Source organism: Erpetoichthys calabaricus, chromosome 16 (genome assembly GCF_900747795.2).
Source record: "Erpetoichthys calabaricus chromosome 16, fErpCal1.3, whole genome shotgun sequence".
Taxonomy (NCBI): Eukaryota; Metazoa; Chordata; class Cladistia; order Polypteriformes; family Polypteridae; genus Erpetoichthys; species Erpetoichthys calabaricus.
The window spans coordinates 4789241-4916988 of NC_041409.2; the positions used below are offsets into that span (position 1 = coordinate 4789241).

General features: G+C 41.3%; 3 protein-coding genes across 3 annotated transcripts; 2 read left to right on the top strand and 1 right to left on the bottom strand.

The window, feature by feature from the left end:
* The first annotated feature begins 27513 nt into the window (after positions 1-27513).
* zgc:158689 (uncharacterized protein LOC791177 homolog) lies at positions 27514-88240 on the top strand. Its single transcript, XM_028821882.2, has 14 exons — positions 27514-28385; positions 32294-32369; positions 40050-40136; positions 59774-59835; positions 59929-60000; positions 60144-60281; positions 73897-74049; positions 75056-75244; positions 75342-75879; positions 78908-79106; positions 79200-79265; positions 82199-82373; positions 82697-82737; positions 85274-88240. Exons 1-14 carry the CDS (start codon positions 28338-28340, stop codon positions 85344-85346), a joined length of 1917 nt encoding a protein of 638 aa, XP_028677715.1. The 5' UTR covers positions 27514-28337; the 3' UTR covers positions 85347-88240.
* A 9435-nt stretch (positions 88241-97675) lies between these two features.
* Positions 97676-101037, bottom strand: ndufa3 (NADH:ubiquinone oxidoreductase subunit A3). Its single transcript, XM_028821802.2, has 4 exons — positions 100890-101037; positions 100501-100575; positions 100320-100397; positions 97676-97823 (listed from the first exon to the last, which is right to left on the bottom strand). Exons 1-4 carry the CDS (start codon positions 100897-100899, stop codon positions 97732-97734), a joined length of 255 nt encoding a protein of 84 aa, XP_028677635.1. The 5' UTR covers positions 100900-101037; the 3' UTR covers positions 97676-97731.
* A 65-nt stretch (positions 101038-101102) lies between these two features.
* Positions 101103-120609, top strand: tfpt (TCF3 (E2A) fusion partner). Its single transcript, XM_028821801.2, has 6 exons — positions 101103-101261; positions 102119-102330; positions 104101-104171; positions 114746-114815; positions 114959-115114; positions 120123-120609. The coding sequence occupies exons 2-6, from the start codon at positions 102124-102126 to the stop codon at positions 120198-120200; spliced, it is 582 nt and encodes a 193-aa protein (XP_028677634.1). The 5' UTR covers positions 101103-101261; positions 102119-102123; the 3' UTR covers positions 120201-120609.
* Positions 120610-127748: the final 7139 nt, after the last annotated feature.

Consider the following 127748-nt stretch of genomic DNA (forward strand, 5'->3'; position numbering starts at 1 on the left):
ATGTTTTTATATATACTGTATACTCAGGATGGAGGTGACCCCGCTTTGTTTACAGGGACAGCAGCAAATAGCCCCCTCAAGCAGCTTCTGGTGTCCTGATAACGGCAGAGGTCTCAATTACCCCTAAAGGACTGGGTCGCTCATGGTTGTTCCTACTAGGCCAGTTTAGTTGGACACCATGTGCCTTAGACAGGCGAGGTTTCCATGATTTTCTTCTCTGCTGAGATTGGCATGTACCAAGGGGATCACTGCAAATGTTCACTTAACTCTTTGAGGGCTGAATATTTTTCCCAAAGACAGTTTCTGAAAAGCAATGGTGTCTCACACACAGAAATCAGCATAAAAGGTCTGTTGCTGCATGCTGTGGCTGCCAGTTTGCCAAGAATGTGCAGCAGGCTTGCTGTCTTTGCATGGCTGGGGCAGCAGCAGCAGCAGCAGTCATGGTCGCAGTTACACCTTTGTTCTGCCATTTTTCCAGGAGGGGTGACAATTTAGAACTGGAGCTTTAAGGAATTGCTATAGTGTATCTATTAGTCACTTATTGTGATGTAATACTAACAAAGCCTTTTTTAAAAGGTATTGTCATATAGCAGTCACTGACTAAGGGATACAATAGAGGTGGTCCTTATTCTAAAAAGCAAACTCTGATACTTTATAAGTCAAATCTGCAAAAGCAAGTGCTAGTTAAGGCAAAGTTAGACCTTATTGTGACATGTTACACCAAATTAATCACCATTATGAATGGGCCACCAGTCCTAACATACCCTAAAAGGGTTCCAGAATTATAAGTATGGCAGGAATCCCTGGATGTGTTCTGTGGATGATATAATAATGGTCAAAGTCTAGAAATGTACTAATCCCCCAAGCCAAGAAGCAGCAGCAGCACAAACAGCTACCCTCTACAGTAATCAGGCTCTGCAGCATTGTGCGTCCCTTATGATGTCTCTAAATGTTCCCAAACAGAGTTCTTTGTGGATCATCCCAGGAGATGGCTGAGACTCAGAGGACTTTTAACAGCTCTTTCTGGTCTCCAAATCAACAAGCTTGGAGTTGACAGAGAACTTGGAGGCATAAGGGCACACCCAGCAGGCGGCAAAGTGGTCACTGTTATTTGACAGAGAGAGAGGTGAAGAGGACATGCTGGTGTGTGGGGGACAGTCAGGAACCTTTATTCTGTATCAGAAAGGCTCAGTGTGGCATAGCCCTAGTTTATTTTTGTATTTTACTTACTGTTTATGTTTCATCTAGATAGATAGATAGATAGATAGATAGATAGATAGATAGATAGATAGATAGATAGATAGATAGATAGATAGATAGATAGATAGATAGATAGATAGATAGATAGATAGATAGATAGATAGATAGATAGATAGATAGATACTTTATTAATCCCAAGGGGAAATTCACAAATCTACCCTTGTATTCTGATTGATATTAATGAAATAACCTTATTTCTTTACATCTAGGCTTCCCTGGGCCTTGAAAGTGAAACCTCCAGGGATTTATAATGGGAGCTTCTTCTTAGTGTATCACTAAATCAGTTACTGCTAGGTAATGTGATCAACAGAGATCGCCATGCCTCACCTGTGGTATACATAGGAGTTATTATAAACTAACCCACCAATGCCCCTCAACATGCAAACTGATAACAAACCCCACCTACACCACTATCTAGCCCACTCCCACCTGCCATATAATGGAAGAATCTGGTTGTCGTAACTGTGGCCTAATGGAGAAAACCAAACATATGCAGAACGAGAATATGAAAACAAAATCATGGAAGAGGAATCAAATCCTGCCACCTCAATGAACTGTGACTAGCTACGGGAGCTGCAGCGCTTCAAGTTTCTGCACCTTGGGATCAAGTCCTGGTCCAGTCTCGATGCAAGGTGTGTGCACTTTCAATATTTTTTTGTCTCCTGAGTGATTTTTTTCCAGGTAGTCTCAAGCAATGGCCCTCTTCCAAGTGTAGCTGGCAAAGGCTCTGGCCTTCCGAATTGGATAAGATGGATTAAGAATGTTAGAGTATAGTTTTCACACAAAAAATGTAAATATACTGCTTATCTATGAATGTGACTAAAGGCTGTGCCTTTGGTATTTTCAGATGGCAACATTGTTCTGGAAACTCCCGTGGAATAGGGGGTGAAGAGGGGGTGATTTGTGTGTAATTTTCTCTTTTAAATAAAATGTTTCTAGGACAAGACTTTGAATTGAAAAATATGGGAGAAGAGCATGAAATTTTTAATTTGTCATAATGTTTCTTAAATTGATTTCATTTTGAAAGGACAACTATGGTTTATAGGCCAGAAGTCAGATGACAGACAGACAGCAAAACTCCTACCCTCAGCCCAGACCAATGTGAGAGAGGATCAGTGGTTACAGTTCTGCACACTCAGGGTCCGCCTGATGCAATGTGCTCTGATTTTGCTTTTTGTTTCCACCTACACAGGGGCAGGAGTGGTCCAAGGCTTGTGGTCTTCCTGCAGTGCCCAGCTCTGCTGTGGTAAGGTACCATCCCAAAATCTGTGTGTTTTGTACCGCTAGCAGCTCAGCATACAAGAGATTGTGTTTATCCTCAGGGTCTTAGCCAACATGTTCTAGTCTAATACCTCTCAGTGAAGTACTGGATATCTCGGATTGAAATCAGATAATGGGATAAAGTCTGAAAAGTACAAAACGCTGTAACTGGTGTGTGCAAGAATGTAAGGAATAGGCTAAAACTGAAACCCAGAGAACAAAGCCACTTAATACATAAGAGCTTCAAAAGCTGTGACAGTTGAATGCCAGGCGAAAATGTTAGCTGAGGTGAGGGATAAGCAACAAGGCCCGCTAACACATTAAATACCACTGGTGACAATGCCAGCCAGAAGCCACGTGCCAACATGATGTGTCTAGGCTTCAGAAACACATCAGCGTCTGTGCCCAGCTCAGTACTGCAGGCGTATACTGGAATGTGGGAACTTTAGTGTCAAAGAAAGAAAAGTAAAAGGACAAAGAAACGATCAATGCAACTTCATCGTGCCACACTTGTGAGCCAAAAGGAGTTAAGTCATTTAGGAGTTAAAAAAGGGTCCTTTGTTTCAGACTTTAGCATTCCGGGGAACTGCATCCAGATGCTTGTGCCCAGTCAAGCCTGCATCCTCTGTTTCATTCCATTATTCAGCCTACCAACATGCCTTAAAAAAAGGTGAACTTCCCAGGTATTCACTCCATCAGTCCCAGCCACTTGATGCCCACTATGAAAAAAATTTGGACACTGGAGTGAGTGCCCTTGATGGGAAACCAGTGAGCTGCCTTGTCTGGAAAAGTGACATGTAATGAGGAGACCGTGTGCCCTGGTGCCACTCAAAACGATGCTGACAATGACAACTAAGGAGAAATGCAAGTAGTGAATGGCTGAGCAGAGCAGGACGATAACTGCAACATCTGATGGGAGGTACAGTAAGTTAAGTTTAGGGTTGCAGTGACGGCCTTTCACATTTTATGATGAGGATTAATGGACGTTGTGTGTCATTGTCAGATCTGAATGAAAAAAAGAGTAGTCAGAAGTTAAGCGAGAATCCATTACGCAAGTTTCTTTTGTGATTGATAGTGCCACGAATGTGTTTGGAGGAACCCAAAATATTTCTAAATCTTTTTTATTAGTATAGTTTTCTTATTGCTACTAAATTATACTGTTATTTTGGTAGATGTTATTCTTAGAACATTAGATTCCATTTTATATTTAAACACAATGTGTAGGCCTACACAAGAAACATAAAGAGAAGCTAATTAAGAAGACAACAGTGTAACGCAATGACCAGCACCCCTTTCACCCCCCATGGCACCCAATCTAATGATTACCCCAAAAGAGCGTAGGAGCAAATATAAAATAAAATAATATAGACTGATACATGAATAAAGGAAAAGTGAACAGTAAAGAAATAGGGACATGACGGGAATGATATCAATGTGACCCAGATAATCAGGCTCTAAATGAATAAGCTGAAGCAGAGCAATTCCTGAAGTATTTACCTGAAGCCCAATTGAACATTTTTGGACTCAGCTTTCATTGTTTTAGCTATATTGTTTGTAATAATGACATCCATTGCTGATCACACATGCAGCAGACATTGCTATGCATGACTCAAGGCATTAACACTATAAAAGATGACAGCATACTATCCATGCCATGCAAGCTCTAGATTAAAAAAAAAAAAGGTACATTCCTCAGGGTTATTGATGAGCGAAATGATCCACGTGAAACTCAGTTCACAGCGAAAGTGTCTGATTTGAATCTCAAAAACATTTATGAAACAAATTACATTTCACTTCCAGCCATTGTGCTATAGACACAAGAAGAAAGGTGTTTAGTAATTTTTAGAGACATCTACTTGCATTAGTTCAATGTGCATCTGCTTATCATTTAATATATAAAGAAAAATACTCCAATCTTGTCTCGGCGATCACACTCCTAAAGATGCATCAGGGACAGTAAAGACTTTGAAGTTCTCAACCTTTTCCCAGAAATTAAGAAGTAGGAAAGGGCTGTTGCTAGGTGGGGGGGTTTAGCTTCCCGTGTGCAGCAGTGTGTCTGTCTGCAGAGACTTTGTCGAGAGGTTTAGTTACCTCAGCAGTGACATCTTCCTATGAAGTCAGTAGACGGATTGGGAGAGCATGGGGGGTCATGCAGTCACTGGAAAGGGGTGTGTGGCTCTCCCGATATCGTTGCAAAAGGACAATGGTCAGATTCTTTAGAGTCCTGGTGCTTCCTGTCTTGCTATAATGTTGGTAGACATGGACGCTATCCAGTGACCTGAGACGAAGACTGGACTTCTTTGGTACTGTCTGAGAGGCAGAGTTCAGTCAGCAGGAGGACGGACTTAGATGCTGTCTTCAGCTGAGTGAAGTACTGCGGGTAGCAGGAAGAAAGAGAAAGCATGGTTGTTTTCATCCATCCATCCATTTCCCAACCCGCTGAATCCAAACACAGGGTCACGGGGGTCTGCTGGAGCCAATCCCAGCCAACACAGGGCACAAGGCAGGAACTAATCCTGGGCAGGGTGCCAACCCACCACAATGGTTGTTTTCACTATCTAAGTATTTGCACTTCACAAAGTTAGAGAGTTCCTTAGAAATAGTGTGTGTCAAGCGAAGCAACACCACACACACCCACTCTGTCATATGTACAGCTATAATCTGCAAATTAAAGGTTTGGATTTGAAATCTACCTTACAAGTGTTTTAATGGACACTCTACTGCTAATGCCAACTATTCCTGCACAACCAGTCCTCACAGGTGGTGCAGTGGTAGTGCTGCTGCTTTGCAGTAAGGAGACTGTGGAGGATTGTGGGTTCGGTTCCTCCCTGTGTGGATAGCGCTTTGAGTACTGAGAAAAGCGCTATATAAATGTAATGAATTATTATTATTAAACAGAAGAAGTCCTTTAGTTGTTTCTCTATTTCAGGTACTGTGTCTCTTTGGAGAATCCTTGGGTACCGCTGGTTTGACTTTGTGTTGAATGAGTGGTTGCTCACGGAGTCCCAAATGAAGCACATTACCTGCATTGTGAGGGAGCGTCAGTTACGGCGCTACGGCCATGTGGCGTGATTCCCAGTGGGCTTGCAGGATCCTCATTGTTGAGAACCCTAGTGGCTGGACCAGGCCAAGGGGACGCTCATATAACACCTGGCTGCGGCAGATAGATGGTCATTTCTGTAGGGATCGGACTGGATCGCATGTCTGCCTAGAGGGTTGCCAACCAGGATCCCAAGCTGTTTAGTTGTGTGGTGGGTGCAGCAACGCACTGTACCAGTGCATGCTCCCCAACCTGACCTGACCTGGCCTTTGTAGTAAGAGAAAATACAGTAAAGTGTAGAATGTTTTGCATTGGTCATGTCCTCATATGAAAAATATCAAGTAGTATGACACATTTTTAAAAGACAAAGTGAATGTAAGGCATACATAGAATTGATTTTACCGGTGTATTACAGATTTCATGGATTATGCCACTGCAGAGGAGAATACTGGGAAACACGGAAATGTGAGCAATATTCTTTGCTTTCCACCAAAGAAAAATTAAAAATTGTCTAAAAACTATTTTTTGTGAGTTTTGTGTTTCACAATTGCAAAGTTGATTACAAAATCAATTTTAGCATTTCATTTTTTGAAATGGTATCCAAATCGACAAATCTCTGTTTTGCTTGTCTCTACCCATGAACTTGTTAAGTTTTTTTTGTAGATTCCCAGATTAGGGCTTTTGCTTAGAGTCTTAACCACATATTTAGACACTTGTGTTTATTTTGGTTAATTATTTGATTTGTTCCAGACTGCTCTAATGGCTAGCCCCTAAAATCATGTATTTTCATCTCTTAGTCACACTTTTCCATTATTCTTTCTTGTGGACTTATCATTTCCCAGTTTTGTCATAGCATTAAAAAACCCACAACACTAACCAAATTGTAAGTGGTAACAAAACAAGAATTATTGACTAAAAATAAATCTTTCTAAATTGTTTTTTATCACTTGATTAAGCTGTATCCTCTCTTAAGTAAGTCTTTTACCAAAATGCAATGCCTATAATAAAATATTCACTTCCTTAGACGTTTTAACATTTCAATGTTATAAGACATTGAATCATATTGGATTTCATTTAGCTTGTTGACAGTGATCAAGAGAAAAAGCCTCTTCAAGTAAAATTAGATTCCTGCAAAATAATCTAAATGAATTCCAAATATAAAACACCAAATAAGTGAGTATTTAGTAGATACACCTTTGGCAGCCATGACAGCCTTGAGTTTGTGTCCACAGGTCTCTCTTTATCAGCTTTGCACATCTGGACACTGTCATTTCTCCCCATTCTTCTTTGCAAATCTTCTCAATCTCTTGTCATATTACGTGGTGATCACGTGGTGAGTGAATAAACTTTTTCAGGTCCAGACAAAAATGCCATTCCTGTGTAGCTTTGGCTTTATGTTTAGGTCGTTGTCTTACTGGAAAACAAATCTTCTCCTAAAGCGCAGGTTTCTTGCATCAGGTTTTCCTACAGGATTTTCATATATTTTGCTGTATTCATTTCCCTCTCTACTCTTAAATGCCTTCCAGGTCCTGCTGCAGAAATCATCCCTACAGCCTGACATTGCCACCACCATTCTTCACAGTGGGGATGCTGTGTTTCTGATAATGTGCACTGTTCAAACATGGAGTTCAGTCTGATGGCCAAAAAGCTCCATTTTGCTCTCTTCAGACCATAAAACTTCTTCCAGCTAAGCTTTAAAAAACACTACTTGAGATGTCAAGTGCACTTTTTTAAACTGTGGTTTTCTCTTTGCCACTGTCTCATAAAGCTGCAACTGGCAAAGAATCTGGGCAACAGTTGTCTTCTGCAGAGGCTCTCCAATCTCACCTATGGTGGGTTGTAACTCCTTCAGAGCTCTTAATGGTTTCTTGGTGGCCTCCCTCACTAGTGTTCTTCTTGCATAATCATTCAGTTTGTGTGAACGGCCTGCAATAGGCAAATTTAAAGCTCTTTCCTCTTCTTAACAATTGATTTTGCTGGATTCCAAGGAATTCTGACTTTGTTCCTAATTTGGGATACCGAGGTGGTTCTTTGTGTGGTTGGTGTGGCAAAGCGCTGTGTCAGTGCATGCTCCCAGTCTCTCTCTGTGTGTGTCTCTCTCTCATCTCCTAGCTTCTGCTTTTTTAATCCCCTTTTCATGGAGTTACTTGGCGTGTTATTTTAACTTCATCGTGTAGGTTAGTCCACTATACTGACTCACCACAAGATGGACCTTCCAGATTCAGGTACATTAATAACAATCAACTGGAAACCCAGACAGGTGATTTTCAATGAACTAATAATATGAGCTCAACAACCAATGGGGTGTCCCAGTGATGATTTAGGTGTATTATTGTAATAAATTGTATTTTAAAATTGTAATTAATTTAGAGATCTGTTTTCACTTTGACATTAAAGAGTCTTTCTTGTTGATCAATATCAAAAAAGCCAAACTAAATCCTTTGTCGTTCAATGTTGTATGACAATAAAATGTAAAAACTTACAAGGAGTGAATACTTTTCTAAAGAATGAGAAAGGAAAGAAAATGAAATAAGTCTTTGTTGCTTGAACAGATTTAAAGAATAAACTGAGTCATTATTCTCTCAAGTAACACTACAGTGAAACTCTTACATGCGTATGCTAATCAATACGCAACACGATGCACCAACCAAATTATTAAACTATATGTTAAATATTGTTATACCCACTAATCATAGTGAAAGAGAGTGCCAATGAAGATACCCTTAAAAAACCTCAATATATATATGTAAAAATATAACAATATTCTCAAACCAACTTTATCCAGTTCAGGGATATAGGGAACTAGAATCTATCCCAGTGGCACTGGGTGCATAGCAGTGAGCGACTCTGGAAAAGGTAATTGTCCAGCACAGAGTCCATTCCAGTCCACAGGTCCAAATTACAATTACCAGTTAACCTAACCCAGACCAGCAGTGCTTGGGCCACGATTTGAACCCTGGATGCTGAATCTTTGAGCCAGTAGTGCTAACCACTGTGTCACCATGTGAAAACATACTGAAAAATGATGGTTACCTTAAGCACAGAGCTTTTGGTATAACAAGGAACATGAGATTCAACCAGCTAAGGCAAACCCTCTAGGTGGTGTCAAGTACCTCTGCTTTCAGGGGATGTGCTTCGAGTGTGTAAGTAAGAAGAACCCCCAACAAAAGTGTTTGAATTGTGAGCCTGTTATGAAGCAGTGGCCATGTTGCTCTCATCCTTCCAAGTACAGAGGTCCTTTTTTAGCTCAGTAGTGTAGATCCCTTGAGAAGGTGTGTGAGGATTTAATAGCAGGTCTTAGACTAACCATGGAGAGCAATAAAAACGAACCTTTATAAAAAATAAAACAACACCAGATAACTTTGGGGTAGTGTTAGCTATAAGCTAGGGGATAAACTGAATTGCAGAAAAAAAAACACACACAAATGGGAAAAGAGACACAGAAATTAGTAGCTTTATTAGCAATGTGAAGAAAGATTAAGAAAATGAAAGTTCTGTTTGGACTCACAGGTCCTGCAGGTTTTTACAGACATCAGTGGAAGGCGTCACATTAAAGAGAGAGGAGAGGTTAGCATCATGCGCCGATACAGCGTGTTGCTGCACCCACCACATGACAAACCAACTCATGATCCCAGATTAGTGCACCCATGCAACGGGTGACACCTCAGCACCACACTAGTTCAGATGGAGTGGAACCAGTGTGAGGCTTTTTACAGCGGCCGGAGTGCCACTCCTGCCACCAACCTCCAATTATTCCCTGCAGGTTGGAGGGCCTACTTGCAGAGCTGGATGCAGATTACCGTCATACCCAGGGTGGAGAAATTGCAGGTTAAGAGCCTTGCTCAAGGGCCCAATGGAGTTGAGTCACTTCTGGCATTTATGGGAACCTTACAATTGCTAGTGCAGATCCCTCGCCTCAGAGCCACCATTTCACCCACCTTAAAAAGGGGGTCTCCAAATTCCCACAATTAAAACTCTGGCATTCAAAGAGTTCAAAGGCAACCTGTCTTATTGGACATCCCTTCACTGTCTTCTCCTGCAGGTTCTTACCAATGCTTTGTCTGACTGATTATTATTTGGTTTATTCATAATTATGTGTTACCAGAGGCTTTTCCTGGATTGCCTCTGTGAAGCCTTTACTGTTGGCATTAAAAGATTTGGATTATTCTGCTGTTCTCCATGACAAGATATACCTCAGTGCTTTTATGGTAGCTCTTCAATTTTTTTCTTTTCAAAAACGAAATAGTGTGTGTGTTAAATGCACTTTCTTGTTACGTAATGTGACATAACATCGGTTTGCACTTTTCTATGTGAAACTCTTACACTCTGCTGTTAATGCATAACTGTAATTGCTTCTTCATATATATATTTTTATTATTAATCTGACTAATCCATTCGAATGCCTGTATTTTCCAAAAATAGCAAGTTAGCTTACCCCGAAGTAGTGTTACAGCTGCTGCATCATTCCCCTTCCTATGCTAAAGCCCTGGAATTGTTCTTTAGGCTATTCTTGTAGATATTGTAGAAATAATCCACCATTATCCTGACTCAGTGAATGGCACCCTCAGCAGTCCAGGGCCCTGACTTGCAGGTACATCTTGATTAGTAGCCAGGTCAATGTCAATGCTTTATTAGAGCGATCATACACACTCACACACAGACTTGGAATTTCTGCCATTGAATTTTCACACTAAACATATTTCATAGAGCAACTGCCCATGATACTGTATGTTTAAAGGACAATCATTCAAGATAACTGTGACCAAATCTTATCTGGACATTCTGACATTTTTCAGCAAGAGAAGATGGTTATGAATGATTGTGGATATACCAATTCAGATATAGGTGGGTGGACAGCTTATAATATATACTTTGGTGCGTGAGTCCTGTCAAATTGTTTTAAAAGAGATTTTCCATTCTGAAAATCAGGAAGACAAACCCGGAGCTTTGTTCATCATGACCTCTACTGACCTTAGTAGTGAAAGAGCTCATCACTAAAGGGGATTCTATGATCTGTTGATCTGAAACTCCCCATGATACATAAACAGAGAAACAATGCCACAAATGGATCAGAACTCTGTTCATAGCAAGTCTGCTTTCTGCCTTCAATGTACACTTCTATCTAGCCAGTACACATCTGTGTGTTAAAGGAAGCATTACTGATCAAAACAAGAAATCCTAATACCGTAAAGTGTCCCTCAATAAAAACCCTCTGCCTTAGTGGTGAGCAGGGAGTGAATGACTACTGTTGGGCATAGACACATCTGCAGAAGTGGGAGCAAACACAGCATGGCCTCTTGCCAGTTGGTTCCTTGCTGAAAAAAGAGCTGCAGGATTTTAGCATAGTGTCCTGAAAAACACAGATGGAAGCACAAGATGAATGGTTGAGGCAGTAGCCATTGAAAACCAGTAAAAGTGGCCTTTGATTAAAGCATATAATCCTTAAAATGCAATCCAAAAGACAGACTAACAGTTATAACTCAAGATAGTAGACCCAAAAATCAGCAAAAAGCATAGCATAGCAACATGGCTGGTACCTGTACACAAGCTAAGTCCAAAATTACAGAAGCTACAAGAAATACAATAAAATTGAGATAAGATTTTAAATATTTTAATAATTTTAATAATTGCCAAAATAAGCCCAAAATATGAATCTTCCATATTAAAAAGAAAACTATTGTAAAAGACCACACACAACAACGTGAAAGGGTTGGGCATTCATTCACCCTGTATACTTAAATTAAGGTTGGTTTGAGTTGGTCTTTACAGACATGAGTTCAAAAAAGAACTGAGAAAAAAAAAATTTTTTTTGGCTGCCATTATATTTGGTAGACAGGAAGTGACGTAATGGGAGATTCTGGGGTATTCTGGGAACCGGAAATGACATCAGAAGGAGGTGGGATCTTGAGGACCAGAAGAGGAAGTGATGTTGGCTGTCTTCTGAGGACCCGAAGTGGGTTTAGGATAAGGGTTCGTCAGCTGGTCTGCAGGGAAATAACAATAACATTTATTTCTATAGCATGTTTTCATACAAATGATGTAGCTCCAGGTGTTTTACAAGATGGAGAAAGAAAAAAGAAAAATATAAAAATAAGATTAGGCAATACTAAGTAATAAAGACTAAGGTCCAATGGCCAGGAGGACAGAAAAAACAAAAACAAAAAGCTCCAGAGGGCTGGAGAAAAAAAACAAACAAAATCTGCAGGGGTTCCGAGGCCAAGAGACCACCCAGCCCCCACTGGGCATTGTACCTAACATAAATGACCTCAATCAGTCCTCATGGTTTTCAGGCTTCATGTGGAAGAATTAGATGATGATAGTCATGTGGACCTCTCGCTTCCAATCCATAAATGTAGGGACATCACGGTGCTTTGATCAGGTGGTGGTGACACAGATTGCCACCACAGAGAAACGGAAAAAGAACAGAAGAGAAAGTAGGGGTTAGTATGGATTTTGGAGTCATGATAAAAATGATAATTAAATGCATATACCTGTACAGAATATCAGGGTTACACTAAAATAAAGCTATGAGAAAGCCATGTTAAAATAATGAGTTTTTAGCAGTTTTTTAAAGTGCTCCACCGTATTAGCCTGGCGAATTCTTATTGGTAAGCTATTCCAGATTTTAGGTGCATAACAGCAGAAGGCCGCCTCACCACTTCTTTAAATTTAGCTCTTGGAATTATAAGCCAGATGCTCATTTGAAGATCTAAGGTTATGATTTGGAGTGTAAGGTGTAATGGATGGCCGGGTCCCATGCCCGGCCGGGACGCCCCTGTTGTATATGGTCTGGGGGAGCAGCCATGGGCTCCTCACTACCTCCCCCGGAACGCTTGGTGGCAGCCTACCTGGCTGACGATATTGCCTCAGTTTCCTGCAGGGTTTCATGGGAGATGGAGTTCTCCACAACCCTGTGGGGATCTGGGATTGCCGCCAGGGGGTGCTGCATGGATCCCGGAGCCCACCTGGACATCTCTACAGCCCCGCCCGGAAGTGCAATTAGCCACAGGTGATCAAGCACCTGGAGCACTTCCGGGTGGGCTATAAAAAGGGCCAGCAACCATCATTCAGGAACCAGAATCAGGAGGAAGAGGACGAGGTTGTCTGGGAGGAGTGGTGGTGCAAGGTGGAGAGTTGTTTGTGTTGTATTTACGTGCTTTTGGGACTGTGTATTGCCTTTGGAGTTCACGGGGAAGACGTGCCCCACAGGTGAAGAAAAATAAAAAGTGTGCTTGTTTTTACATGTGCCTCTGCGTCAGTCTGTGCCAGGTCGGGTGCTATATAGCGCCTTTAACAAAGGTGAGAGGCATTCTGAAATATAGGATGGAGTGAGATAATTTAAGGCTTTGTAAACCATAAACAGTATTTTAAAGTCAATTCTAAATGGCACAGGCAACCAATGTAGTGACATCAGAACTGGTGTGATGTGCTCGGATTTTCTTTTCCTAGTTAAGATTCTGGCAGCTGCATTCTGCACTCGTTGTAATCAATTGATGTCTTTTTTTGGTGGTCCTGAGAGGAGTGCGTTACAGTAATCTAGTCAACTAAAATCAAAAGCGTGAAGTAATTTTTCAGCATCTTGCAAAGTTATAAGGGGTCTAACTTGTGCTGTATTTCTTAAGTGAAAAATGCTGTCCTAGTGATCTGTTCAGTATGTGATTTTAAACCCCTAAATTCTTTACCTTTGTCTTGACTTTTAAGCCTAACGGATCAAGTTTATTTCTAATATCCTCATTTTATCCATTTTTGCCAATCACTATGATTTCTGTTTTCTCATTATTTAGTTCAAGAAAATTACTATTTATCTACTCAGAAACACAAGTAAGACATGAGGGGTCAGTGAACTAAGAGAGTCGGGGTCATCAGGCGCTATTGATAAGTACAGTTGTGTGTCGTCAGCATAGGTGTGGTAGCTTACGTTATGTCTTGAGATAATCTTACCTAATGGAAGCATGGAGATTGAAAAGCAGTGGGCCCTGGATAGATCCTTGTGGAACACCATATAGAATATCATGTGACTTTGAAGTATAATTACCATAACTAATAAGGGATTTTTTACCTGTTAAGTAAGACTCAAACCAATTTAAGACCCTGCCAGAGAGGCCAATCCACTGACTAAGGTGATTTATAAGAATATTGTGATCAATGGTATCAAATGCAGCACTCAGATCTATAAAGATGAGAACAGATAAATGGCCTCTGTCTGCATTTACCTGCAAGTCATTTACTACTTTAACGAGTGCAGTTTCTGTACTATGATTTGTTCTAGAACCTGACTGAAACTTATCAAAAATAGCACGTTTATTCAAGTGATCATTTAGCTCCGTAATGACTGCCTTTTCTAGGATTTTACTTAAGAAAGGCAGGTTAGAAATAGGTCTAAAATTTTCAAAAACATAGGAGAGAAGATTATTTTTCTTGAGCTGTGGTTTAACAACAACAGTCTTAAGACAGTCTGGAAAGACCCCCATATCTAATGATGAATTTAATATGTCAAGAACACTATTAATTAACACGCCGGACACTTCTTTGAAAAAATGTATTGGTATTGGGTCAAGGATGCAGGTGGAAGGTCTCAGTTGAGAAATTATTCTATATAGATCGGGTAAATCTATCCTGGTGAAAGAATTCACTTAAAATGGAATACCGGGGTTTAATAGGATCAATATTGGAGGGATTATTAGTTTCACTGGAAGTTTTTTGGAGGCAATCCATTAAGTGACCTGGGTTTAGCAAACGATCAGTAGTAGAGAATAAAACTTTGGGATGACTAGCATTGTTATTTATAATTTTAGAGAAGAGGAGAAAGAGTTAGAGGGCAGTGCTAACCCTTGGTCTGGCAGGAACATACACTTATTTCACACAATATGTGTGAAACTATAATCATAAAAAACACTAAATGAATCCATAAAGTATTAAAGAAAAGTATAATCATGAGATAAACTGGAGGCAAAACCACAGATGCAGCATTAAGGGGTCATAACATACAGTATTTAGTAACATAAAATATAAAATATATATAAAACCAAACAAAGTAACAAATACAAAGATAAAAAGGTAAAACCTGGGATGGCACTGTGGCCAAACCATTATAAATATAGCAGACATTTTGTGTGTAATGAGAAGATGGAGGGTTTAAACCCATGTGCCTTTATTGAGAAAGACCAAAAACAGTCCAAGAGTACCAAATCATACAATTAAAAATTGTAGGAAACTCTGTTAAATACAGTATCATGGTGCATAGAATGCTGATATGCTTCATGTACAACATATACTTATGAGGCCACTTCTTGAAAAGTGTGCACAGAGAAGCAAGGCTCCGGAAAAAGGCAAGCACTTCAACTACTAATGAAGGAGTTTCAGGTCAAGGAGAAGTTTTGCCTCACAATGTCTGGCCTTAGTGGGTGCTACTATTTTTAAAAGTCCTAATATTGTATACAAGTGTGATAAAGTCTTAGGCTTCGGGTGTGTGTTGGGCCTTGGCCCAAAGGATCCACATGAGACCAGAGGAAGTTCAAGGTAACCCTATGGAGGAGGAAACAAGCAACATGCACACTCACACAGGGCCATCTTGGCATCACTAAGTCATTCCGACCTACTCATCTTGGAGGATATGGTAGGAAAAACAGAATACCTGGAGAAGAACTGACACAGGCATAGGAAGACCATCCAGACTTCACATGAGCAACATTCAGGTGCAGGTTTCAAACCCAATGATATATACTGTAAATGCATATATACAGTATATATATATATATATATATATATATATATATATATATACAGTATATATATATATATATATATATATATATATATATATATATATATATATACGGGCGGCGCAGTGGGTAGATAGATAGATAGATAGATAGATAGATAGATAGATAGATAGATAGATAGATAGATAGATAGATAGATAGATAGATAGATACTTTATTAATCCCAATGGGAAATTCACATTCTTCAGCAGCAGCATACTGATACAATAAATAATATTAAATTAAAGAATGATAATAATACAGGTGAAAAAAAACAGACAATAACTTTGTATAATGTTAAATGTTAACGTTTACCCCCCCTGGTGGAATTAAAGAGTCGCATAGTTTGGGGGAGGAACGATCTCCTCAGTCTGTCAGTGGAGCAGGACAGTGACAGCAGTCTGTCGCTGAAGCTGCTCTTCTGTCTGGAGATGACATTATTTAGTGGATGCAGTGGATTCTCCATAATTGATAGGAGCCTGCTGAGCGCCCTTCGCTCTGCCACAGATGTTAAACTGTCCAGCTCCATGCCAACAATAGAGCCTGCCTTCCTCACCAGTTTGTCCAGGCGTGAGGCGTCTTTCCTCTTAATGCTGCCTCCCCAGCACACCACTGCGTAGAAGAGGGCGCTCGCCACAACTGTTTGATAGAACATCTGCAGCATCTTATTGCAGATGTTGAAGGAAGCCAGCCTTCTAAGGAAGTATAACCGGCTTTGTGCTTTCTTGCACAGCGCATCAGTATTGGCAGTCCAGTCTAATTTATCATCCAGCTGCACTCCCAGATATTTATAGGTCTGCACCATCTGCACACAGTCACCTTTGATGATCACTGGGTCTATGAGGGGTCTGGGCCTCCTAAAATCCACCACCAGCTCCTTGGTTTTGCTGGTGTTCAGGTGTAGGTGATTTGAGTCGGACCATTTAACAAAGTCATTGATTAGGTCCCTATACTCCTCCTCCAGCCCATTCCTGATACAGCCCACGATAGCAGTGTCCTCAGCGAACTTTTGCACATGGCAGGACTCCGAGTTGTATTGGAAGTCCGATGTATATAGGCTGAACAGGACCGGAGAAAGTACAGTCCCTTGTGGCGCTCCTGTGTTGCTGACCACAATGTCAGACGTGCAGTTCCCAAGACGCACATACTGAGGTCTGTCTTTAAGATAGTCCACGATCCATGCCACTAGGTATGAATCTAATCCCATCTCTGTCAGCTTGTCCCTAAGGAGCAGAGGTTGGATTGTGTTGAAGGCGCTAGAGAAGTCTAGAAACATAATTCTTACAGCACCACTGCCTCTGTCCAAATGGGAGAGGGATCGGTGTAGCATATAGATGATGGCATCTTCCGCTCCCACCTTCTCCTGATATGCAAACTGCAGAGGGTCAAGGGCGTGTTGAACCTGTGGCCTCAGGTGGTGAAGCAGCAGCCTCTCCATGGTCTTCATCACATGTGATGTCAGAGCAACAGGCCGAAAGTCATTCAGCTCACTAGGACGTGATACCTTTGGGACTGGGGTGATACAAGATGTTTTCCAAAGCCTCGGGACTCTCCCCTGTTCCAGGCTCAGGTTGAAGATGCGCTGTAGAGGACCCCCCAGCTCCGATGCACAGACCTTCAGCAGTCGTGGCGATACTCCATCTGGACCTGCTGCTTTGCTGGCACGAAGTCTCCTCAGCTCTCTGCTCACTTGCGCTGTTGTTATTATGGGTGGGGATGTTTTTCCTATGCTGGTATCAGCAGAAGGATGTGTGGAGGGTGCAGTACTCCGAGGTGAGAGTGAGAGTGGGTTAGGGTGGTCAAACCTGTTAAAAAAGTTGTTCATTTGGTTTGCTCTCTTCACGTCTCTCTCAATGGTGGTACCCCGCTTCGAGCTGCAGCCAGTGATGATCTTCATCCCATCCCACACTTCCTTCATGCTGTTATTCTGCAACTTCTGCTCCAGCTTTCTCCTGTACTGCTCCTTCGCCGCCCTGAGTTGGACTCGGAGTTCCTTCTGCACGCGCTTGAGCTCATGCTGATCACCATCTTTAAAAGCCCTTTTCTTCTGATTCAAAAGGCCCTTGATGTCACTTGTAATCCATGGCTTGTTGTTAGCATAGCAGCGTACTGTTCTTACTGGAACTACAATGTCCATACAGAAGTTGATGTAGTCAGTAGTGCAGTCAACAACTTCCTCAATGTTCTCATTATGAGATCCCTGCAGGATATCCCAGTCTGTAGTTCCAAAAAGTTCTCTCAGAGTATTCTCAGCCTCCGGGGTCCACTTCCTGAATGATCGTGTGGTTGTAGGTAGGACTCTAACTTTTGGTTTATAGTGAGGCTGAAGCTGAACCAGGTTATGATCTCCTTTCCCAAGCGCAGGCAGCGGGGTGGCACTGTATGCGTCTTTAACGTTTGCATACAGTAAATCAATAGTCTTATTTCCCCGGGTGTTACAGTCCACATACTGGGAAAATGCAGGCAATGTTTTGTCCAGCGTCACATGGTTAAAGTCTCCAGCGATTAGCACAAGCGCCTCAGGGTGCTGCGTTTGTAACTTAGCAACAGCGGAATGGATGATGTCACTCGCTGACTCCACGTCTGCCCGAGGAGGAATATACACGATGACAACAATGACATGTCCAAACTCTCTGGGCAAATAGTAGGGACGTAAACTTACGGCCAACAGTTCGATATCCCTGCAGCAAGTGGAGATTTTGATGTTAACATGTCCAGAGTGACACCACCGTGTATTAACATAGAGAGCGAGTCCTCCTCCTTTGTGCTTACCACAGGCACTTGCATCTCTGTCCGCTCTAACTGTGCTAAACCCGGATAGCTCCACGTTGGCATCTGGAATGGTGTTATTTAGCCACGTTTCGCAGAAACACAACAAACTGCATTCTCTGTAGGTCCTTACATTTTTCACCAGCGCAGCCAGTTCGTCGATCTTATTTGAGATTGAGTTTACATTTCCCAGAATCACAGAAGGCACCGAAGGCTTGAAACGCCACTTTCTCGCAAGCCGCTTCATTTTTAGCTTAGTGCCGGCTCTGCTGCCACGATACCGCCTTCTTACCTCGTCGGGTAAATATGGAACCACACCGGCACTGGCATTTGTTCTCAGCGCCCGAAGTTGAGTACTTGAATAGGCGAGTCTCGGCGTGTTAAAATCCATGCCCACGTTGTAAAAGTAAGTGTGTCCAGGGAACGAATCAACATAAAATAAAGTGGTAGGAGTGATCAATAAATAAAAATAGAAAAATAAAAGTAGAAAAGTACACATACATATACAGTCATACACGGAGCTGCTGAAAAGGCTGCCACTCACGGCGGCGCCGGATGCAATAGCGCTGCTGCCTCACAGTTGGGAGATCTGGGGACCTGGGTTCGCTTCCCGGGTCCTCCCTGCGTGGAGTTTGCATGTTCTCCCCGTGTCTGCGTGGGTTTCCTCCGGGCGCTCCGGTTTCCTCCCACAGTCCAAAGACATGCAGGTTAGGTGGATTGGCGATTCTAAATTGGCCCTAGTGTGTGCTTGGTGTGTGGGAGTGTTTGGGTGTGTCCTGCGGTGGGCTGGCACCCTGCCCAGGATTGGTTTCTGCCTTGTGCCCTGTGTTGGCTGGGATTGGCTCCAGCAGACCCCCGTGACCCTGTGTTTGGATTCAGCGGGTTGGAAAATTGATGGATGGATGGATATATATATATATAACCACCCATACAATCAGATTGTGACACAGACTACGAATAGCGTGAATGTAATTACCCCGATCTACATGCTGTCAAATAAACGAACCACACGCTGTGGCGTAACGTTAGGGGCTTCGCCTCTGACGCTGATGTCCGAGGTTCGATTCCCGAGAGGGAGTGCAGTAGAGTGTGTACGCCTGATGAGCCCAGAATTAGGGCGAAACACGTGTCGCGTACTCTTTGCATTATTTGACAGTAAACTATTTCAACCATATATATATATATATATATATATATATATAAATATATATATATATATATATATATATATATATATATATATATATATATATATATATATATATATATATATTCTATGTACTGTATAATTAATATACATAAATACACATCCCCATTTGACTCAATGACTGGCTGACAAGGAATTCTTGGCTTTAGGCAGACAACCTAAATAAATATTATTTTCATTCATTGTCATCAGTCAGTCAGTCATTGTCCAACCCACTATATCCTAACACAGGGTCAGGGGGGTCTGCTGGAGCCAATCCCAGCCAACACAGGGCACAGAGAAAAGATGACTCCACGACACTGGCCATAATGTGTTTTTCCACTCATCTTCTGTACAATGTTTGTTTTCTTTTGCCCATTTTAATCTTTTGTTTTATTTTCCAGTTTATGATATGGCTTTTTCTTTAAAACACTGACTCTCCATGAGTCCCATTTTCGTGAGAATGTCTGGATTCATCTGAAAAGCATTAAGGAAAGAGGATTTATTTTAGGAGTGTGCAATAAGCCTCCTAATGTAGATAGTAATTTCAATATGCATCTTTATAATAATATTAGAAAGTAAGTTCACAGGAGGATATTATAGTCATGAAGAACTTTAACTACCTGAATATTAGCTGGGCTAGCTTTGCAAATAGCAGAGCACAAGAACAGGAACTTTTAGAAGTAATTAGTGACTGTTTTTAACTCAGTATGTTAAAGCACCAACATGGGGTTGGGGGGGTAGCCTGTCTGGATTTAGTATTTTCTAATAATCAGGGCAGAATTGAGGGGGTACAGGTGATTAAACCACTAGGGTCAAGTGATTATAACACAATACAATTGTCAGTGTTTTGGAAGAGTGCTGATCCCGAGACTAGAACTATTAAGATTAACTTTGGTTGGGTAAATTTTGAGCAGATGTGGAAAAGTCTAAAACGAATAAACTGGGATTAGTTTTTAAAGTGTGGAGTCATTCAAGAAGCAGTAAAACAGATATATCCAAAAATTATTATTAGTAGAATGTTTTTTAAAAACTCCGCAGTGGGTAAGTAAGCAATTAAAAAAGAAGCTGCAAAGGATAAAACAGCTGTATAAGACACACAAAACTGATAACTCAGATGCAAATTGAGAGGCGTATGAGAACATGAGGGCAACCATTAAGAAGGATATTAGGAAGGCTAAAAAACAGACAGAGAGCAGATAAGGCGGAAGACAACCCAAAGAGATTCTTTAACTATTTTAGCAGAAAAAGAACAGTCAAGAAAGAGGTGAAGTGTATTAAGAATAGCAAAGGGTAATTAATAAATACAGACAATGAAATAGCACATGTGAGGAAGAGGATAACTACCTAGCGATAAAAGGGACTACTAAGAGAGTACTGAGTGATTTGAAAAAAATCAAACAAATCACCAGGATCAAATAGTATTTATCCTCAAGTGCTTATGCAAGTTATCAAGAACATATATAAACCCTTGACACGTATTTTTATGAAGTCACTGTACACTGGTGAAATTACAAAGGACTGGGAAATGGTAAATATTATCTCATTGAATAAAAATGGTAATCGGGCAGATCCAAGCAACTGTAGGCCAGTAAGCTTAACATGGATCACAGGTAAGTTAATGGAAGGAATTATTAAGGATAAGACTGTGCAACACATGACAAGAATAGGAGTTTTACAGAACAGTCAGCATGGGCTCAGAAGAGGGAAGCCATGTTTTACTAGCATGCTGGAAGTCTATAAGGAAGCAAAAAAAGGAAACAACAAAAGTGATTTGAGTTGCAGAGGGACCTGGCCAGCATACAGGCTTTGGAGGATTTGTGGCAAATTAAATGTAATGTAAGCAAATGTAAATTATTTAGGAAGTAAGAAAGTTAGATTTGAATACAAGATAGGGGTTCTGAAAATTGACTCAACGCTGCCAACTGCCAGACAGTGTTCAGAAGCCATTAAGAAGACTAACATCATGTTAGGTTATATAGCACCCTGATGTGCAGAGTACAAGTCATGTTAGAGGTGTAACTGTGACCATGACCGCTGCTGCTGCTGCTGCCCCAGCCATGCAAAGACAACAAGCCTGCTGCACATTCTTGGCAAACTGGCAGCCACAGCATGCAGCAACAGACCTTTTATGCTGATTTGTGTGTGTGTGACACCATTGCTTTTCAGAAACTGTCTTTGGGAAAAATATTCAGCCCTCAAAGAGTTAAGTGAATATTTGCAGTGATCCCCTTGGTACATGCCAATCTCAGCAGAGAAGACAATCACGGAAACCTCGCCTGTCTAAGGCACACTGTGTCCAACTAGACTGGCCGAGTAGGAACAACCATGAGAGACCCAGTCCTTTAGGGGTAATTGAGACCTATGGCGTTATCAGGACACCAGAAGCTGCTTGAGGGAGCTATTTGCTGCTGTCCCTGTAAACAAAGCGGGGTCACCTCCATCCTGGGTATACAGTATATATAACAACATAGTTGCTCTAATAATAATAATAATAATCATAAAAAGCAGTATAAGAAATTGAGAACAAATTTGGGCAGTTGTTAATGCTCTGTCACCCTAGGTTCAAATCTCTGTCCAGTCATGGTTTAGGCTGAAGTTTCTTGTGTCGATGGGGATTTTCTCTCCAGTTTCCTCCCATCCCTTCAAAGATGTACATGTTAGGTTAATTGACAATTCTAAATTGTGTATGGTGGGTGCTGTGTATGTGTATTGATGTACCCTGCGATGGGCTGGTGTCCTGCCATGGGTTGGTGTTTTGTCTTGGTTAGAGTAATATATTACTCCACTTTCCCCTTCTGTATTATTAATATGTAGCCTTTGTCAGAATACCTCAAATCTCACAGACTTACCACTGTTTATCAGTTATTGTACTTTATAACTTCACCCCACCTTCCCTTCTACATTTATAACCTCAGGCAATTAGGTGTAGTAAAAGACAAACAGGAGTTAAGTTACAATTTAAACAATGTATTATTAATAATATTCATAAATAATAACAATAAGATAGATAGATACTTTATTAATCCCAAGGGGAAATTTGATTGATTGATTGATTGATTGATTGAAAGTTGATTGGTTGATTGATGGTGAGGCCTCATCTGGAGTTCTGTGTACAGTTTTGGTCTCCAGGCTACAAAAAAAGCCTGACATTTGGACGTTTTCCTTCACAGAGAGATCCATAGACACAATATGTGAGGTATACAGTAGGACTTTAGGGGTCTTCAAAACTATGTTATTTTAGAGGAATTAAGTAGATAGGGCTGGACAGCTTTGTTTGACAGAATGGCCTGTCCTCGTCTAAATCTTTTGAATGGTCCTTACTTCACCATCCCACAGTCTTGAATATTCACTTATAGCCCAGGTGACTGAATTTAAAAATAATGACTTCTAACGGCTTTAAGACTTTTGCAAGAGCTGCCACTTTCACTTTGTCAGCTACCTACCCATTATAAAGTAAGCTCAATCCAACAGGCTCTATGCACATTCTCTTCTGCATTCTGCGTCAGCCGGCTTCTTCACTTCCAGCGCTGATATCAAAACAGACTAGCAATGGCATTTTTCACCCGACATACCCAGACATACTGTATATGACGAAGATAACATTATTCACACATTGTCCCAAACGTCAGTAGGTGAAAAGGAGAAGGGCTTCAAACTATATGCTTCAACAACAACTACAACATTTATTTATATTGCACATTTTCATACAAATAATGTAGCTCAAAGTGCTTTAATGATGAAAAAGGAGAAAAAAAGACAAAATAAGAATTAAAATCAAAGAACACTAATTAACATAAAATTAAAGTAAGGTTCGATGGCCAGGGAGGACAGAAAAAACAAAAAAAAACTCCAGACGGCTGGAGAAAAAATAAAATCTGCAGGGGGTCCAAGGCCAACCAGCCCCCTCTAGGCATTCCACCCAACATAAATGACCTCAATCAGTCCTCATTGTATTCAGGGTTCTCATGGAAGGACTTGATGATGATGGTCACGTGGACTTCTGGTCTTTAATCCATCGATGTAGGGACATCACGGTGCTTTGATTAGGTGGTGGTGGCGCAGAGCTCCATCCACAGTTACGAAGGTAAGATCCGGACATGTTAGAGTTTTGTGTCTACTATGAACTTATAAGGGAAAAATATGTGATTACATTAGGCATCTTTAAAAAAACTTTATTCAGGGACAGGTGAATATGTATGTAAGCTTAATACATAACAAGAAGAGTCTGCTGGAGGTCTTACATTGTAAAAAAGCGAATGCCTCTGACTGAACCAGCAAGCCAATGAATGCAAAACCACTACTTCATTGTAAGTGTCTCGATTTGTTTCCTCAGCTAGAAGCTCTCCTCTCTGACAGATGTTTTCATCAACAACTGCTGGATCCAGAGCTGGAGTGTAGATAGATAGATAGATAGATAGATAGATAGATAGATAGATAGATAGATAGATAGATAGATAGATAGATAGATAGATAGATAGATAGATAGATAGATAGATAGATAGATAGATACTTTATTAATCCCAATGGGAAATTCAGTAGTCGTGGTCCTCGAGGATTTTCTCATCCTCCTCCTCGCCCAGTTTGTCATCCTCCATCAGTTGCTTTCTCCTCTCCCAAACCCCCGGTTTTGAAACTGGAACGGAGAAATTAGTCCTCTCAAACAACACAGGAACTGCTCCCTTCTTCAATAGTCGCCACCCTGTCTCAGACCCTGACACGTGAAAATCCTCTTTTTGAAAATGCTAGCTACAAACTCGAGTATCGGACGAACTGTAAAGCTCTCTCTCCGGATAGCAACAATCCATTTAGATCAGGCTTCCACATCGGAAGAGAAATGCACTACCTTGGTGTACTTACTGGAAGCTCAACATAAAGGTACACAGCAATGTCCAGCTGAAGAGCTTTCTATATGCTGAAACTTAAAACTTCTTTTTCTTGGACATTCTTGCCACTAAACAAAACTCGCAACTGCAGTACATACAACGGAAGTGACTGAGCTGGCTGAGATTTCACCGGAAGTATGTCAGCACTACCGTGTGCATATAGCGCCTATTCAAGGTTATGGGGACTAACGTCTAATGCAATAGGACTGGCGCAAGGCAGGAACCTGCCCTCGACAGGATGCCAGTCTACTGAAGAGCACATTTACACATTCAGCTAATTGCATGAACAACACAATAATTAAGAAGGTGAGATGTATTCCCAGCCAAGCCAAAAACCAATCCCATTTAAGGGCAGCATAAGGCCTAAGACCCCATGTGCCATAAAGTGTTAAGCACTTTAAAATGAATGATCCAAAATTTATTGAGGTTGCTGCCTGTGTGACATAAAGAATCATTTTCTGTGATAATATATTTATGAGATGAAATAGGATGTCTTGGCTGTAGAAAGTGTGCTGCTCCTAAAAAAATGTAACTGTACTTGAGTTGTTCTGCCGTGTTTAAAGCATGCGACCCAGCCATCCATGATGGAAGACTGGGGTGAAATCTGTCAGAATAGTCACAGCCCTGTCATTTTTCCCTTTGTATTTTCATCTCTTCCTTTTATGGTGGTGGTCAAATTTTGTGACGATATTCCATCAGGCATATTCCTTACGTTTATAATCATCAACACTTTAGTCCCCCGTCTTTCCATCTAAACGGTGTGCCTGCTTACTCATGAATAAAAAATATATTGAATTATCTATTTAAGTAGGCGCCAGTTTTAACGGGGTTTTCTAGCTTTGGCATTCATTATTGATTAATGAATATATGTTTGCATTTTCACGTTTATTTTTTATTCATATTTTTATTTAAAGCTTCACTTGATTGCCGCTCCCATGTCCTTCACAGTGTGAACACACAGAGTCACGCCGGAGTCCTTGAACCGGTGCCCAATAGGGAAGTGGCAGGTCTCGTTAAGCGTTTTTACCGCTAGATGCCCCTCTTGTTCGCCTCAAAAAAAAACAAAAAAAAAACAAAAACTTGGGAACGGAGCTGCAGTTGCCGTTTATGTTTGTAGTTTGGGGCTTTTGTCACTAGATGCCTCACGTGCGGATCCTCTTCATTCACGGCGAGGTTGAAAAGCGATCGCTAGGCAACAACATCAGCGGGAGGAAGTCGGTGGATGTGCTCGGCGATCCCTGCGGGTTTACGGCTTCGTAATTCAATTATCCTACCCCAATTTCTGATTGGCAGTGGTCCTTTGACAGAGGTGGCACCCCAGGGAAATGCAAACAGGCTATCGAATGGAGGGCCATTTAAAGGACAGCTCGTGTTCAAGAAGGTCACTTTAGGGGTCTTAGGGCCTCCAAGCAACGGTGATTTATTGTGAAGGAGGTGGAGTTGGGGCAGAGAATGAAAGGGCGAACGACGAGTGAGAGAATGAGCGAGTGGAGGGCTGATCATTCTGCGATGAACAAGTGAAAATGAAGGGGGTTATCTAAAAGAGCTGGGGGAAGGAGAGTAGGTGAAAACGCGAATGAGACACGGGGGTGGGGGGTGTTTAAAAGCGTGCTAAAAGAGATTAAAGTGCGAGGGCCGGGGGGCGGATACTGGCTGCCCGGGCGCTGTAATCCTTTTGTCCCGGTCGCCGGGTAGATGATATACTGCTGGCAGCGACTGGACCTTCTCTCCCCCATAACTCCCCTCTCCCCTCCCCTCCTGATACCACTCCGCCCCACGCACCCCCCTCTCTCCACTTGCACCAGGCGCCGCCGCCGCGCGCTTCATTGGCATTCAGGGAGGCAGCGCGCGACTGCGCACGGGCAAGACGCGCAGATCAACGGGACGGGGAGGGGAGCGGCGGCAGCAGCGACACTGAGGATTAGGATCAACTTTGGGAAAAGTGCGCTCGTCCGGCGCTCTGCTGAGTGCGAGGTGGACTGTAAAGCTCAGCTTGTGACAGGCGTTGTTCTCATCAGTGCTAATTACGAAGCGAAACACCGGATTCCTCCTGACAGAAGAAGCCGGAGACGGGCAGGGCTGAACAAGCAGGGTGAAGACTGGACGAAAGGGGACTCTTTGAGGAGATTTCAACATCGATCACTGGGATTCTTACTGCTAGCTGGAACGTGGAGGAGCGGGGTCGGGGTTTAAAAAGTGAAGTCGACCTCGCGGATCAGCTATCGACGACAGATCTGTGAAATCAGAGTGGAGGAAATAACGGTTATTCTTTACGCCGTTGCTATTATTATGATCCATTGATTTTATGTCTAGCGATCACTTTCACCATTCCGTCGCCAGAAATAAAGAAATGCGAAGATGAACAGAGAGGTTAAATAAAACGGAATCCCCCATTCTCAGAGCTAGGACTGAATAAAACTGAACGGGGGACAGTTACCGGCAGCACTGAAGCTACGGCTTTTTTCTCTTTGTCTTCTTGCAGTCGTTTTACGTGGACTTTGAAAATACACGATGTAACGGCGTTTCAGTGTGTTTATAGGACCGACGGACATGATGTGAAGAAACCGGTAAATTTGCAAAAAGAGGGGGAAAAGACAGCAAGCTGGATTTTAGACGGAAAGGTGGCTGTATACATAGGAGCATCTAATAATCCATTTGTAGAGTCGCGGGGAGCTGGAGCCAATTTCAGCAGCGTCGCACGCAACACAGGAACCGACTTGTCCGGGACACACACGCACCGGGACGCTCTGTGATTTACAGGCGGTACATCTGAGCGACTGTAAACTTAACTTACAGTTCTTTTGGCTATAAGTCTTGTCCAGAATAACTTAACCTGTTATAAATTAAGCATCAATCATACGAGAATTTAACTTGGGTAAAATATAACAATAACAAATATTTTGACTTGTCAAAAAGCACGCAAGGCTTGTATACATTCCCAGAGTGCCTTACACGTGCCAAAATTTGCATATTGCACCCGGATGTGCGTTTGCACAAGGAGTGTTACACAAGCATCAGTAACTACTGATACCTTCAATCACTCCATAGACTTTTGACACGTATGAAGATAATATGAAGCACATACTGTACAATAAATATTAGTGCAGCGCACAGATAAACATAGGATCCCATAAATGCAATACAATACAAACTGGAATGGACCTTAAAACCTTGTTGAAAAATTATTTGTTGCATAAATGCATACAAATAAAGTCTCCAGCACAGAACATTGCATTCAGTAATAGTAATTAACACCTAAGAAGTCATATATATTTTTTAATAGTGTGTCACATGCTGCCCCTATCAGTACATTTAACAAAATACTAACAACTGACTGGTTAAAATGTGATGGGAGTAGTGGGATTTTTTTTTTATTAAATTAACTTGTTGAAACTTCGTATTAATTGTGCATGAAAAAGTAGTATTTTGCCGATAACAGCAGAATTTAAATAGGATTGATTTAGCTGGTGACTACCTAGTTGAGGATGTTAATTATTTGATATGCTGGAGCCTTCTCCTGCATAAAATAAATGTGCAAGCAATACAAGTTTGATATATTTAAAAATTAAAGTTTAAAAAAAAAAGTTTAATCCCTGCAACAAGTGTTTGTAAAAGGTGAAGGGTGGACATGCCAGAAAAGAAAAGGAGACCCAGACTGGTCATGAATTGTAGTTTATGGGTCGAGGAAGTGAAATTTCATCTTTGTCATACTGAATATGTGGCAAAAGAAGAAATGTCATCGCTTGGATCCTTTTAATCTCCTGGCTTTGCTCCTAACAACTCATTTTGAATGAACGCTAAGCTTGTACCCAACCTAAATTCATCTAAAAACTGAAAGTGCAAGCAGCCTAAAAGAGAACTAATAGAAACATTCATCTTTTATAGGGCAGCTTTTGACTTTCTAATGTCGTCAAGGATTTAGCTCTTTAGATTTTTGTACTATCTGACAACAAAGAGACAACTGGTTTGTCTTTTACGTACTTTGAGGCTGTGTAGACTCTTTCAACAGAGGTAGATTTTGTACGTGGTTTAAACTACACAGCTGTTCTTGCATTTTTTTTTTTGAGCAAAGAAATAATTTGTTTGATTTAAGAGCAGAAGGCACAACAACCAAGTGATACACAGAACTGTAATTTGAAGACAGAAAACTGGAGATACGGGGGAGCTGCCAAAAAATGTCCCGCTCAGAAGAAGTGAACAAAATGACTGAAAATGTGTATAAGGTGAGTGGAGCCACAGGAGTACAAATCTGCTTAACTCTCCTTTGGTGTTGAATGAGGCACAGCAGTTCAGTTAGCCTAACGTGCTCAGGTGAGGGACAAAAACAAAATAAGGAAGAGCCGATGTGAGTATATTCATATTTCATTCACACAAGTCATTCATCCGAAAGTTATTTTTAAAATAAGAAAAATACCCACTTTATAAAATGCTCCAAAAGATGATTTGATGTTTTAAGTCAGTCAGCATACTATTGAATGTGCTGAGACCAGCTGTATGCAGTTGAAAGGTAACCTTATATTATTTACCTCCATTGACATTACAGATTTAGAAATGTGAAAGATACAGGGAACTGAACGTGTTGGCACTTATTTAAGCCCATGGTTTGATATTTAAATGTTAAATGTTGCATAATTTTATGTGTTTTTCTTTTTTTATTTGAAGAAAATAACGTTGCATGCAATCAAGTCTACCTTATACAACAAAGGACTTAATAGCCATATTAAAAAAAATAGAAAGTTAAAAAAGAAAGCAGAAACAAAGAGAGACAAAAGCTAACAAAACTGAATTCAACCCCCACCCGATTAGGCTTGTTAGGTGGCAGAATACTTTTTTTTTTCTCTTTACGTCGTGATTGAGACCTTTGACATTCCAGGTTACAAAATTCACTGTTTCTGAATGTTTGAGGACATTTTGTAATCTTAAGTAAAAGTCCTGTGTTATTTCATAAATTAGTTTTAACCTTGATGTCGTATCATTATTACCAGGTATTATGGCTAAGGAGCTTGTTGGCACTTACCGTTGTGGGGGTAAAAGGGATAGATAAGGAGTAGCTTGCTCTATTTCTCTTCTGCCCCCCATTTTGCCCACCCAAGTGACAGTAGTTCACACTTCACAGAGTCCCAGTCCTCTAACATGTCAAGAGACAAGGCACATCCAAATCAAAACAAACCCCCCCAGCAGTGGTGTGGTGAAGGTTAAAATTGAGATATCTTATGATAGTACAGTCCAGATACAATAAACCTAGGATATGATGTTAAATTCTCTTAAATCTAATGATACTTTCAGGTTACTTCGGTTACTTAATTGTTACCCACATACACATATATTAAAAACAGTGCATTTCAATATAGTGACTGAAGAAGTGGCCAAAAAGGAAATAGAGGGTATAGTTATGGCAAATGCTACATTAAAGAGAGACCAACTTCCAGTGACGTAGCGTAGTGGGGGCGACAGGGGCGGCCCTCCCCGGGCGGCACTTTTAGGGGGCGGCAAAATTTCACAATAAATAATAATAATATCTTGTAAAAATTTGAACCATACCTAAATAAGGGGGCGGCGGAATTTTCCTCCGCCCCGGGCAGCTGACACCCACGCTACGCTACTGCCAACTTCCAAGAAGATTGCTAAGACACGATATGATTCATATTCATGTTTTAAAGAATGGTGTCATCAGTGTTTTTATCTCTTTCTCTAATGCATGTGGTTTGTTTTAAACGTATTGGGCAATGGATATGTTAGGTTTGTTAGTGTGGCTTTTGCCTGTCCTATCTGTGTCTGCGTTGGTTTACTTCCCACATCCACACAGACATGCAGGTTAGGTTTACTGGTGAGTATAATGGCCTGGTGTGGGTGTTTATATGTAATGGGCCCTGAGATGGTGTCCTGTCGAGGGATGTTTCCAGCTTGGGTTGAATGCAGACTCCGATCTGTTTCAACTCTGAATTGGATTAAGCAGGATCAAACATATTAAGTAATATTATATTAGAAAATGTGTGTAACTCTCCCCTCCAAGGAAGGTGCCCACCGTCTGTCTGACAATGCTGGAAATTTACTAAATAGATGGCTGGATAAACATCTAATGTTCTCTTCAGTGTAGTGTATTTTCATAATGGGAGCCTTTCAGTTCACATTTACCAGAGTGGATTTTTCTACCTCATCCCTAAGATTTGCATGCTAATGTAACAGCTGGCTTTAAACTGGCACGGTGTGAGTGTTGGTGTACACAAGAGAGTGCTTTGAAATGGACAGGCCTTCCCACCAGGTTTGACTTCTGCCTTGTGCTCAATATTTGCAAGATACACTCCAGACCTATTGACGCTGAACAGTTTAGAAAATCGATCAACACATTCCATATAAATTGATATTGCTGTTAATAAAATGAATGTTGTAGTGGTTAGTATGACTGTCTCACAGATCTGGCTTTCTTGGTTCAGATGCAATACAATTTATTTCTGTGTAGCCCAAAATCACACAAGAAGTGTTGCAATGGGCTTTAACAGGCCCTGCCTTTTGACAGCCCCCCAACCTTGACTCTCTAAGAAGACAAGGAAAAAATCCCCAAAAAAACCCTAGTAAAAAAAAATGGAAGAAACCTTGGGAGGCCCAGTAGTTGTCTATAGGAAGTTTACCATGTGAAATGTACCGCAAGCTCAGGGTTTGAAGTCCAAAGTGTTAACGCCACATTTTTTTCTCAAATTTGTTTTTGTAAATGATCCATATATCATTTTGTTAGGTGACAGAGCCTATCCTGGCAGCACTGAGCACAAAGCAGACACCAGCACTGCACCAGTTTATGACGAGGCGGACATGCACTCGTTGTAGAAGATGAACCTAACATGCATGTTGACACTGCAGCCTTGTCCCCTCACTTTTGTATCACAGACTGCATATTCTCCCCATGTCTGTGGGGTCTTCTCAAGTTTGATTTAAGACTCTAACTTGAGTCCATGTGAGTGAATGTGTGTTTGCGGGACTGGGCCCTGTGAAGCCCATCCATGACTGGTCCCCACCTTGCACCTGTAATTTTAAACTGGATAAGCAAGGAATTGTATGAATAGATGCAAAGATGTTGTAAAAAGATATTTAATTAGCACCGGCATCTCTGCAAATCTGAATTGGATAAGCAGGTCAGAAAATGAAGGAATGGATATTCATATCCATCCATTGTCCAACCCGCTGAATCCGAACACAGGGTCACAGGGGTCTGCTGGAGCCAATCCCAGCCAACAGGCTGGAACCAAGCCCGGGCAGGGTGCCAACCCACCGCAGGACACACACAAACACCAAGCACACACTAGGGCCAATTTAGAATCACCAATCCACCTAACCAGCATGTCTTTGGACTGTGGGAGGAAACCCACGCAGACACGGGCAGAACATGCAAACTCCACACAGGGAGGACCCGGGAAGAAACCCAGGTCCCCAGGTCTCCCAACTGCAAGGCAGCAGCGCTACCCACTGCGCCACCGTGCCGCCGATATTCATATCCCAGAACTCAATTTGTTTTTTTCATTTCAATTCATTTTTGTATAGTGCTTTTCATGGGCTCCGCTAAACGTATTAACATCAAATTGCAGGCTACCCCACAGTTAGGACTGAATGGTTGGATCGTCTTGCAGAAATCTGAGAAAGCGTTTTATCAACTGAAGCATTTAGACAAAAAAATCAAGAAAAACTGTGTCTGATATTTGAAATATTAAAATGACAAATTTCTTTCTGGGTATGAGCACACTAGCTATGCTAAACAAGCAGGAAAGCAGAGCAGTATTCTCAAATGAGGGCAATTTGAAAACAATTAACAATGGTATGTGTTCTTCTTGATAATGTAGAGCCTCTGTTCAGCCCACACCGTGAAACCCACCTGGCACAGATCTACAGGAGTGTTGGTGCGCTTACATGATTTCCACTTAAGTCTCAAGGGCTCCCCAGCAGTGCCGGCAAAGCATTCAGCACAGCCTGGTGACTGATCTGCCATCAGCTGTGACTGGCGCTGTTCAGACTTGTAAAAGCCCCCCTGGATCTGACAAGACTGTCATGCATAACTTAGTGGGCAACTGGCACGGCGTGAAATTGTCAGCCGCCAGAGGACGAGTGTGACATGATCTTTCTCATGTTGTAAATTTCCTTCCAGGTGATTCTGGAGCAGTTCAACCCGAGTCTGAAGAATTTTGTCACCATGGGGAAACAATACGAGAAAGCTTTGACGGGTAAGTAGAGAGCATGGAGTGAGAATGGAGGCGCAGTAGTGGAGCTGAGGCTGATTTGGACCACTGAAGTTGTCTATTTTTTCTTTTTTTATTGTTGCACATTCTGCCCCATTTTACCCATTCAGATCTGGGGAAAACCTGCCTGCTTTTGTAACTATTTCACTGTTTAACTGCAAACATGGGAAAAGGAAAGAAAGAGATGCAATATATTGGGTCAAGCAGCTGATCAAAATATGGCTGGGTGCCATGGCCCTGCCATGCGGGGAATGCAGTGAAAGGCTGCCTCGAGTACTGAGAATGCCCTGATTTGGCTCTACAGTGCATGAATGGGCACAATAAAGCGGCCGTCTTCATTATCGCTGAGCTCACGTCAGCGATTTGCAGCCGTCAGTTTTCTGAACCTCTGCTTCCCAGGGGATGGGAGCAAATCCTGGTTGGAAGGAGCACAAGACGTGAATAAGACTTGGGCGGGACCCTGCCACTTCACAGAGCAGCAGCTTCTCTCATTTTATGAGTGAAGTTCATTTGGCTTGAGTTCTTTACCCTTATGAAATATGTACATTTTAACATGTCTTTTCATTATTTAATGTATAGATAATCATATAAGCAGACATAACACCTATAAATGTGAGTATGGCTTCCAAGTGCAGTCCATTCAGTAATCATAAGGGAACATCACGTATCATTAGAAGACTCGCATAATCTGATTGAGAGTCACAATGGCATAAGAGTGAGAACCTGCTCTTCAGTTATAATAATGAAATAAACTTACTGTAATAGCAAGTGGCAATAGGGCAGCACTGGGTTCAGTGGCCTGGGTTCAAATTCCACATCTCTGGTTATTGTTATCCCTGTGTCCTCCCATGTTACCAAAGACATGCCGGTTAGGTTACACTGGCCCTGTGTGCATGAGTGGGTCCTGTGATTGCCTCCAGGGCTGTCTCCTACTTTGTGCCTGAGGCTAATGGATAGCATACAGGCTTGGGCAGATTTGTGGCAGATGAAATTTAATGTCAGTAAATGTAAAGTACTGCACATTGGAAGTAAAAATGTTAGGTTTGAATACACAATGGGCGGTCGGAAAATCGAGAGTACACCTTATGAGAAGGATTTAGGAGTCATAGTGGACTCTAAGCTATCAACTTCCCGACAGTGTTCAGAAGCCATTAAGAAAGCTAACAGAATGTTAGATTAAATAGCACGATGTGTGGAGTTCAAGTTACAGGAGGTTATACTCAACCTTTATAATGCACTGGTGAGGCCTCATCTTCAGTACTGTGTGCAGTTTTGGTCTCCAGGCTACAAAAAGGACATAGCAGCGCTAGAAAAGGTCCAGGGAAGAGCGACTAGGCTGATTCCAGGGCTACAGGGGTTGAATTATGAGGAAAGATTAAAAGAGCTGAGCCTTTACAGTTTAAGCAAAAGAAGATTAAGAGGTGACATGATTGAAGTGTTTAAAATTATGAAGGGAATTAGTGCAGTGGATCGAGACTGTTATTTTAAAATGAGTTCATCAAGAACACGGGGACACAGTTGGAAACTTGTTAAGGGTAAATTTCGCACAAACATTAGGAAGTTTTTCTTTACACAAAGAACGATAGAAACTTGGAATAAGCTACCAAGTAGTGTGATAGACAGTAAGACGTTAGGGTCTTTCAAAACTCGACTTGATGTTTTCTTGGAAGAAATAAGTGGATAGTACTGGCGAGCTTTGTTGGGCTGAATGGCCTGTTCTCGTCTAGAGTGTTCTAATGTTCTAATGAATTGGGTTAAATGGGTTTGAACATGACCGACTGGGCAGTGCATTATGTGTGCATAATAAAGGGTAATGTATCTCTTATAAAAATGAGTTAAATGTGAGAGTTTAAAAATGTCATGCTAAAGAAACGCAAGTTAGTTTCATTGGCCCGAGGGCAGGTGTGTGGCTGTGACTGGCACCTCATCCAGCATTGGCTCCTGCCCCATAGACTCTGGTCCTGGAAACTGGATTAAGTTTGAGAATGTTATGTTACGGTAGCATCCAAGTCTGAAAATTAGAACAATCTAAACAAGAACAGGCCATTCAGCCCAACAAAGCTTGCTAGTCCTATCCACTTATTTCTTCCAAAAGAACATCAAGTCGACTTTTGAAAGTCCCTAAAGTCTACCACACTACTTGGTTGCTTATTCCAAGTGTCTCTGTGTCTGTCTCTGTGTAACTTCCAGCATGGGTTTCCTTGCAGGGCCAAACTTTTTTTCAAAGTTTGGTGAAAAGGAGCAACTTTGACCCCTCATATCCTATTTGGGGGTGAACCCCTAGGGTTGGTTGATGTGGCTTGTACAACTTCAACTCCTTCTGATCATTTTTGCTGAAGACACATGTTGGTTTACTCTGTCATAAGGGTGTACATTCCTGCCTAAATTATGGTCCAAACATGGTGTAGAAATGAGGGTTATTGGGGCTGGAGAACCAAAATAGGAAGGAACTACAAAAAGCTCAACATCTTGCATAACCAGACATCAAAAGTGTGGTTTTTCTTGTACCGGTGGCTTGAGAGATGTCAGACACAAAAAACTGAAGCGATTCTTATGAACACAACATTCATTTTCATGAATACTCAAGAGTGACGGGTTTATACCACAGCGGAGGCTGGATGTGGCCTGGCGCATACTGTCTCACATCTTTATGTGGGTAGCTAGGTAGCTAATGAAGACTTTCAGATATCTGGTAGCAACACACCTTTTTGAAAAGTGAGGATTGCCCTGAGCCACAGCCTTAAATGTGTCAGTTTAGTGGGCAGGAGTTACGGCCTTCAGCCAAAGCACACATATTTGGGATAAATGTCATTTTTGGAAGTGTGCAAAGAGGTAAGGAATTCATATCTTGTTGAAGGTCTGAGGCCTTCTAATAGCAGATGTCCTGGAGCCACAGAGAGCATTGCTGTCCCCAGGCGTTCTCTGTAAATTCTGCAGGATCTCCAAGGTTTTCCTCATAGAACTCTGACTCCCACAACACATGCCATGAGATTTTCTGGTTTCTTAAAGTTAACTGTTAACTCTAAACTGGCCCAGTATAACTAAGTGTAGGTGAGTGTACCCCATCCCAATCCAGAGATGCCAGGTGTCAAATGGTACTGAACTCTGTAGGCGGGTTAGATAGATCAGTGTCAGTGTGTGGTCACAAAGGTTTGGCATCCCTTGAACCCTACTGCTGGAAGAGACTTGTGAATTGAGTAGATTAGAAAATATACAGATGTAATCTTTGAAGACTTATGAAGTGTCATGCTTTGGGGGCAATACTCCAGTATTCTATCAGTACCCAGAATACATAGCCATTGTGAATTAGTTACTCATTTTTTATCAAGTTATCATTAAATATGTAGCTCCTTTACACAGAGTGTACCGCCAAATGCGTGTTGTTTGCTTCCATAGTTATCTGCCCAGTCTTTCCTTATTCAGCCAGCTTTTTGACAAGAACAGACACAAAACAAGCGATTCCCCAAAACCCAAGATCAGTTTTTATCATTTTGAAGCAGAGACTAAATTTTTTGGCAAGAGTGAAGTTTTATTTCTTCCTGAATTATGTCTGCTTGCCACAGTGGTCTGAGGATGGCTGGCATTCTGCCGTAATGTTCATGTGAACTCCCCAAGTGTAATGTCTTCTCAAACATGCTGGTCATTGGAGTTTCTTTGATCAGAAAACATTACCCTGAGTTCATCCAGAGCCTTAGAGATTTCAGCGGTACCATTACCTTATCTATTACTTGTATATTACAAAAAAGTGACATGGTGGCACAGTAGTAGCACTGTTGCAACTCAACAAGGAGACAAAAGTTCAAAAAACAGGTTTTCCCCGCGTCCATTCATTTCCTTTGGGTACTCTGGTTTCCACAGTCTAAAGACATGCATGCACGTTAAGTGAATTGGCGGTTCTAAATTGAAGCCTGTTGTGTGTGCGTGTGTGTGTGTTCACATTGTGTTGGAGTGGGACCCTGTTCAGGAATTGTTCCTAACTTCTGCGTGATGCTTGCTGGGATAGGCCCTGGCTCATCACCTTGCTCCCGCTAAGCAGGTTTAGAAGATGGATGGATGTATGGACAAAAGTGTTAGGAGTTGCACAGTGGAATTTGCTGCCACCGCACAAATCCTGACCAGTCTCTCTGCATTGGTCTTCCTCTGTGTGTAGTCGGATTTCTTTCCACAATGTCATGGCAAATGTGAAGAGACTTGGTGTGCTATTGATTGTGCTTGTGGCCCTAAAACTAACTGGCACCCCATTCAGAGTTGTTTAGCAGATGATCATCAGCATGGCTTAGTGAGTTGCAGAGGCTGTGCATTCACCATTCCAGGTTTAAATCCAGTGCATGGGCACCTTCAGTGTAGAGTTTCATTGTGTGTGCTTTCATTTTTCATCAGGTACTCCATTTTTTGTAGGTATAGTAGATGGTCCACGGTGTGGTGTAATGTGATTTAGTGGTTATTAGATCCACCGTTCTAAATGTAAATCTAGTGTGAGGACTCTGTCAGTGTCAAGTTTTCTTCTCATTGTAGAAGTGTGGCTTTTCATCCCTTTAATATTTATTAAATTAATTGGACCCATATGAGTAGTAATTCTAAATCAGACTCATGGAAGTATAGTGGCTATATGTGAGTGACGTCCCATTCAGGGCTGGCTCACACCCAGTGCTGCCAAGAAGGGCTTTGTAATCCTGAATTGGTTAACTAGATTCAAAAATGTTACGTGAAGCCAGTAAAAGGTCTGACATGCGCACCCTGTCTAGGCTTGTATCCCTTCTCATAACACAGATGCCACATTTCTTCAGCTCATTCCAATGATTTGCTTGTGTGTTCAACCCACAGTGGAGCTGGCAGTCTGAGGGCTGGGGTGGAAGCTATTTCTGACACTGAAGACAATCCACTTTTGTTGAGTATATTTCAACCGTCCAGTCATTTTTTGAACATACTATTACATTAGAGTAGTCATCATAATCAGGGATCACCGGTAAAAACAATCTATTTGTCATGCCTAGCCTACTGGCAAGTGGTACAAGACTATAAAATTTCTCATCACCGGGCTTAAATAAGACTGTAAAATCCTTGATGCCTTTTGGTGAATTGATGTACACTATTTAGCCAAATACTGTAAGTTGTCACAATGACTCACTGTACTGTCAATGTCCATGAACTTCACATAAACAAAAGTTGTTGAATATTTCATCTATCTATCTATCTATCTATCTATCTATCTATCTATCTATCTATCTATCTATCTATCTATCTATCTATCTATCTATCTATCTATCTATCTATCTATCTATCTATCATATTTAGATTATTATGTCTTTTACATTTCTCTGGGTATACGCTATGTTCTTTATGTATAATTTTTCTGTTAATGCTTTTCAATTCATTATTATTACTCTTTTATTATTATTACTTTTGCTATTTTAGTTATTTATATTTCTGTAGAGGGCAGCATGGTGGCATAGTGGTAGTATTTGTGTCCCAGGTCCTCCCTGCGTGGAATATGTGTGTTCTCTCCGTGTCTGCATGGGTTTCCTCCAGGAGCTCCAGTTTCCTCCCACAGTCCAAAGACATGCATACTACAAGACTGGCGATACTAAACTGGCTGTAGTGTATACTTGGTGTGTGTGTGTGTGTTTGCCCTGCGATGGACTGGCAAGCCTATCCAGGGTTTGTTGTTGCCTTGTGCCCAGTGCTAGCTAGAATAGGCTCCAGCACCCCCAATTACCCTGCTCAGGACTAAGTGGGTTAGACACTGACTGACTGACTGACTGACTGACTGACAGACATTTCTCTTGATATTATCTTTTGTGCATTTATTTATTTTTGTTTATATGTTTTCAGTTCTTAGTTTTTTTTAACTTGATTTGGTGAATAAGTACCTGTTTACTTATAAATGACTTCAATTAGTTTATTATACGGTATTATACTCTTTTACTTTTCTATTATAATGTTAACGTGACCATTTTTGTAAGACTTATTAATTTCCAATATATTCCTGATTTCTGAGTATCATTTAATTTTTGTGCTGTCTGTTTTCACTATGTTTACTTATTTCATTGAATGTTATTGCTTTCTGCTATGTATATATTTTTTCACATATTATGGTATTTTTGCATTTTTATGATATTCATTTATTTAAACAGATTATGTTCTGATATTATTAGTCTTCTTTACTCTGCTGCTGATACTTACCATTACTCTTAGTTACTCTGTTTAGCCATCCATCCAACCAGTTTCTGGAGGTGCTTATTCCATTAGAGGTATTTAATAATAATAATAATAATACTGCGGTGGGTTGGCACCCTGCCCAGGATTGGTTCCTGCCTTGTGCCCTGTGTTGGCTGGGATTGGCTCCAGCAGACCCCCGTGACCCTGTAGTTAGGAATATAGCGGGTTGGAAAATGGATGGATGGATGGATAATAATAATAATAATAATAATTCTGCCCTGCGGTGGGCTGGCACCCTGCCCAGGGTTTGTTTCCTGCCTTGCGCCCTGTGTTGGCTGGGTTTGGCTCCAGCAGACCCCCGTGACCCTGTAGTTAGGATATAGCGGGTTGGATAATGGATGGATAATAATTCTTTACATTTATATAATGATTTTCTCACTACATCCCAGTAACCCTGGGTATTAATCCCAGTATGCTTCAGGGCACACGCATTCATATTGGCACAAATCAGAGTGACCATTTGATCCAACTGCATGTCTTGGAGATGTCAGAGGAAAACCAAAGCAACCAAATGGAAAATATGTCTGCTCCATACAGATAAAGATGGGCCGTGTACAAAATTCAGCAATTATTATGTCACCTGTCCAAAACAGAGAAACCAGGTGTCTTTCTCATATTCTTCTTCTTCTTCTTCTTTCAGCTGCTCCCGTTAGGGGTCACCACATCGGATCATCTTCTTCCATATCTTCCTCTCCTCTTCATCTTGTTCTGTTACACCCATCACCTGCATGTCCTCTCTCACCACATCCATAAACCTTCTCTTAGGCCTTCCTCTTTTTCTCTTGCCTGACAGCTCTATCCTTAGCATCATTCTCTCAATATACCCAGCATCTCACCTCTCTAGCTTCATCTCCCAACCGTCCATCCTGAGCTGACCCTCTTACTCTGTGATATTCATGTTACACATGCATGCTGCATTCAGCATTAAGTCTGTGGCTGCCGTTCTCTCTGTGTCTGTGTCATTTTTCCTTACACATCTAAGATATTATTCTGACTTGGCCAGGTGTTATTAACTTGAGGGCTGCACATGAGCGTGTTCTGTAGTGGACCGGCGTCCAGCCCAGGGTTGGTTCCTGGATTGTACCCTGTGTAACTATGATAGGCATCAACTCTCCACAACCCAGAGAAGGATAAGTGTGGTGGAAAATGGCTGAATGGATGAATCAATTACACTCTAACCCTAAAATGAGCTTTTCATTTGAGAAGTGAAAGACACGCTCCCAACCTGAACAGTTGAGCACCTCTTGATACCTTATCATGTCAGAATGACTTTCACTGATGAAGCTTGTTACCTCCATAGAGAAGATCCCAGCAGGTGCTGACTTGCATTCTCACCTGATTTTCTGTTTCCTTATCATTTGTGCCTTTGGGACTGTCTTGTATTGCACTCCTCCTCTGGTGAGTTTATTTGACAGCACAATTTTGAAGTCATGTCTGCTTTTATAGGTGTAACACTTGCTGCTAAAGGCTATTTCGATGCTCTGGTGAAGTTGGGAGAGCTGGCCAGTGACAGCCAGGGGTCCAAGGAGTTGGGTGAGTACTGCGAGTTGCTTGGATGTGAGTGTCTGCATTCATGATGATCAGGCCTTGGGTGTCTTTCTCATTCCAGTTTTCCGAGCCAAGAGGTGGAAGTGTCCGTTCATTTCTGCGGTGTCATCACATTAACTCCCTGTGCCTGTGCCCCCTGATTCTGCCCCATTTGTCTCATACAATGCTGTGACACCAGCCTCTTTCTCCGTTCATTTTAAAGAAAGGCAGCAAAAAGGAGGGGGTGGAGAGAGTCGGAGAGAGAGGCAGCCCATTGTTCTGAGCTTAGTGGCATCACATGACTGGGAACTGTGCTATTGTGCGGCCTTTTCATTTTGGGGGGGTGGGCGTTCTAAGAAGTAAAGTGGATGGGGGAGGGTAGGTCCCTGTCATTTGTCAAAACTGCAGGTTGGGATTGAATTTTAGGGAGCGGGAGGACTTAGATTAGCAAAGTTTGGACTGGGAGCAGGTGAGAGATGGCAAGAAAGGAAGTGTTAATCAGAGAAGCACATACAGTAGGTGGGGAGTCGGGAATGGCAGAAACAAAATGGAGAACCTGGGAGAGGAACAAGTGACAGATTTATTACAGCTCTTACTCCGTCTACTGCATCTGTGTGTGAGTTTTTCTTTGTTAAGGAAGTTCTTAAAATTCCTGAAACATTCCTGGCACTGAGTGTTTTGTGCCCAAACTTTGTGTGGCTTTATTTACAGCACTTGTGGAGAGCACAAGGATGTAAACTTCAGTGTGCTTAGCAGCACATGCTTACTGGCGAGATTTGTGCTTAGCAATTAGATTCATTGAGCCAATAGCACTTGAAATCATACTTGATGTTGCAGTTATTAATGAAATAGCATTAAAAATAGTTTCACAGTAGAAAACGTTTCAGTCGCCGTGCAAAGACTGGAGCAAAACCAACTGACCAGTTCACCCATTCATCACCGAATCGGCTTAGTCCAGCTCATGATTTCAGAGAGTCAATGCTTATTTGGGCAGCAGCTGGTACAAGAGAGGAGCCAATCCATTAAATGGTCCACTGACACACACTCACTCACTTTCATATACAGGGCCAATTTAGTGACACTATAAATGCATTACATTACTGTTGACTAATGGCAGTTTTTACCGTCAACCAATTGTAAGAGCAAAGTCCAGTCTTATAACATGTGCTGTGGTTAGATGGCAAGGGAGGAAAGAAAATCAAAAACTCCAGCCAATGGGCCTAACATTCAAGTCTTAGCAATTATATGTTAACAACAGAGTAGGCCAAGAGTCAAACCTGGGTAGACTGAGGCGGCAACAATAACTACTGTGCCAGAATACCATCCTATATTAAAAATCAATAGATTTAAAATTAGAACAAAAGAACATAAGAATTCGAACATACGACTGGAGACCATTCAAGCCATCAAGCTACTTTATTTTCTAATATAAAGTGTGGCGTATGGCCCGGAAGCAGACAAGCGGACACTGCTAGTTCACCCAACACACGTTTATTATACATTCTTATTTACAATTAGTGCACACGCAACCCCAGTACTTCCCCAAACTCCAGGACTTCCTTCACACTGCCTTGCTCAGGTCCGCCTCCACTCCTCTCCTCCAACACCCCGTCTTTCTCCACTCCCGACTCCAGCCATCGAATGGAGGGAGGCGGCCCCTTTAATATCCACCCAGATGTGCTCCAGGTGCCTCCCAATGAGTGACTGACGACACTCGCCAGGTGTCCCTGGTCTTTTTCCCCTCAGCACTTCCAGGTGTGGTGGAAGTGCTGAGGGCCAGGGCTCCTCAGGCATTGGGGCACCCCCTGGCAGTGACCATGGGCCCCTATAGGGTTGAGCTTCTAAGCTCTGTTCCCATGGTCCCCAAAGCCACCAGGGCGGTCGCCCAAAGGTGCCACCCCAAGCCGCTTGCCACAAAAGATAAGTCCAAATATATCTGCAATATATTTCTAAAAATGAAAACCAAAAGAATACTGTCAGTTTTCCTGATTATGATTTGTTCAACATATTTTTCTTGGTTACTAGTATACAGGGTGAGTCAAAATTAGGTTAACACTAATGGCTATTTATATACTTACATACAATTTTTGAGGACAATTTATGTGCCACATATGGCACATGTGTTGAACATGATGGCGAACAGGTTGAGACATTCCTGTAAATCATCTTGCACATATGAAGTATGTTTTGTGAATAAATTGTTTCCGCCATTCAAATATTAACATAATTTTGACTCACCCTGTATTTATCTTTATATCCAATCTTATATATAATTTGCCAGTCTCCTCACTCACTCACTCACTCAGTCACCTTCTGCGCATGTCCAAAGCCAAATGCGCAATCGCCTTCTGCGCAGCTGCCCGAAAAACCTTACGAGACCGACATCGCGGCAGGCGGCAGATTTACAGATGCGAAAATTCAAAGAGAAAGGCGACTTCGACCAACATCGCGGCAGGTGGCGGATTTACGGACGCGAAAATTCAAAGAGAAAGGCGACTTCGACCAACATCGCGGCAGGTGGCGGATTTACGGACGCGAAAATTCAAAGAGAACGGCGACTTCGACCAACATCGCGGCAGGGTCCGTCCGAAGCCGAATGCGCCGTCACCGTCTGCGCATGTCCGAAGCCGAATGTGCAGTCGCCTTCTGCGCAGCTGCCCGAAAAACCTTACAAGACCGACATCGCGGCAGGCGGCGGATTTACGGCCGCGAAAATTCAAAAAGAAAGGCGACTTCGACCAACATCGCGGCAGGCGGCGGATTTACAGCCGCAAAAATTCAAAGAGAAAGGCGACTTTGACCATCATCGCGGCAGGTGGTGGATTTACAGCCGCGAAAATGCAAAGAGAAAGGCGGCTTCGACCAACATCGCGGCTGGTGGTGGATTTCTGGCCGAGAAGAGAAAGGCGACTTCGATTAAAGCTCTAGAGGCCTGAAAGGTGATTTCGACTACAGCTCCAGGCCTAATTACACATTCATTCAATACACCTATATCAGGTTTGTGGTGCTTATACTTATTACTTACTATTCCACTCGTGCCCGTTTCATCTTACATTGTCGAAACGGGCTCTTTGTCTAGTAATCTAATAAACAAACCCCTAAATTGTAATTCAAATTACATAGTGGAGATGTTGAAAACCAAAATACTTTCAGGAAGTTTTGAAAAACAAAATAATTTCACGTAACTAGAGCCAAAGTGTTAGACCAGGGGTCTCCAAAATGTCGCTCGCGAGCTACCGGTAGCTCGCAAACCCTTTCCAAGTAGCTCGCCAAAGGGTTAATGAATCCTACATAAATTTTAAAACTTCATTAGTCAAATTAAGGGTGGGCGATCTTTCCAAAAAATCATATCACGATCCACAATCTGAATTGCAATCTATCTTTTCAATATGGCATACACTTAAGAGAATATCTGGACTCAAACTCATCAAGTCTTAAGTAACACTTTATTTTAAATATCAAACAAAGTTGAATTCAATTGTTCTCTCGTTCCCTAGCTAAGCGGAGTTAAGAAGCATGCCCTGAAGCTGGCGAGTCAGTGAGGAAGGCCCCCCTCCCCTCGTCCCACTGTGTGTTTCTCGGATTCGTGCAAATAAATCGGTACCACAAGCGAACTATGATACATAGCGAAATGAGCGAAGTCGCAAAATCAACCAGAATGTTCAAGCAAATTATAGAAAAAAACCTGATCTAAATCCGTTAACGTTTCTCTCGTGAAAAGCGGACAAACATTGGATTTTATATATTATATAATAGTAAACCTACAAAATAATGTGCAGTTAAAGTCTCAACAGCATTCTCAGCATTTCTGAAGCTTAGTAGAGCCAGATAACTATAAGAATCTTCACCAAGCAGCTCTGAAAATGTCTGCTTTGTTTGGGTCTCCGCATCTCTGTGCATCTGACACGAATGTCATGAAATCAAAGTTCAGAACACGACTGACAGACGAACATTGAAATGACTCCATAAGAGTGAACCTCAGTGGCTCCACTCCACCAGACACCTGCCTCTCTAGTTGACTCCATGCAGTGCCAGTCATCTGACTAACTAAAAAACACGTCACACACGCAACTGGACATGTGAACAAAGTGACACAGTGACATGGAACCAAATGACAAATGAATATGGACTATCTGTGCATTTGGAATTGCATTCATGTTTTAATTCAATATTCTGAGATACATTAGAAATGCATACAGACATACAAAATGCACTTGCAGGTGAACTAGATAATTTTTTGTGATGTTTTAATGCAAATATGTGAGTTGTGGACACCAACATTTTGTAAATGTTCAGGCAAAACAAGCTTATTCAGTTTGTTTGGGTTGAAATAAACCATGAGAATAAACGTTAGAAAACATGAGTACCTCTCGGCCATTTTCATTTTGTAAAAGTAGCTTTCAAGGGAAAAAAGGTTGGAGACCCCTGTATTGGATGAAAGTTGTAGTCAATTAATAAAATATTTGTCACCAAAAATCAGATTGAAACACTCGTAAGAATGCAAAGTCTGTTCTTTGTTGTATCCACAAACACGGACTAACAGGAAGTGCATATTGCAGACCTTTGTACCGCAGAACAATGCTTAAAATAGGAATATCTGCAAAAAAAAATTAAGAACAAAAGTCAGATGATGACACATGCAGTATTTTACCCAGATTCTTCGAAAATATGTCAAGGTTACTGCTTTAACTCAGCAATTTGTTCCAGGATCCCAAAACCTTTTACCCTCATATTACGCTCTTCATCAAAGATAGGCTCAGAGCATTTGCACAGATTTACAAATATGAAACAGTAACAGTAAAGTCAATAACCATACAATTTATATACATTAGCACCCAAATCTGCATAAATGTACAGTAACAGAGTTCTAAATAAATTATGTAATTTTCCTAAATATTCCCCTAAGAGAAACCAAAGAAACATTAAGAACAAATAGAATTATAAGAAAATCTAGCTAATGGAAGAGAAGAGGTAAACAGAACTTCAGTTAACAACACTCTTAGAGAAAATGAACCTCTGGAGGTCCTTAGTCCTTCAGAATAAGTCAAGAAACCTTCCTCTTTCCAGGCATCCAAGGCATCCTACAAATCAGCTCAGTGTGCATCACAGACTACTATGGATGCATTTAAATTATCAGCAAACTGATAATCAACCAATGTCACCTTTCTTGAACTCAATCAAAAGATTACCTGCACATAGCATCTTTAGAGGTCTATCGATTTCCATGTGCCAGGAGCCACACCCCTTTTCTCTGCCAGAAGGACGGCCTCCGCTCTTCAGTACGTGATGATTTATCTCCTCAAATGGCACCTGAGTACTGAATTCTCATAAATGTGTTGTGATACTCTGGTTTGTAAGGGAGAATTAAACAAGGAAAGATATATCAGTAGAATTAATTTTTAATAGCAAGGCCTAAGGTGAGGAAAGGACAGACTAAACATCAAAATACCAGAAGAAGTTAGAAATATTGATTATCAAAGCCAGGAAAACAAGTACCAAATATACGTAGCATAGTCAAAATGCAGTGGTAAAGTTTTCAGTTAGAAAACCTTTCTTGAATTAAGTCACTAACCACAGGATTGTTTTATTAGAGTACTAGACAAAGAGCCCGTTTCAACAACGAAAGATGAAACGAGCACGAGTGGAATAGTATAATATATAATAAGTATAAGCACCACAAACCTGATATAGGTGTATTGAATGAATGCGTAATTAGGCCTCGAGCTGTAGTCGAAATCGCCTTGCAGGCCTCTAGAGCTTTAATCGAAGTCGCCTTTCTCTTTGAATTTTCGCGGCCGTAGTCGCCTTTCTCTTTGAATTTTCGCGGCCGTAAATCCGCCGCCTGCCGCAATGTCAGTCTCGTAAGGTTTTTCGGGCAGCTGCGCAGAAGGCGACTGCACATTCGGCTTCGGACGGACGTGAGTGAGTGAGTGAGTGAGGAGACTGGCGAATTATGTATTAAGATTTATTCCCCAAACATTAATGCTGCATTCACATGCTATCAGAGTTTTTTTGAATCTCCAAGTTGTGATTTTTCACTTTCCTGGCTCAGTGTATTCATATGGGTTTTCAGTCAGATTTTTTCAGAGAAATACAAATTGTTTTTTTTTGTAAAAATAGAGAAAACTAACTGTATTAACTTTGTCTCACTTCACTCCAAATGCAAATAAATGGCATTTCCAACCAGGTTGTATTTTTTATTTTAATACAACTGACTAAGGTGAGAGGTCAGCACAACACAACCCAGATAATTCAGGTAGCTTTGTTTTCTCAGAATTATCAGACTTTGAGGTCCAAGTTCATAGAGAGTTTGTGTGAAATTTCTGACTCGGAAACTTGTATTTACCATCTGTCTGATAATACATGAATGTGGCATTACAGCATCACACTGCCATCTTTTATTTTCTACCAATGAAAAGGACAACCATAGACAATATGGATGTGGGCATGAAACCACCCTCCAAATGATAGCAACTGAAAGAAAATAATACAAAAAGCAAAATGGTGAAAGATGTGTCAAAAATATAACATCATAAATGTTATAAAATAAGCAATAGAAATATGCAAAATTAGTTTGGAATAAATCTGCGGTGGGTTGGCATTAGGAGGACGGCATAAACCTGCAACACATGTTCCTCCCAGGTGCCAGAATAAATGACGACGTCATCCAGGTAGGCGGCACAATAGGACTGGCAGGGCCTTAGCACTCTATCTACCAGACGCTGAAAGGTTACTGGCACTCCATGCAGTCCAAATGGGAGAACCTTGTATTGCCAGTGTCCACTAGGGGTGCTAAATGCTCTTGCAGATGCTGTTAAGGGAATTTGCCAGTATCCCTTTGTCATGTCAAGAGTATCAAATAACGGGCCGTCCCCAGCCGTTCGAGAAGCTCGTCCACGCGTGGCATGGGGTAGGCATCAAATTTGGAGACCTGGTTGAGACGTTGGAAGTCTCATGAACCTCCATGAACCGTCCGGCTTAGAAATGAGGACGATAGGACTTGACCAAGGACTGTGGCTTTCTTCAATAATGTCCATGTCCAGCATGCACTGGACCTCTAGTTCCACCTCAGCATGTTTCGCCTTCGGGAGGCAGTAGGGGCGTTCCCTGACTACCACCCCCGGGTCCGTCATTATGTCGTGCTGAATCTGCGAGGTGCGGCCTGGTGCTTCATTGACCACTTCCGGGACAGACAGGATCACTCGTTCGAGCTCCTGTCATTGGGGAAAAGTCAAATTGCGACCAAGGTTAAAGTCAGTAGTTTTGGAGAAAGGGAGAAGGTAGGTCCGGAAACGGAGCAATCGTCCCTGTCTTCCCACGGCTTCAGGAGATTGATGTGATATACCCTTTCACTCAGCCGACAATTTGGTTGGTGTACCAAATAGTCCACAAGCCCTTTTCTTTCTTTCACCTCGTGAGGGCCAAGCCAATGTGCCAACAATTTGGAATGGGAAGTGGGCACAAGCACCATTACTCGGTCCCCCGGCTGAAACTCCCATAGGGAAGTGTTTCTATTGTAATTCCGCACCTGTGCTGCTTGATCCTTCAACATGTAATCTTTAAATAAGGGTCTAATTTTCTCCAATCTATCGCGTAACTGTGCAATATGCTCTAATATATTAGTGGAGGGGAGTGCCTCTCCTTCCCAACCTTCTTTTAGAATGTCCAAAATACCCCAAGGCTGGCGCCCATATAATAATTCAAAAGGGGAAAACCCCATAGAGGCTTGTGGCACCTCCCGATAGGCGAAAAGTACCAGGGGTAACAGCTGGTCTCAGTTCCTACTGTCTGCACTGACTACCTTGCAGAGCATCTGTTTAAGGGTTTGGTTAAACCTTTCTACCAACCCGTCCATTTGAGGATGATAAACGGATGACTTAAGATGCTTAATGTGGAGTAACTTGGCAACCTCCCTGAACATATCCAAAGTAAAGGGTGTGCCCTGGTCCGTAAGGACTTCTTTGGGTATGCCTAGTTGGGAGAAAAGCCCTACTAATTTCCGTGTGATATTTTTTGTATTGGCGGTTCGCAGGGGAACCACTTCGGGGTACTGGGTTGCGTAATCGACCATAACTAATATATATTTATGACCTCGCATCGAAGGATCCAGGGGTCCTACTAGATTGACACTGATCCTCTCAAATTGAATGTCTATAAGGGGAATCGGAACCAGAGGAGCACGATCCCTACAGGGTATCTGACATAGCATGCCAGTGAGTGGATCAGGTGGGCTGTCCGAGGCAGCGTCAGTCTGACCCGGAGCCTTTCCCGGTTGCACTTCCGGGTCAAGGTCCATCACCGAAGAGGGCTCCCCCCGGCTGTCTACGTCATCAACAGTTGCCAAAGAGCATGGCGTGGGAGCAGCTGGGAGAGCCCCTTGACCCTCCATAATCAGGCCCAGGCTAGGTGTGGGAGTGGTTTTTGTTCTACCGTAGTTATTCTCCGATCAGTGTCGTCCCAGTATAAGCTGAAAGGGGGTTCTGGCAATACAGCGACAAGCAGTTGTTTCAGCCTCCCCCTCCAGGAGATGTAACACTTAGCGGACCTATAAGATCTGGTCTCTCCATGTACACAAGTTACGTCTGTTCTCTGAGCCACCCATTGTCACGGTAGAACATAACGGTGAGCAACAATGGTACTGTTACTCCCGGGATCAAACAGTGCTGCCACCGAGTGTCCATTTAATAACACCACCCCCGTATTGGGAACCGCCAAGGGATTAGACAGAGCACAGTACCTCTCTCCTTTGGCCCAAGTGCTGTCCATTGGCTCCGGGATGTTCAGAGGACAGGTGGGAAGGAGGCGTGGGGAGGCGGGCACCCTCTCTCTTGGTCTTGCCGGAGGATCCGCCTCATGACGGGTGGGCTCAGGGGTGGCAACGCATCCCTGTTGGACCCCGCGAGCACCCTTCTCCGACTCCCCGAGTTGGGTTACCACCAGTTGGCGCTCCAGAACCTCCAAAAGACCATTCATGTCCTTGTAAGGATGCCTATGGACCTGCTGGGCGAGATATTCTGGCATGGCGTTGACCAACCCCTCACAGGCTACCTGCTCAACCAGTCTGTTACAGAGCTGATTGTGTGGCGATTAGATATTTGGAGAAAGAAAAGTAAGGACAGGAATTGGGGGCTAGTACGTTTGAAAGAGACAGTACTGCTGCAATAAATTATTTCATCGAAGGTCGCACGTGGTGCAGAAAGCATCTTGCGTGAGACATGAACAATCACTGCGCCACCATGTTCCCATGTTTAATAACATGCTTTAACTCCTATCATCATGAAAATGATATCACTTATACATCTCAGTATTTTAATTATTCAGAGAGCTGTATTATTATGAATGTAATGGATTCGGTGATAAGTCGGAGGAAGAGAAAGCCTGGAAGCATGTAGTGATTCACACACATAGAGCACATAGAAGAACAAATACAATGAAAAGCATTTAACGTGCTACTTTACGATGGGATTTGAGAAACTAGTAAATGAAACGATTTTAAGATGATGTTTATTATGTTTAACTTTAATGACAAAATAAACTATGTGATTAAAGTGGAAATTTCGAGATTAAAGTTGACATTTCGTGCTTTTTTCCCACTGTGTGCCTTTTTTTTTTCTCTGTACCCTAATAAGCTTTCATATGACACTCAGACGGTGGGCTACAACTCGCCTTTTCACGCCGACTTTGATATGTGACAACTTCTTTTTTATTTCGGGCACTGTGCGACTTTGTGAACTTGAGCTTTTGAGTTTCTCCGACATGCTATGTCACTCGATCAACTTCCTTTTGTTGTTTATAGCACTGTTTAAACCAACAAATAGTACGTTTTTCCTTGCCTCCGCTTGGTATTCGCTGAAATTCTTCTATTTTCCCCCGTGCATTTGCCATTGTCTTTTCACAGAAGGCTGAGCTTAAGGGCTATTTATATTGATTTGCATATTCAAAGAGGCGTAATTCTGGGAGGAGTTGGGGCGGGACAGCAGGCGCGTGCACGTGCGTTACTTTTCACACTGACCGGGATTTATGTAGCGGATTAACGTGGAAATTGGCGTACGCACAGATTTATGCATCTGGATTTTTTTGTGCGTAAACACATTTCTGCTTTTGTCCGTACGCCATGTTATAGTGTGAGTTCTATGCACAGTGTGATACATGAGGCCCTTGATATTTTCCTCATTTTCTTTCTTGGGTATACACTCTTTGCTGTTTACTTTAAACATTTATTTCACCTAAATTATAATTTTCTTTGAAAAATATATGTGGAATTATGGGTTTCCTTTATACAGGAGCATTTGTGACCATTTACTTTGCAATAATAGATTTGCTTGTAGAACATTGTAAATACAGTATTAGGTTGTTATTTATTTTGCATTACCAAAACACCATTTAGTTTCTCTCATGAGAGCGCCTCCATGTCATGAGTTCCATTGGCAGGATGCCATTCCAGATTGCCAATGGGTGTGTTAATGGACATTGCAGTGTCTGATGTCATCAACATGACAGCTTTAATGCTGGCATGGCAGATCGTTCAGTATCTATAACTTAAATACAAACAAAAGAACTTGGTGCACGATTCTTTCTATATTCTGTTTTTTGATGCATTATCTTCTTTTTTGACTTTGATTTTTGGTTAGTAATCAGGGACTACTAACTTTTGTCAAAGAGTTGATGTCATTTCAGTGTCAACTTGTTTGTGGTTTAGACTGCGATTCCTTTCCAGTTCCTCCTTCAGTTTTCATGCAGAATACTGTAGCAACCTCACCATGACAAGTTCAAAAAGCAAAAAAAACACACAGCAGGACAAAGAAGGGATTGCAGAACAGTTTACTTGAACAGTCAAAAACAAATACACGATTGTGACTTTGAACTTGAATTATTTACAATTATCTATGAATCTCTCATTGTTATGACCCTGAGAGACGCCGTCAATGGACCAAAAGAAACCTCCAGTTCCACTTCCGTAACCCACCTCATGTACCCAGCTCAGCTCCCCCTCTTTCCCCACCTCTATACCTTCTTAGTTGTTCCTCAAACCATTCAGAAATCCCTGCCATCCGTTCCCCACTCCTCCATTCTTGGTTTTTCCCTTTACTGTCAATCATATCCCCAGCGTTAGTTCTCCACGCTGTTCTCTGACCTTCTCACTCGACCCAACAGTCACTTTCCTTCTGGGCTCTTCCCCAGCTGGGACACTACAAAACTGTTCTCCACACAGTGTATACAACAGTTGTCTTTTTGATCACCACCAGCTTACCAGTATGTTTTATAGGCATTGACAATATACTTGTCACCAGCGACATTGTTTTTCACCACAGAATTTTGTCCAGTGAGCCAGTCATCACAGGAAGTAATGCTTGATTTACTATATCAGTTTACTGGTTCAGGATAACATCAATGAACCGATTTGTAAAAATGTTAAATGACTCATCTTTAGTTTTTATACAGTAGCTGCGCTATAATCATTTATTGGTCCCATGCTATGTCTGTAACCATAGCTGCCAAAGGTCTAGTCAATTGCAATGTCTTGTTATGTGGTCAAGACAGCACAGTCAAACAGGCTACTAAGAGCAAAATGGGAAAGGGTTAGTGGCAGACAGTCATTTTAATGTAGACAACAAGCTAACAAATACTTTTACAGTATGAACTGTACAGTTTACTATACTAAAGTAGAAAGTCTATATACTGGGTTTGAGTTTTGAAACATCTGAGGCATACCACATATGTTTGGAATCCTGTAAGTAATGGCTTAACCCCCTAGAGTAGACCTATTTATTCTGAAAATTGTAAAAATATGAGTAAGAATAGATGTGACAGACTATTATATGGAAGAGCTGTTAAGGGCAGTGATATGTTAATGGCACAGAATGAGAAGAGACGGAGAACACCTTGAAGAAGGCTGAAAAAAAAGTACATCAGAAGCCCAAAAGAAACCACTTGTGAGTTAATGAGTGTATATTTGTTTAAATAAGCCTCTAAAGTTTGTAAAGTTTAACCTTTGAGGAAAGAACTTAAATCTCTATTGTTGAAGCAGTGCAGATTTGAAAATAACACAATTGAAGCGTTTGAAATTATGAGGGGAGTGAGTAGGCTGTTACTTATAAAAAAAGGGTCCTCAACATGAACAGTGGAACACGGAAACTTGTTAAGAATAAATTTTACAAATATTTTAGAAAGCATTTCTTCACAGAGGGGACAACAGTGTTGCAGATGGCGTTACTTTGGGGTTGTTCAGATCTGAGCTTGACAGTATTTGAAAAGCAAGAGTTTGGTGAGCTAATTGGCTTGTTCTTGTCCAAAATTTTCTTTTGTTTTTTAAGTACAGTTCATGTGTGCTAAGGCTTATATACATTTTTTGGGGGGTCCATTGTGACCACCCACAAAGTTGCTGGTGCTTTTATTTTTATTTCATGTTTGGCAGAGAGAAGAATGACACTAAAACGTTAAAATTGACACCGTAAAACACAAAGCCAAAAATTGTTGTGAAATTGATGCTAGAACTTCACAACAAAATTATATGCTTTTACTCAACAATATTTATAGGGTCTTTAGTTTTTATGTATAGATGGTCAATTTCTATACCAGCGTTTCTCAGCCTTTAAGTATTTGCGACCCGAGTTTTCATAACAGTTTTAATCGTGCCCCCCTAACGTTTTTTTGAAAGGAGCCCACTAATACCAATTTGTTCTTTTTTAATTAATGATATATCATAGATGCATATTTTATTATACCTACTTAACTTTTTTCAACATTTATCTAACTCTATTTTTCTGGTATCAGTTTTGTTTTGGTTTCAATAGATATATTTTTCATATTTTCGATTCTTGTTTTCTTTTTTTCACATCTTTGCGCCCCTTTTTTGTTATGGGGGGTGTGCCCCACAGTTTGAGAACTGCTGTTCTTCCTCTTAACAATATAGCATTTTAAATAAGATAGTACCAAAACCACACTACATTGGGAAAGTGTCCATGGCAACATAAAAATAACGTGAATACAGATGTCATAAATAAAGCAAGAAAAATAATGAAAATGTTAAAATGTTTTTAAATTATTTTGAATAGAAAGTTGGAAAAATCACACAAAAGCAATAAAAAATAAATGTGGCCTGTCCATAATCCTGAGAGACATGCACAAATGGTACTTGTATTATCATGGTATTCCCCTCTACTTACCCTTTACTTATTTTCTTCAGGTATAAGTTAACACACACATACATAGATACTCACATACACACAGACCATAACCACAAAATGAATGAATGAATGAATGACGTATACACTCCCTAGCACTTTAACCACATAAGTGCCATATAAATAACACATGCACAGTCCGTCATTCCCTAGTATTTCAAGAGACTTACTTATCATAGGCACAAACAACGTACAATGTTTTAGTTATATCTCAGACCTAAATATTACTTTTTCAAACATACAAAAGCTCAACATCCTTGGCTATAGGCCATTTATCATCCACTGATGTCTTACTTTAACGCACTCTTCATTATTGGACAGAGCTTTTTGTCCTCGACCAATAAACCGCACGGTTCAGATCATATGGCACTTCCTCACTACTGCAGGTGCTCTAAATGTTGACCTTATTACTTAGATCACTCTAGATATATAGACAAAGCGTAGAAAGTTAAAAGCAACTTGGTATTTATTAAAGAACAATAACACCTTTAGAGGATAGCATAAAAGAAAATGTAGATAGCAAATTCTGTGTATGTATAGTGTTTAGAAAAAGCTTACGAAAAGTTAGGGATGTCAAAGATGAAAGTCCCAGGGCACCGTTGATTTAGCGATCAATGTTGTTCATGAGAAGCTATTCACTGACAATTAAATTAAACAGTTGTATGTCTCTCGCCCACTTCTGACGTCGCTGTTGCCCTCTCCTGACATCACTCCTTGCCTCTCCTGATGTCACACCTCTGTCCTTCTCCCCTTCTCTTCTCTTTCTCTTTCTCTCTCACCATCAGTTGGACAAGTTATATTATTAAAATTCCATGTCTTCATGACATGTGATATGGGGCTTCTTCGTAATATTGGCTTTGTGATTTGGGCCTTGTGACTTGGGCTATTAAACATCCTTGATTGGCTGGCTGTCAAAGTTCTGTTTCCAATTGATAAGATAATCAACACAGCCTGAAGCAAAACGATCCAAACAGATGTTTTAAGGTGATACAATACAGGATGGGAATTCGGGAAGTGAAGACAATTTGATGTTAACTGTCCTTGTAAAATTAAGTTCATCTTTGTTTGTGTGGGCAAAAAAATAAAATAAAATGTAAAAATTTAAATCTGTGACACTACAGTACTGATCTACTTTTGATTTTGTAGTGGTTTGTCTTTGTTTCTTTTTCTTTTTATTGCCGATTCACCATCTTTATCCACCCCGTGACAAAATGTTACCAAACTAATCTTTGGAGATTTCAAAAATTAAGGAATAATCAATTATTAAGATGTGTGTTATAAGTGATTTTTTTCATGCCTTTTAGCGTTAGCTTGTGCTTTGCTTGGAGTGTAATGTAAGTGCACCACACAATAGGGAGCCTGTCATTCCGAAGCTAGCGGTATTCTTGCCTGGGTACAATGGGATGTGATGAATGGGGTGAAAATGGTGTTCTGCCTTAAAGAGACAGTAAGGAGTTTTAAGGACAGGACTTGGAGAGAAGAGGTTAACAAAGCTGTGCTGGGATCTTAAACTGAGAGTCAGGTCTCTGTTCCATCAAAACTAAAGGGTGAACCAAAACTCTTAGTCAAAAAAGGACAAAAAAAAAAATCTTGAACCAGAAACACACCAATAAAGATCCCTAGACAATCTGCAGTTTTTAATCTGATTTCGGAAGCCATAAAGTGCATGGAGGTGACTTTTATATCCTTTACCGCTGATGACACATGCAGCACGACCCTGATGTTGCCGATAGTAATGACATAGTAACCACAAAAACAAAATACAGAAATTGGCATTACAACTATCATGATTATTAGTGAGTTAGGCATAATTATTCTCTTCTTATATGTTTTAGGGCTTGTTTGATATTTTGCAAGTGTTTATTTATTACATGATTTTGTTTCCATTAGGAGACACTTTTTTAATAGCTTTTGATTAATGGTTGCTATGCAATTGGAACAGTATAGTTAGGGGTCAGAAATGGAGTGACATCAGGGGTCACAGAGTATAAAGGTCAATCTCTTGGGTCACTTACATGTCAGAGTTTTGCAGATTGCTAAAAAATAAAACAAAGTTTGTTCACGTTATTTCTTCAAGCACTTGGTTTTTGAATTTGCTTCTGTTTTTCTTTTCGACTTTAAGTTTGGTTCATGTTTAGACTTTGACACTCAGTACTCTTTGATCTCCTGGATTTGACTTTGTTATTCTGACTCCCATTTATCTCCTATTCCTTTCATTGCCTGGTAGCTCAACAGCAGCTTATTGGTTGAAATTATCAGATTTTTAGGGACATTTCAAAATGAAACATAAATACCTGAATTGGATTGCTTGGGTCTATAAAACCCAGAATGGACATTAAGATAACCACATGTAATGAGAAAGAAAACAGGGACAGGGTAAAGGTTTGGGGATCTACCCTGTATACTTAAAAAAAAGCATTCAAAATTTAAAAGAGTAGAACAGAATGAGTAGTCTTTGGCGACTGAGTCCCAAAACATGACTGAGGTTGAAACAGAGGAGTGATGATTTTATAGAGTGGATGAAGGAAGAGGTGTGTCTTCAGTGGAGCACCCAGGAAATGAGGTCAGTGATGGGGTTGGACAGGATGTCTGTTGAGAAGCCATATGTGACATCAGGTAGATTTTCCTTCAAAAGATCTGTAGAGGGTGAGAGAAAAGGCATTAGTGTGCACTGCCAACCTTCGGTCCGGCGGAACAACACATTTAGTCAGGCCCATCTACTGCCTCCCATGCATGTGTGTGTGAACAAAAGAAAAATAAAGAGAGAAAGAAACCAATAACAACAGTTGGACTGGTAATTAGATAGATTTATTACCCTTATACATGCCCACCAGGCCACTAGAGAGCGCTGTGGGCTAGACTAATAGGAGTATTCGGAAGGACACACAGTCTGGCACGCCCCAGTTACAATCTGTAGTGTAGGGAGATTGCAGAGAAACCTGGTGCCATTAGGGGGAGCTCCTTGGGGGTACCTTTAGGCCTTTAAGTGTGGGCTTGTAAAAGCTTACCCAGTGGTTCCTGGAGCAGGGCTTCAAAGCCCCTTTCATTCAGTATACAAGAGGGCTTGGTGTTAGGAAGTAGCCAGGCTAAGGGTTTGATAGGCAGGAATAAGCAAGGTGGGTTTGATGCCAAACAGCAAAGATATTTTTTTAAATAGAAATCAGGAGATTAAACATAGGTTATAAAGTGAACAACAGCCAAAACTGTGAATATTTTACTATTCACTAAACAAAGATGTAGTCAAAATACAGTTGTAGAATTCTGTAATTAAGAAGACTATCACTAATACAAGTTTTTTGATTCTTGGATAATCAGAAAGTGCATAACCCCTGACTACTGATAGCTGACTATCAAAACAGGCAATTTTAGATTCACATTTAGTTTTGTGAAATTAACACTAAAATTACTTTCACGGGCGATTTCACAATTGTGACATGCAAAACTCACTAAATAGGTTTTTATGGGGTGTAAAACAGGCTTGCTAAAGCCCCATTTACACTTCCTTGTTTACCTTTTCTCTTTTTTTGTGTTGCATAATGCCTGTAATCAACACCACATCAGTAAAATCAACTCTTTGTATGCCTCTTGTTCATATCATAGCATAGGAGTGCAGTACGTTTTATAGCTGCACATTTCTCATACTGTGGCCTGCGGGGTGCACACCACCTCCTCAAATCCGACACAGGCAGATGTAGACACAAGTTCCAGCACAATGCAGAGTTTTATTGAGCTGTGGGAAACTCTTCCCAAACATTTCTCACTTGCACACATTACAAAAGTGCGCAGAACAATGAAATAAGGCACACAGCAATTCTCTTCTTCTCTCTATCTCTGCGTCTGCCTCCACTACTCCTATAGCAAGCTTTGTTGTCCTTCTTCTCCTGACTCTGAGTCTGCAGCAGTGGCAGTGGGCTTCTTTTATCCAGCACCTGGGAGTACTTCTGGTGGCCCTTTAACGTGGTGCAGAAGCACTTCTGGGTGAGGCGGAAGCCCGACAAAGCATCACCCCCTGGTGGCTATCATGGAATCCAAAAGGACTGTGCCATACTCCAACTCCCATAAAGCCCTGTGGGAGTCCAAGGCACTCTTGCAACCCAGGGGGGCTGCCATCTAAGACTCTTGTGGAGGTAGTGCCTGATGAATGCTGTCTCCCCCAGTCCATCCACTAAGGAGGCGTCCTGGCTATCCACCACAATACAAAGACACCAAAATGCATCATTGTGCATATCATTGTGTTTTCTCTAGAGGAAAACTCACTACATAAAAAGTTCAGTTTTGATCTGGGTTTTGACTATAAAAAATGAAAGTTTGGGGTTAAAGACAATAAAGGAACTTGAAACATTATACCCAGTTCTACATATCTGACAGGTACATTATGATATTCATTCAAGAAAAATGGGATCAGAATAAATTCTGCACAAAATATGAGCAGAGAGACAGAACAACAGAGAATGTGACATGAGTACACAGCTAATGTCACAGTATTCCTTTAAAACATCTGGACATGACCTAAACACTGTATGTGATTACTGACATGCTCACAACTGAGTTTCACCATGTAGGACACATCCATATTACTAACCGAGAATGGTAAACCGGAAGGCATGGACGCAGGTACACGGCGATGGGACCATGAGACATAGTGCGCAGGCGCCGAAAGCGCGCATCTCATAAACCGCAAGCGTGAAAACGAAGGAGTCACGGCCCAAAAACGAAAGAGCTCAACTAACGTGAATGAGAAATGAAGCAACAACGCGCCCATCGCTAACGACTAACGACACAGCCACACAAAAAAGCGGATTCTGCGCTGCACCCCAGAGTCAAACGGAAGAGGCTACGGAGGCCCCACAGGTACACAAAGATAGTACGGAAGGCGCGTGAAAGTACGAAAGGCGCATGCGCCTACAGCGCGCTTCTGAACTAAACGGCCACACTACACAGCGTGGTCCACGCGCTTCTAACACACCTACGGAGGCCCCACAGGTCCACAAAGATAGTACAGAAGGCGCGTGAAAGTAACCGAGAATGGTAAACCACGAGCCCGCCTGGATAGAATCAATGAACGCAGGCGCCTACAATGAACTCTTCGTATTAAACATACGCCATCCTCACACGTCCAAACCATATAGCATATGTAAATCACATTACAGTGATGCATCATTAACAGTACAACCACAGAAAACGCTCAGTATTAACAGTATAACAGTAAGTGCAATTATCCATATTACTAACGGTGAACAACGGATAACTAATGGAGTCACGGTCACGGCTCCAAAACGATCCAGCTCGACTAACGGAGCTACAAACACGAGCCCGCATGGATAAAGAAAATAAACGTAGGCGCCTACAACGCACGTCTGAAACCGTGGAAGCAAAACTGTCTCGGCTCCAAAACCAAACAGCTCGACTAACGGAGCTACAAAAACGCACCAGCATGGACAAATACAATGAACATAGGCGCCTACAACGCGCATCAGAAACTGCGGAAGCAAAGCAGGCACGGGTTCAAAACGAAAGACCACAACTGACGGAGATACAAAAACGAGCCCGCCTGCTCCAAGTAATAATTTCTCTTTCTTTGTGCTAATGTGATGTTTACTTTCTTTTTTTTTTTTGGCACTTTAGTTTTTTTCTGCTTTCATATTCTGTATCTCGTTGTGCATGTGTTTCGTGCCTGCGTTTTTTTTTTTGAGTCTTTTGAATTCCAGTTTCATTATCTCTAACCTGACAAAGTCATTAAACACATGTCTCGGTGACCTCATTTAAACGATTCAGCATATTGGGACTCCGAATATTCCAAATATTGTTTTTACATAAGTTCTGAAATAAAAGTGGAACTAATGAAATAGCAACAATTCAAAGAAAAAAAAATCTTAAAGTTTAGTATCTGGAAAACCAAACATGGGGGTTGGCGAGCGAAGTGAGCAGGGGGCAAAGCCCCCTAGTGCATTAAGAAAATGAAAGTAAAGTCCTCTCAGCTAAGGTCTGTTCAAGTATTTGGGTCAGAGTGCCCAAACAGAAAACAATGAGCTTAATTAGACAAGTAAGAAAACTGGAGAGTAACGTCAAAGACTGGCTTTTAGAGGATTTGCATAAATCTGCTTATATGATTGCGTGGCATGCATGTATGTTGAATGCCCAACAGGGGAAGGGCAGTTAGCTGGCGCAGGGCACCAGAACTGTGACGCTATCTGCCTATTTGTTATCTGAGTCGACTGCAGACAAACTCAGCTTTATTTTCTCCCTTTATAGTCTGAGTGAAGGTATTGTTTTCCTGGCTTCTGTTGTCAACTGGTCATATCCTAGATCTCTTTAATAATGAATGTCATAATTCCTTTGTTCATATTACTTATTGAAATTTCTTTGCTTTATTGAGCGTTTAATGTAATCTGTATGTTTCTTAATGTAAATGTTGCATGAACTGAATAACACCTTTGCTTATTCTTGACCCGCTTTCAGGAGATACACTCTTTCAGATGGCCGAAGTCCATCGACAAATCCAGGTTCAGCTGGAGGACATGGTGAGTGGTATGCCTGTAACTCCTGAGTGTGTGTGTGTGTGTGTGTCATTATTTTGCATGGTTCCATATTGACCTCTGGACTGTCTGCCACAGCTGAAGCTCTTCCACTCCGAGCTGCTGTCACAACTGGAGCACAAACTGGATTTGGACATCAAGTACCTTACTGTGAGTCAAGCTGATCCTTGCCGTCTTTTCTTAAGCATTCCTGGGCCTCTTAAGTTGTCAGATGCTTAGAGACAGAAAGCAGAAAAACTTAGACTGGTCAAAAAAATAAGACTGTTAATTGTAGTTGGTCTCCTTTCTTGTAGGCGACACTGAAGAAGTATCAGGCAGAACGCCGCTCTAAGTCAGACTCCATTGAGCGCTGTCAGTCGGAGCTGAAGAAGCTGAGGAGAAAGAGCCAGAGCAGCAAGCACCCTCAGAAGTATGGTGACCGGGAAATGCAGGTACCGTACCCCAGCTGCTCAGATCTGGTGCTTTAAGTGTTATCCTGATCTCTTTTTCTCTCTCTCTGTCTCTGTTCTGGGCTGCAACTTAACACCTTCAATGGCAGGATATGAGTTCACCCTTTCCTTCCTTCCTTCTTTTGCTTCCTGCAAGGAGATTCCATGAGACGGCTGAACAGACAAGTGAGAGCTGGATAGCTGTTGACTTTGTTCCGTTGTCTCTTATGTTTTATATATTTGGCCTGCCCAGCCTTGAGATGCATGACCGACTGTGAGGGTGGGGGTGTCAGGTCAGGTCAGGTTGGGGAGCATGCACTGGTACAGCACGTTGCCGCACCCACCACACAACAGAACAGCTCAGGATCCTGGTTGGCAACCCCCAGGCAAACACGTGGTCCAGTCCCACCCTCCGAAAATGACCCGCAATCTTCCGTAGCCAGGTGTTACATGGGCGTCCCCTTGGCCTGGTCCAGCCACTCGGTCCTCAACAATGAGGATGGACCTTCTTCCTTTTGCATAGATATCAGGAGCGCCACACACCCCTTTCCAGCGACCACATGACCCTCCATGCTCTCTCAATCCATCTACTGACTTTATAGGAAGAGTCACCAGAGACATGAATGTCACTGCCAAGGTAAGTAAACCTCTTGACAAGGTCAGCACTCTCTCTGCAGACAGACACGCTGATGATTGCTGTGCCCAAGAGATCATTAAAAGCCTGGATCTTGGTTTTTATCCAGGACACTCGCAAGCCCAGACACTCCTTGCTCTGTCTCTCAAGAGCCCTGATCAGAGCCTCCATTGACTTCGTGAACATCACAGTATCATCTGCAATGTCAAGATCCATGAATCTTTCTTCACCAACAGATGCCCCACATCCACTAGACCACATAACCTTACCCAGTACCCAGTCCATGCAAGTATGGACCAGAGTAGGAGCAAGAACACACCTCTGACATCAGGAGAGGGGGTCTCAGCACAAAAAAAACATTGGTGCACCTGTCCACCTAAAGGGACCACTAGCTGGGCCATTAGGGTAGATTACCATACCCAGTGGCCTACATAAATCCCATTTGCACCTGTCTTCTTCATAGTTTTGTGTGTATGATCCTTCGCCGTTTGCACTTTACCAAGGTCTAATTTTAGGCAAGTGGGCTTTTTAAGAATATTATGATAGGATGATACGCCTCCATGACCAGAAGTACTGGGAGTCAAAAGTTATGAACATGTGCCTCCTTTATTAACAAAAATATCCACAGGTAGAAAAACACATAAGGGAGATGTGATTGTCTGGCTTGGCTGCAGCAGCCATAACTCCCTTGAACCCGAGGCCATTAAAAGTCATGACTGGAACAAACCAGTGGCAAGGGAGTAAACAAGCTTAAGGCTTTCTTTGCAAAAGCAGTAACTAACAATATCTATTCAAGTAAAGAGAATATAAAGAGCTGTCCAAAAATGTGCAAAACAGGGCACCCCAAATGTCTTTAAATAAAGAGCTCAATAACTGAGCCATAAAATTATGCCATCAGACCAATAAAAGTGTCTTGCGGTGTTTAAAATCCTGAAAATAATTAAAGAAGTTAAAATCAAAATCAAAACTGGAAAGGTAAAATTATAAACAAACATTCTTTCTTCCACTCTTGTCATCCTCGTCAGGACCCATGGGTGCCCCTCGGACATAGCCCACCGCATCTTCATCAATCCATCGCTTTTAATGGTGCCCACTTACTCAAACTGCCACCACATCCAGTCACTGCAGTCCATGAGGCTGCCATCACGTCGGGACCCCATCCTTCATTCAGCTCCTTTGACTTCTCTCATCCTCTCACCAGCTCAGCCTTTCAGCTTTCTCAGCTTCTGAGAGTGCTACCATCTCTTGGAACTCCTTCAGCCCTCCGTCCTACTCTGTGAAAAGTGCTCAGCAGTGCAAATGCTGCCTTACTCATCCTCCTCCTCAGTTTACCTTTCCAACAGTGTTGTTCTTTTCATTCTCTGCTTTTCATTTTCCGATCTCCTCCTCAGCACTAACCAATCTCATTTATCCTCTTTTGTACTTTGCCAATGTCTCCTGACTCTCATGCAGCTTCCGCCCAGTTCTTATTGATTAATGATGTCAAGTGCACATCACCACACCCACCTGTGCAACCATGGGATGTGCTGTTATGAAAACAATTAAATAATTAAAACCAGTTTACACTCCCTTTACCTCACAACACACCCCACCCCACAAAACACCAATTTTATCAGCCCAACATGTGATGAAACTGGTAGCCCAGAAATGGCTGCCACAGCATGTTGCACTGTTAACAAACCAATCAATAAAATGTTCCCACCATCACCCCATTAAAACTGTTGAACCACAAACAGGATAAAATGACCATTAAAATGAATAACAACTAAAATAAGAAAAATAATTTTAAGTCCATTGTCCTTGGCTGGTCTTCACCCAGTCTCCCTCCTTGGGATGTTCTCCTGTAACTCTTTTTCCTTTTTGTCCCATGTCGCCATCTCCTCTTTCTCTCTGCCACTGGCCCATCCCACCACTGCCACCAAATGTAACAGCCTAGATTGGCTCTTAAACCCGGGACTATCAGTAGTCATGAACTGAGATGAACAATGAGAACCCTTAACAAGCAAGAGATGGTACAAAGTGCTATGTGCTTTTATTATCGCTGTGACGTGTGAGTCCCTGTCTTGCACCCCAAAACACAAGGTTGAGTCTGTGGAAGCCAGCCCCGGATACAGACAGACAGACAATGGAACGTCTACAAAAAGCTCACGTTTATTTACACCAAGTCCATACAGCACACGGTGCCCCTGCACCACACACCCTCTTCACGGACCCTCTTCGGTCCTGCACCTCCTTCACTCCTCTTCTCCGAGCTCTGTCTTCTTCCTCCCGACTGCAGCTCCTGACTGGCGGGAGGCGGCCCCTTTAATGACCACCCAGACATGCTCCAGGTGCTCCCTGATTGACTTCCTGCGGCACTTCCTGGTGTTGTGGAAGTGCCGCCTGAGCACCCGGAAGCTCTCTGGGTGTCCTCGGTATTCCTTCCGCCAGCACCTCCGAGTGTGGCGGAAGTGCTGACATCCGAGGCCGCACAATCGTCTGGGTGCCCCTTGGCGGTGGCCACGGGCCCTGATAGTGTTGAGCTTCTATACTCGAACCCCGTGGCCCCCATACCAGGTGGGGCAGCTGCCCTCTCGTGGTCATGGGAAGGCACAGTCCCTCTCCTGGTCCGTCCAGGCATGGCGACTGGGCACAACCCCCAGCCAACCACCACAAGTCCCAGTACTTTATCAAAACCAGCTTTATTCCACTTGAAACAGGAACAGCGCGGTTATTTATTGTAGTGGAATCTACCACTCTCCTACACACAGACACAGCAAAGTGGCAGGGTCGTGGCCAGGTTAGAGGCCAAGTAATACTGTGCCCTGCATTTATAACATTCCTTCAGCGCTGATTGCACTTCCGGACGCTCTTCGGCATTTCGTTCTGTTGGGGTGAGTCCCAAAAGAGTTTAGAAACCTCATAGCATATTCAAACAAAACTCAAACAGGGGATTAATACCAGCAAAGTACAAAAGTGTAGTGTTTCACTAAATAAAGAAATAGTCAATAAATAATCTATAAAAACAGGTGATTAGTGACGGGTAAAAAGTCGTCAATAAATAAACAAATCCATAAAAATTAGGTTAAAACCCACTGGTAGGTTCCATCCATGAAAACAATTATTAGCCACAGTGCTTCCTTATAAAATCTGATGTCTCCTCTACTTACCCCAAAAGGGTCTCCACAGCAAGAGGAGAGGTCCACCGATGGAGCAGTCAACCATTTATCCTGACTCAGGTCCCCACCTCCAATCTTAGGAATTCTGTGTGGCACCACACCAAGCCTTGCTACTGTCTTTTGCCGCCATTCCTTGGCTTCAAGTGGGAGCCCAATCCAAATACGTAGGATGCTCAGCAGGAGAGACTCCTGTCCCTCAAACACTGACCTGTCCTTCTCTTTCACTTAAGATTTAACCTCCCATTCTTTCTTTCTCATTTCTTGTTCAGGTGAGCTGGCGTTGATTATAGACCCTGAGACAATCGACTGAACCACACGCATCTGCATGTGAGTGTGCAGCCAGTCGATCAACTCATCAACACTCCTCAGCTGCTCCTCTATGCTACCACGCACACCTACGCCCCTCTGAAGCCTGGGCACTCCTTTATTTAGTTAAAAAACTGTGCATCGTAATGCACCCAAATGCATCTTACCACAAAAAAACACAAAGTAGCAGTAAATAGAATAACAAGTCTGCTGCCTTTCTGGCCCTTCCTTTGCAGTTTGAACGTCTGTTTAGTGAGGTGGCCTCCCCATTTATCCCCTGCAGAGTACCACAGTTAGCACTCATTCCCTCCATTTTACCTTCCACCTCCCAACTTTCTCTATTTATCTCCCTTTTCAAGCCCTGACCTCTCATACTGCCTGCTAAGCATTTGCCCCTACTCAGGTCTTGTTTCTGCTACCCGCACAGGAACACAAACACCCTCTAATAATCCTAGGACCTCACCTGAGTTATATTGAAGAAAGTTGGGACAGCATCTTATTTCATGATTCTTGACTAAAACCAGCACACTACTCCCCCTATTATACAAAGTTTGTTGTGCCTCCTCCTATTGAGGTGAATGTGAAAGAGGAACCGGAGGGAGAGAAAATACAAGATTGTCCTTCTAATGGAGTATTTGGTCCACTGGTAGACTTGTAACCCTAAGGGCTACTCTTGGGTTACAGTTAATCGTGACCAGGCCCCTCGTTAATTGATGAGATCACATGCTCCCTTCCCTGTGTACCCAAGAGACCATGTCATAGGAGGGGAACTCTGTTACGATTATGTTTGATTTTAGTATATTATTCCATGGGATTTCTTGGTTGTTTTGCTTTATTATTTAAAACTATGCAGATTTTTCTGTTACTGATTAATTTCACTTTCAGTTTTGTTTTGATATACAGTAGTTAATTATTTTCACATCTTCGCAGCGGAGAAGTAGTGTGTTAAAGAGGTTATGTAAACATATATATACATATACATATATACATATATATATATATATATATACATATCTACATATACAAATTTACACATCTACATCTATAATAATAAAAGGCAAAGCCCTCACTGACTGACTGACTCACTCACTCACTCACTGACTGACTCACTCATCACTAATTCTCCAACTTCCCGTGTAGGTGGAAGGCTGAAATTTGGCAGGCTCATTCCTTACAGCTTACTTACAAAAGTTAGGCAGGTTTCATTTCGAAATTCAAAGCGTAATGGTCATAACTGGAACATATTTTTGTCCATACACTGTAATGGAGGAGGCGGAGTCACGTATCGCGTCATCACGCCTCCTACGTAATCACGTGAACTAAAAACAAGGAAGACATTTACAGCACGAGTCACACGCGGGAACGAAGGTAAATGACGTTAATTTTTGACTGTCTTTTAATACTGTGTAAGCATACATATTAACACATGTGCAATTAAACGTGTGCATTTACGGGGTGATTTCTCAGGCTTAAAAGCTCACCTTTTATCAAACGCGGGAACATAGGTAACTGACGTTGTTCACTGTCTTTTAATACTGTGTAACCATACATATTAACACATGTCCAATTAAACGTGTGCATTTACGGGGTGATTTCTCAGGCTTAAAAGCTCGCCTTTTACTAAAAAGGTAAATGCAAAACTATTTTCAATCAGTTTATTGAAACGCTCCCATTAAGGATTGCAATAATATATTCACGAGATAAAAGAACGAAGTAGGGGGAAATGGAGGAACAGCCGCAAACAGCGAAGAGCAAAAAATTAATTAAACAATTGAGAACGGAGCGAGTTAAGCATACAAGCATGTTCATAAGGGAAACAAAGCACGGTGTAAAACGTAAGTTTAAATTAAGTTTATAGAAACGCTCCCGCTGCGGATTGCAATAACATATTCGCGAGATAAAAGTTTAATGAGAAGACACGAGGTATAAACGAACCACACGCCGTGGCGCAACGTTAGGGGCAACAGTTTCAACCATTCTATGATCTGCTTCTTGCAACTGAAAGACGGCACATGGCGGATGTTAGCCGACTTGCTGACCGCAACGTTAGGGGCTTCAACTATGGCGCTGACGCCACATCTCAGTGCCAACACTTTGCAGACTCTACTTAAAAGACACGCCCTCCTCACTGGACAGTTAAAAACACCAATCAAACTAACGATGACATCAAGTATTACCCAATCAAAAGTAGGAAAGGAGGCATCTTCATAAAATGCGTGTGGGATGATTTGCATGACACGCTGCTTTAAAAAAAAAATGATAAAAAAAATACGGGATAAATCCCGTCCAGTATTGATTCAAAACGGGACGCGCAATTTCATTCTCAAACGCGGCACGATTCCGTATTTTAAAGGACGGGTGGCAACCCTACAGTGCCAGGTAACCACCCATACAATCAGATTGTGATTCAGACTAGGAATGCAATGAATGTAATTACCCCGATCTACATACAAGGCGAAAGTCTTGCAACATTCAAAGATGATGGTTTGGGATAAGTACACCATACAACATAAAAGAGCTTATGAAGCCTTGAACCGAAAAAAGCAAGATCTCAGAGATCGTAAAAAAAAAAATAGGAGGTAATGTCGTTTTACTCGCTGTAGATTTTAGTCAAACATTACCAGTTATTCCACGAGGGAGACCAGCAGATGAACTCAACGCGTGTTTAAAATCCATGCTTCTCCCACGCTCTGTTATATGTCGCGTGTTCTCGGGTAGGTGCACCAAAAAATTTATACATTTAAGCATGTAATGGGCAAACAAAAAATGAGGTATACCCGAAGGCACTGCAGTAGTACTTAATGTAACTTTACTTCTTAAATGTTAATGTTTTACTGTTTAATAATTTATACGCTTCTTATATGTTGTTCAAATTCTTTTATCAAAATACCACTGACAGCGCAATGCACGATAACATGGAGTGAATACACCATACGCATCTGCCCACGGCCGCCCTGGTGTGCGCAGATAGGAGTTGATTCTAAAATAAAATAAAATAAAGATAAAAAGAGTAAAACAATCATCACCCATAAAGCGTGTGTGTGTGTGTATATATGTGTATATATATATATGTTGATATGTGGATGTGTATATGTATATATATATGTAGATATGTATATATATGTGTATATGTATATGTATATATATGTTTATATGTGTGTGTGTGTATTTTATATATATAAAACACAGCAACACTCATAACAATGACAACACAATTACATCGACAATCATGTTACGTTATTTTTAAAATGTTTCCTTTTTTTTTCATAACCTCTTTAATACACTACTTCTCCGCTGCGAAGCGCGGGTATTTTGCTAGTATATATATACATATGTACATATATATACATATAAATATATACATATCTACATATATATACACATATATATATACATATGCACATATATATATATATATATATATATATATATATATATATATATATATATATATATATAAAATATAGACATACATACATACATACATTCACATATATATATATATATATATATATATATATATATATATATATATATATATATATATATATATATATATATATATATATATTCACGGCATTCATAGTCTGAATCACAATCTGATTGTATGGGTGGTTACCTACCAGGTAACGCTTATGGTTGGCCAGCAAGTCAGCTAACATCAGCCACGGTGCCTTCAGTTGTGAGAAGCAGATCATAGAATGGTTGAAAATAGTTTACTGTCAAATAATGCAAAGAGTTATAATTCTGGGCTCATCAGGCGTACACACTCATTGCATATAGCCAAATTCCCGGGCTTTGCAGCGGTGAAGTATTGCTTTTAAATTTTAATTAAGAAGAAAAGAAAACCTTTTTAAATTGAGGGAAAATATACCAATAACAATTTGTTAAGGATCTGTTTTTTTGTGAAGCTGCCTTTACACAGCCTGTCTCAGTGCTCTTTGGGGCTCTTCCTTGTTTTCTACGTACTGTGTTCACAGTCAGTTCACGTGATTACGTGGGAGGCGTGATGACGCGATACGCAACTCCGCCTCCCACGGCCAGCGAGCTGCAGACCATTACTGTATACTGTATATGGACCGTTACGCTTTGAATTTCGAAATGAAACCAGCCTAAGTTTTGAAAGTAAGCTGTAAGGAATGAGCCTGCCAAATTTCAGCCTTCCACCTACACGGGAAGTTGGAGAATTAGTGATGGATGAGTGAGTGAGTGAGTGAGTGAGTGAGTGAGTGAGTGAGTGAGTGAGTGAGTGAGTGAGTGAGTGAGTGAGTGAGTGAGTGAGTGAGTGAGTGAGTGAGTGAGTGAGTGAGGGCTTTGCCTTTTATTAGTATGGATCTCATCGGGATAGGGAGAGGTTTTATGAAAAAGATCAGTAGTACTAGGGTGTTGTACCATGTTAGTCATTATGGATGTTGTGAGAAGTCAATCAAAATGAGATTTATTGGCTAACTAAAAAGATTACAATAGAATAATAATAATCATTGCATCTTGCCTGAAGAAGGGGCCTGAGTTGCCTCAAAAAAGATCAGAAACGTGGTCAAAATAACAAACCGATCGTTTGTCAATTCTAATCACTAACCAAAAATCAAGGTTCAAAAAATGAAGCAGAGGATAAAAAAGCCAGTAAGTACAGAAAAAGGGTTTAGAATATCCAATCACGAAAAAATTAAGTTCATACATGGCAATTAAAATAGTATCACACATTATGATGTCAGATGTTGTGCTCTCCCAGAGGCTCATGGGAGAACTGCTATTACAACAGGAAGTGTCACATTCAGGAAATGATGGCATGTGTACAAAAACAGAACAGTATTGTGAAATAATGAAAACTTTTAGTCAAGAAGATATATGAATCAAACAACATGATAAATGCATTCTAAAGGGTAAATAAAACACTAAAAAACATTTAAATCTTTCTGTTTAAGCAAAAGATGAAGAGGAGACATGATTGAAGTGTTTAAAATTATAAAGGAAATTAGTCCAGTGGATCGAGATTGTATTTTAAAATGAGTTCATCAAGAACACGGGGACACAGTTGGATACTTGTTAGGGATAAATTTCGCACAAACATTAGTTTTCTTCACACAGAGAACCACAGACACTTGGAATAAGCTATCGAGTAGAGTGGTAGACAGTAAAGGGCAATCAAAACTCAACTTGATGTTATTTTGGATAAGAATTAAGTGGATAGGATTGGCGAGCTTTGTTGGGCTGAATGGCCTGTTCTTGTCTAGGTTGTTCTGACGTTCTAACAAATAACATATCTATGGTCTCCAGAACTTGAATAATAAATGAACAAAAATATCATACCAATTTTGTTCTTCCAAAATAACATTTTGTTCCCAGTGGGTGCCGCCATTTTGTGGTTTGTGTTTACTGTTGCAATGCTTTTGCTAGGCAGTGACAACCAGAGCTGCACAACATGTGACATCATCATCATTCCAGCCTAACAGTTGTGTTTTCCTGGTTGTTCAAGGTTATGGATAATTCCAAAACTTTTCAAATGCTTTATTGTTGAATGTAGACTGAACTTTGTTATTGTTAATTTTGATTGACGTCACAATATCTAGTCTTACCTATTCTGAACTTTGGCTTTTTTTGGCAATGTTTCATATTATTGGTTCCTTATATTTGCCCAAGTGGCCTGCCATGTTTCCATATATTGGCAGAGCATTAACTCCATTAAAAGTTTAGCCACTAGGCGGACTTTCCATAAAATGCAAAATTAATTGGACCATCTGGCTACCACCTTTTGACTTGGGGTACCACTTTCCACTTCCTTTCCATCCCCTTGCCAATATTATGTATGTGTGCCCACCACAGGCTTTATTGTCAAACCCCACTCATCTCTTTTTCTGTTCTCCTCCATTTTGTCATTTTCAACCAAACCCCAGAGTCATGTTTGGGGTCAGACGTTGTCTTCCATTTGCTCTGGACTAAAACTTAGTCAGGTGCAACTTTCAACGAACAGATGCCTATGAAATTAAGAAAGTGAGCGGCAGAGATTATAAGGGCAGATTGGGAGAACCATAAGATGTTCCTAGGATCACTACATGAAAAATTAACAGAACTGAAAGTTGCAATATAGACCAAAATCAACTCGTAAATGATTTTTGCACAAGAAAAAGTTTATTCTTTCGTGTAGCCTTACCTTTAGATCAGGAGTGTTATACTCAGTTTTATTAAGGGCAAAAAATAACAATTTTATATACATAGTGTGGGCTAAAATATATGAAAACACAATGACTGCCACATTTTCTTTACAAACAGGACCTCTCTGCCAATCACAATCATATATTGTGGGTCTCTTGAAATTGTCTTCCATCTTTATCAGATTTTCTTTTCTTGGACGATGTAGCTGATTGGGCAAACTACTGTAGCAGCTACAATGAGAGTAAAATCAGCACTGCCTGAAAATGTAATGTAAGTGCTGTGGGACACAGACAGGTAGACATGATGGTTCCATCACACACACGTTTATTTTACACTGTATACAATACAAAAGTGAGCACAACCCAGTGCCGCAGCACCAATCACCCCTTAAGTCCTGGCCATCGCAATGCCTTTCCTTTCTTCTGGGCCGCCTCTTTCCTCTCCTCCTGAACTCTGTCCACTTCCACCTGACTCTTGCTCCCAAATGGAGGGAGGCGGCCCCTTTTATTCACACCCGGATGGGCTCCAGGTGCTTCCCGACACTCCTCTGCTAACACTCCCCTGTGTGGCGGAAGTGCCAGCTGTGCACCTGAGTGTCCCCGATCCTCTTCCCCCCCAGCACTTCCGGGTGTGGCAGAAGTGCTGAGGTCCAAGGGTTCCCAAGGCAGCGTGGCGCCCCCTGGCGGTGACCACGGGCCCCTACAGGGTTGAGCTTCCCAGCTCTGTACCCGTGGCCCCAACACAACCAGGGCGGTTGCCCCCTCGTGGTCTGGAGAAGGCACAAGCCCTCCTCTGGTCATCCTGGGCGTCCCGGCTGGGTACAACCCCCAGCCACATGCCACAGTGCATAAAGTCAAGTGAGAGCAGCAGTCCAGACACAGGCCAGAATTTGTAGCTAAAACATCAGATATCCATTTGTGTCATGATCAGATCAATAAATTAAAAACAAAAAAACAGATGTAAATGCGCTGGTGATGATCCCACAGACCTTCAGAGTTGGTCAGAAATGGATGCGATCACATTTAACGTGAGTGGAGTGCAAATGTGTTTTCTATCCACATACAACAACCCAAGTCAGTGGAAAAAACAAAAGCATCATGTAGGGCAGTGGTAGCAGTCAGGTAAGCCTCGGAGAGCTCGCCAGCCCTGATGCCTTTACAGTTTTAAAAAGTGAGCAGAGTGGATGAAGTCGAGCTACCATGTCCTTCATGAGACTGTCACATGTTTGGCATCATGACCAAATAATCAGTTTTTTATGGCAGTGTCTCGTGTCACCTTCTTTTCGTTTTACTCTTCTTTTTCGCTTTCTGCTCTAACGACAGGTTAGTAGCTGTGCTGTGGTACGTGAGCGGATAATGTGGACACATTTTAATGACAAATGTAGATATGAATACATGGATACAATCTATGTATGAAACACATGTTAAAGGATTCTTTGAGAAAACAAATGGTCCTTGTGGGCCGCGTATAGTTGTTAAAAAGCCCTGGACTGGACCCCAGTCCTCCATATGGTGCAGGTTTCACTACATCTGCACTCACAAAGGACTAGTTAGGAGTTGCCAGTTAACCAAATCAGCACAACTTTGGTGATGTGAGAGGGAGCCACAGTACATGGTAGAAAGTCTGCACAGACACAGGAAGAACATTCAAACTCCACTTAGGCAACAATAAGGCACAGGAATCGAAGCTGCACTTACCACTGTGCCATCTGCCCTTTTCTTAAACCTTATTACCTTTAGCTGAAAATTAGGATGTTGCCTAACTGCTTTTTCTGTGACATTAAGTAAATTGTTTTGGAATTTATGGGATTGCCAGCCAATCAAGTAGACGGTGCATCCATGACGTTATTTTTGTTGAAATTTACAAAATATCACCCCTTCCAAACCTTAACCGTAGTGGTCCTTTAATACCACTTTGAAGAAGAACATTGATAACATTTCTCAAACTTGCCTACCTAACTCAGAGTGATGGGAGAGTCAGGGCCTGCAAGTTAAGAAACAACTGAAGGGCTCACTGACACCCATGCAGGACCACATTAGGTTACCTACAAAGACATGGGGAGAAATTGTAAACTCCACACAGGCCATGACTGGGCACTCTACTCAACTTCATTCAAAGCTGAGTTTTAAGGATGCATCAGCCACATTATTCTTGATGGCATCACGTTTGTGTGTCAGCTCTGTAATTAGAGAGTTGGATATCCAGGCTGCTCCAGATTCATTTTCTATAATGATTACATCTTGCCTGAAGAAGGGACCTGAGTTGCCTCGAAAGCTTGCATATTGTAATCTTTTTAGTTAGCCAATAAAAGGTGTTATTTTGCTTGACTTCTCACTGCATTCATAATGGCTAACACGGTACAACACCCTACTACTATAATGAACAGGAAAGAGAAAACATAGGATGCCACAGAGCACAGTGCCAGTCCACTGTGAAAATGAGCCTGGAGGAGCTTATTAGGCTCCAGCACAATGTAACTCTGAACTTTGATAAATAGATTATAACATGGTTGAATGGATCTATGCAAAATAAATCACACTGTGGTGCAAGTCTGACAATATAGTCCTAGAACAGAGGCCAGGCGCCCAATCAAGCATGATGTTCATTGAAAGGCAGGAGTTTGCTACTCGGTAAGATCTGCTTTGAAATGAACACAGTGTAAGTGCCCAAGAGGAAGGACAGGCATCCCAGGTGGGATGGATCATTTCTTGACTGGACGGGCGGCCAGAGTGGAAGGACAGATGAGCACACCAGCTGGATGAAGAAACAGCTTCTTGTCCTGCCGGAGTCATATAAATGATGGACCAGGAGTCCCATAACCCATACAACAGGTGGCAGTGATTCTCCCGTGGCATCCCAGTTTGGACACCCATGGGGGTAAATGGGAATTGGAAACCAGATGTTCAACCTTGTCAGGGTTCCTGAGTCCTGTTAGAAGGTGCTGTTGGGGGAGGACCGCTCTGGTTTCCATATGACCCAGAAATGCTTCCAAGTGGACACAGTGTGGTACCGGAAGCATTCCTGCATCCATCTTAAAAGGAGCCAGCCACCTCACATTAGAGGGTCAGAGTTGGGAGGCAGTGGACAACACTTGCTGGAGGCTGAAGGAGGAAGAAATTTATTTGTTTGGAAAGTGTTTTGGCTGGTGTTTGTGCTCAAATGTTTTGTTGAAAAAATAAAAACCATTTTATTTGATTTGTGTTGGGTAACATTGTGTCTGAGGTTTGGGGCTCAGTGACACCCCTTGTGGTTACAGCATGTAAATACAGTCACGGTTTTAGGCCTCAGATGAAGGCCTTTTTGGTATTCTGGAGCCCCATTTCACCCATCTGTCTCATAACATTTACCTTCTCGTTTTCCTGTCCAGATTGTTGAACTTATGAGTCGTCATCAGGGAGAATTGGACCAGCTGGTGGCTGTCGGGTACCGGTCAGCACTCACAGAGGAGAGGCGGCGGTACTGCTTCCTGGTCGACAGGCAGTGTGCTGTGACAAAGCACTTCACCAACTACCATAGCAAGGTAATGGTGGGGGAACGTCAGGAATGATCATTAGCTACTCACTCAGCTCTCGTATTGCGCATTCTTCACGGCACATTTGATGTTACTGTAAAATTCAACACCTTGTCTTGTTAGACATTTAAGTCTGGTTTTCAATTTTATGTTTGTTTATCAGTTGTTTAATATTTATACGCTTATATCTTTTTTCACAGAAAATACCATTAGATAGATAGATAGATAGATAGATAGATAGATAGATAGATAGATAGATAGATAGATAGATAGATAGATAGATAGATAGATAGATAGATAGATAGATAGATAGATAGATAGATAGATAGCGTACTGGCCACAAATGTTATTTTAGAGATTGTGAGATGCTATGATATTTAAAACAGAACATTTAAAGATCCCCACTTAGTATAAAACAGTGGAATGACTATACACAGGAAACATGGTGGCACACTAGTTATTGCTGCTGCCAGTCATCTGTAGGGACTGGTGTGTTTGATTCCCAGCCTGGTCTTTGTTTATGTAGAGTTTGAATGTTCATGCCATGTCCACGTAGATTTTGCCCAAGGGCATGCACATTAGGTTCTTTGCACTGAATAAGTGTGGATTTGTTCCTAGAACTAACATCCTGTCCATGGCTGGTGTCTACCTTGCACACGCCCCATCCCCAAACCAGCTTGGTAATGATCTGAAAATGGATGATTGGATGAATGTTTATAGAAGTAAGCTGAAATTAAAGAAGTGATAAACAAAAAATGCCCTGTTCATGTCCAATTTAAATTTTGCAGTGCCATTTTGGTTTCAGTTTGCATTGACCATAAGCCGCATATGTGGGTTGGATAATAATGGGTAGATGTTACATTGTGTTTGGCTGGAATGCATTGGGCTGTCAAGAACTGGACAATATACTCTGGTATTCTAGTGCTATATAATCATTGTGGAGAGAGGAAAGGTAATGCTGTGGATTGCTGCGCTACTTGATGAATGTTCAAAGATAATTCTGTCTCCTTCTAAGGTGAAGGAGTTGCTGTCTCAGAAGTTATCTGCTTGGCAGTCATCTTGCTCCCAACCCACCAAGCTGCCAGAAAGAGCCTTGAACCTTGTGCGCCAGACTGCTGCCAGCTCAGGGAATTCAGGCATAGCAGATGTCCTTCGAACCTCAAAGCTCAGCACCACTTCACCTTTGGAACTGGGAGGGCCGCAGGTAAGTACACACTGCACATTTGTGAAGATGCTAATAAAATGTTGGCCTTGGTGTCCTTGATTTCACTTCTCCTCTTTCCTGCTCTATTCTTTATTAGAGGCTGTCAGTCCAGGAAGTCCCACCTCTCCCTAATGGAGATGCCAGCCGCCACAGAGGAAAAGACCAGACCCCAAATTCTGAGCCAACTCACAATACAACTGCCCCAGGGTCCCGCTCCCAGACCCCATTATCACATTTGGCAACTGTCACCCAGAGTCACGGTGCTTCCAATCAGGCGTCACCACCCGGGGACAAAAAGCTGTCCAGTTCCAATAATGCTCCATCTGCTGTCATCCAGACTCCACCACTCATAATGCAAAATGTGCCTGTTTCCAATAGCTCTCCTCTTTCGAGGCCTCAGAGCCCCCTGCAGTCCCACAGTACACCTCTTTCCAGGTCCCACACACCTCTGGCCAGCCAACTGCTCCTGGAGGAGGAGGATGAAAGCTCAGATCTTCAGCCATGTCCTGTTTTAAATATCTCTTCCCCGCTTTCTCACAATATCTCTCCTGCTCTTCGGGCCACTGACATGTTTGCCACCAGCACGCTGCCACTGCCGCGGAAACAAGGGAATGAAGCTAGGCTGAATTTCTTGGGTGAGTGTGTCCATTCAGCTGTGGTACCCTTAGGATGTGCAGCTTTGCAATATCTACTTTTAAGTTGTGGTAGAATTTTTTATTGTCAGTCTTCTGTGTTCAAGATTTTCTTTTATAATAGAGAGAAATTACATTTCTGTGGGTTGCTTGGTGTAATGGGCTATAAACCAGTGTTTTAAAGTAAAGGCAAAATTCCTGGAAAATTCTGCTATAGGTTATTGTTAATGGCTATCTACAGGACATAAATATTCCAAAGCAGAATAATCAGACTGCTTTGATTAGTATCTCATCCACATACAATGTGGTAATACAGAACTGCCTGCTTCCTTTAAAAATTAACGAGTTCTGGGGACATTCATTTCTAATCAGGTACTTCTTGATAGCTGACAACAATACCATTGTTGAACCAATTATACTTTTGTTCTGCAGAGGAAATTGGCATGCACCATTGTTTAACTGATCATCATGTTGATCTATGCAGAGATTGAAGCATTTATATATTTTTGGGTGTATGAGAATAAAGTAGAACAGAGAAGTATGGTCTAAGACTCGTGACTGCTGCCTGCTTCTTTTATGCTTTTTCACCATATCACTGTGGCTACACCCTGTAGCAACAGTGGCTTGTACCTGGTCCAGGTTCCCCTAGGCCTGAGGCCAGTAACATATGTGTGAATACTTGGCCAATAAATCTGATTATGATTCTGATTGTGATTCTGATAACATGATGTTGCCACCAGTATACTTAACTGTAGGAATGGCATTAGGCAGGTGATGAACAGTGCCTGGTTTTCACCAGATATAATGGTTGGAGTCCTGCTAAAAGAGTTCAATGTTTGTCCCATCAGACCAGAGAGTCTTTTTCCTCATGCTTTCAGAATCCATTAACCTATCATATGATTTTTGTTCCATCTAACTCCTTTACAATAAACATCTGATTGGTGGAGTGCTGCTGAGATGGTAGTCCTTCTGACAGGTTCTCAATCTCAGACAAGGATCTCTGAAGCTCTGTTAGAGTGAAGATTGGGGTTTTTGTCACCTCCTTCACTAAGGCCCTTCTTACCCGATTACTTAGTTTGGCTGGATGGCCAACTTTAGGAAGAATTCCAATGGTTCTAAACTTCTTCCGTTTCACAATTATTGAGGTCACTGTGCTCGTGGAAACACTTAAAGCTTTATAAATGGTTTTATACTCTTACCCTGATCAGTGCCTCACTACGGTTTGATCATGGAAGTCTACAGAGAGTTGCTTGATTTTCATGTCTTGGTTGTTGTCCTGACATGCAACTGTGGACCTTCAATACACAGGGACACATGTGCCTTTCTAAATGATGTCCAATCAATTCAGTTTACCACAGGTGGATTTTAATCAAGTTTTAAATACTTACAAAATGAGAGAGTTCAGTTTTTGATGTTTCAGTACATTTGCAAACCTATGCTGTTTGCCAGAAGGGAGAAATAGTTGAGGTGTTTTATTATCCTGTTTGAGTGTTGTATACTGTAAATCCTGAACAGAAGGCAGACGCTAACATTCTGTGTCATCCTCAACACCCTGGAAGAGAACTTGATCTGCAGAGAGGAAATGCACATCATGATGCTGGATTAGGTTTTATTCTGCTGTCTGTAAGCATCTCTAATACTTAACAAAGTTTGTGTGACATGACAAGCTACTATTACTACTAATAATAGGCAGTTTGAATACTTTCCCTGCATTTTTCATATATTTCCATATCACCATTTCGAAATGCATTACTACATGGCCTTAGTAAATTCCAGATGTCAGTGATGATCCTCGGTTTTCTCATTGCAAATTATGTGTATTATTATTGTAGGAACACCGTAGTCCAAACATTTTTCTATCAAACTCTTTGTGACGTCTGTGTATTCGTCCAGATCTGTGGAAGAGTTTCTAAACATGTCCCAATTCACACAATAAATAAGACGAGTCCTTCCACAAGAACATACTAGCAATAAAACTTGTTAAGGATAAATTTTATACAACTGTTACAGAATTTTCAACACCATCAGAACCACAGATACAAGAAAAAAGTTTTCAAGTAGTGTGGTAAGCGAATAGGACTTGATGCTGTTTTGGGGGAATTAGGGTACCAGGACAGGCTAGTACGAGGGTTGTTTCATAAGTTTTGAGACTCGGTCACTTGCCGTCATCGGAGGCAGACGAAATTTTTTTCTATTGTTCTACAATCCTTTCACATCTTCTAATAAATTTTTTGGCCCACCCAGCTACAGATGGAGATGAGAAAAAGAGCTCGAAGTGGGGTCCGAAAGGTTGCTTTCCTCCACTGAAAGCCAGGCGCCAAAGGTCAGCCAAGAGGACCATGTTTGCCGTCTTTTTTGGCTACAAAAAATTATTGCTTCAGTTCCACGTCTTGAACACACGACAATGAACTCTGATGTCTACACAACCCTGTGCCTTCCAGAAGTTTTCAAAAATTTCACTAGAGGTCGCCCTAATCGCACCTTGAAAAACTTCATCCTTCACCACGACAACGCGCCGCCTCACAAGTCAAACAAAACTGTTGAGTTCCTCGCCAAATCTGGGATTGAAGTCCTTCATCCGCCCCCTTATTCACCAGATTTGGCACCCTGTGACTTCTGGCTGTTCCCGACGGTGAAGAAGGAGCTGAAAGGAATGGATTTTGAGGACAGGGACAGCCTCATTTCTGCGGTGGAAGAGCAGCTTGACCAACTGACTGAACCTGATTTTCGTCACTGTTTTGATCGTTGGATTTATCGCATGAAAAAGTGCATTGAAATCGGGGCAGAGTATGTTGAACAGCACTTAAGTGTTGCCAAATGACGAGGTTATGTGAGTAAAAATTTTCTTTGGAATTGACCAAACCATGTTGGATCTATTTTAAAAAGTCTCAAAACTTATGAAACAACCCTCGTATGTTAGGCTGAATGAGTCATTCTTGTCAAAATCTTTCTAATACACTACTGCTTGTCAAAACCCTGAACTCACTCATACTTAATTCCCTATTGTAACAATAAATCTGTTTGTCTGCAGGAGGTACAATGCCGCGGGTCGGCTCTTGGAGTCCTACACAGGTTCTGGCACTCTTTTCTCACTCCGGTCAAGGAAGCGGGGTTTCAGAAGCTACAGGAGATGCTCCACTACTGCCTTTTTTGCCGGGAGATGCCATAACCCTGCTTATCTCTGAGCCAAGAGATGGTTGGCACTATGGCCAAAATGAAAGAACTGGGAGGTAAAAACAAAATGCAAAGTCACATAACTGATCAGTTATGGATGGCTCTCAAAATTCCAAATCATAACCCTATATTTCATTCTTATCTTTCAGAAAAGGCTGGTTTCCATTCTCATATACTCAGCCGATCCAGAACTCTCCAGAACTGCCTGAAACTGGGTAAATATGGACTTTTGCTTATTTATGAGGAGTTGAGACACATTCATCCATGCCACCAAAGTATAAAAATTCCTTCAAGTTCCATGAAAACTTGTAGAAATGTGGGCTTGTCTGCCCAAGAAAGCACCCTACAAAATGGCAGTGCCCATGAAGAACATACAAAGTGTTGGGCTTGTCTATGCACTTAAATGTGCATTTGCATATCATTCTGTAAGTTAGGGGTGTGAAGTAAAGCTATAATAAAAAGAAAATTACATATTTCTAGACATCGTCTTGGCTTATGGAAGTGAATGTGATACAGTATCTCTTTTTCAAAACCACTGTTGGGTGGCACAGCAGGTCAGAGTCTTGGATTCAAAGTCACTGCCTGCATGGAACTTTCTCTTGTCTCTGTGTGGGTTTTTCTTACCAAGTCCCAAAGAGTTTCCCCGTAATAGTCATGTTCATTGTCCAGAGTTGGTTCCTACTCTGTACCTGTTAGAAACAAGATGGGCACCAGTATGATTGATTTTGTTTTGTTGTCTAATCATTATTAACTTTAATTATTATTCTTGAAATATTTTATCATTATTATAGTGATGTCACTATGTTGCCATTTTGTATGTTCTTCATGGGTACTACCATTTTGTAGGGCATTTTCTTGGGCACCTGCAGTGGGTTGTTAATTACAGTGTTTGTTGTCAGTCATATGCTTCTGCCGCTTCTCGTACTATGTATAACGTCATCAAATTTCTAGCACACAAAACAGATGAGAGAAGCATCCAAAATTAAATACCGTCAAATTAAAGATTATAGCTCAGAGAATAAAAAAATGGATTACAGTTATGGTTAATCTAGTTTTGTGTTTGGACAACTATTCTGGTGAGCGTTTTGATTTTGACTGAAAGATTAACAAATGTCTATGCACCGACTTTAGCTACATCTCTGACAATTCTCTAGGCTGCCCCTTAAAGGAAACTGAAGAACATCTCCACTCACTACTCACACTATTAAAACAGAAGCTTGAATCCAATTTGATTTTTCTGCCTCTTCTAATTTTAAAGTAAGACATATTTGTATTTTTCACATAGTATACAATCTTCAAAACTAGTTTCTTTGATCTCACAACTTAACGTTAGCTTAAACTCACCTGCCCACACACAACTCAAAACAGGCAGAGCAGAAGACAAGACTCTCAAGCATTTGAGAAAAATAACAAGTTTGCTTTTAATGAAGATTTAACTTCTTGGAATGGACAGCCATGAAGGCAACACATCAGTACAACAGGATTATAGGCAAATGTCTTACTTGAGGCTCAGGTATTGTCTAATTGTCTTGTTTGAAAAGAAGTCCAGCGACTGGCTGGCTTGATGAATTTCAACAAGAGAGCACTTAGACATTTAAACAGTTGAGTGAGTGAGCAGCAGAAAGCTTTCTTGTCTTATTCAAATTATTTTACAAAATAGACTCCGACGGCCTTCTTCCTCCTCTTCTCTCTCTGTAATCAGAATATTCAGGCAAACATTTAGTTACATGGAGGACTTTGTTCCTGTCCTTCAGCTATTTCTTGTTATCTTTCTTACCTCTGGATGATAAAAATATCAGTGGCGCCACATTTCTATCTCCTCCATTATCAACTAATCATAGTTCATCAATTAATTAATGGACAGATATTGTTGTTTTCCATTTATGTTTAATCATTTTCTGCCTTGTTCTTTGTGAGTTTTAACAAATCTGCATTTCTATGTGTACCAGTTCTGTATTTAGCATTTAGTATAATTTGGCACCCAACTCCCAGTTGCAGCCAGTCTGCTGCTCACGTTGTGAAGAGGGGGGCTGAACGCACCCCAAGGAGACATGGTCGCTCCTCCGAAACTCCCTCTTAAACAATGATACAATGGGAAACAAATACAGTTTTTTACCTCCTCTTTGCTCGGTTAGCTGCTGGTTTGCTGCTGCTGCCGTGCCATGTGATCTGCATCTCGCGTGGCACTTCTAACATTTAAAAGCCTGTACAGCAGCTGTCCTACTCTTTGTCTTTTATTTCCGGCCCCGGGTGTGGTTACATTCCTTGGCACTCTTGGTTAAGTCTCGTCTAGTGGGACGTGAGTTCTTCATATTTATTAGTTTATAATTTAAAAACGGAATAAGAATCTGAAAATCTAACAACATCACATTAAAGTTGGATAAATTCTGAAAAAAATGATACCAAACATATATATGTAGGTTTTAAAACAAGCCCAATTTAAAGTGTGACAAAATATGTGACATAAAAAGTCACATAAAATCGTTGCACTTTTAGGCTTAGGATTTTATATATAGAGAGATGATATTAATTGAGAATTGTTGACAGCGCTCTGTGCCTGCACTCAGCGAAGAGCGCTATAAAAAAAATAAATTGTACGACACTCCCAAATTGCCGGAAAGGGGTCCCTCTCTGAATTGCCTTTCTGAAAATTCTTCCATTTTTTTCCTAATGAGATTTTTTTTGGGGGATTTTTCTTGTCTTCTTAGGGAATCAAGGTTGGGGGATTATCAAAAACAGGGCCTGTTAAGCCCATTGTGGTATTGCTTGAGTGATTTTGGGCTTTACAAGAAATACATTTTTGTTGTTGTATTGTGTTGTATTTCATAATTCACTTAGTGCAAAACAAACTAAAATAATTAAGCCAAATCTATGTGCTCAGAAGTAACTATATCAAATATCACATACGATTCTGCATAACCAATTCTGGCATCAATCACAATGGCAAAGTAATTACTGATTATCGCACACTACAATGTCCTGCTGGGATGAGCACTTGCTTCACATGACCATAGGCTGGATAAGGAAATTATTAAAAGGAGAAAATATTATTAAATGGACCACTACAACTAACCCACCACACACACACACACACACAATGCTGGTCTCATTATAAATGTTTTTATAGAAGTATGTCTTGTATCTACAGGCTGTCTTCCTTATCTAAGCTGAGCAGTGGCAGTGTTGGAAACCTAGACAAGATAGGCTCGGATGGATCAAACCACTGCAACCAGGATCTTATAGAAGACAGATATACTCCGCCACCCAGAGTCAGTACATTTCGACCCAGGCCTTACAGCATGGTGAACCCTGACATCTCCCAGGTAAACATGCAGTGACAAGAGTGAACTGGTTTAACTGTCGAGTAGCGACACCAACGTGAGTAACTCAAGCTAGGCTGATGGTGTCTTTGGTCCTCTACTAAGCTAGATAGAGGAAGGTAAGGGCATCTAGCCTCAAAATGCACCATTCCTGTGGGAGACATGAAACCAATTTATTACATTGATGTCAGAAGTGTGTTAGTTAGTCTTGGAGGGTACTGACCTGAGCCTGGCTCTGCTTGAATCTGTCATGGTATCAATCTAAATTTGGAAATTAACACATTGACTAATGTAATCATTTTATCCATTTGTTTTTCTATTTTTAGCTGGTCATTGATTTTGGATCTCCATCTTCCTCACCATCAAGGTATATTTTTGACTGCAAAGTTTTCTATTTTGGAATTGATACACATCATAAATTGTTTGCCACAGTTCAGGCTGATTTCTGCCATGCTTTAGTTTCTGCTGTATCTTTCTGTGAACAAGGATATGAAAAGTGGGTTTAAAAAATGGAGGCCAAGAGGTTTTATTGCAGTTGTCAAGGAATAGAGTGTCTTCCAGTTTTCATTCCAGCTGAGGATTAATTTACTCAACTCTTCTGGTCATTTAGGTTAGTTACGAGTCAGAATATTAGACAACTACAAATATATGGGAGTTTAGCGGAGGGATCTGTTAAACATGTAACAATCATTTCTGTTTTTAACTTTTCTTATATATAAATGTCTACACGTGGAAGTGTGTGTGTCTGTCTGTCCGGCTTGGAAGAACGAGGCTACAGCTTGACACTCAAAGAAAGCGACTCTGTTGCCAAAGTGAAATCACTGACAAAACAGAAAGTTGCTTAGCCGCTAATACACAAGCGAGGCAAGCACATCGGCAAAACAAAACCTCCGAGGAGATAGAAACTCGCTTAGCCGCTGATAGACAAGGGAGGTGAGCATGTCAGCAAAACAAAACCGCCGAGGAAAGAGAACCTTCCTTAAAACTAAACCTCTGAGGAGAGAGAAACTCACTTAGCCGATGATAGATAAGGGAGGTGAGCACGTCGGCAAAACGAAACCGCCGAGAAAAGAGAACCTTCCTTAAAACTAAACCTCCGAGGAGATAGAAACTCGCTTAGCCGCTGATAGACAAGGGAGGTGAGCACGTCGGCAAAACAAAACCGCTGACGAAAGAGAACCTCGCTTAGCCGCTAATGCACAACCGATGCAATTGATTGACTGAAGTGCCAGAATCCATGGTTTCTAGGAGCTGTACACAGCTAGTATTATAATAAAATCCATACCATTACTGTATATACAGTGTGATAAGTAGCCTGGACACAGACAGGCAGACATGTTTAAATCACCCACAACACGTTTATTATACAAATTCACTATTTACACGGTGCACACACAACCCCCAAAACTCCCCCAAAATCCAGGCCCTTCACAATGCCTCTTTCTCTGGTCCGCTTCCACTCCTCTCCTCCCGAGCTCTGTCTCTCTTCCTCTTGACTCCAGCTATCGAATGGAGGGAGGCGGCCCCTTTTATACACACCCGGATGTGCTCCAGGTGCCTCCCGATTAGCTTCTGCCGGCACTCCCCAGTGTGGCAGAAGTACTGGCTGCGCAATCGGAAGCACTCTGGGTGTCCCTGGTCTTCTTCCCCCCAGCACTTCCGGGTGTGGTGGAAGTGCTGAGGGCCGGGGCTCCTCAGGCATTGGACGCCCCCTGGTGGTGACCACGGGCCCCAATAGGGTTGAGCTTCCAAGCTGAGTTCCCATGGTCCACAAAGCAACCAGGGCGGTCGCCCCCTCGTGGTCTTTAGGAGGCGTGAGCCCTCCTCTGGTCCTCCCGGGCGTCCCGGCTGGGTACCACCCCCAGCCGCTTGCCACAACAGTAACACTTGACAGAACTTGAATCTGACGTGACATATTCAAAGCAAAAAATATAATTGCAAGTTAGCGTAGGAAATGGGAAGTAACATGGTTACCAGTGGAAACACTGGCTCCAGACTAGGTCTGGACTCCCTGGTCAGTGTGGGGCTGATGTATGTCACTGACCATTTTGAATGTGGGCTCGTTGTTCAATGTCCAGCTAAAGTACATGTAGAAGAAACGTGCTTAAGTCTCAGGCTGGCAGGTGATTCAGAGAACACTTTATTGATTAGTCTGATGTCAAGGACTGTTACACTGACCTTGCTGTGCTTTAGCCAAGTGGACACTGAATATAGAAATTAAGTTTCTCAGTCCCAGGCAGTCATTCTAACTGCTAATAATCTAATTCCAGTGATGAGCTGTCACATTTGATTAGCTTTGGCTGACAGTTCTTATGTCATAACAGGCACAAAAACAAATGAATAATGGTAAGATGAGCAACTGTTCGGACAAGGTCACACAGCTCTTCTGACTTAAATCATTGACCCTCCAACCCCTATCCCAAGAGCTTCAAGGCCAGGCCATCTTCTAATTTTAAGAATGCAAAAGAACACATAAACTCTAGAAAATAAAAAAAACAAAGGCCCTGCACTACACAAGTAGAAGTTCTTAGGAGATTATTGCAGGTTTCATGGCTTCTTTTTATTGATCTTTTTACTTTTATCATATGAATTCAAGTCTTTTCAAGCCCCATGTCTGGGACAATGGCATGTGAGTCCTTCATTTAATTGATTTTTTTTCACATACATCAGAGGCTGTTTTGAATGTGTGCATCAATTATCCTAAAGTTCAGTGACTTGCTGATTTGCAACACCTCATTGTACCAGTGTAAGTATGGCTTCATTGGGAGTAGCTTGTGCAGCTCACCACTGTGGCATGAAATGATCAAAAGGAGTTTAATTAAGAACTGTTTATCATCTTCATAAAATCAGGCTCTAATAGAAAACTGTTCAGTGGTAATTGTTGTTTTTGTCCCATATTACAGGAGAAATCCCTTTGCACATGTTCGACTCAGAAGAACAATCACAAATGACCGCTCAGCACCCTTGATCCAGTAATCCACAAGTCAAGTGTGAATCTGTGGATTGGGATGAAGACAAGCACAGATTGTGTCATTAGAGGGGACCATTCCGTTTTAACATCACGTTGGGAAAGAATTTGGAGTTGAGCAGATGTGCATTTGATTTTTTGTTGTTTTTTTTATTATGATTATTAATATAATATTGTGGTGCTCATTGGAGCTTCCGGATAAACTTTGTTTCTTGTGTATTGTTTGGGCAGGCCCAAACTCTTTTTACAGTTCAGTCTGTTTTTGATGGGGCAGATTCTACTCATCAGTTATCTATGAGAGCCTGGAAAATAAACGACAGGCAGGAGATTCTGTGCAAGACTGGCAGAAACAGTAAGTGAAAGAAGGAGTGAGATAGGATGAGAAGAGTGAGTGAGGGCAGAATACAACACAATGAGGAAAAATTGAAATAACGAATGGAAAAGAAAAAGCAGTAACAAAAAAGTGACGGAGTAAAGGGAACCAGAGGGGCATAGAGGGGAAAAAGATACTCAAGGAAAAGAGAAAATTATGAAAAACGGATAAAAGTCATGATTGGACACTAGAGAGGATACTGCAGCCATTGACAAATTGAGTGACAAGGTTGATCAGTTATTAATAATAAATGCATTACTTTTTGAACAAAGCACATTTTTGCTGACTAAGTGTGCCAAAATAAGAAGTGCCTGTTTCGCAGGTGGTAATCCCTGCTTGTTATTCAGTTTAAATTTTATGATTGGATTTTTGTAAGTGCTAAAAAACCCTGTATCATTTAATGAACAGTTTATGAAAATTCATGTATGCAAAGTATTTTCTACATCTTACAAATTTTAGTGAAGTTGAATTTTCGCCGTTATGAAGACCGAGTCCAAATCAATTTTCAAATTGGCGCCGCTTGTGCTAACACCTGAAAGTCAAGTGTGTCTTGCTGCAGCCTGTGGGAGTGAGCGGGGCTGGGTGTTTGGGGGTGAGCTGGAGGTTGGTGATGTGCAGTCACAGTGTGAGGGATGGGGAGGGGTCAGATGTCACGCACTTAACACTATAAGGAGGATGGGAAGGTACATGTGGTCTCCTTCTCTTTACCTCACTGGTTAATTAGTCAGTCAGTCATTTTCCAACCCGCTATATCCTAACACAGGGTCACAGGGGTCTCCAGCCAACATAGGGCGCAAGGCAGGAACAAATCCCGGGTGGGGCGCCAGCCTACCGCAGGACACACACACACACCCATACACCAATCACACACTAGGGACAATTTAGGATCACCAATGCACCTAACCTGCATGTCTTTGGACTGTGGGAGGAAACCGGAGCACCCAGAGGAAACCCACGTAGACACGGGGAGAACATGCAAACTTCACGCAGGGAGGACCTGGGAAGTGAACCCAGGTATCCTGCGCCACTGTGCTGCCACTACTGGTTAATTATTCATACATCAATTCATTATGATGCTCTTGTTTATTTACTCATCACCATAAAAGGTGGATATCGCAGCCTACTGCACCAGATTTTGTTATACAGTAAGGGTCTAATGTCTAACCCCATCCAAGATCCTTTCTGACATTACCCATGCCACACCACGCCTCATCTGATGCTGTACAGCAAGGACCTTCTCCACCCGGGTCTGTAGATGATGCTGTGTTCACGTGTGAAGGGTCAGAGAGCTTGTCTGGTGAGTCCTCTCATATTATCCTGAGCATCATGGATCCAAAAAAACACTATGAAAGAAACCAAAAAAACCCCAAGAAAACTTGAAAGACCATGAATCCTGAAGTGTTAGGTAATTGGCCTTATTCAACCATGTTTAATAAAGGGTTGCTTGACAGATGACAGATGTTATCATTGCCTTAATTCTGTCAATTTTCATGTAAAGTTGCATTTGGAGCCAGGGATTGGTGAAATTATTTCATTTAAAGTAATGCTAATTATGTGTTTATATTGTGAAAATCCACCTTACGAAAGGGTCTTCAGTACCAGCTTTGGGATGTGCGGGAAGTCTGTATGTGAAAAGCCACCCCTACCGTAATGGATGAACTAAATTTAGTAATACCCCTGTGACTTACATTTGACTTCAATACATTGGGATTCTTAACTTAAAAAGACCTTGAAAGCAATAGCACTGACTGCACGAGACATTGCTACACATGCCAATTAGCAAATGTGCAATAAACCCGAGCAAGTTAACAGCTGAGGAGCGGTTTGCCTGGTTATTATCATTCATGATGCTGTTGTTTTCCTGGGTGTTTTACAGTTGAACGTGCTCATTACTGCCCTGCAGCGACACAGACAGGTCTCTGTGTCTGGAGGCAGATAGCCCTCCATGTCAAGGTCCGGAACCTTTTTCAGCAAAATGAGTAACTGTAGCTAGGACTAATAAGCTGCTTCTGTATTGCTTACTTTTAAAATGGTTTACAAATGGTTAAGACTATTGACAGTATTGTTTAGACATAATTATTTCCAATGTATTTTTTTAACGGAGGATGATTTTTAATTTGCTGTACTAATACTGTAGGTGCAGTGACTCAACTAAATCATCAAGCCGAGTTTGGAAAGCTTTCAACTATTACGACCATTAAACTCCTCGATCCTTCAGAGGGACTCTTTGTAACGACATCTTATTTTATCAAAACTCCATACATCTGAATCTGGAGGGCTGAAAGCAAACCAAACTACTTAGAAGTCCACACGCGTCTCCTGTGTTGTTTGCCTATAAACTTGTACTGACGCCTTTAACTGACGTTTGTAACAGCAGTTCGTTTCATTCAAAGGTCTACGCTAAAGTGTTGCTCTCATTTTTTTTGTGATTTCTAATGTGTTCTGATGTGTTTTAATGTTGTATTTTGTTTTTAATATAGAAATTTACAAAAAACTTTTAGGAGTAAAAATAAAAGAAATTAGACCATTGGGGTGCCAGTAATGTTATTTTATGAATTATATCAAATTGTTATTAGGACTGTGTGGACACTTTTTGTGACTGAAGACAGAGAAGAAATTAAAATTAGTAAAAACCTTTTATTGATACATACCAGACAAGGGTAAAATGACAGAGAAATACAGTCCTAGGACACCGCACTTCATCTGCCTCGAGCGCAGATATCCTTGCCCTTTTATAGCTTTTCTAGTCTCCTGATCGTAGACCACGTAAGAAATAAAAATAGCGTCCTGACTCATTTTGTATTATTCCAATTGGTAAAGTCTTTACCCTAAAGGTATATTTTCTTGTCACACACATCATTGAAAGAAAACTTCCAGAAAGTATATATGCTTTTTGTCACGTACGCAAAACACAAACAAGTTTGATCATTCTGTCCAATTTTCTGTACTTACACACATACATTTTGTTCAATTACATCATTTTATGTTTTTACAACTGTTATCCAGCATGTGAAGTTTAATTAAATAGGAGACACCATTCAGTTCTTTAAGCTTTTTTGGTTTACCATAGTTGAGTTATTATTGTCCAGTAAGTGAGCAGATGAACCATCAGTATTTTAGTGTCGCAGATAAATGGACACCTATTTGGGCACACCTAAGGACATCTGCCGTATGTCCTTGAACAACTTGGAATTGTTACTTATTAGATTGTGTTTAAAATTTAAAAAGTGCATATTTATAAGCAATGGAACTGCAAAGTGATTCATGATGACTTGCATGAAAAACTGATACATACAGTGCATCCGGAAAGTATTCACAGCACATCACTTTTTCCACATTTTGTTATGTTACAGCCTTATTCCAAAATGGATTAAATTCATTTTTTTCCTCAGAATTCTACACACAACACCCCATAATGACAAAGTGAAAAAAGTTTACTTGAGATTTTTGCAAATTTATTAAAAATAAAAAAACTGAGAAATCCCATGTTCATAAGTATTCACAGCCTTTGCTCAATACTTTGTCAATGCACCTTTGGCAGCAATTGCAGCCTCAAGTCTTTTTGAATATGATGCCACAAGCTTGGCACACCTATCCTTGGCCAGTTTCGCCCATTCCTCTTTGCAGCACCTCTCAAGCTCCATCAGGTTGAATGGGAAGTGTCGGTGCACAGCCATTTTAAGATCTCTCCAGAGATGTTCAATCAGATTCAAGTCTGGGCTCTGGCTGGGCCACTCAAGGACATTCACAGAGTTGTCCTGAAGCCACTCCTTTGATATCTTGGCTGTGTGTTTAGGGTCGTTGTCCTGCTGAAAGATGAACCGTCGCCCCAGTCTGAGGTCAAGAGCGCTGTGGAGCAGGTTTTCATCCAGGATGTCTCTGTACATTGCTGCAGTCATCTTTCCCTTTATCCTGACTAGTCTCCCAGTCCCTGCCGCTGAAAAACATCCCCACAGCATGATGCTGCCACCACCATGCCTCACTGTAGGGATGGTATTGGCCTGGTGATGAGCGGTGCCTGGTTTCCTTCAAACGTGATGCCTGGCATTCACACCAAAGAGTTCAATCTTTGTCTCATCAGACCAGAGAATTTTCTTTCTCATGGTCTGAGAGTCCTTCAGGTGCTTTTTGGCAAACTCCAGGCGGGCTGCCATGTGCCTTTTACTAAGGAGTGGCTTCCATCTGGCCACTCTACCATACAGGCCTGATTGGTGGATTGCTGCAGAGATGGTTGTCCTTCTGGAAGGTTCTCCTCTCTCCACAGAGGACCTCTGGAGCTCTGATAGAGTGACCATCAGGTTCTTGGTCGCCTTCCTGACTAAGGCCTTTCTCCCCCGATCGCTTAGTTTAGATAGCTGGCCAGCTCTAGGAAGAGTCCTGGTGGTTTTGAACTTCTTCCACTTACGGATGATGGAGGCCACTGTGCTGATTGGGACCTTCAAAGCAGCAGAAATTTTTCTGTAACCTTCCCCAGATATGTGCCTCGAGACAATCCTGTCTCGGAGGTCTACAGACAATTCCTTTGACTTCATGCTTGGTTTGTGGTCTGACATGAACTGTCAACTGTGGGACCTTATATAGACAGGTGTGTGCCTTTCCAAATCATGTCCAGTCAACTGAATTTACCACAGGTGGACTCCAATTAAGCTACAGAAACATCTCAAGGATGATCAGGGGAAACAGGATGCACCTGAGCTCAATTTTGAGCTTCATGGTAAAGGCTGTGAATACTTATGTACATGTGCTTTCTCAATTTTTTTATTTTTAATAAATTTGCAAAAATCTCAAGTAAACTTTTTTCACGTTGTCATTTTGGGGTGTTGTGTGTAGAATTCTGAGGAAAAAATGAATTTAATCCATTTTGGAACATAACAAAATGTGGAAAAAGGGATGCGCTGTGAATACTTTCCGGATGCACTGTATATTTCAATTAGGGCAAAAAAATGTAACATTATGAGTATGATCGTAGAGTCAGGAACGTTTTCTGCAAAGTTTCAGGCCTCATGCTTTCATGATTTCAAGATGGCAAGAGAATAAAAATGGAATTAGTAGAATCAATATGGATCAGCCATGCTTGGAGTGCAGTTCCTAATTGTATTTGATGATGGGGGGATGACTAATTGTATTTAAATACCATATGTATATAATGATAGAATAATGAAAATATAATGCTTTATTGGGGACACTTAATACATAGAAAACTGGTTCCCAATTTTCAGGCAGAGTGAACACACGTTTAAAAATGTATTATGACTGTCAATGTCAACTCGATTTTGGTCCATAGTTGTTGGAAATGAGTTGGAGGTGCTGTATCAGCTTCTGTTGGCCCCTTTTATTAATCATTGATCTGTTTTGAATTACAGGTCCGCCATTTAGCTGATGGTTAATTGAGTGTTTGCCCATTCTTGCCCAATATAACCAAATTTCTCAATGCTTCTGTCAGGGATCTGAGATTTGATGTTGTCTGCGTGAATGTTTCCTCCTGCATCCCCCTCAAAAAACATTTAAAAATTCATTTAAAATTGCCCGGTGTATAGTGCTTCTGGGATTGAGTCCTGGGTTTGAGAATGTTATTTTTAGTTGTATTACTGAAGTGTCAGACATCACGTACAGTACATGAGCACACATTACAGCATTGACAAGAGCAGGCCCAATATATTCATTTAGTATTTCCAATACAATATAAGGTTTAAAGGTTCTCAGGGTTCTCTTTTCAGGAGCACTGTTAAGCAACTGATTCCATATATTGAAATATTTCTGGTGTAAAATATTTTTAAACATTTGAGTCAACTTTTCTCATGTCCAGCTTGTTGACTTCCCCCAGAGTTAATGTCAAAGAAATAAACTCTTAGTAAATTCAAGAACAGGGTAGATCTCCCATTTACTTCCAGAACAACCTGAATTCCCTGAAGCATGGATTCAACAAGGTGCTCCAAACATTCCTTACAAGTTCTTGTCCATGCTAACATATCATACAGTTCCTCATTCATAGTGCAAACCTCCCATTCCACCTCATCCCAAATTGGTTTGCGATCTGTGGAGTTATGTAAGCCATTGCAGTAAACAGAAGTCATCATCACATTCATAAAATCAGCCCACAGTGTCCACTGTGACATGGTACATTATTCATTGTGAGACCTTAATAAAGTTCTTAAGATGGTCAGTAACAACACTAAAGTACAAGGCAGAAATCAAATGATGCTCAGTTGGTAGTAAGAGGACTAAAGTATGCCAAGAAACTTTTCTTCTCACCAAGGCAGAGCAGATCTATGGATTCAAGCCCTTAACACCAAATTATATCACAGCAGAAATCAAGATTCTGTAAGTAACATTTTTCATTCTTAAAATGTTCCATTTTGGTAATGAAGGGCTCACTGTAATTTCACCTTCCTGTGCCTAACTACAGCACCTCATCTCCTTCAAGATCTGAAGCACTGGGAGTTCAGAGAGGCCCTTCAGAATGCCACACTAGTACAGACCTGTTATGTGACTCCTTGTGGCTTCCATGTATGCATAAACCAGTCTGGCAGTTATAATCTGACCTCTTTCATTAGCAAGTTGGTTTCACATGCAGAACTGCTACTTACTGGATGTTTTTGATTATTGCACCATTTTCGGTAAAGTTTACAGACAAATTGTCATCTGTGAAAATAAAGAGAGCAGTTATTTTGAGAAGCTGGAGCCACAATGTTATTCACAGATAATCACACCACAATCAAAGTCACCCAAATCAGACCTGTGGTTTCAACATTTGGTCAAACAACACCATATACTGTATATACACTGCCAAAAAAAAATTAAAGGAACACTTTTTAATCAAAGTATAGCATCAAGTCAATGAAACTTCTGGGCTATTGATCTGCTCAGTTAAGTAGCTTTGGTGTTCATGAAATTACCAACAGGTGCACTAGAGGGGCAACAATGAGACGGCCCTCAAAACAGGAATGGTTTAACAGGTGAAGACCACTGACATTTTTCCCTCCTCATCTGTTTTGTCACTCGTTTTGCATTTGGCTATGGTCAGTGTCACTCCAGGTGGCATGAGGCGATACCTGGACCCTACAGAGGTGGCACAGGTAGTCCAACTTCTCCAGGATGGCACATCAATACGTGCCATTGCCAGAAGGTTTGCTAGGGCATGGAGGAGATTTCAGGAGACAGGCAGTTACTCTAGGAGAGCAGGACAGGGCCGTAGAAGGTCCTTAACCCATCAGCAGGACCCAGCGGTATCTGCTCCTTTGGGCGAAGAGGAACAGGATGAGCACTGTCAGAGCCTACAAAATGACCTCCAGCAGGCAGGCCATTGGTGTGAATGTCTCTGACCAAACAATTAGAAACAGACTTCATGAGGGTGGCCTGAGGGCCCAACGTCCTCTAGTGGGCACCGTGGAGCTCGATTGGCATTTGCCAAAGAATACCAGAATTGGCAGGTCCACCACTGGTGCCCTGTGCTTTTCACAGATGAGAGCAGGTTCACCCTGAGCACATGTGACAGATGTGAAAGGGTCTGGAGAAGCCATGGAGAACGTTATGCTGCCTGTAACATCGTTCAGCATGACCGGTTTGGTGGTGGATCAGTGATGGTCTGAGAAGGCATATCCATAGAGGAACGCACAAACCTCTACAAGCTAGACAACGGCACCTTGACTACCATTAGGTATTGGGATGACATCCTTGGACCCATTGTCAGACCCTATGCTGGTGCAGTGGGTCCTGGGTTCCTCCTGGTGCACAACAATGCCCGGCCTCATGTGGCAAGAGTATACAGGCAGTTCCTGGAGGATGAAGGAATTGATACCATTGACTGGCCCCAACACTCGCCTAACCTAAATCCAATAGAACACCTCTGGGACATTATGTTTCGGTCCATCCAACGCCACCCGGTTGCACCTCAGGCTGTCCAGGAGCTCAGTGATGCCCTGGTCCAGATCTGGGAGGAGATCCCCCAGGACACCATCCATCGTCTCATTAGAAGCATACCTCCCAAATGACGTTATCAGGCATGCATTCAAGCACGTGGGGGCCATATAAACTATTGAGTACAAGGAGTTGCTGCAATGAAATTTCGTCAAAGTGGACTCGCCTGCCTGCTGTGTCATTTTTTCACTCTGATTTTCAGGGTGTCTTTGAATTCAGCCCTCTGTAGGTTGATGATTTTCATTTTCATCAAACAATGTGGCATCCTTTCATTCCTAACACATTACCCAGTCCACATCAAGTAGAGATATCCAGCAGGATTTTTTTTTCCCCATTGAGATCTGATGTGTTTTCAAAGTGTTCCTCTAATTTTTTTGAGCAGTTTATATATACTATACAGTATATATATTGTAAGCTGAAGGGCTGATCGCACCCTCAGAGGACAAAGACGCCCCTGGGAAAACCCCTGAAACAGCTGACAGTCTACCTTCACATTGCTCCTTACCCTTCTTACTTGCGCTATAACACGCAATAAACCTCTCGCGCGGTACTCCACTTACTTAAAAGCCTTGTACAGCGCCTGTCAGTTTTGGAATTGTTTTGCTCCTTCCTTCCTTCCTTCCTCTCTCTCTCTCTCTCTGACCCAATCTGTGACCCAAGCGTGACCTTATATATATACACACACACACACACACACAGATCTGGCTGTTTGGAAGAGCAGACTAGCAGCCTCACTATGCAAATTTAACTAATATTAGATAATAGTACATCCATCCATCCATCCAGTTTCCAACCCGCTGAATCCGAACACAGGGTCACGGGGGTCTGCTGGAGCCAATCCCAGCCAACACAGGGCACAAGGCAGGAAACAATCCTGGGCAGGGTGCCAACCCACCGCAGGACACACACAAACACACCCACACACCAAGCACACACTAGGGCCAATTTAGAATCGCCAATCCACCTAACCTGCATGTCTTTGGAATGTGGGAGGAAACCGGAGCGCCCGGAGGAAACCCACGCAGACACGGGGAGAACATGCAAACTCCACGCAGGGAGGACCCGGGAATCGAACCCAGGTCCCCAGATCTCCCAACTGCGAGGCAGCAGCGCTACCCACTGCGCCAACGTGCCGCCAATAGTACAATATCTTCAAATTAAATATAAAGTGAAATACTACAATGGAATATTTTTCTTGCAACAGACACTGTGATTCAACACAAACTTTTTTCCTGTTCTTTTTTTTTTCTGGCATCTCTCGCTGCAACAGAAAATATGTTCCCAATGTTCCTATCAAGCATTATTATTTTCAATTTTGCTGAACATTTGTCATACTAAAACTGTAAAAGACGGCACCAGTTTATCATTCTAATTGCATAAAGATACAAAACTACTTTCTTGTACTGTCACTATGTGTTGCCATGACTAATTCTTATACTTTCAAGAAACATCATTTTTGCTGGAAGATGACGTTACCAGCTGCAGCTTAACACATTCTAATGAATTAATTCCTGCAAATAAAACATTACCACATTTTGACCTCTTGTTTCCGTCCCACCGGTTATGCCTGTTAGGAGTGTGCAGTCTTGGGCACAGGGTACAGCTAATGAATCCAATTTTAAACTTGACTCTCACACTCTGCATATGTTTAGGAAGTACATTTTAGTTATCACTTTCACTACAATGTGAAAATTGTTAACCTTACTGCCCTAGAATCATATCCAGTATTGCATCTAATAATTACATACTTTGCCATAGTGTTATTTAAAAATAAGGATTATTAGTTTAATGTGAAGCATGAATTCTGTACACTATGATTCATACCCAGCAAAGTTTACCTCAAATGTCAGAATAAGAATAAAGTCAACTACAAAAAAAGTTAAGAATTGTATAGCATTGTATATGCTCTACAGTGTTGCATTCCTACAAGTACTTGGGGGTCCACATCAATGACAGGTTGGCAGTGGCCATGTAACACAGAGGAACAATACAAGGAAGAGCAGAGCAGGCTCTTTTTTCCATAGAAGACTGTGTTCCTTTAAAGTGGTTAGTGACATCTTCTACAAGGCTGTGAAGGCCAGTGCTTTTTTTACACTATGGTGTGCTCGGCTGGCAACATTACTTCAAGAGAGGCCCACCGAATCAACCAACTAAATAAAAAGGTGGGGTTAGTTATGGGACTCACTCTGGACCCCCTGGAAGTAGTAGCAAAGGAGAGAATTAAAACAGTAGTGACTGCAATTATGAACCATGCTGCACATCCACTCTCTAACACACTAAATGGAGTACTTTCAGCCAACAAATTATTCTTCAGAAGTGTGTCCAGAAATGATTTGGGGGTTCCTTGATACTAACAGCAACATGTCTGCATAAAGTGTCACTGTGACTGCAACTGGTTTTCAAAAACTTAATTTTTTTTTTAATCCTCTTTAGTCATTCTGGTGTGTGTTCAGACCATAATGTGTGTGTGTGTGTGTATGTATATGCACTCACTGGCCACATTATTAGATACACCTAGCTAGTACCAGGTTGGACCCCTTTTTGCCTTCAGAACTGCTGTAATTCTTTGTGTCCTCGATTCAATAAGGTGCTGGAAACATTCCTTTGGGACTTTGGTTTATATTGATATGACAGCATCACACAGTTGCTGCAGCATTATTTAGCTGCACATCCATGATGTGAATCTCCCGTTTTACCACAACCCATAGGTGTTCAATTGGATTGAGGCCAGTTGAATACAGTAAACTTGTTGTCATGTTCAAGAAACCAGTTTGAGATGATTTGAGCTTTGTGACATGGAACGTTAACCTGTTGGAAGTAGCCACCAGAAGATGAGAACACTGCAGTCATAAAGTTATGGACATGGTCAGCAACAATACTCAGGTTGGCTGTGGAATTAAAACAATGCTCAGTTGGTACTAATGGGCCCAAAGTGTGCAAAGAAAATATCCCCTACACCATTACAAGACAACCACTACCAGCTTGAACTGTTGAGACATGGCAGAATGGATTCATGCTTTCATGTTGCTGATGCCAAATTCTGACCCTACCATCCAAATGTCACAGCAGAAATCGAGACTCATCAGAACAGGCAATGTTTTTCCAATTTTCTATTGTCCAATGTTGGTGAGCCCATGCGAATTGTAGCTTCAGCTGTCTGTTCTTAGCCGACAAGATGGCACTCGGTGCTGCTGTAACCCATCTGTGTCAAAGTTCGACATGTTGTGTGTTCAGAGATGCTCTTCTGCATACCTCGGTTGTTACGAGTGATTACTTGAATTACTGTTGCCTTTCTGTCAGCTCAATCAGCTCAGTCTGGCCATTCTCCTCTGACCTCAACAAGACATTTTCACCCAGAGAACTGCCATTCACTGGATATTTTCCATTTTTAAGACCATTCTCTGTAAATCCTAGAGATGGTTGTGCGGGAAAATCCCAGCAGATCAGCAGTTTCTGAAATACTCAGACCAGCCCGTCAGGCACCAACAACCCTGCCATGTTCAAAAGTCACTTAAATCACTTTTCTTCCATATTCTGATATTTGATTTGAACTTCAGCAGGTCATCTTGACAATGTGTACATGCCAAAAAGCATTGAGTTACTGCCATGTGATTGGCTGATTAGATACTTGCGCTAACATGCAGTTGAACATTATATATATTTATTTTATCTACGTATATACATAAATTAACAAGTATGTACGTATTTAATGAACTCCTGTAAAATGCTAAAATTCAGCCTGGGGACAAATAAAGTTCTATCTACTGTATTTAACTACCTAAAAGGCAGACCATTCCAGTGAAATGAGGGAAGCAGGCCAAAGGTTTGTAGTAGTAGTAGTTTAAAAAAATGAAATAAAAAAAGAGCAGAGCTGCATATTTAATGACAGAATGACTGCGTCACTAATCAGAACAGACCGTCAGACCTAATTTTTAGGCTTTAGCGTTCCCTGAATGTGTAGGTGAAGATCAGACCTTACTTGGGCTCCATCCCTTTGTGAAGATAACTTTTGTACTTCATATTAGTTAACAAGGACAAATGTAATCACTAATTAAATAAACACTTTTATTCAAAAAGGAAGCAATGTTATTAGCAGTAGATATTCACAGCTTCTTTAACCATTCCAAATTGGGTCCCACAGGGTCAGCAGGATGGCTTGGAATATCTGGCATGTTTCCATCATCTCGTACTGGAACTGAAAAAAGCCAAAACAAAAAGTGTAAATGATGACGCTCAGCAAAAATTTCACATATAAAGAGTAAACTGTGTATAGAGTGAAGACCTAAAATGTTAGATATACAATTTTTGAAATTACATGTAGTTAATCCTACTGGAGATCACCTATTATTCTTTCTCTCCAGCAACAGTCTATTATAGCAACTTTAGTTTTTATGCTGAAGGCACTGCAAAAGTTGAGAACTATGGGAAAGTGGCAGAATAAACATGTTGCTTTACCCTTGTCTTCTTGGAGAGCCTTACTGTGTAATGATAATGATTTATCTTACTTTGGCTCAGTGGGTGGAATTGCCTTAATCTATAAATTGAGAAAGTTCCGATTTATTTGAGCAATACGTCATTTGACTGTCAGTATCCAATGCTTATTTCACATCACAAAAGCACTGAAGCTGGAACTACTGCTGTAAACAGGGTAAGTTATGCTGAATTTGAATATGGAGTTGGTCATTCTAGTTGGATTTAATATTTATTAATTAATGAATAAAAATCATCATCATCATCATCATCACCTCCACCACGCTAACCAAGATTATGTATCTGATGACGTTTGGAAGGTTGGAAAAAAAAGTTCCAAAAAAGAATTCACTGTGTTAACATTTGTAATATGGGCCTCTTTTTTAAGCACATCACCCACTAGCGTTCAGTTTTTCAGAAAACCCACATATTTATATCCACTGCTTCTTCTTTGCTTTCTACCTAACTGTAAATTCTAGCTACTTTTATTAGTTTAGGGCACAAAAAAAAAGTAAACTTCTGACAAACATGGGAAGATCAAAATACTGTAATTTGCAAATGAAGTACTTTTTCATTTATGTTTACAAGTGCTGGTCATAAAATTAGAATATCATGACAAAGTTGATTTATTTCAGTAATTCCATTCAAAAAGTGAAACTTGTATATTAGATTCATTCATTACACACAGACTGATGTATTTCAAATGTTTATTTCTTTTAATGTTGAGGATTATAACTGACAATTAATGAAAGTCCCAAATTCAGTATCTCTGAAAATTAGAATATCAATTAAGACCAATACAAAAAAAGGATTTTTAGAAATGTTGGCCAACTGAAAGGTACGAACATGAAAAGTATGAGCATGTACAGCACTCAATATTTAGTTGGGGCTCCTTTGGCCTGGATTACTGCAGCAATGCGGCGTGGCATGGAGTCGATCAGTCTGTGGCACTGCTCAGGTGTTATGAGAGCCCATGTTGCTCTGATAGTGGCCTTCAGCTCTTCTGAATTGTTGGGTCTGGCGTATTGCATCTTCCTCTTCACAATACCCCATAGATTTTCTATGGGGTTAAGGTCAGGAGAGTTTGCTGGCCAATCAAGAACAGGGATACCATGGTCCTTAAACCAGGTACTGGTAGCTTTGGCACTGTGTGCAGGTGCCAGGTCCTGTTGGAAAATGAAATCTGCATCTCCATAAAGTTCGTCAGCAGCAGGAAGCATGAAGTGCTCTAAAACTTCCTGGTAGACGGCTGCGTTGACCTCGGACCTCAGAAAACACAATGGACCAACACCAGCAGATGACATGGCACCCCAAACCATCACTGACTGTGGAAACTTTACACTGGACCTCACGCAACGTGGATTCTGTGCCTCTCCTCTCTTCCTCCAGGCTCTGGGACCTTAATTTCCAAAGGATATGCAGAATTTACTTTCATCAGAGAACATAACTTTGGATCACTCAGCAGCAGTCCAGTCCTTTTTGTCTTTAGCCCAGGCGAGACGCTTCTGACGCTGTCTCTTATTCAAGAGTGGCTTGACACAAGGAATGCGACAGCTGAAACCCATGTCTTGCATACGTCTGTGCCTGGTGGTTCTTGAAGCACTGACTCCAGCTGTAGTCCACTCTTTGTGAATCTCCCCCACATTTTGGAATGGGTTTTGTTTCACAATCCTCTCCAGGGTGCGGTTATCCCTATTGCTTGTACACTTTTTTCTACCACATCTTGTCCTTCCCTTCGCCTCTCTATTAATGTGCTTGGACACAGAGCTCTGTGAACAGCCAGCCTCTTTAGCAATGACCTTTTGTGTCTTGCCCTCCTTGTGCAAGGTGTCAATGGTCGTCTTTTGGACAACTGTCAAGTCAGCAGTCTTCCCCATGATTGTGTATCCTACAGAACTGGACTGAGAGACCATTTAAAGGCTTTTGTAGGTGTTTTGAGTTAATTAGCTGATTAGAGTGTGGCACCAGGTGTCTTCAATATTGAACCTTTTCACAATATTCTAATTTTCCGAGATACTGAATTTGGGACTTTCATTAGTTGTCAGTTATAATCATCAACATTAAAAGAAATAAATATTTGAAATACATCAGTCTGTGTGTAATGAATGAATCTAATATACAAGTTTCACTTTTTGAATGGAATTACTGAAATAAAATCAACTTTGTCATGATATTCTAATTTTATGACCAGCACCTGTACCTTTCAATTATATAAACTCACCTGGATAGTTATATGGCATCACGTCGTTGATCATTTTAGAATATTTGGTGTATGGGCTGATTAGTGGGAAGATGACAGCTGCAGACAGAAAGAGATTATTAAACAAACAAGACGTATTTTAAATGGTACGTTTTTTTAAAGAATAAAGCTAAACCTCTCGTTCTGTCAAGAGCGAACTTACCGAGTCCTCCAATGGCAAATGACACCGTTATCACCGGTTCTTTGGCCCAAGCATTTTTCAGGAACGAGGCAATTCCTTAACGAAGAGAGCCACTGAATTACTTGCCAGTATGAAACAGCGAACAGATACTGTCTACACCTAAATATATACCTATGAACCATGTGACAGTACCTTCTAGATCAGAAGCAATGACTCCTCAAATTCACTCTCAGGCATAACATTGTAATATAACATTCATTTTGAGCGACATACCTTAATCCACCCACAAGGTGACCTACAAATCCCCGCTCTCACTATTGCAGAGATCGCAAAATCAAGATAAGGCTAAACTCCTATTTGAGACTAACTGTAATTAAATTATAGATCATATAGTAAATATGTTAACTTACTTCCAGCCATACTGCTTCTGCGCTCCCCAAAACTGACACTGATCCTTTCAAAGGCCTTAAATGTTGTGGGATTTGTAGTTTTGCTCAGAGTGCTACGCGTATTTCCTCCGGGTGATATTTTGGCTCAATCTTTGGTTCCGAATGCAAATGTAACGTAGAAGCAAGCTACTTCTCCTGGCATGCGCAAATGAAACAACCCGTCCCTTTGAAATGACGTAATTATTTGCGACAAGAATATTTTCAGCCGGGTTTGGCACACCACAGAACTTTGCAAGAACTTTGATTTTGAGACGCTTTTAAAGAAACCGTGAACCGAAGATGTAAATTCATTAAAAAAAAAAGTTGTGTAATTAGTATAAGCAGTAACGGCTGGTAAGTTATTTTATTATTTCAATATTTGATTTTGTAAATGCAAATTAATCTCCACACTGAAAAAAGCTGGATATTCTTTTACCTACAAAGTATGGTTATAATATTATTTATAAATCGCTTAATCAGATATCGTGTTAACATAAACTAATGTATTGGCCACGTCCCAATGGGTATGCTTATAAATACTTATTGTGCTGTTTTAGTAGGATATAAAAATGTCTTCTTTCCCATATCTGCACCCATCATTTTTCATATCATTAGTAAACTGTACGACTAACATTTTTCTTACTTTTTAATACCAATAAAATATTAAAATTACATTTATACTGTCTTTGTACAATGTTATGTTTTCTTTACAATATCATTATAATCTCCAGTTGTATGTTAAAAATGTTGTTCTTTAAATTATATGTAGGCACTTGTTTTGAGGTGTACACAGTGTGAAATTTATAAAGAATGTAGAAATTTAACATACCATTCAGTTTTTAAAAACATGTTAATGAGGACAGTCGATTTACACTTTTAACACTTTTAGTTGTTCTTGTTTTATGTTATATGATTAGAGTTCTACTAAAAGCAGAAAGTGTTCATAACCCGCCTATTGATAAGTTAAGACCATTCTCATCTTCTACCTCATATAGAGTGTATTGCTTATAAAATCTTCGAAGTACAGGTTATATAGAGCAAATGGAAATGTTTTTAGAAGAGAAATGGAATATCCTAAGGAAGGTACAGTGCCTGCTGTATACGTATACAAATGTACAGCATATATTTGTTGCCTCTTTGAAGTTTGCATGAAAACATATCTGAACTGCATGTGCACAAACATAATATGGGTTCTGCTGTTCTGTACACAGCAAGGATGATGGATGACTTTTCTGACCTTACTCTGCCTCCACTGTTTGGTGGACACATCTTGGAGGCAGAACTCGAAACAGAGGGAGTTGAGTTTGTAGACGCCGGCGGAGTTTCTGAAAATCAAGTAGATGAATGGAAGGAGAAACAAAAACGGGAGACAGATCGGCAAAAGTATTTGAGTCTGAGCAGACGGTGTAGAGAAATTGAGCAGGTCAGTATTTGGTCAGAAGATTACACCAAATTTAATTTTAGGTTGTTAGATTTTTTTTTTTTTAATCAGTTGCATGTGTCATGTGTTGGACTGTTTTCACCTGAACTAACAGAAAGGTTAGAATGGGATTTTTCAAACTGAAACATGGTTGCCTATTGCCAGTGCAGAGAATTGGGAATGGTTTGCATGTTTTTTTTTTACCTTCTACTTTCCGTTTTAACTATTTGTTATTTAAATAACCAGAGAACACTGGGGACAGCAGGGTGGTGCAGTGGTTACCATGCATCCCTTCCTTGGCAGCAAATTTCCATGCACATCTTTTGACAATATGACTCTGTGGCACTCGGTCTCTTGTGGGAGAAAAGCAGTCACAAAAAAATAGTTTACATTTTTGAGTTACAAAATTTTCAGTGACACATGAGAAGCCAAAGAACTTTTAAAAGATAATTTCTTGATCATAAGGTTGCTTCCTTTATTCTACTCAAGCAAAGGACTAGTCTTTGTAGACCTTTCTCTCTTTAAGGACTAGGCAAGTTTTATACATGTGTGGGTGGGTGTGTTTAGAATTGGGTCCCCCGGGGGGTTGTCAATGTCCTTTAATATCCATTTCTCACAATAAATTATCAAACCATAACACACGAGCAGAACTTGTTGAACACTGTTTACTTCTCACATATTGCATAAAATTCCATGGTAATTAACCATGTGGTAGGGCAAAATATCATAACGCTCCCCATCACCTTTTCTCCTCTCCGGGACTTTCAACTTTCTAACATTTTATCCTTTTAATATAAGGGAGACAGAATTTCTTCAATAAGGATACACTTTATTCTTTATGAAATCCCAATGTTTCCTTTTGTGCAACAGGATGGAAGAGACTTGTTAATACAATGGAGCTTATTTACCCTTCATGCTTCAGTCAGTAGAAAGGGAAAGACAGTTCTAGGTTGTAGTGTGTGGGAATATTCAAGTTTTCCTGGGGTAATGCTTACAAAGTACATCTTTAAAAAATACCCTTTCATTACCATTACCTCAAAATGGCAGAAATGAATCCAAACTCTCAAAATTGGGCAGAGACCGTGGTAGCAGAATCTCTGCAGCAGTATTAACACTTAACAGTACACTGTCTGTAGGACTGTAGAAGCACAGCTTTTTGTTATTCAAGAACCAGAAAGATGCATTGCTTCTGATTTTTCCAATGTGTGGGTATGGGGGCTAACTGGATATCTGTTCATAGTGATAAAAAATATTGCAAACCTATAGTATATTGACTCCCTCCAACCCAAAAAAAAAATAAAAAAACACCTCTGATACTATCGCATTCAGATTCAATTATTCCCTTGTGCCGTATGCTCGGGACAAGTTCTCTAAACACTGTAGGGAATTTAAAGAGATTTGAAGATAGACAGATGAATTGTTGGACTGTAGACCATTAAATTGCTTTAATATAATGATCAATGCAAGCTAAATGTCCTAAATGTTTTCTTCTAAATATGTCACTGAGTTTGTTTTTATGACAGTTATAGTTTAGAGTGGTACTACTGCATTATTTATTTCACATTTGTGTGTCCACATGCTTTGTTTTTCCTTATTTCATTTCTAACATTTTACATGTATTTTTTAAAAGTCAAATTAAGTGTAGCATGCTTAAGTAATGACTTCTGGGTTTTCATTACAATTATATTATTTTAAGGATATTTACTTTTTAAATGACTTTAATCTATCAACAAAATAGCTGTATTAAAGATGTTTTTTTATTCCCATCATTAGGTGAATGAGAGGATTCTGCATCGCCTTCATCAAGTTCAGAAGTTAACTAGGCAGTTGAAGAAGGAGAGACGGTGTGGTTACTTACATTCTTACTTGACTGCTTATCAGACACCAGTTTTATTCACTGTATAACCATATGCTTATCCAGTTTAGGATCTCAAGGAACTGGTGACTATTCCTTCAGCACTGGGGAAAAGGTGGAAACCTGTCCTCAGAATTAATATATAAACTAGCTTGCCTGGTTATCTATATATATATATATATATATATATATATATATATATATATATATATATCCATCCATCCATTTTCCAACCCGCTGAATCCGAACACAGGGTCACGGGGGTCTGCTGGAGCCAATCCCAGCCAACACAGGGCACAAGGCAGGAAACAATCCTGGGCAGGGTGCCAACCCACCGCAGGACACACGCAAACACACCCACACACCAAGCACACACTAGGGCCAATTTAGAATCGCCAATCCACCTAACCAGCATGTCTTTGGACTGTGGGAGGAAACCGGAGCGCCCGGAGGAAACCCACGCAGACACGGGGAGAACATGCAAACTCCACGCAGGGAGGACCCGGGAAGCGAACCCAGGTCCCCAGATCTCCCAACTGCGAGGCAGCAGCGCTACCCACTGCGCCACCGTGCCGCCCATATATATATATATATATATATATATATATATATATATATATATATATATATATATATATATATATATATATATATATATATATATATATATATATATATATATATCCCTGTGTGCGTCCAGGTGTCCGTGTGTGGGTGTCTTCTGGTGAAGTGCGCATGCGTGGGGCACAGTGCGATGCGCGATATTACTGTCAGAGAAAGTTAGAGGCATTTTACGGAAATACAAACCAGTATTACTGCGAGAGGAAATTAAAGGTACACAATACAGTGACTCATATTGCAGCCACATACAAGCCAGTAGATAGATAGATAGATACTTTATTAATCCCAATGGGAAATTCACACACATTCTGACAGTATTACAGTCAGAGGAGATTAAAGGCATATTACCGACGCGCACGCCTGTATTACCGCCAGAGAAAATTAAAGGTATATTACGGACATACAAGCCAGCGGACGTACAAGACGGTATCCTTCAATAAGGGCGCGCACAAAAAGGCGAGCCTCAAAAGGGCGACCTCAGTTGGGCGCAGCGAATAAAGGCGCGCGTAAATAAAGATCTGCACCTTTGTTGCTCTTCACATATTCCAGAGCCATTTGAACTAAATTATCGATGAACGCCTTTATTCGCCGCGCTCAATTGAGGTCGCCCTTTTGAAGCTCGACTTTTTGTGCGCGCCCTTATTGAATAGAGCCGTACAAGACAGTATTACTGTCACAGAAAATTAAAGACACACAATACATGGCGGAAGCCCACGAAGAACGGTCAGCTGAGCAAGTAAACATCAACGAAAGAAAGAAAAATACGACCAACAAAAAGAATGAGGTCAAAGTCCTTTGCCATTTAATATAGACTGTTACTACTAATGTTTATGCACTACTGTTCTAGCGCCCGTTATTGTTACGGGCTAAATGACTAGTATACAATGTATCTACAAAAGGAAAAAAAACTTAAAAACTTGGGTAGTTAGTGCCAATGTGGAATTTGCACAAACTATGAATCGGACTTAAGTATGGAGTTTTGAGGTGTTATGCTTAATTTGTAATGTACTTGAGCTCTGACACCCAAAGCCTCTAAACCCATAATTCTGAATATTTTGTCCATAGCAAAGTTTTTATATTTATATATATATATATATATATATATATATATATATAGTGTGTGCGACTGGACACTGCAGCAAATTGTCTTTTTATGTTCACGTTTTTTTACTCTATGTTGGAAAAAACCAGTTATGTGTTAGGTATGTACACCTACACCATATGAAAACTGAATGTAGCATCTTGTCAGTCAGTTTATGGCTTACAGCACAGCAAGTATGACTGTGCTAAAGCTTGGCTAAGATACACCTCACATGTGGCCAGTTCGCTGGGAAGTGACTACAGGTAGCCAATGGAAAGTGATGAATAACCAAAAAAATCGTTTAGTGAAAATACCCAGAATTGGACTTCTTAAAAGGGTCTGAACATCATATTCCTCACTTTTGAGGTTTGATATGTTTGTCATATCAACACACGTTGCAATAACAGCTCTGTGATTAGAATTATACTCGAGTCATCATTTAGCTAGTTTTTCTGCATTTCCATGCTTGATCATGGGTGTCCGCAAGATATCTCATGTGTATATACAAATATTCCAAGATAGAAAAATTTCTGAAATCCAAAATACTTTTGTTCCCAGGCATTTCTGGTTAGGGATAGTCAACCTGTAATACAATAGTGAGTAAGACTTTATGGCTCATTATTGAATGTTGATATTAATGTCTTCCTTTCATTTTGATTTTTTAAGTAATAGGAACACTGTCATAATCATTGATGACAAAGATGATTACTGGCCACAGATGAAAAAGTGAATTAAAAGATTAGTAACAACTTTTAGTGGTTCCCAAGTTTAAGCCCTAGAGACCTCTGTGGCTGCAGGCTCTTGACCCAACCAATTTCATAATGGGTGTATTTATCTAATTGTTTTGTGAGTTGTCATTTTTTACTCTTATTATGAGAGAGAGAGAGAGAGAGAGAGGTTAGGAGCACATGCTGATACAGCGCATTGCTGCACCCACCACACGACAAACCAACTCAGGATCCAGATTAGGATCCAAGTGCAGCCATGCAACGGGTGACACCTCAGCACCACACTAGTTCAGATGGAGTGGAACCAGTGTGAGGTTTTTTTTTGAACTTTTGAAATATGTGCATTTTTGTCTATACATTAAGCACTTAAGTTTGCATTGCCATTTTCTTTTTTAATAATGTTTGCTGCCTTAATTGTATTCAGCTGTTGGCAAATTTGAATTCTGTGCTATTTTCATTTGTGTGCTCATTAAGAAATGCTTCTTATAAATTATCAAGAAAGGAGAAAATAGCAGTAATTGCTCCTGTATAGCATTCTGTGTTATTTGCCTTGTGTGCAGTGCTCATTTATAATCAACCACATTTGGATACAGTTAAGTTGCCAAATGGTAAAGTGTAAAGAAAACCGCAAATGAAATTAAACAGAAGCATGTAAAGTTATGGTAACGTATACATATAAGTTTGAATTTCTCCTGAATATTTTTGGGCCAAATAACTAAGCAATGATATGAATTTGTTTGAACAAAACTAGCAGCCATGCAGGAAGACGTCAACCTGAAAACCACTGGCTTATGATTACAAATCATCATAATTATTAAAAATGACTAATAGAAAAGCCATGATTGAAATACTAAGGCACATAAGGCATCTCTTTTGTTGACAGGTGAGTCATTCCAGAGTTCAGAGGTATTATAGCTAAAGGCTTTGCCTCCTGAAGTACTTCACTTTATTCTTGGTATTTGAGGGACTCCGAATTGCCTTGTTATTACGATGAACATTTTGAAATAAAGCCATTAATAAATTATGTCATGAAAGGGGATGGACATATTAAATGGGTTAATGCTGTACTTGTATTTTAAAAAGGATGATTTTAACAACAGCTGTAAATTTAACTGAAAGCTATTAACCAGATTTAAGAACTACAGTTGCATGGTTTTGTTTCCCGTCTTGTTTGTGAACTTTGCTGCATTTTTACTTTCTCAAATATGTAGTATAGAGAGAGTGTAGGAATTGTGAAAAAAATCAGCCTTAAGATTTTGATGAATCTTGACATTTTAGACTTTTCTGAGTCCAAAAATACCATTTTTGAAATTATTTATCTGTGTGAAAACATTTTGACCTGGCCAATGAGATTTTGACCACCCGCTTTATATCAAAAATAAGGAATCCTATGAACAAGCCATTTCTGGCAACCGGAAGTGCTACTTTTAACTGGATACTTTGTCAAATTTTCAAGTAAACCTATGGTTGTAATTACAGATAGGTGATTCAAATTTTGTATAGATATTTATAATGATAAAAAAACAAACAGATATGAAATTTGAGAAAAATGACTCAACTGGAAGTGATGTGTATGAATTTTTTGTGTCATGGAAATATAAATGTGTACAGTATATTAAAAACTGTATTCCATATACAGTAATCCCTCCTCCATCGCGGGGGTTGCGTTCCAGAGCCACCCGCGAAATAAGAAAATCCGCGAAGTAAAAACCATATGTTTATATGGTTATTTTTATATTGTCATGCTTGGGTCACAGATTTGCGCAGAAACACAGGAGGTTGTAGAGAGACAGGAACGTTATTCAAACACTGCAAACAAACATTTGTCTCTTTTTCAAAAGTTTAAACTGTGCTATATGACAAGACAGAGATGACAGTTCTGTCTCACAATTAAAAGAATGTAAACCTATCTTCCTCTTCAAAGGAGTGCGCGTCAGGAGCAGAGCATGTCAGAGAGGAAAGCAAACAAATCAATAGGGCTGTTTGGCTTTTAAGTATGCGAAGCACCGCCGGTACAAAGCTGTTGAAGGCGGCAGCTCACACCCCCTCCGTCAGGAGCAGAGAGAGAGAGAGATAGAGAGAGACAGAGAAAAACAAACAGTGAAAAATCAATACGTGCCCTTGGAGCTTTTAAGTATGCGAAGCACCGTGCAGCATGTCGCTTCACGAAGCAGCTGCACACAGAAGGTAGCAACGTGAAGATAATCTTTCAGCATTTTTAGACGAGCGTCCGTATCGTCTAGGTGTGCGAACAGCCCCCCTGCTCACACCCCCTACGTCAGGATCAGAGAAAGTCAGCACAAGAGAGAGAAAGAAAAGTAAGTTGGGTAGCTTCTCAGCCATCTGCCAATAGCGTCCCTTGTATGAAATCAACTGGGCAAACCAACTGAGGAAGCATGTACCAGAAATTAAAAGACCCATTGTCCTCAGAAATCCGCGTACCAGCAAAAAATCCGCGATATATATTTAAATATGCTTACATATAAAATCTGCGATAGAGTGAAGCCGCGAAAGGCGAAGCGCGATATAGCGAGGGATCACTGTAATGCATATTCTTTCAATAACTATTATTAATTTTATTATAATTTATACATCATCAGTTTAACAATAGAATGTAAACTAAACTATAAAATGTATATGTAAACTAAAAATGTGTATCAGTATGCTGCTGCTGAAGAATGTGAATTTCCCATCGGGATTAATAAAGTATCTATCTATCTATCTATCTATCTATCTATCTATCTATCTATCTATCTATCTATCTATCTATCTATCTATCTATCTATCTATCTATCTATCTATCTAAACATTGAACATGCCAGATATTATAATACTAACACTTTTTCTATGTTTTTAAGTGACTATAACTCCTTTTTTTTTTTTTTTTCTTTGCACGTAATCTAGGTAATGCATATGCAATCATGAAAACATTCCACCACTGCTTTTGACCTCCCTAAGTGCAAAAGTATAATTTTAATATAAAGTTTGATTATAAATAGAGAAATTATTGTGTATTGATATTATCAATTAGTTATGATGAGAAACAAAGAGATATAATATTTAAGAAATGTTATGCAACTGGAAGTGGTTCAAATGACCCTTTCCATTATCTCCGTATATGATAATGTCGACGGGAGCACACTCACGATTTTTTTTTTATTTTATTTTATATATAATTGTTGAGAAGTAATAACTTGACATAATATTTTTAGTTTTTTCATACAAGTTAATGATCTACCTTTTTACAGTCTTACATGTGAGGCATTCAGGGAAGCATACTCCACAACAGGGCTGTAGAATTGGAGTTGGAAGCAATTATTGGGTTATTGGAGACGGAGATGATAAAAATGTATGGACACGGACTAAATGTAAATTGTAATATGTTAAAATTTACAATTTCACACATACTAATTCAAATAAGTATTTTTTTTCTCCAGTCATTTGATCAAAATATAACTTCTTTAAATTTTTGTAAGTTTTGCCTTTAGTTTAATGTTGCTCAATACGTTTTGTTTTTAAGTTAAATTTTGCACAATGTTTGTAACTTCTTAAAAAAAAAAAAAGACAGCCTTTAAACACAAACTTTAACAAGTTAGGGTGTTAAAAAAATAGCCTGATGATTCATGTTGCCAGTGATAAAATGATTTGTATCTTGTGTGCTGTCGGTAAACATAGTAGATGCACTTCCATTCAAACATTTGATGTCAGTACATAACGATGAGCATAGACACTACCAGACTAAAGTTTTAGAACACCTCAGTTTTTCTTCAAATTTAATCAGTTAAAATGCAATGAATGACCTAAAGGGGTGAAAAGGTAAGCAGTAAACTGCCAGAAGTATAAATTTAAAGTTTAGATTAGCAAAAACTGAAAAAAAGAAAATTTCAGAATATTACAAATGGGCCTTCTTCAGGGAACAACTAATAAGTTACAACCTATAGATATTCTGCAGCAATTTTAAAGTAAATTAGGCCTTGCACGTTGAAGGAAACAGTTTGCACAGGTGTCCCAACTTTAGTTGATTACTTAGTTAGTTGAACACCTCTGTCTGTCTTAAAGCGGAGTTGGACCAGACTGTGTTACTGTATCCTCTGAAGTACTACTTAGACAATATTCCAGTTATGGTGGCAAGAAAATGGCAATTAGCAAATGAAATGAGATTGAATTATTACCCACAGAAGTGTAGGCCTTTCATTTAGAGAGATTGCAAAAAAATCATTGTCAGTGAGTATGGCATCCTACACAGTCCAAATGCAATTGGAAACTGGAAGAAACTCTGATAGGAAGAGATCTGGCAGACCCAAAGTCGTCATCCAATCAGAAGACAAGTTTCTGAGGGTCACCAGCTTGTGTGATAGGCGCCTCACAGCACAGCAGCATCAAGCATTGTTTAACGGTGGTCGAAAAAAAGCAAATCTTAGTTTCTACTAAGAAGAGGAGACTTTGTCCTGTAGGTTTGACAGGGCAAGTGGCAGGAAGAAAACCATTCCTTAAAGGACAAAATAGGGCCTTGAAATACATCTTGATTGGTAGTGCACATTCTTTTGTTCATTACCAATTTTTTACATTTAATGTTAGATTTTTGTACAACCCCAATTCCAATGAAGTTAGGACGTTGTGTAAAACGTAAATAAAAACAGAATACAATGATTTGCAAATCCTTTTCAACCTATATTCAATTGAATACACTACAAAGACAAGATATCGAATGTTCAAACTGATAAACTTTATTGTTGTTTTGCAAATCTTCACTCATTTTGAATTTGATGTCAGTCAAAAAGCTGGGACAGGGGCATGTTTACCACTGTTATATCACCTTTCCTACTAACAACACTCAATAAGCGTTTGGGAACTGAGGACACTAATTGAAGCTGTGTAGGTGGAATTCTTTCCCATTCTTGCTTGATGTACAACTTCAGTTGCTCAACAGTCTGGGGTCTCCGTTGTCGTATTTTGTGCTTCATAATACGCCACACATTTTCAATGGGAGACAGGTCTGGACTGCAGGCAGGCCAGTCTAGTACAGTGATCCCTCGCTATATCGCGCTTCGCCTTTCGCGGCTTCACTCTATCGTGGATTTTATATGTAAGCATATTTAAATATATATCGCGGATTTTTTGCTGGTTCGCGGATTTCTGAGGACAATGGGTCTTTTAATTTCTGGTACATGCTTCCTCAGTTGGTTTGCCCAGTTGATTTCATGCAAGGGACGCTATTGGCAGATGGCTGAGAAGCTACCCAACTTACTTTCTCTCTTTCTCTCTTGCGCTGACTTTCTCTGATCCTGACGTAGGGGGTTTGAGCAGGGGGGCTGTTCGCAAACCTAGACGATACGGACGCTCGTCTAAAAATGCTGAAAGATTATCTTCACGTTGCTACCTTCTGTGTGCAGCTGCTTCGTGAAGCGACATGCTGCACGGTGCTTCGCATACTTAAAAGCTCAAAGGGCACGTATTGATTTTTGACTTAGTTTTTCTCTGTCTCTCTCTCTCTCTCTCTCCCTCCCTGCTCCTGACGGAGGGGGTGTGAGCTGCCGCCTTCAACAGCTTTGTACCGGCGGTGCTTCGCATACTTAAAAGCCAAACAGCCCTATTGATTTGTTTGCTTTCCTCTCTGTTTCCTTTGAAGAGGAAGATATGTTTGCATTCTTTTAATTGTGAGACAGAACTGTCATCTCTGTCTTGTCATGGAGCACAGTTTAAACTTTTGAAAAAGAGACAAATGTTTGTTTGCAGTGTTTGAATAACATTCCTGTCTCTCTACAACCTCCTGTGTTTCTGCGCAAATCTGTGACCCAAGCATGACAATATATATAAATAACCATATAAACATATGGTTTCTACTTCGCGGATTTTCTTATTTCGCGGGTGGCTCTGGAACGCAACCCCCGCGATGGAGGAGGGATTACTGTACTCGCACTCTTTTACTACGAAGCCACGCTGTTGTAACACATGCAGAATGTGGCTTTGCATTGTCCTGCTGAAATAAGTACGGACGTCCCTGAAAAAGACGTCGCTTGGATGGCAGCATATGTTGCTCCAAAACTTGTATGTACTTTTCAGCATTAATTGTGCCTTCACAGATGTGCAAGTTACCCATGCCATGGGCACTAACACACCCCCATACCATCACAGATGCTGGCTTTTGAACTTTGCGCTGATAACAATCCGGATGGTCCTTTTCCTCTTTGGCCCAGAGGACATGACGTCCATGATTTCCAAAAACAATTTGAAATGTGGACTCGTCAGACCACAGCACACTTTCCACTTCGCGTCGGTCCATCTCAGATGAGCTCGGGCCCAGAGAAGCCGGCGGCGTTTCTGGGTGTTGTTGATAAATGGCTTTCGCTTTGCATGGTACAGTTTTAACTTGCACTTGTAGATGTAGCGACGAACTGTGTTAACTGACAATGGTTTTCTGAAGTATTCCTGAGCCCACGTGGTAATATCCTTTACAGAATGATGTTGGTTTTTAATGCAGTGCCTCCTGAGGGATTGAAGGTCATGGGCATCCAGTGTTGGTATTCAGCCTTGCCGCTTATGTGCAGAGATTTCTCCAGATTCTCTGAATCTTTTGATTATATTATGGACAGTAGATGATGAAATCCCTAGATTCCTTCCATTGTATCAGTATGCATCTGCTGGAGAATGTGAATTTCTCCTTGGGATTAATAAAGTATCTATCTATCTATCGATCGATCGAGAAACGTTGTTCTTAAACTGCTGGACTATTTGCCCACGCAGTTGTTCACAAAGTGGTGAACCTCACCCCATCCTTGCTTGTGAACGACTGGGCCTTTTGGGGATGCTCCTTTTATACCCAATCATGACAAACACCAGTTTCCAATTAACTTGTTCACCTGTGGAATGTTCAAAACAGGTGTTTTTTGAACATTCCTCAACTTTCCCAGTCTTTTGCTGCCCCTGTCCCAGCTTTTTTGGAACGTGTTACAGGCATCAAATTCAAAATGAGTGAAGATTTGCAAAACAACAATAAAGTTTATCAGTTTGAACATTCAATATCTTGTCTTCGTAGTGTATTCAATTGAATATAGGTTGAAAAGGATTTGCAAATCATTGTATTCTGTTTTTACTTACGTTTTACACAACGTCCCAACTTCATTGGAATTGGGGTTGTATATCCATCCATCCATTTTCCAACCCGCTGAATCTGAACACAGGGTCACGGGGGTCTGCTGGAGCCAATCCCAGCCAACACAGGGCACAAGGCAGGAACCAATCCCAGGCAGGGTGCCAACCCACCGCAGGACACACATAAACACACGAAGCACACACTAGGGCCAATTTAGAATCGCCAATCCACCTAACCTGCATGTCTTTGGACTGTGGGAGGAAACCAGAGCGCCCGGAGGAAACCCACGCAGACACGGGGAGAACATGCAAACTCCACGCAGTGAGGACCCGGGAAGCGAACCCAGGTCCCCAGGTCTGGGGTTGTATATGGTCATCATAAATTGCTAAATTTCTCCCTTGGGACAAGTAAAATATGATCTGTCAAGATAATAAAAATGCAATCTTTCAGCTTTCTGGCCAGTAATGGTATACATTTAAGAAACTGACAATGCCTTTGTACCATAGTCTTGAACAAATCTTATTTTAATCAAGATTCTGTACAGCCCTTCTACCTAAGAAAGCCTGTGTAGTGTTGTATAGTAGTTAGTTATCATTAGGAGCAGGGTTGTGGGGTCCTGGATTCAAATCCCGCACCCAGTCATTATTATTCTGGAACTTGCACATTCTGTTTGTGTCTTGGATGTGTTTTTCTCTGAGTAATCCACCTTAACTCTCACATCCTGAAAGATATAAGGGTTAGTTAACTGGCAACATCGGATTGACCCCAGTGTGTATGTATTCTGCAGTAGTCTCTTGCTGTTAGCCACCCTGTATTAATTGTGTGAATGCATGTATGCATATACAGTGCGTCATTTTAATTGGTCGGTTTTTCTGTAAATGATCAAACAGAGGAACTTGTTGCTTTTAATTACATGTACATTTAGGAGTTGAGATGAAATGTCGGGTGCATGTGTACTTTCTGGCCTTTCAGAATTTATTATTTCTTCTTCTTTGTTATAATTTTAGAATCTGTTTTTTTTTCCCCCATATTTTTAATAGGTTCCTCATGAAAACACTAAATGCCTATGGAGATGATTATAGAAGTGCCCAGCTAGCTATCCCATTGGAGGTAATTAAAGCAAATTGACCCATTTCCATCCCATAATAGCCTTTTAATATAAGTGATGTCTTTTGAGATGTCTGTTATATAGTATATTTGTATTCATTCTTTATGTATTCCCTCAATAATCTTCAAATCTGTGTACACCCAAGGAAGAAGTGAGCTGTATGACTGATCCTTCTCACTGTATGGATGGAGAGTGCCTTGATGAACCCAGTGCTTCATCTCCTTCTGGTCTTCTACAATCAACACCCATCATTAAAAGAAAACGACATAGAGGCTTAAAAGACAGAGAGAGAGATCTTTTAGTAAGTGAACATATGTTTGGTATTTAACTCTCTGAAGCTTACATTTAAGAAGTATTACATTAGTCCTACGTAGACTAGGATGATCTTAATATTGTTTCATTGGGTAGTCAGAATGCGATTCAAGGATAACATTGCTTGTAGAGAAATATATATATATATATATATATATATAGTAATAAATACGCAAACTCTCATAAAGGTTTGGGGTTTCCGGCCCGTTACACTGTACAGATTGCAAATCAAAACAAAAAATACAGTCAGACATATGACATTATATCATAATAGCAGACATTTTGGATCAGGTGAAGGGAGCATTTATGGGGTAGGACCGAAAACAGATGAATGGAATGCTGGGAAAGAACCGAGGTGCTGTGTGGGAGCCATGACGTCATCAAGATGGGACCAGAGGAAGGGCTGGAATGCGGAAGTGTTGGCATGTGGTTTAGGGAAACTGGTCAAAGTTACAGCGGCGTTGTTTCTGTCATTCTGTAGGAATAAAAGAGAGAAAGGTTAGTACCCCGTCTTTGTCTCCTGGCACGATATGTTATGTTGCTCGTTGGGTCATTACGTGAATCCCTATGCGTGCATGCATGATATGACCCCCAGCCCAGAAACCGAGAGGTCGTGATCCAGGGAGAGAGAATCAGCGTTGGCTTGCTGGTTACCCCGGCGATAAGTGATGGAAGACTACGACTGAAGGTCTAAAAACCACCTGGTAACTCGGGGGTTCGACTCCTTGTGCACAGCCATCCACTGGAGGGCAGCATGGTCCGTCACCAGAGTAAACTCCCGACCCAACAGGTAGTACCTCAAGTGTGTTACCGCCCACTTGATGGCCAAGGCTTCCCGCTCCACCCCAGCATATCCTGTCTCCCGGTCCAGCAGTTTCCACCTCAGGTAAATCACGGGGTGTTCAACACCGTCGATGCTTTGACTCAGCACAGCGCCTAGTCCTGTGTCCGAAGCATCGGTCTGGAGGGTAAAAGGGAGAGAAAAATTAGGGGTTCTCAATATCGGTGCCATTGTCAGGGCCGTCTTTAGGTCACTGAATGCCTGTTCTGTTAAATCATTCCATACCACATATAAAGGGGCCCTTGTATTTGTCAGATTGGTCAAGGGTGTGGCCCTCTCGGAGAAACGAGGCACAAACTGGCAGTAGTATCTCGCTAACCCCAGGAAAGCTTGCTCCTGTTTCTTGGTTATCGGACGGGGCCATTCCAGGATATCTTTGATTTTTGAACATTGTGGTCTCACCAGTCCTCCCCCCACCAGGTAGCCCAAATACTTGGTCTCGTGAAATCCAAAAAAACACTTACTCGGATTAATGCGGAGACCCGCGTTTGCTAGCGTTAAGAGGACAGCGTAAAGCTGCAAGATATGTTCCTCCTAGGTGCCGGAATAGATGACTACATCATCAAGGTAGGCGGCACAATAGGACTGGTGGACCTTTAGCACTCTGTCTACCAGACGCTGGAAGGTCGCAGGCGCCCCGTGCAGCCCAAATGGGAGGACCTTATATTGCCAATGTCCGCTAGGGGTGCTGAAGGCTGTTTTTTCTTTAGCGTATGCCGTTAAGGGAATCTGCCAGTATCCCTTAGTGATGTCAAGAGTAGTCGGGTAACGAGCCGTACCCAAGCATTCAATGAGCTCGTCCACCCGGGGCATGGGGTAGGCATCAAATTTGGAGACCTGATTAAGACACCTAAAGTCATTACAGAATCTCCAAGAGCCGTCGGGCTTAGAAACGAGGACAATGGGACTAGACCATGGGCTGCGACTCTCCTCTATGATGTCCATATCCAGCATTCGTTGGACTTCCAGCTCCACCTCGGCACGTTTATCTTCCGGGAGGCGATAGGGCCGCTCCCTCACTAACACCCCCAGGTCTGTCACAATGTCGTGCTCAATTAGCGAGGTATGTCCTGGCGTCTTGCTGACTACTTACGGAACGAACAGGACTGCACTTTCCAGCTCCTGCCTCTGCAGGGGCGTCAAATTGGGGCCAAGGTTAAGGACTGATTTTCTTGAGAAAAGGGATAGGGTGGCATCTGTGTGAGGGCGTTCCTCCCGATCCCTCCACAGTTTTAGTAAGTTGACATTATACACCCTCTCGTTCGGCCGGTAATTTGGTTGTTTCATCATATAGTCGATGAGCCCTTTCCTCTCTTTTACCTCGTATGGGCCTTGCCAATGGGCTAGCAATTTGGAGTGGGATGTAGGCATGAGCACCATCTCACGGTCCCCCGGCTAGGGAGGTGTTTCAGTTATAATTCCGCGCCTGCGCAGCTTGAGCTCTTGACATATGTTCCTTTAGAAGAGGCCGAATCTTTTCTAACCTATCGCACATTTACGCGATATATTCCAAAATATCGGTGGAGGGAAGATCCCCCCCTTCCCATCCTTCTTTGAGAATGTCCAAAATACCTTGGGGCTGGCGGCCATATAAAAGTTCAAAAGGGGAAAAGCCCATGGAGGCTTGTGGCACCTCCCGATAAGCAAAAAGGACAAGAGGTAAAAGTTGGTCCAGTTCCTACTGTCCAGGTTGACTGCCTTGTGGAGCATCTGTTTAAGGGTTTGGTTAAAACGTTCCACTAACCCATCCATCTGAGAGTGGTACACAGACGTTTTGAGATGCTTAATATGGAGTAACTTGGAAACTTACCTGAACGTATCCGAAGTAAAGGGCGTACCTTGATCCGTGAGGATTTCTTTAGGTATTCCCACTCGGGAGAAATGGGCTACCAATTCCCGTGCAATATTTTTTGTAGTAGTGGAGCGCAACGGAACCACCTCTGTGTATCGAGTTGAGTAGTCTACCATGACCAAAATGTATTTTTGGCCACGAGTTGAAGGCTCCAGGGGTCCTACAAGATCGACTCCGATCCTTTCGAAGGGGACATCAATAAAGGGAACCTTTATTATAAACAGCAACTTCCGTACCTTGCCTTTGTGATCCGCGACTCGATACAACAGATCATTATCCAGTACAAAGCAGGGCACCGCTGGTATGAGAGTGTCCGGCGTATTGCCGTTAACAGAAACAATAGCATTCTGGGCAAACTTTAGGGAATCATCGTTCCACTGTTCTCTTTTAAATGACGCTGGTGTGGACTTGCTGCTCAAGGGGTCTGGTGGAGCCGGGGGGTTGTCGTCAGCCTGACCCGGACCCTCACTCGCTAGCACTTCTAGGTCAAGGTCCGTCGCCAGAAAGTCGTCCCCCCGGCTCTCTACGTCATCACTGGTTGCCGGGCTGCATGGTGTGGGAGCCGCGGGGATGGTGCCCTGTCCGTCCATAACTATACCCAACTCGGCAATAGGAGTGGTGCTTTTTCTACCACAGTTGCTTTCAGACCAGTCTTATCCCAGAATAACTGGAAAGGGCGGTTCGGGCAGTACGGCCACCAACAGCCGTCTCGGTTCACCTTTCCAGGTTATGTAACGGTTAGCGGACTTATATGACTTGGTCTCTTCATGCACGCAGGTAACCTTCACTTTCCGGCGTGCCCACTGTCGCGGTAGTACAAAGCGGCGAGCAACAATAGTAATGTTACTCCCGGAATCAAATAATGCCACAACCGAATGCCCATTAACTAAGACCACTTCCGTGTTTGGGACAGCCAGGTGATTAGACAGAGCACATTACCTCTTTCCTTCGACCCAGGTGCAGTCCATCGATTCCGCGTTCTGAGGGCAGGCGGGCAAGGTGTGTCTGACTTCGCCGCACTTGAAACAGCACGGCGCAGCCGGGGTTCTCTCTTTAAGCTTACCTGGAGCTTCCGCAGTACGACGGAAGGGCTTGGGAGTAGCGACACGTCCCTGTCGGGGCCCACAAGCGGACCTTTCCGACCCCCTGACTTGGTTCACCGCTAGTTGGTGCTCCAGCACCTCCAGAAGGCTTTTCATATCCTTAAAGGATGTCGCCGGTCCTGCTGGGCTAGTTACTCTGGCATCAAGTTAACAAACCCCTCACAAGCCACTTGTTCTACTACCTGGCGAGCCTGGTTGTTGTCAGATCTCAGCCAGTGCCCCATTTTGCCCCAGAACTCCAAGCCCTGGGCCCGGGCAGGGCAATCGGGGTCAAATTTCCAGAGCCTCCACTCGGTCATCTGCTGGTGTGACGTCACGCCGTAGCGGCTTAAGATCTCGGCCCTCAGGAGGTCATAATCGGTGGCTTCCTCGACGGGGAGGTCATGACAGGCCCTCTGCTCGATTCCCTTCGAGTACAGCACCAGTATGGATGCCCACTGCGCGCGCCCACTGATTCCGAGAGGCGGTCCTCTCGAAGGTCAGCAAATATGACTCTATGTCGTCCGCCTCTGAAAGTGGAACAATAGGGGGAGGTGGAGGTTGTGCGGGCTCCGGTCTAGCCGCTTCTGCCGCTGCGAGCCATGCCTTGGTCTCCACTAGCTCCTGCATCGTAGCTGCCTGCTCCAACTGCAACACCTGGAGTTGGCCCGCCAGACTTGTCAACACTATGTTGAGGTCCTGTCCTTCAGACATTTCTCGGACAAAAGTATCCTGCCAGCTACACCACTGTAATAAATACGCAAACTCTCATAAAGGTTTGGGGTTTCCAGCCCTATATACTGTACAGAGTGCAAATCAAAACAAAGAATACAGTCTGACATATGGCATTCTATCATAACAGCAGACATTCTGGATCTGGTGAAGGGAGCATTTATGGGGTGGGACCGGAAACAGATGAATGGAATGCTGGGAAGGGACGAGGTGCTGTGTGGGAGCCATGACGTCATCAAGATGGGACCAGAAGAAGGGATGGAATACAGAAGTGGTGGCGAATGGTTTAGGGAACCTGGTCAAAGTTATGGTGGCATTGTTTCTGTCTTTCTGTAGGAATAAAAGAGAGAAAGGTTAGTATCCCGTCTTTGTCCCCTGGGACGATATGTTACATTGCTCGTCGGATGTTTACGCGGCTCCCTATGCGCGCGTGCGTGACAATATATACACTATATATTATTTTTTTTTATTTATTTATTTTTTTTTACAGGATGGTGATGTTCCTAATTTATCAGATTCTGCCTTCACTGGATACTGTGGTGAGAGCCCAGCAACAGATTTTACTTAAGTTGACCACACCGTTTGAGAGGTTTCCAGAAGTGATTTGATTATGTTCTCTCCTGAGGAGAGTGGACGCTTACTTTTCTCTATTTTTGATGACCATCTCTTGTTTTTGGTATTTGTGTTATTTATATACTTTTTAATGAGCAAACTTATTTCTTATGTGTTTTTTTTATTGTAATATTTAAATATTTCTCAAAACAGAGTGAACATAACTCTTCATGAAATCACCCGAAACTCTGCTTTTCTGAAGATCATTGCATTGCATGGTTTCCTTTCTGTTCCATGCATCTTTTTCATTCCCTGTCATTGAGTCATATTATGTATTGTAAAAGAATTCTAAAATAGGGTTTAAAAAAGTGTCTATCCAGTAACATTTCATATAATAAAGTTTTTCTTCATTAACTGTGAATGTTTCTGAGGTGTGTTTTTAATTGTTTTGACAACTGTTTTATGCCATTTTTTGACATTCTTAGCCCAATGTTTATAACAGTTGGTACATTGATACAGTAGAAAGTAGGGTGAAGTGACACTTTTTATTGGCTAACTAAATAGATTACAAGTGCAAGCTTTCGAGGCAGCTAAGGCCCCTTCATCAGGTAAGGTGTAACCTGATGAAGGGGCCTTAGCTGCCTCGACAGCTTGAATTTGTAATCTATGTAGTTAGCCAATAAAAAGTGTCACTTCACCCTACTTTCTCCTGTATCAATCTATGGCTAACACGGTACAACACTCTACTGCTATAGTTGGTACGTTGTGACATAAGTTTCTAAACAAAGGTAGTGTTTACTCTTGTGTGGGCCACTGTTATAAAAATGAGATCTTGTCTACCCATTATAAAGCAGGACTTAACAAAGAAGCAAAAATAAAAAATCAGTGACGGCAAAATCGAGAGTTCCAATGAAGAGTGATCTTATTGGGAACAATCTGATGATTTTTGATATTTAGTTGTGGGAGTGCTAAATGAAACATATTGACAAGCTGATAGGCAGATTCTCTTCAAAACCTTTTATAGTATTCATCTAATGGTTGCAGTAAACATTAATAACTATTTCTGGATCTTAGTGAGTGTCAGGGTCAGTGGCTGAGTTCTGTTGTTAAGGATATGTGAAATTATGTCTTCATGGTATCATTCTTTTTTAGTGATTTACTCTGTGTTACATACTCATATGTTCTGTAAGACTAATACATAAAGTTTGCCTACTTACCCAGTGACTGTCCAGATGATCTTGTTTTCTGAGCAAACTTTTTATTGAAATTATCACAGATTAAGGTGCTGTTTCCTGCTTTCAAAAATGATGGGCTAGATGGTTTGTTCCCGTTATCAAGGGTCATACCCAGTTTCATCTGAAGCGTTTTTTGAAACAAAAAAAAAAAGGTTTTTAAAGATATCCAGCATTGTAATTAATAATATTAATATTATGATAAATATTCTGCAATTTTTCAGGTAAGGAAGACAGATGTTTCAAGGTAAGCTAATTATACTTATCATAGAAATGGAGAGAGGGTGACGTTGAATGGACATTAGCTCAAGCAAATAAGAATTTCAGTCATCTCGGTACTTGTCACAGTAATGACCCTATATATACTTTTTTATATATATATATATATATATATATATATATATATATATATATATATATATATATATATATATGGTTGAAATAGTTTACTGTCAACTAAATGCAAAGAGTACACGACACGTGTTTCGCCCTCATTCTGGGCTCATCAGGCGTACACACTCCACTGCACTCCCTCTTGGGAATCGAATATATATATATATATATATATATATATACATACATATATATACGTATATACTTCTCGGCTAACCTATTGTGAACCGTACAGCCGCCCTAAACCCAACACAGACGAACAGGACACTAATTGTTACACAGCACACCTTTATTTATAGGTAGGGAGGTACTTTCTTCTCTCATTCACAAGAGTGCAATGTCCACAAGACAAAGCACAGTCTTTTCCTCTCTGTTCTCTCCGCGTCCTCTTCCTCCTAACTCTGGCTCCTCAAATGGAGTGAGGCGGCTCCTTTTATTCAGGTCCTGGGAGTCCTCCAGGTGGCTCATCAGTATTACCTGGAATCACTCCCAGGGGTGGTGGAAGTCTATTGTAGGGCTCTGCAGCTCCTCCTGGCGGCCTCCACAGAACCCAACAGGGCTGTACCAAACTCTAAGTCCCAGCGTGCCCTGCAAGAATCCGTGGCGCCACAGCAGCCCAGGAGGGCTGCCCTCTAGCATCTTGGGGAGGGGTAGTGCCTCGGAGATGCTCTCTCCCCCAGTTCTTCCATCCAGCTGGCATCCCAGCCGGGAAACGGCCAAGGCCGCCCGTCACACTAGGAAAAGTTATCCCCACGTACTGGAATGGAGACTCCAGCCAGTAACTGAACTTTTGCCTGATTGTGTAACAGTAGGCTTGCTGTTTCATTTTACTCAAATGTGTGAGGGCTGTTGGGAGTTTTCCAGTTCTGTTTAAATGTGTTTTGTGGACTTGACCCCAGGGTGTTTAGTGTCAGAATAACATTCTTATGCAATCTAGTTCCTTTACTTGCAGAACAAGAATTGCATTTACTGTATTTACTTGCTGTTAACTTAAAGTGGGTGAAAGGCTCTGTGAAGAGTCCATCCTGATTTTCATGGAAAGGATTTCATGGGGTGTGCCGAGGTGAACAGTATCCAGTTTGGAAATTGTAAGTTGCAGGACGTCAGTCTGATGCTTGAGTTAGCGTCCCTTCTTTGAATGTTTTCCTTGACAATCCCGTTTTTGCAGACAGAACTCTGATTATGGTATTTGGTCTCACCTTGGATGCCTATGCTAATAATATTAAAAGGTATCATTTTATTCATTTAGGAAACAAAATGTGCTGATATCATTCATTTTAGACTGAGCTTCTAAAACTTTGTTTTTGAGTGCCACTATGAGGCTATGTGGTACTTTTTACAATTTTTTTTAATTAGAAGGGTTTTTGCTTCTCTCTTTCTAATCTCCATAGAAGCAATCAGCCAAATTTTGTGGGTGAGGAGGGTGTCTGTTGTAGCACAGCACAGGAATAGTCAAACAGTAAGTAAATATTATCCAACATTGTTGCAGTTAATACTAAATTATAAACAAATTACCAGTGAGGAAGGAATTAAAGGATAGAAAAAATATCCTAGTTCAGCCAGTAACCTCACATATAAGCCCTTTACTGTTCACACTAGGAGATAACAAATGTAAAGAACATTAAAAGCAGAGGGCATTTCAACAGGGATTGGCATTGAGCTAGAAGGGAAAATAGAAAAAAGAGCATAACCACGACAAGCAGACAGCAGTAAGAGAAAGTGACACACAGATAACAAGGCTGCTCAGAGCAGGAGGAAGGTGGTGTGTAAGTGTGTTTTTAGCAGCAAATACAGGTGCTTAGGGAGATTCAGTAGGCATTAAAGCGTAGGTACTGTAGTTCTTTTAAACCTTAATTTAACTTACAGAACTTGTTAAGCAGTTCACTGTCCTCCTTCTTCTTTTCTGATTTTGTGTGGGGTCGATTTGCTTGATCAGTCTTCTCCATACAGCTTCGTCCTGCACCTCCTCCCCAGTCAGACCCTTTTACTTCAAATCTTCTTTTATTTTATCCATCCATTTCCACTTTGGCCTCACCTACTTTCTCTTCCTCTGTACTTCCATTCCCATCACTCTTTTGCCCACATATTCATTGTCTCTCCTCATCACATGTCTATTCCACTTCATACTACTTTCCTATACTTTCTTAGATGTCTCTCCCACCTTTGTTGTACCTGTGATTGTCTCATTTCTTATTCTGTTTTTTTTTTTTTTTTATAACTATGCACATCCATCTTCATTCTCATTTCTGCCACATCTAACTTCTCCTGCTCTCCTTTTACTGGCCATGTCTAGCACCATACATCATTGCTGGTCTTGCAACTATCTTAAAAACCTTACTTTTACCCTTTGCTTATTATTATTATTATTATTATTATTATTATTAAGTTATATTTGTATAGTACCTTTCCCATGCTCAAGGTGCTTCACAGAATCTCATAAAGAAACAGCAGGTTTATGACACATTGGATACAAATGTTTCCTGAATAGAACATTAAAACAAATAATTGCAGGATATACTGTACAAAGGCATTCAATAGAATAAAAGACAGTAAACCAGAGTAAAATACTAAATTCAATACTAAAAGAAAGCCTAGCAAATAACATCATTTGTGATATAACAGACACACAAATTATATAGAGGAAGACTGAAAGAGGGGGCAGAATGTCAGATTATGTTAAACACCTTCCTGAACATTCGAGTTTTCAGTTGTTTTTCAACAAAAAAAATAAATGGAGTTACCTGATTTAATTAATTTTCGGGAGGTCATCCCAAAGTCTGGGTGCTATGGAGCTGAAGGTCCTGCCACCCATAGAGTGCAGATCAGTGTGAGGCACAACAAGACTGCCAGAGTCAGAGGATAGCATAGTGATGGAGATGGTCACTGATGTAGTTTGGTGCAATGCCATTTAAATCTTTGTAGGTTTAGAGAATTTGATATTCAATCCTGTAAGACACAGGGAGCCAGTGGAGGTGAAGCAGAATTGGTGTGATGTGCTCGCTGTTGCTGGTCCGTGTTAGGACTCTTGCAGCTGAGTTTTGAATCAACTGGAGCTGTGATATAAGATTTGAAGTGGCACCTGCCAGTAGGGAGTTACAATAATCGATGCAGGATATGATAAAAGCATGGACAAGTTTCTCAGCATTAGAAAAGTAGAGGAAGGAGCAAACACAGGATTTGTGACGGAGGTGAAACTAGAAAAGTTTCTTAATGTGGTTTATGTGGGCAGAATAAGAAAGGGAGGAATCAGAAATAACACCAAGAGCCCTTGCATCACACGAAGGTCTGATGAGATCACCGTCAAGAGTGACTGAGGAGGAGCTCATTTTCTTATGTTGAACTTTAGTGCCAGTTTGCAGGAGTTCAGTTTTGCTGCAGTTTCATTTTAAAGAGTTCTGCTCCATCCAGGTTTTAATTTCACTTAGGCAAGTTGTGAGCTGAGAACCCCCTGATGAAGTTTCACTTTTAACATTGAAATAGAGTTGAGTATCATCTGCATCAAAATGATAACCCAGTGTAAAGTTACGATTGATATGGCCAAGGGGAAATATACAGAAGAGAAGAGGGCCGAGGACAGAGCCCTGAGGATCCCCTTGTATGACCAGCGCTCAGCTGAATCTGCTCTTGCCAAGACTAACAAACTCTTGCCTGTCTGTCAGATAGAATTTAAACCACTAGAGGGCAGTGCCAGAGACACCCAGCATGTTCTCCATTCTGGACAGTAGAATGTCATGCCCGATATTGTTGAATGCTGCACTGAGATCTAACAGAATTAATATGCCAATTTGTTCAGAGTCTGCTGCCTTAATCAAATTATTAATTACCCAAAGCAGAGCAGTTTCACAGCTGTGCTGCACCCTAAAGCCAGACTGAAAGGGTTCCATCAAATTATTATAAGTTAAGTAATTGGTAAGTTGGGAGGCTACGACACCCTCAAGAACATTTGACAGAAAAGGTAAGTGAGAAATAGGCCAAAAATTGTTAACATTCTCAGCATCAAGACCAGACGTTTTTAACAGTGTGGTTACAGAGGCGATTTTAAAAGTGAGCGGTACAAAGACAGTGTCAAGGGATGTATTTATTATTGTCATAACAGTCAGGATTATGGCATGAAGGCAGTATTTAAGAAGTGTGGTAGGTATGGGATCCAGTACACCGGTTGTGGTCTTCGTCGTACAAAGCAGGTCAATAACAAATACAGATGTGACTGGTGAAATTTAGAAAAAGAGATGGACGGAGTGGGAAGACAGGGAAAAATATAATGAGATGATGGATTTATGTTATATGATCACATAATGATGTGATCACATGATCATGTGATCACATGATCCCTGATGCCTTCTTCCAATACTTCCGTTCACATTGTACTCTATGGGTTATCTCTACATGGTTACACTATATGGGTTATCTGTTGTAGTCTATGAGTTATCTAATTTTCCATCTTGGGCTGCCACTGATCCTGAATATTTAAATTGATCCGCTCTTTTCAGTAGCTCCACCTGCACGCTAATTTCTGAATCCTGATCATCATTACACCTCAAATATTCTGTCTTCTTCCTATTTATCTTCAGTCCTCTATCTTCCAAAACCTTTCTCTATGCTTCCAAATTCATCTTTTTCTGGTGCTACACAACACAATGTTGTCAGATAAAGCAAGCACTGGGGGATTGATCTTTTATCCCATGAATCAACATATCCATAACCAGATAAAAGACGTAAGAACTTCCCTGGTGCTACTCTAACTGGGATCTTGTCTGTTACCCCACAACAGAATTTAACCCAAGTCCTCACTCCCTCTTACATATCCTGAACAATCTTTACATACTTCTCTGGTTCTCCTTTCTCCGTCATGCATCTCCAGACCTCTTGACATGGCACTCATCATAGGCCATCTCCAAATCAATAAACGCCAAATGCAATCCTTTCCGTTTTTCTCAATGCTTCTTTATGAGCTGTTTCAATGCAAAGACTGCATCAATTGTTCCTCTCCCTGACATAAAACCAGTCTGCTCCAACCCCTATGGTGGTCTTTTCCCTACGTCTTCTCTCAATGACCTTTTCTTAAATTTTCATTATGTGTGACATCAGTTTATCCCTTTGAAATTTCCACAATCCTGAATATCGCCCTTCTCCTTACGAATAAGGGCAATCACATTGTTCCTCCACTCCCCTTGTATTTTCTCCTGCTCATAGATCTTCTGTATTAGATCCCACAACATATCTACTCCGTCTTCTCCTAAACATTTCCACACTTCTGCTGGTATTTCACCTGGTCCTGTTGCCTTTCCATTTTTTTCAGTGCCTTCTTTACTTCCTCCATACTTCTTCTTGGTACTAGTTCTTCGTTTAAAAGTCCATCTCCAAATAGTACCCTTGGATTTTCTTTTTCTATTCTTGATCCTATCATGCTCGCTCATGACCAATCCTTGCTCATCTTTCATCTGCTTTATCTGACTAAAATCCTTTCCAGCCTTGTTCCTAGTCTCTGCTATTTTGAAATTCTTTCTTTCCCTCTTTTGTCTCCAGTTTTTCATACAGCTCCTCCAAAGCTTGTGCCTTGGCTCTTGTCACTTCCTTTTTTGCCTCCTTGTTTGTTTGTCCATACATTTCTCTATCTTCTTCCCTCTCTGATCGGTATCATGTGTTCTTTGCTCACTTCTTCTCATTTATTACATCCTGCACCTCTCTGTTCAACTACCATGACTCTTTGTCTTCAGGTGGGCTCCACTTTACTGTCCTACTCAATACCTCTTCACCTGCTCTTAATACAACTTTCCTCTTTTTTGCCCACCAGTCTTTCGTAGTCTTAAATGATTGCATTTTATTTAAAACTTTCTTCTTTAACCTGATCTTAAGCCCTTCCTCTTTTAATCTCCACCACTGTATCCTTGGTGCTGCTTGCTCTGGTTTTATTCTCTTCCTTATTGTGATCTCCCAGT

Excerpts from the sequence above, each read along its gene's own strand:
- ndufa3 (XM_028821802.2), bottom strand. Across the intron at positions 100,398-100,500 it reads ATTTGCCATTGGAGGACTCG|CTGTCATCTTCCCACTAATC; the intron begins GTAAGTTCGCTC and ends TTCTGTCTGCAG. Across the intron at positions 97,824-100,319 it reads GATGCCATATAACTATCCAG|TTCCAGTACGAGATGATGGA; the intron begins GTGAGTTTATAT and ends GGCTTTTTTCAG.
- tfpt (XM_028821801.2), top strand. The coding sequence starts at position 102,124 with ATGATGGATGACTTTTCTGACCTTACTCTGCCTCCACTGTTTGGTGGA. Across the intron at positions 102,331-104,100 it reads GGTGTAGAGAAATTGAGCAG|GTGAATGAGAGGATTCTGCA; the intron begins GTCAGTATTTGG and ends TCCCATCATTAG. Across the intron at positions 115,115-120,122 it reads ACAGAGAGAGAGATCTTTTA|GATGGTGATGTTCCTAATTT; the intron begins GTAAGTGAACAT and ends TTTTTTTTACAG.
- zgc:158689 (XM_028821882.2), top strand. The coding sequence starts at position 28,338 with ATGTCCCGCTCAGAAGAAGTGAACAAAATGACTGAAAATGTGTATAAG. Across the intron at positions 75,880-78,907 it reads AGCTAGGCTGAATTTCTTGG|GAGGTACAATGCCGCGGGTC; the intron begins GTGAGTGTGTCC and ends GTTTGTCTGCAG. Across the intron at positions 82,374-82,696 it reads TGAACCCTGACATCTCCCAG|CTGGTCATTGATTTTGGATC; the intron begins GTAAACATGCAG and ends TTCTATTTTTAG.